Source organism: Lepidochelys kempii, chromosome 10, assembly GCF_965140265.1.
Source record: "Lepidochelys kempii isolate rLepKem1 chromosome 10, rLepKem1.hap2, whole genome shotgun sequence".
Taxonomy (NCBI): domain Eukaryota; kingdom Metazoa; phylum Chordata; order Testudines; family Cheloniidae; genus Lepidochelys; species Lepidochelys kempii.
Window position 1 is genome coordinate 70,576,226 of NC_133265.1, and position 121,896 is coordinate 70,698,121.

At 47.3% G+C, this 121,896-nt stretch overlaps 2 protein-coding genes across 12 annotated transcripts; one reads left to right on the top strand and one right to left on the bottom strand.

The window, feature by feature from the left end:
- Positions 1-13,732: 13,732 nt before the first annotated feature.
- On the bottom strand, positions 13,733-102,687 carry LOC140895043 (interferon-stimulated gene 20 kDa protein-like). Of its 11 annotated transcripts, XM_073304172.1 has the most exons (8): positions 102,533-102,687; positions 100,040-100,193; positions 99,187-99,335; positions 49,725-49,933; positions 45,588-45,662; positions 22,348-22,585; positions 20,315-20,515; positions 13,733-14,827 (listed from the first exon to the last, which is right to left on the bottom strand). In XM_073304172.1, exons 6-8 carry the CDS (start codon positions 22,576-22,578, stop codon positions 14,735-14,737), a joined length of 525 nt encoding a protein of 174 aa, XP_073160273.1. In that variant the 5' UTR covers positions 22,579-22,585; positions 45,588-45,662; positions 49,725-49,933; positions 99,187-99,335; positions 100,040-100,193; positions 102,533-102,687; the 3' UTR covers positions 13,733-14,734. The 11 variants fall into 11 exon arrangements, 8 of the variants coding, with proteins under 8 accessions (XP_073160273.1, XP_073160274.1, XP_073160271.1 ...); XM_073304173.1 differs by lacking the exons at positions 45,588-45,662; positions 49,725-49,933; XM_073304170.1 differs by lacking the exons at positions 45,588-45,662; positions 49,725-49,933; positions 99,187-99,335; positions 100,040-100,193; positions 102,533-102,687 and adding an exon at positions 34,080-34,151.
- On the top strand, positions 102,684-117,357 carry DET1 (DET1 partner of COP1 E3 ubiquitin ligase). The gene is made up of 5 exons (XM_073304166.1): positions 102,684-102,862; positions 103,230-104,326; positions 110,254-110,444; positions 112,239-112,430; positions 116,835-117,357. The coding sequence occupies exons 2-5, from the start codon at positions 103,244-103,246 to the stop codon at positions 117,022-117,024; spliced, it is 1,656 nt and encodes a 551-aa protein (XP_073160267.1). The 5' UTR covers positions 102,684-102,862; positions 103,230-103,243; the 3' UTR covers positions 117,025-117,357.
- The last annotated feature ends 4,539 nt before the right edge of the window (positions 117,358-121,896 follow it).

Genomic DNA, 121,896 nt, shown 5'->3' on the forward strand with positions numbered 1-121,896 from the left:
GTAAGAAGTGACGCATTTTCCTCTAAAACTGTTCAATCACTTCACATTCCAGGTATTTCATGTCGTAATAAAAGTCCCTGTGTCCTGGATGCCAGTAAGGCCTGGGGGGCGGGGGAAGGTGAATTAAATGAGCCTTTTACAAGCATAGAGAAGCACTTACTCCTCTTCAAGCCATTTAAGGCAAATGTTGCTAGTCTTCTACCCATCCTGGTGTCCTGCTCAGCCCTGTATGCATTGTCCTTTGCAAACACCGTGGAGTCCCAGAAGCGGGGCTGGTGCACATCGTTGGCAGAAAAGTTGAAACAGAGAAGGAAAATGGCTATTTGTTTTAGAAATTGAGCAGAGGTGATTAGCGTGTTTGTGTGAAATGAATAAGGGCTTGTGTCTCTCCTCCCCTCCCACATTCTGCCAGCACTATCAGAGTCAGGTGGGAGTGGACAGCACTCAGGAGCTGCATGCACCTGGTTTCTGGGATGCAAATGCTGACAAAGGGCTTTTTTTTTTTAGGTTTGATCTCAAAGGAGAAAAAAATCAAAGAGCTTGGAAGCTCCTGGACCATGTTCACTCTGCTGCCTAATAAAATCAGCTGTAAGGCAGCTGCAGCGCTTCTAGGGTGACCAGATGACAAGCACAAAATATCGGGACATGTGGGGGGGCAGCCACAGGCTCACCCCCTACCAGGGCCGGCTCTAGGTTTTTTGCCACCCCAAGCGAAAAAAAACCCAAAAAATACTAGAGTGCCGCCGAAGCAAAATATAGGGACAAATGACGTCCCGACTGTACGTCTGTCGGGACATGGGACAAATAACTAAATATCAGGACAGTCCAGATTTTATCGGGACGTCTGGTCACCCTAAGCATTTCTCACATAGGAAGAGTGAGGGGTGTGTGTGATTTGCACACAAATAGCTCCGCAAATCAGAATCCAAGAGGCCTCGTTTGCATGAAGATATAGCAGAACTGTGGCAAGGTCCAGATCTGCAAGGAATGGTCAGGACTCGGAGTGTAAATTAACAGAGGATTTATACACAGGGATGTGCTTCTATGAAGAAATGGTTGGAGTTTTGCCACTGAATTCAATGGGAGTATGTTCAAGCTCAGTATGTGTTATCCTCCCAAACGAGCAAACTTATGGCTAATCAACTCCTTCTTTCTAATTTGGAACAACCAACGAGGCATTCCCTGATTTGTCTTTTGAAAGGATTGGGTAAATGTTGAAACAAGAGTCTGGGATCGATGCAAGTTTTCCTGCTCCCCAGCTCTGTCAATGATGGTCACTCACTCCAGGTCTGCAGAACCAGAGCCTCCCCTGCTATTCCAGTCCTGGGTTCCCATACATCCTAATGAGTATTACTCCTGTTATTCTAGTCCTTGATCTTTCTGCTTGTGATCTACACTGGATTTGAACTCAGGCCTCTGAGATCTCAAGGTGTAGCATTAACCTGCCACATCACCTAAACCAGGGTGGCCAACCTGAGCCTGAGAAGGAGCCAGAATTTACCAATGTACATTGCCAAAGAGCCACAGTAATACGTCAACAGCCCCCCATTAGCTGCCCCCCCCTGCCGCTCCCAGCGCCTCCCACCCACCGGCAGCCCTGCCGATCAGCACCTCCTCCTCCTTCCCCGCACCTCCCGATCAGCTGTTTCACGGCATGCAGGAGGCTGCGGAGCAGGGGGAAAGGGGGAGGACTGAGGGCACAGCAGGCTCAGGGGAGGGCACGGGAAGGGGTGGAGTGGGGGCAGGGCTCGTGGCAGAGCCAGGGGTTGAGCCGTGAGCACCCCCCGGCACATTGGAAAGTTGGCACCTGTAGTTCCAGCCCCGGAGTCGGTGCCTAGACAAGGAGCCGCAGATTAACTTGTGAAGAGCCACAGGTGGCTCTGGAACAACAGGTTGGCCACCCCTGACCTAAACCCTATCAAGCTTTTCAGGGGAAAAATAGCAATCAAAAGTGTGTGTATGAGAGTTAAAACATTTCCAGTACGGCAGTCTTTGTTTCCTTTGATTTCTTTCAAGTAATAGATGTTATGCTGCTGACAGTACTTTGATCACCTAATGCACAGAGCCCACAGTGAAGCTGCTGATCTTGTTGGACCTATCTCCTACATATAATCTGCTCCCAGTCAGCCTCAGGTATCAGTCACACCTGTTGGGCAAGAGAATGCCCCATCTCACGGGAACTTCAGGGCAGGTGCACCTGCATGGTATAGTCTGAGCACATCTGCCAAACAGCCACAGCCACTTAGGAGCTCTTCCTTTCATTATAAATATTTATGAAGCTTTGGCACCCGTGAAAGTGGAGAAAGAATAGCACCAGCTAGGTCTAAGTTAGTACAGGCCTCTCACACCGTCTGCCAGAAAGTCTCTACCCTGACCTGCAACACCCCCTGCACTGCCAGCCTTAAACCCAACACAGCTCTACTACGGCACCACAGTCCTGATGTGCATGCCCCTCCCCCCCGCATCTTTTTGAGCAGATGGGTCCCATATCTAGCACGGAGTGCTTATAATCCTCTCTCCCCCTTGGCACTGCCAGGACAGCACCACTTTAGCTCATCTCCTGCTCCTGCTGCAGCACCAGCACCTGCCTCTCCTAATGCCAATCACAGAGGGAGTGCTCAGCTCAAGAAGGTCTCTCTGCCTTTGACCTCCAGCCAACCTACCATCCTGCCTAAAATTTCATTTTTGATAAATAAAATGCGCCTACAGCTAGCTGTCCCTCCCCCCAGCTCACATGATTGGCAGCAGAGAAAAGAGAAAGCCAAAAGGAGCCCTGCTTCAGGAAGAGGATCCAGCAAACATTACTGCTGCAGCAGGGAAGGGGTTAAAGAGACAGCACCAAGAAAATGAAAAGACCTGAAGTGTGACCTTGCAGGACTACTACTGAAAAGCCATTCACAGCAGGAAGGTAAAAGGACCAGAGAGCCTGTGGTAAGGCTTAGGTATTGTGGGCTCTAGGGCAGTAGGGTCTGACTCTGGCTTTCCTAGGCCAATCCCAGTTATAATTAGATGAGTTTAGTGCATACAGACACACCACTCTCTGCAGGGAAAGAAAAAGCCCTTCCAGCTGCTTTTAATGTGGTACCATGCTGAGGTCAAATCCTCTGTAGATAAAGAGTTTGGCTGCTGATTCACTGACAATGGCCTCTAAATTTAGCTCAGACAAGAGAGGAACCCCCAAAACCTCAAACAAGGCTGCTAATCTGAGAAGAGTGGATACATCTCCCTTTAGGGGCAGGGGTAGTGCAGCTATTGATTTATATAGGAACCAATAGGGTGGTTCTAGAGAATCACCCACCCAGAACAAAGCTGAGCCCATCTGTTCCTGGGGCAGAGGTATAAAGGCCAGTTCAGTAAAACTAGGCTTTTCCTTTTGCTATGGGGGCTGGAGTATAGGGGGGTGGCTGTTGTCAATACAGATGAGGCTGCTGTAGGGAAATGAGTGAGTGATACTTATGAAGCCTAGAACAAATGATGCTTAGGTACTATGGAGATGAGTATATTAGAAACATTGAGAGAAACCTAAGCCACCATAATGGCTTAAAGGAAGGCCGGCCCTTAAAGGTATGTCTATGGAGGGGTAAAAAACTCAAGTCTGCTGAGTTTGGCTCTGGGGCTTCAGAATTACTGTGGAGATATATGGGCTCCACCCTTAGCTAGCTTCACTTCACTAGCCCCACAGCCTGAGTCCTGTGAGCCTATGTCAGCTGACCCTGGCTAGCTGTAGCTGTGCTGTGGGTCTTTTATCTTTGTGTAGATGTACCTTAACTGTCTTGGGTTCGTAACCAGGGTTCAGTAATGCTTCCCTTTTGAGGCTATTCAAGTGCTTTATACACATTAATTGAGCCTCCTGTGGTCATCCCTATCTCCAGCACTCCTGTCCCATTGAAAAAATCAGGGCATCAAACATATTTTTAAATGCACAATAATAGGATGGATGCTTACTGCCACTATTAATCCCTTTGCTCTATCCCTTCTCCCTCTCTTTATGTATGATGTCTCTCAAAGCTTAGTAGCCCAGGGGAGGAAGAGACCATGTCTTTGTATCTGTGTGTAAAATGCCTAGTACGCTGATGCTGTACAAATAAGTAATAGCAGGGCTCACACTAACCCTTGCTTGGGGGTAGGTAACTATTATCTCCACTTACAGACAAGTGAAGTGAATTGTTTACAGTTAGAGTGAATTGGTGAGAGCTGTGACTAGAACTGCCATAGCTTAACTTTGCTGTGTTTGTTGATCACGCTCCCTTTCTGTGATCTCTGGTTTATAAATGTTAATGGTGGAGTTAGAACTCTCTTGTATCTACCAAAACACGTGCAATGGATGGGCCCCAGGCATGGTCCTACACAAACACAATGCAGTGCTCCGTCTACTAGCTCTGCAAGAGCCACTGTTAAACACTATTCCCTGAAAGTGCAATGTTGACACTTCTTAACACAGCTAGCACGTGAACAAGAAAAGGACCATGCTACCTTCCAGCTCTGCTATAAACAGACTGGAGGAAACAAAGGCTACAATGAGAGGGAAATGCATTTAATTCTCAAGGGCCACGGAATTAATGGAGGAAACGGACATGAAAAATATATCTAAAGTGTACAGATAAAAGTACAGCGCTGGTATCGTCTCAGGAGTTTGGAGGAGACTGAGGGCTGAGAAAGAGTTCTGTCTTCTTTCCTCTTGACAACATATTCATTAATCCCACCTTCCAACCCTCCCAACATGCAGGAGCAGAGTCTGAGGGCACAATCAGCTGTGCATGCTGTCAAAGTGAGAAGGTGAGAATAACCAGGACGTAGATGATCCCACAGAGGCAACCTGGTCACTTCCACTCAGTGGGCACCTCTTGTTTCCTGGACCTAAACTGTATTCACACTTATTCTTCCTTGGGATGCCCCACATGATACAAGTATAATTTCATCCATCTGCTATGTGGCTTTTTCAATGTCTCCTAGAATTGCGTTTCCTTTTTAAATTCCACTTCCCAATTGTGCAGATCATTTTTAAATAAAGACACCCACTGGTCCCTTTGGAAAGACAGTTTTTCCTGCCTCTGTTTGCTATTAAAAATTTGCTCTTCCAGTCACTTACCAGCTATAAAAACAATATGTGCTTTCTTCTTGGCATTTTTGTTTCTGTAAGAGGTTGATTTTCATATGCTAATATTTTAGGCATATATGCATTAGGGCAGAAACCCGTAATGACCTCAGAACACACCTGGGATCATTCCCCCTTTCATGAGCCAATCCCAGAAACTGATTTGGATCCAGTATAGTTACTAGATGAGAAAGTCCCTGGCTCAGAAGATTTACAGTCTAAGTGGGCTCAAAGCGCTAGATCCTCAGCCTTTATGAATCAGTGGCCCAAACAGAGCAAACACGTTGTTTTTCTTCTTACATTAGTAAAAGGTTTATTAATGTGTTGAGCCATTGCTCACTGTATTTATTTCAGTGTTCTTTTCCTAGTGGTGTGGCAGCTAGAAGGGGAAATGCCCATCTAATCCATCCCTTTGTCAGTGCAGCGGTAAATTGTTCCAATGGTTAATTATCCTCACTGTTAAAAATGTAGGTCTAATTTCTAGTCTGAATTTGGATCTAGCCATTGGATCATGTTATACCTTTGTCTTCTAGATTGAAGAGCCTATTATCACATATTTATTCCCCTGTAGGTACTTATAAACTGTGATCCAGTTCCTCCCCTTAGCCTTCTCTTTGTTTACTTGTTAATAAGTAGATTGAGCTCTGTGATGGGGCGCCTGCCCTGCACTAACCCTGAGAGGGTTAAAACCAGCATAGGGAGGCTGAGCAGCAGGCAGCCAAAGGAGTGGCTGTAGGGGAAACAGCCAATTAGGGCGGTGCCTGCAGACAATTAGGGTGGCAGCTGGACCAGCCAATTGGGGCCCAGATGGCCCATATGAAAGGAAGCTGCAGACCAGAGCAAAGGAGTCTGCTATAGGGAGTCCTAAGGAGAAGACTGGCTTCCTAGGGGACTATAGCAAGCCCAGCACCTGGGAAAGGGCAGGTGCTAGCAAGGATTGAGCTAATTCCCAAAATGCCCACCAGAAGGTGTTAGTGTGGTGAGTGACCCCATGACAAGCTCCTTGACTCTATCATTATAAGGCATAGTCTCTACTCCTTTAATCATTCTTGTAGCTCTTCTTTGAACCTTCTCCAATTTATCAGCACTCTTCTTGAATTGTAGACTCCAGAACTGGACCCAGTATTCTGGTGGCAGTCGCACCAGTGCCAAATACAAATAACTTCTCTGCTCTTATTTGAGGTTCCCTGTCTATGCATTCAAGGATCACATTAGCCCTGTTAGCCACAATGTCACACTGGGAGCTCATGTTCAGTTATCATTCACTATGATCCCCAAATCTTTTGGAGTCACTGCTTCCCAGGATAGTCCCCTATCAATGGAAAGAGTGTTCTCATCATCATATGATATGACTATATCATATTTCTCTCCCCCGCCCCCAGATATAGAACAGAAATATGTATTGCATACTTGTTTTTTCTGCATTGTTATTGATAATTCTACCATATCCCTCTAGTAATGGACCAATACCTTTGTTAGGGTTCTTTTTGTTCCTAATATACATAAGGACAATAAGGAGGATTGATTTTTTTTTTTTTAAACTCTGCTGGCCATAGATTTCTCCTTGTGTCCCTCTCCTTGGCTTATCACTTTTCTACAGTTCCTAGCTTCTGATTTATATTCATTACTACCAACTTCCCTATAAGGTCCCTGACTCCTTGATTCCATTCCTAGCCATGTATTTGGTTGTAAATTTCTTCTTCATGGGAAACTCTGATCCCTCACCCCAGCCTTTTGTCCTCAGCTATGTCTGCCCTACCAGATGTTTACATGGTGTCCATCACCATAGTATCTAATGATTAAATTATCACCTTTCTATTTCGCCTAACATCTCTGCTTTCTGATAGCTGCCTCTTTATTTGTCTTTCCCTCCATTAGCTGCCTTTTTCCTTACGGAAAAACCTTTGGATTTCAGAGCATTACAAACCGCTCCTATGACATAACTATTAATCTCCCTATTTTAAAGATGGGGAAACCGAGGCCCAGAGGTGAAGGTATCTTGTAAGGTGACACAACAAGCCAATGGTGGAGTGGGGAATAGAATCCAAGATTCCAGAGTCCCTGTTCTGACCACAAGACCCTCCTTCTTCTCATCTGCTTCATTTTTGGTGCTGTCCAACAGATCTCCCAATGCAGAAGAGCTGTCCCTGGCGAAACTGATATCACATTCAGGCAGAGTGGTGCCAACCTACCAGACACAGGCATCATTCAGGGTAGAGAGGGGGCTTAAAGGGAGTTGGCCAGAGGGAGTTGGCAACTCATAACGAAAAGCAGGAGAGAAAAGGCTCTTTTCCAAAAAAGAAACAAAATAAAAATTAATAACTAAAGCTAAAAAAGCAGACTCAGAGTGAAGCGGCTTGACTTTTCCGAGAAGGCTCCCCAGATGCACAATGGGAACATCTGTGCCGCGGCTCACTCCTTGGAAGGGCCTCAGGCCACAGAGCGATGCTGGCGTCAGCTGGTTACAGTGATGGCCTTGATGAGGTCCTCTCCCTGCTTCCCACAGGGCCGGGGCCGCTCAGAAAAATCTGCTTGAGTGCAGCTACGCCTGCTGCTGGGCTTGAATCGCAGCCCAGGGCTGGATCTCAGCAGCCATAAATTCCTCTTTTCACTTTGTCTTGTTCTCTCCGGGCTCCATATATTTCAAACAGACAAGTGTCCTACATGGGGAGGTAGGAGGCTGGGGGGGGGGGAGATGGTTGGGCCCAGAAACAACCGTCCTTCTGTGAGGCCCATGAAAAGCATTTTCATAAGGCCTATGCTCAAAACGTTCTGTTATCAGGCACCCAGAAGCAGCAGGTCGATGCATGCCCTGCTCCCGGGAACGAAATGAAACTCTAAACACACACATACCCGCAGTGGCCATTTGCACAGACAGGCATGGCCCATGCTCAGCACGGCTGTCGCATATAAACAAACAGTCTTTTCTGTATTGTTGCCAGCAGCGCCTATGTTCTTCCCACCCAAGGTGAAGACACACATGCCATAAGGATGGAAATTCACAGATCAGGATTAAATCTTCTCACATGTACTTGCAAAAGGTGAATACAGAAGTGGTGCTCTGAATTTGTATAAATAACAAAACCCTGCCTTTGTGTAGCATCTTTCATCTGACCCCTCTGCCTGGTAGGTATTCCGATGAGCTGGCTAGCATGCATGTGTCCTTTGCTAGATAGAGTTGGAACTGTTCAATCATGTGTCGCAGTCCCTGCACTGCTATCAGCTAACGAAGATTCCCTTCTAGTTCAGGTCCTAGCAGCCTTTGATATGGAAGCAGGAGGCTCTGAGTTCTAGTCCTGCTGTCACTTTCATGGTCCAGGTAACCCCTGTGTGCAGCACTGTGAAAGCCAGGACCTCCGAGAGAACTGCTGACTTGTTACACCCTAATTACCTCATTTCGGAGGTGGTGAAATGGAAGCACATGGAGGTGAAGTGACTTGCCCAAATCAATGGGAGTGGAACCCCATTTGGGAAGGAAGGGGTTTGTGGGGGGCAGTGGGAGCTTTTGGCTGCTGGGGGTGGGCAGGGTTGGTTGGGGAGCAGTGGAAGCCTAAAGCAGCCTGAGGGGATTGTGGCAGGGGGGATGGGTGGATAGTAGCAACCTGAGGAGGATTCCACCATTCTAACTCTCTCTCCATTAGCCTGCCCACTTCTGTCCCCTTCCAGCCCTGGCCCCTCTCAGCAGTTGCTGCCACCACTGACCACCTCCTCCTCCCTGGGCCCCAGGGCTCTGTGCTTGCCCAGCATCAACAGAGGGAGCTTTAAGAGGGGAGACAGAGACCACCTATGTGCAGTAGTTCCCGGGAGGCGGCTGGGGAGAGGGTTGGACAAGCAACCGCAGTGGCCTACCTGACTGTGTGAGCTCTCAGCTGGGATGCAGGCCAAAGTGACACTAGCCAGCCCTGTTTTATAAAGGTGAATCTGACTGCATTGTCTGGGGTGAGGGGTCTTCCCCTCCAGTTCCTGACCAGGAGTTTGGAATAACTAAAGGAGAGATTAGCCCCCGAAGAATCCATCCCAGTTTACACACTGAGACCAGCCTATGCTGAATCAGGACTTTGGGAATTCAGTGAGTGCTGGGCAGATGCCTGTGTAGTTCAGGCCTGGTTCATACAGTTCAGACACATACTCCCTAGGAGGGAGTCTTTGTGCCTTGATTTAAGGCGCATTTAATTCCCAGTAACTGGGGACGTACCAGTTGTGTTTGCTAATCTATCTTCTCAGGAACAATCCTCCAGTCTTTCATGTTGTGGGGGAATCCAGCCCTTCCACTCAATGTGTGTTGAATGGCTGGAGGATGGAATAATTTGGGATAAGCGGGAAGCTTTCTTTGAGCTTACAAATCCCTTCAAATTTTAAATATTTCCATGAGGGAGTATATATTTTCCAAGGAGTATATGGTGCTTTGTGGAACATTTTTCATATTTACAAAACCCATCCAAATACACAACACTGGTCAGTTTTCCGGACATTCAAAATATGAGGCCATCTTTAAAATGGCTTCACCTGTTTGAATAAAATTCCCCATAGGTTTTATACCCTGATATATATTTAAAATAAATATTAGGAAGCAGCCAGCTTTGGAATAATTTAAACAATGTTCCATGTATATTACTAAACGCATGGCCAATATCCTTTTATAAAATGCATCCCCAGCATACAGAAGACACCCTGATACTATATGCAGTACATACTGGAAAAGGGTTGATTGCATTTTGTATTAAGGTAAAAGAAATTAAGTTGGATGCTTCCAAATAGCCAATCGACACAAAAATATATAATTGGGTATTTGAGGTACAATAGCATATGACCTGGCTGCAAGATTATCTATTAACCTGCACTTGTGGGATAAAAATGAGGTTCTCTGAGCCATTTTAATGTAGAAAGTTATTTGTAGGCCTCCTTGCACTATGGAACAGTTCTGCCTTATACTCTTGAGATGAATATGCTTTCAAGTGGGAGCGTCCGGGGGACGGAATGTACCCACTCAGAGACACAGGATTGGTGTGTATCTTTCCAAAGCTGGAGAATAATTTTAATAGGTGTCTGAAATTTTATTTTGTGGTTTGGCTAATCGTTTCTCTACTAGTGGTTGATTTAAAGGTTAACAAAGAGCCCCAGTGGCAATTGTCGCTTTTTGTTTTTTCACATGTAATCTACTACCTTGTCCTCAAAATGACAAAATACATGGGCAGGGGGGAAGGGTATAGACAAGAGTCCCAGAGTCACTAAATTGAGCAGCAGGAGCCTAGGCTGGCTGGTCCTTTCAGTGTGAGGAAAATCTGTCTTGTCCATGACCCTACATAAACGTTATATTCCCATTTGGGGGCTGTGACTGACACCTGACCTTTTTTGCATCTCTTTATTAGGGACAGTGGTTTGACATACCAAAGGTCATGGGGTTAGTAACATTTTATTTCCTTCAGGCTGTGAGGACTTCAGAAAGTGCCCAGTATGGTCTGGCTGCTACCAGAAACAAACGATTAATAAGTCAACCTCTGTGATTTCCAGCTTGACTTTGCCCACTGTACAAGTCAAAACAAGAACTCGAGCAGCCAGCATGATCTAAATTAAACTCATGCCACGTTCTTTCTAATGCATACATCACTCATCAAGAGGAATTGAGATTTTAGGATGGGGTGTAAGTCAGGACAACGTATGGCTTTTGTGGCTGACACTTCCACATCTATATTGGGTCTACAGGGCCCAAACTAGCTAAACCTTGTTTCTGTCCGCAGTTATGACTCAGAAATTGCTTTTGAGGGACAGATATATTCAGCATCGTGGGTACCGTTTTTAGAGTGACTTTTCTGACCGTAACCACATATTAATGTCATCCTAAAAAGGTAACAAATGTTGCTCTATGTGGTGCTTGCTTTGATCTTTTCCACCTTTCTGTTATTTTAAGACACACAAGGATCAAGTGGCACACTACCATGCCCTGATTATGTCACAACAGAGCGACCTTGTATGACTCTCTCAGAGGAATTTGCCACTCAGTTTATTGTGGCTTTCCCTTTAAAAATGTGGAGAAGTTGGCTCTAGTAAAAATGAAAAATTCTCAGTACTGGTTAGCTGGAGAGTGAGTGGAAACAGTAACCATCCAAACTTCTCCATGAAGGGATTGCAAACATACTCTACCTCTGACCTGCAACACTCCTTGCTATTCTAGCCCTGGATCCCAACACTACTCAGCTGATGTCCCACAACCTTGACTTACATCATCCCTTGCTATTCCTATCCACGGCCCCTCCCTCACAGAGACTGGCAATCTTGCCCTATTGTTCATTAGATTTTTGAAGTGAACAATTATCTTCTCGGGCCAAAGCTAAAATTGCCACTTAGCTAGGGGTTTTTAACCTCCTGAGCCAGTCCTCCCAAATGTCAGCAATGTGGTGACTGGGTTTTAAAAGTGATGGCGGTGGATGGTGTTTGCTTTTTAAGGTTGAGAGTCCCACTCCTTGTGTTCAGGAAATCTTGTCTGCACCTCCACCCGTGGGGCAATCCTGCTTCATCTGCTCTGAGCAACTCAATGTCTGTCTACATGAGCCAAATGGAGGCAAAGGTGCAAAATTCAAATGCTGATGGGCAACATCAGGTAATGGTGCTGAGAGCACCTGCTGCCCTGCCTGACTACTGAATGCAAGAAGATTGGACCCCACATATAGAGAGCGGGGGAAATGCAGGAAGAGTCATAGATTTTACAAGATGGAAACCTCTACTGGGCCCTATTTGCTCTATTAAGTCCTTGCCAGTCCAGTCTTTCACCAGTCAATGCAAGATTGTTCTCTCTCATCCATTTATCCAACCTAGCTTCACAAGTCCCAAGTGATGCATCCCCAAGCTTTTCCCTTGGGAAACTGTCTGAGGGAGGGGTCAGGAGCTACTGAGCCAGGAAGCAAGCAGGGAAGTGAAGACTCTGGGATTCCAAAACCAAAGTCACGTGCAGAGGAAAGAGCCATGGATGCTCTGCAGCACGAGGAATGGGTCTGGGATAATGTCAGAAATCCATGCAGGAGCTGTAGAGGGGAGAGAGAGAGGAAGGCAGCTGGGAGGTCAGCATGGAAAGACACTGGAGAAGAACCAGTGCAGCAGGAAGGGGGAGAATCAGCCCCCATGTGAAGCCCATCAACACTAGGAACTGGCAAAGGAGATCCCAGCTCAGAAAGATGGGGAAACACTTCCAACTTACACCTTCACAGTGCGATTCCCTTCCGGGCTTTCCTTGCTGCCTTAGGCTCCTTCGGTTCCCCAGTAAACTCTGATTTACTTTAACCTTGAATAAATGCAAAGAACTGGAAGAGACCAGGTTTGTGGTTTTAATTGGGTAGCAATCAAGTTTTGCGCTCTGTGTTGGGACACCCCTTTTGCTCTGGCTTCTAGGAAAGCCCATGTAAAAACTAAACTATGTCCCTCAGGAATAAGCCAGAACATGCTGCTAGTTTGCAAAGGAGGGGTGGACAAGTGTGTACCTCAAAGCCAACACCCACCCCCCATTGACCTTGTGTTTGTGCTTTGTGCCTCCCTTTGCAAATTATCCCCTGGGAATGAACAGTCCCTTGCTAGATGAATATTTGTCCCCCTCCTGGTTGTATCTCAAGCTAAGCTAGGCACAATATTGCTGTTTCAGCATCTTCCAACTACGATCACAGCACTGTTATTTCAGTTTTAGTGTTATCATTGTTTTTAATCAAAGTGCTTGTGGCCAACACGTATGGAGTAGTTTGATTAGCCCAGTTGTAGATACAAAAAGCATGGTTTTTAGCTGCGCTGGGGTGTGGCTTGGTGTATGGGTCATAGATCCAAATTGCACTGGGCCCAACTGAATGGTGCCAGCCTTGGACTAGGCTAAGAATGACCAAGTTTTATTTTGTTTGTGACCCATGTCACGTGCAAATCTGGGTCTTCAGAAAAGTGAAAGGCTGGTACTTTGCTTAGGTTCTCTCTCTGCTCAGATACATTTGTACCATCCTAAAACATTCCCCGGCAAACTCAGTCTCTCCTCTAAATGGCTGCCTGCCAGAGGTGTGTAAAATATACCCATCTGTTAGCTGGTAGGTATGATATAGACAAAAATAAGCAGCCTAAGGGCACCACCTAGTGAACAACTGTACAAACATGACCCTAAATCCCTAAGCTGGTAGAAATAAAACAGAAGACTGTGTAACTAAGGGCTGGGTATTCAGCAATGCCGGTGGTGGAATAGTCACCTATTGCTCCTGCCCTTATCTATCAATCTATCCTTATTAGTTATTTGTATTGCAGTGTTGTTTAGAGGACCCACCAGAAATCAAAGGTGCCTGGTGGAAGGCACTGTACAAACGGATGCTAAGAGACAGTCCCTGTCCCCATGAGCTTACAATCTAAATATATAAAAGACAGACAAAAGGTGGGAGAAAGAAAGTAGTAATTTATGGGTCAGATCCTCCCCTGGTGCAAACTGTCATAGTTCTATTGACTACAATGGAATTACGATCATTTACACCTTTGGAGGATCTGCCCCTATCCATATGGACGATATACCAGATAGATACCATCAGTCTGGGTTCTTATCCTGGGCTTATCGGCATTGTGTCTGCATGCCCCTGCCCCACTAAGGTCAAGAGGGCACCAGTCAAAGGAGCAGAGAGATTAATATTTTGATTTTCACAGCATCTTTTATTTTTATTCAAGACATTGTGTTGCAATGCAAGGACCATGAGCTTCATTTATAACAATAATCAGACTTCTATAGCACTTCATGTCCAGAGACCTGAAAGCACTTCACGAAGCTGGGCAAGCAGCATCATCGCTCCCTACCTCCCCGTTTACAGACGGAGAAGCTGACACAGGAATTATTCGGGCCAACATGGGACAGTGTTTCAGTGGCAGAGCTGGGGACTAGAACTCAGTCACCTGACTCCCAGCCTCAATCCACAGCTGCCCGGTTCTCACGAGACAGGTTTATACTTCTTTCAAAACACTCACAAGACCCTTTAGCACTACATATTAGTCCCTATACCAGCCATTAAGGATCTCTAGCTTTTATTCCATATGGAGCCTAAGTTATGCAGCTAGACATACCAGAAGCTCTGGGCACCCACGGGATGGTTGGCTCAAGACTAATGCGATGGGTTCATTATCCATACTGAGCTTGTATTTCTACACATATATCCAAGATGAGTGACCACAGCACATCACCAGGGGGTGATCAAAACCCCTCTGATTCTTGAGCATTATTATGGTGGTTTTATATTGCAGAAAAAGGGTCATATCCCTGCAAAAGGGCAGCCCTCCCAATGTCAACCCTAGGGGGCAGGCAGGGCTCAAGTGAGCAGCGGCAGCCTCGAGCGGCAGGCAGGGCTCAGATGAGTGGCAGGCAGACAGAGCTCAAATGAGCAGCAACCCCAGCCTTGAATAGGGACAGGAGCTCAGGTGAGCAGCTAGGGCCAGCCCCATGGGGAGATGGGGGAGGGTGCTTGGGCCAGCCCCGTGTGGTGTCCTGTTTTCCCTTTGGGAAATATGGTCACCCTACCCACATGGGACATTCACTCAGCCCATAACAAGATCATCACTGGACATGTTACTAGGAGCCCGTCCCGTAACCTTTAGCGCAGCTGCACATGTGACCTGATGAGACACAGAAAAGCAAGAAGTCCCTTAAATGGAGCCATCCCCTTTTGATCTGGCAAACTTGAAGAGCTCCATGGCCGCCCTGGCGTCTTCCACAGAGGAGTGGCCCTCTCTGTCAGTCTGTAAAACAAAAGAAGGGCCCCAAGAGTGACGTAGTGCAAGCAAAACCAGCCTGGAAAGATCAAGGTCTCCAGATGGACATTCCAGGCTTTACTGAGACAACCCTGCTGACAATAAGGCACCCCTCAGCTGTGTATTATGTCTCTGGCTGAGGGATCATTGTGGCATCCAGGCACATACACAACCCAAGGGCAGTATTATACTGCATTGGGAGGGGTCCTATCCTCTCTTCCCTTTGCACCAGGTACCTGCCCCCGAATGGGAATTACACACATGTATCAAGGGGAGAGTAGAACTCATGGTGTCCAGCCGTTCCCCAAAGAGTGGAAAAATCCTGATACTCAGGACTGGGAGGGTGCTCGTTCTGATCATGAGGTGGGATAAAGGAGAGGAGCCTTAGATGCTGCAACATTCCCTGCAGGAACCCTGCACCCTCCTGAAACAGCAACAGACCAGAGTGATTTTACTAAAGGAAAATACAGGGAGGGTGGAGGGAATAGTCAGACAGTCTCTCAGTAGGAGTCTGTGTGCCCTTTAGTATGCAGCATGTGGCCTTCTCGCCCGCTGGTCCTAGGCCCTCCCATCTGCTCGCCTTGGAGCCATCAGCTCCACACTTCTATTTTCCATGCTGGTTTCCAGGGAGGTTAATGCTGACTGCACTGTATCATTTCTATAATGATACAATTCCAGGCAGAACCATTTCCAGGCAGAGATGCCTGAAGAGAAGGTGCCAGGCTGGGATTGCAAAATGGGACTGGCTCTCAGCAAGCTCAAGCCAGAGCTCAGCGCTCCAGAGTCTCCGCCACAATCTGTAGCGAGCATAGAAATGAGCTCTGTGATTAGCGCGTCAGCCCCATAACAACTTCTCTGCAGTCCCTAGAATGCATCACTCATTCGACAGCCAGGCCGAGTGACACTGTGATTATTTTATTACTGTGTTTATAAAGGTGCCAGTTGGTGCAGAGCTGGCTCTTGTTTCTGCCAAGAGCAGAAATCCCGATGAGGCAGGGCAGGATTCCCTCCAGCTCTCCCCACACTAGCTTGATGCCACCCACTGCACAGTAGATACTTGCCCAAAGGTTGTGACTCCTCGGCCTAATTCCAGGGCCCAGCCTGACAATTCTCCCAGACGTTCACAAACTCCATAGAGCTCCTCCCCAATATTTAATGGTCTTCAGAGCAGTGGCGCCAAAACATGAATGAGGGGTTCTTTCCACAAGGTTTCTCCACCCTCAGTGAGATGTGGGGCAAAACATTCTTCTCTTTCCCAGCACCATCAGTCCCTGCACTATACTCTCCAGCCCTGCACCTCTTCCCCTCCCTGCTACATCTAGGTGGCTTCCATACCCAACATCCATTTTCACAGTGACAGCAGGGGCAGGTGCGTTTTCCTGCAGTCTCTGGCAGTGGGGCGGCTGTTGGGGAGTCAGGGGACTGAGTCTCCCCACTCTGTACAGCAGCAGCTTGGCCCCTCCCCTGCTCCTGAGTTGCATCCATGGTGCAGGGACTACATGGGTCCCTCAGGACACAGGAGGGTAGTTCCCCTTGCAGCAAGCACTCAGGGGGCTGAACACTAATGAGCAGAGCTGGCCAAGGCATTCTGGGGCTGGTCAGAAACAATTTGTGGTTGGCTACCTCCAAACAGAAACAGTTTCTGCCTGTGACAGTCACAGGCCAGTGCCCAGAGCCGGGTTGAGGATCGGGGGGGTGTTTTGCAGGCAAAGGATTGTTAGATCCTCCTTCTCCAGTTTAATGCTGCAGCATGGAACCTGCTTGTCTATTCATTTCATTTGTAGTCATTGGTTTGCATCAGTTTAATATCAGTTGCATTTTCAAACCTTTGCACAAGGAAAAGGACTAGAAATTGTCTGTTTTAAGTTAAAACTGAGATTCTCCCGGACAGGGCCCAAAGGCAGCTCTGTTTGCGTGGGTCCCCTGCTTTAGCTCATCAGTGCTATTACTTCCTCTGAAGAGAGTTCCAGATGATCACTTCCAGGGCCTGGGGACAGGAATGCCAAGCAATAATTTGCTTATACAAAAGGTGGCCACGACCTGCAGTGCAACCCCCAGACTGTTGCTGGGTGTTCTCATATTTGGTCCAATTCCCACTTAACCCAGCTTGATTCCAAAACCATCAAGGGCTGTGTCTTGGACATGCCCTGAGCTCCTACAGGTCTGTGAACTCTCTTTTGCTCTGGGCATTTTTCTGCCATCCTGGTGGCATCTGGGCCTGGGTCTCATCCATCGGGCTGCACGTGTTCTGATCAAGAGGAGAGTGCGCTTTTGGCTCAGAGAGGTGCGTTTCTCCCACAGTGCTGCACAAGCTTCAGTGTTGTAGCAAGACAGCTCCCAACCAGCTTTCGCTTCTTTTCTACACGGCCTGGAGAATTCTTCCTGTGCTGCTAACATTCAGCTCTGGGCGCACAGAGGCTGATAGGAGGAACTGGAGTGACCTTGCCGGATGCATTAGTGGTTCTGCCTCCGTTATCCCGCACCTGTGAAGTCCCAAGTCCTCCCAGCTCCCATCGACTTCAGTTCCTGACGTCCATGGGAGCTGAGGGCACTCACTGCATCCCAGGTTTGGGCACTTTCTGAGAGGATCTTGCCATTTTCTCTTATCTACAGACATTCACATTGTTTAAGTGGCTTGTTTTCATTAGGGAAAGGCTGTTGCTAGGCCACATCAATCCCTCTCATTGGTGAAAATGGTTCCTTGCAACCAATCAGTGGGTCTTTGCTAGAGTTCACACACACCAGCAGCTGAAGTGCTAAGTGACCGGCAGATGTGCCTATTCATTTTTAGCTCACACCTATTGCTTCTGCTGGCCAAGCAGGTTATTAAGGCTCCTGTGATTTTAATTTTTAACTGACTGTAGGTTTTCTGCCTTCAAATTTGCAATCCCAACAGAAACAAGGCGGCCGTTCATGTGGCGAAGGCACAGGGCCAGGACGCCTGGGTTCTACCTCTTACTCTGCCACAGACTCCCTGTGTGGCCTTGGCCAACCCACTTAATCTGTGCTTCTGTTCCCATCTAGAAAGTGGGATTACAAGCCTTTCTTCCTCTGTCTTGTCTATTTAGACAGTAAACTCTTCAGGGAAGGAACTGTCCTTCATTATGTGACAGGTAGTGAATGTACCTAGAACAATGGAACCTCTAGGGCAGGGGTGGGCAACCTACGGCCCACGGGCTGGATCCAGCCCGCCAGCCATTTTAAGCTGGCCCTCGAGCTCCCACTGGGGAGCAGGGTCTGGGGCTTGCCCCGCTCTGGCTGGGGAGAAGGGTCGGGGGTCGCTCCATGCGGTTCCCAAAAGCAGTGGCATGGCCCCGCACTGGCTCCTATGTGTAGGGTTCTGCTCTGCATGCTGCCCCCGCCCCAAGCGCTGCCCCCGCAGCTCCCATTGGCCAGGAACTGTGGCCAAAGGGAACCGTAGGGGCAGTGCCTGCGGACGGGGCAGCACGCAGAGCCGCCTGGCTGCGGCTCCACATAGGAGCTGGAGTGGGGACATGGCCACTGCTTCTGGGAGCCGCTTGAGGTAAGCGCCACCTGGAGCCTGCACCCTTGAGCCTCTCCCCATGCCCCGCCCCAGCCCTGATCCCCCTCCCATCCTCCAAACCCCTTGATCCCAGCCCAGAGCGCCCTCCTGCACCCCAAACCCCTCATTCCCAGCCCCACCCTACTCCCCCACCCCCAGCTGGACCCCGCATCCTACTCCCCACAGCCCACCCCGGAGCCCCTTCCCGCACCCTGAATGCCTCATTTCTGGCACCACCCTGGAGCCTGCACCCGCAACCAGAGCCCTCACCCCAACCCCAATTTTGTGAGCATTCATGGCCCGACATACAATTTCTATTCCCAGATGTGGCCCTCTGGCCAAAAAGTTTGCCCACCCCTGCTCTAAGGGCTACTGTAATAGAAATAGACAGCTCCCATTTCTAGTCTCAGGAATCTGGGGTTGCTGCACTGCAAGGTTTTCTTTGTCCAGCCTTTTAAAGCTAGAACTGTGATAAAAGAAAATCGTATTGAGCATTGTAAAATACTCCAGATCCTCTCCTCACCATCCCCTACTGGAGGCCCCATACAAATAAAACTTTAACAGCTCCACAAGAGCTAGAGTTTACTTGGGTGCATCAGAAAATCCATAGCCCAGCACTTCCCTCAGAGGACCAGGAGAGCCAGGGAATCGGAGGCAACAGGTCACTAGTGACAAATCTCGGGAGATGAGTTTCCCAGCTCAGAGTCAGCACTTGTCTCCCTTTGCTGCTGCTGCTGCTGTTTCAAGCCCCCACCCCCAAGAATGATCTAGAGTCGACACCTCGCAAAACAAGCAAGCAGAGACCTTGCCCCTGCCCCAGAGAGGGTACAATTAGACATACACAGTGAGCGAAGGATGCAAACAGACAGAGGAGGTAAAAGGGAAAGGAAGCACAAGTGGAACAATAAAATCATGCAGTTACTCAGCAAGGCTGTGATCCTGTAGCGAGCTCTGCACAGACAGACCCCTGCACCAACATGCAGCCTCACTGACTCTAATAATGGGCAAGTCCATAGACATACGAGTGTACAGCTGTAATAGTGGGGCACCGGGGAGGAGCGGAGCTCATTGCAGGACTGGGGACGGAGGCACATGCATATCTTGATGGTTCCATTAACTTCCCCCACATCCAAGCACCTGTGGGAGAGGAAAAGCTGCCAGGAATGTACATAAGGTTAGGGGGATGATCCATTATAGGATTCAAATTGCAAGGTGCCCCTCTACGAAAAATGTTTTTTAACAGAATTAAAGGGAAAAAAGCTTAATAAGAAAGATGTGAAAGCAGAGCTCAGCTGGAATCGTCACATGTTGCTCCAGGAATGGCTGTTGCTAGACAGAAGTAAATGTCTGCGTGTCACCTCACCTTCCCTCATTGGTTAAAATTCACTTCAGTGACAGGCTCGTCAGTTACCTGCTATTGCAGCTGATTGAAAAGCTAATTTGACCAAAAAAAAATAATTTTTTTATAAGAGCCTTGAGTTCGCATTGCTAGGATTCCTGGGCTTCTATTAGTCATTATTCGGGAGTATTTGGATGAAAGCCACTTATTTGCAAATCTTAAAAGTGACATGAAATTTAGCATAATGGATATTCGTCCACACATTCACTACCTGTCATTCTCTTGCTTAAAAAAGTGTTCAGTCATCCAATCAGGGAGCAGAAACACCACCATGTGACTCAGGCGATAGAACAATGCAGATAATAGCTATCTGACGCAAACAGCGATTCATTGACACTTAGGTGAATATTCACGAACATTCTGAGAAACTCCACACTTGCTCTTGAATGAGTCGCTAAGCAGCAAAGGGACTACATTTGTAAAGCTGTTCATAGCAAATACTCCAGCCTGCCATTCTCTTCCACTAGCCAGACTGGGTCATCAGGAAACCACACCCCTTTCACCAGCTACAGCCCTTTCGACCCGCTAGCCCCGGCGTGATTTTCCTCCTTACCTGGATGCTTTTCTTGAGCAGCTTTTCACAAAGGACCTTGAGGGAGACGCGCCTGGAGTTTCCCAGCCCGCTTTCCCTTCTCAACAGCCGGTCATTGCACGTGTCATAGACCCGGTAGTGCCACATGTTTTCTTTCAGTGCTTCAAAGTCATGGCGTAAATCGTGGCCAACCACCAGCTTGCGTCTCAGGATCTGTAAAATCTGTAAAAGGCGGCAGCGAAGCAATGCTCACACCACGAAAAAGCCCCAAAGGCCAAGAGAAGCAACTGACGGTTGGGCCTTACCTGTGTCATCACAGTCAAACTTTCCCAAAGGCCGGGGGACTGTTCAGAACCGGGGCTTTGGGCTTTTTAGAGACGAGGATAGGTGCAGCATGCACCCATCTCTGAAAGACTTATGCTTGCCGAAGGCTTCTGACATTTTCTCTTTGCCTCACACAGAAACACATGCATTTAAGTGATATTTTCAGAAGCACTCACCACCCACAATTGGGCCCAGATTACCAAAAAGGGTTCAGCACTCAACAGCACTGAATGAGTGAAAACCTCGGCCCAATTATGGGTGCTGTGCCCTTTTGAAAACCTGCCCCTTCTCGTATATCTGATACTCAAGACAAATCACAATTGTAAATCTGAACATCACCTACGCTGAGGCATTTTAATGTGCAGCACTTTAGAAATGTTCTTTCAATTCCATTTCTTTAGCGTGTGGTATTTTATCGTTATTTCTGCATTACTTATTTTGCTTAATGTTTCCCCTTTCTTGTCGGTATCTTATTTAAATGCAGTATCAGTCAGAGGGCCTGTAAGTGCTCATATCCATAAGACTTAGTCTGTAGCTTCCTGTATTTCAACTTTGGCCACCACACTACACGGTGAAAACAATTTCCATGACCAGTGTGGGTCTAGAGTAGTGGTTTTCAACGTGGGGTCCACAGACTATGTCTAAGATTTCCAAAGGGGTTTGCAACTCCATTCAAATTTTTTTTACAGATCTGCAATGAAAAAAGGTTGAAAATCATTGGTCTAGAGTCCTACTTCAAGGTCAACCAGCATTAGGAACTTTTTGTTGTATGTTTGTACAGAGCCTAGCACACTGGGGTCTTCATCTAGTACTAGGGCTCCTAGGTGCTACTAGAATACCAATTTATAATCGTCATAGGATAAGGATCACCAATTGGATCACAGGTTTGCTCTGTGAGGGAGGATCTCTAATTTTGATAAAAATACCTTGTATGCATTTAACATTGAAAACCAAAATCTTTCCAAGCAAAGTATCAATGCCTTAGTGACGGAAAGTCATTACCATCTGATGGCAGTTTGGTAACCCACATGCAATGAGTCTAGTGGTGTATGTGATTTGCGGAGTCTGTTCCAGGCTGAGCCAAGCCTGGAATGTAGGGAGAGGATTGGCAATTGAGGAAGGCTGCTTGCCTAGCCTGGGGTTCTACAGAGCGTCATCAGTCCCTCATCTGCAAAGACAGCACATTCACCTACCTTTGTTTACTGTGAGCATTTTCTTTCACGTGCTCCCTGTTCTTTTGTGCCATTTATCTATTTTTTAATCTCTTTTGGATCAGGATCCCATTTTAACTGAACTAATGGAAACACAAGCCACCTTGCTGGCAGCTTCAGCAGTGACTCTAAACAGCTAAATAACCCACAAGTCACTGCAACCAGGATTATTCTCATTAGCTTTTCTACAGCAGCGACAAGAAAGTGTGTGGCAGCCAGCATCAACTCCTGTTGACGTAGTTACTGTACAAACTAGATAAACATGTCCCCAAACTGGTCGGTCAGCCTCACACCTCACCAGCTGGGCCCGACCTTTTATAGATTTCAGCTAGAAAACTATATCGGGGTGGTAGGGGGTGGGGAGTGTTCAGTGACACATTGACACATGCGCTGGACGATGAATCTAGAGCCATGCCATGGTGCCAGTTCCAGGACAGAACTCAGAGAGGAATGCCACTCTCTGCCCAACAAAAGGCCAAGTGTTTCATTTGGACAAGGCTGGATTGTGATTCCTCTTACCTGTTCCCGGGCAACCCTGAATGGTGTGGCCCCTTCCATGTCCACTGGGCGAACTCCGCTCACAGGGGTCCTGAAAGCTGTTACAACACCTTCTGGTCGGATAAATTGGTCATAGACCACGTTGCCGTAGTAATCTACGATGCTGCAACGGGCCAATCCATTTTCAGTTCCGAATGGTCCCATGCCCACCATTTCGCAGTCCAGGGCCACGGTGTCAGAAGGCTCCACCATCTTCAGCCTGGTTTAAAGATTACACAAAACAGCATGTGCAATAAATCTAAGCAGACTGGGTGTGGATGTGTGTGTGTTACAGTGAGCGTGGGACAGCAAGCATGAATGTGCTTCAATCCCTTAGAAAACACACAAGGCATTGCAGGAGCATTTTGTAAAAACACAGTGATTGTTCCACATCCCTCTAGAATCATGTGCAGCAAAAATCACCATTTCACTCTGCCAGAAAGACCTCCCTCTCTCCCCCACGTCGGAAACACCAGCACTTTTCAGACAAGACGCTCCTCACTGTATAACCCTTTTTCAGTAGCAAGGTAACTGTCTGAGGGAGACTCTTTTTCTATGGGGTCACCCCAATGAACACTGTCCCCACCACCCACACAGTTGCAGCACATTCCCTGACCCCCATGCAGGAGATCCTCTACCGATCATTTATATCAGTGGTCCCCAAACCTGAGGGGTGCAGAGGAATGTTTGGGGAGGGCACATGCCAGGACCCAGGCCAGCACCCACAAGGGGCAGGGAGGGAGCGCCACCCAGCCCCACTCTGCCCACAGCCCCCCTCTGCCCAAAGCCCACCCCACCTCCGACCCCAGCTCTGCCTTCATTCCCTCTCCGTGCCCAGAGCAGCTCTGCCTCTAGTCCCAGCTCCTCCCCCATTCCCAGTTCAGCCCCCTCTCTCACCACCAGAGGTTGGCCCAATAACAGACATTGCCTCACCCACCTTGTCTCTAACATCCTGGGACCGACACGGCTACGCCGCCCAGGCCAATACACTAGTCCTGGTTTGTAACCCTGCATCGGCCCATCCCAGCCTGTGGAGGACGCCTGACCTTTGCAGGGGAGAGGAGACTCCTTTGCTAGAGGGCCCTTGGCAGGGGAGGGTAGAGGTCGAGTAAGGGTAAGAACGGCATGCCAAAGGCAGCTCGCTGCCATCAGGAGCGAGGACCTTTGGCACGGTGGGAATGCTGCGGGGTTTCAGCAAGAGGCTGCATAGTGCCATTGCCCAACTGGCAGGCCTCACTCCCCGCACCGGGTTGCTCACATTGCCCACTCCTCCACTATAACACACTGCGACGCATCCCTCCACCGGTTTCTTTTATGGACAGACTTTTAACCACCTCCTTCCCTCCTAAATTAGTTGTACTATAGTAGCACCGAGGAGCCCTAGTCATGAGGGCCCCATTACGCTGGGCTCTGTACACAGAACAAAAAGACAGTCCCTAATACTGGCTGACCTTGAAATCCTGTCCACCTGAAAAATGGCCCAGCTGTCCTGGGGACAAGCAAAGCATCCCATGGCCTCTCAGAGGAGCTGGGGGTCTGGGGCACAGCTTAGCTCTGACCAATGCATGTTTAGCATTTTTAGGGTAAGCAAAGTTTCTCCTTAAGGAGTTAAATATATGCAATCCCGACAGGAACAAATGCAAAAAGTCCCCACCTGTGAGAGTCAGTGCAGCCAGTCTCCCAGGAAACAAAAGTTTCAATCAGCTAAAGTAGACACTTGTTTCTAGTTGAGTCCTTCCCACTCCACTACTCTGCTGCACTGCAGACACTGGTTGCTTGGGGATTTTTACAAGAGCAAAGATCATACAGGTTAGAAATGGGAACAGCCTGTTAGCTGATCTTATCTAGACCCAAGCAGGGGCCAGGGCAGAATTGTTTGCCACAGGCGGTTCCCCAGGGTGGTGTTCAGTTCAGACGACAACCTTGAGAGCCAAGCATTCAAGGGACCAGCAGATTGTTTATTGAATCTTGTACAAACAGAGGGAGACACATTGCCTGCCCCAAGGAGTTTATAACCTAGCGTAGGGCCAGCCTTGGATATGCTGCTTTAAGCATTGTTGCCAGCTCTCTCAATTTATTGGTACTTAAAGCTCCAGCTCCCGGAAGCGAGTATATGAAGATCTCAGCTTTCACTAGAAAAAGTTACTAGCCTTCATGGTTGTGGAGAAGGGTCTCATTTTTGAGCCTAAGCACTCCCTGAAGTCTCAAAAACCACACGGCAAACAGAAATAACCCAAATTAAAAAAAATTGTAACCATTTTTAAGCCAATCCCACGATCTGTGGGGCCTGACCCCTGGTTTTTGAATTTTGGGGGGTTGGCAGTACTACCAATGAGTTAATATACTCTAGCTCGGGCCAACACAAAGGCTAGTTATCTCAAGGTGAAGCAGGTCATGCTGGCACCTTTTGTCTGTGTGCTGTGCCTCTTTATTGAAAGAGGGAAGCACAGCTGCAAGCCTCACTGTAGAGCTCCGTAGGGTGCTGGAGATGACTCTTAAATATCCCCCAGTTGAAATTCTGCTATCTGTTGCCAGGTGAATTAGAGACCCTGTAGTTTCCCAGAGAATCTCTCTCTTCCAGCTCTGGTCTAATTATGCCCAGGTGGAGCCAAGAGCAAGTTGCTAGGGAGACCATGTGCTCTCCAAGTTGTTACCTGGCTACCTGCCTGCGCTCTCTCCTGCAGCAGCTACTCTCTGCCTGCAATCTCTCTCACGCACACAGTGACCCTGGGATCTGCATAAACAAACACTTTGGGTGAGATCCTGGCCCTAGTGAAGTTCATGGCAAGACTCCCATTTCATGGGTAGTCACTTTCTTCAGAAGATTGGACTCTTTTCTGTTTTACTCACAAGGTAATGCAATTTCCAATCAGCCTACTCTGCACTCCGCATCTGTTGTACCCCCCACCCCAACCTCATTCATTGTGTGTTTGCACTTTCCCTCCTTACAGCAAACAGGTTGCAATTAACATTGGGGAGGTGACATCATAACAGGTTTCAAGATAAATCCTCTCCACTGTCCCTTTTTGAAAAGAACGCAAATATAAGTGATGAGCAAATCACTGAGTTTCAAACTAGCTGCATATCTCCTGCATGCACCTGGGAGATAACGTGGCACCTTTTAGTGCATTACCAAGACAGCCTGTTGGTTGAGGCTCTTAACACCCTTGGAGTCCTGTGATTAATGGTCATTGGTTTAACTGACACACTAAACTTCCACGTCAAACCAAAGCCAGACACCTACTCAGTATATTAACTTTGGCAACAGTGGTTACCTTAGCATGCCAAAAACATTGAAACTGAAGTTTGAGTTAACAGATTTTAAAGAAAAACTGCAATGGAGCATTAACTATTTTCTAACCCCATGATACAATGTAAAATATGGTTAAATCACTAGGATGTCTTATAGACATCCTACTGTTTTTTAAAAATCAAAATAATGGAGGAAGCAGCACCAGCTCAAGGCTGGTGATCTGAACTGAGAAAGGAACACAAGAACCAGAGCCAGAGCTAAAAAGGACTGCAGATCTTCACAGCTCTTTTTAGACAAATTCTGTAACATTTTCAAGGGTTTTCTGACTCTTCAGGCTCCCTCTGAATCTTCTGTAGCCAGAGAAGTAAAGGTGGAGGTCAGTGCAGGGTACATGGTTCTGCAGCTCAGATCTTTCTGTCTTGAGAGATCTGTGTTGTAGGGATTTTTAAGGCATCTAAAACCATGTACCAGGCAAACTACTCTTAAAAAAAAAGTCTGAACGTAGCTCTCTTTTTCCTGATGCTGAGTTGTCTGCAAACAGTTTGGTAAAATTATTCATTCTAGTCTGTCACGTTACAGAAGATTTCAGTTTGTGAATAACCTGCTGTAGGCTACTTCTTTCAACTATCTCTGATTATTCACAATTAGTGATGGGTAACTGGTCACCTCAATCATATGGCTGTGTTTGCACATCCTGATTGGACCAAACACTTCTGGCTTGAACAGTGAATTCTTGTATTGACACACAAATCCCTTTGTTGATGTGCAAACACAGGCATTTGCACAAAGAGGAGCCATTTCCCTCCCGATTATGTGAACAAAAATCTATTTGCACAAGTATTTGTGGCAAAGAGAACAAAACCCCTATACCCTGTCACTCCACACCACTGTTCAGATAGTCACAAATCCTGTTTTGCAACATTACTCCCCTCTTCTCATTACTGTGTTTTTCATAGTAGAATTATTTTGATAGCATCCTCCAGGACTCATAAAGGTTCCCAATTCATATAAATGGAGATCCTGAAATATTTGCAGGTATTTATAGCTGCAGTACTGAGCCGGCCTGGTTCACCTTCCATATTCTGATTTAAGTTCATTTTTCTGCACTCATCTAATTCCGTCATCAAAATAACTGCAGTTTTCCTTTAAGCAAAGCATTTTTCTGGTAGATGGGAAGGGCAGGCAAAGATGCAGCTTCAGAACACCAACCATAGTGTATTTTAAATAAAATTATCCTACCAAATATGCATGACTCACATAATGATTAGCTTTTGGAAAATAAGGCTGAGCAAGCCTCCTGCCCCTTGCAAAACTCACTTCATTCTTATGACATTTGATCAAGGCAGTTTGTTTTGTTTTATGAGCATCAGTGGGTGTAATTCTGGCAAGATGCTCCTTCTCTTTCGAGCGCAGGCATGATTTGTGAGAACCAGCTTCATTCTGCAAGGTGAAGAAGGCTAGGGTGTGGGAAGCACTTCCTCCCAGAATAGGTATGGAGTCTCTATAAACACCTTTTATTGGTTTGTTCTGTCCTTGAGGTAGAACAGCTGAAAATACTTAGCACTTCTTAGGCCCTTCTCATCTTCAGAACACGCAGTAGCCCTGAAACAGGAGGCCACCAAACATTGCAAAGGCTGGGATATTTCTACTATACACTCGCACTCCTGAAGCTCGGGGGGAAGGGGTGTCACACCAATCTAGGGAGTGGAAAGCCATAGTAAACAGAGGAAAGGGCGACTGTAAAACCAGGTACTGGCAGGTGTAGAATTTGAACCTAAATTGATTCATGTGTTCTGACCTGACTTGATTTCAAGGCACCCGTGTTCCTTTAACATGCAGAAGCACCAGGCTTTAGATGTCACCATCTTTAACTAACAGGAGTCACCACTGCTGCTTCTCAATAATGGAGAAGTACTAGATATAGGGCAACCTTCCCTAGTGCAGCCCAATCAGAAAATCCCTCAACAGCTGATACTACTGCTCAGTATCTCTCTCTCCCCATTATAATGTCTGAATCAGAGGAACATACAAGGAACAATTGTGTTGCATCTTTTATGGCTGTGGCCAAGAAACTTGTGGGCAATGGGATCCTCTCCCAAGAAAGTTTCAGAAAATAAATTTATTTGGTGCATTCTTACCTTCTAAAGGTGGGGAATCCATTGTAAAGTTGTCTTGAGGATAGGATCAGGTCCTAGGTGTTTGGGACAGGGCATACACTAAGGAGCATTCAGAACAGCTGAGGTCAGAGGCAGGGAATTCCCTCCCCAGAGGCCCACCTTTGAACAGCATTTTAAATGAAGGTTGTTATTGATTTGATCCCTACATAGAAAGTGACTTGTCTTAGGAGACCTGTTTGCAGTCAGTTTTTACAGTCTGTGCACATCAGGCAGTGCCTGGATTGGTGACTGTCAAATGCTAGCATCACACTACACACTTTACACTCTTTCTAGAGAGATATAGAGTTGAGACTCTGGGTTTTGTTTGTTCACCACAACCCTGGTACCTGGGACTGGAAGCTCCTCACTCAAGAGGCTATGAAGTTGGGTTCTGAATTTTCTCCAGTTTTATTGTTTCAGTCGGGCCACATTAAACCACCAAGGGGTGAACTGAATGAGGGAAACCTCACACTTTCTCTCAGCCTGTGAGACTGCACATTCAGGAAGACTGTAGTGCAGCACTTTCATTGGGCGCATCCTCAAAGCCAAGGCTAGAATCTTTTTTCCTACTGGTCTGCGTAGACTGTGGGGACAAGTATTAAACTGACAGGAAGACCCCACGACAGGACCATCTGCCTTCTCCTTGGCCTGTTACTACAAAAAGTATGTACAGGCATGCTTCTCTTCAAACACAGCATCGCTAAGCAGAAAGGAGTGTGATCCAAGGCAAGGTGGCTGGTTCCCACCCTCTATATTCAAACTGCCCCAGAAGGAGACAAAACCAGTGACAGAAGAATAAAGGAAGCCATCAGCCACAGAGCACTATACCACAGCTGAATGGTTAGAAGTACGTAAGACCTATGGTCATCCTGGTACCCCTTCCTCCTCCCACAAAACAATTAAACATTTTGGGGGAGGAGAACAAAAGTCAACTTCTCTTAGCATTGAACAGCCTCAACACCATGGCTGTCACTGGCCCACACAGGCTATGGGATGAACTGGCCTTAGGATATTGCATATAGACAGAGCTTTCTGACTAACAATGGCTGAATAAAACCCAGTTAACTGCACAACTCTGGCTTATTTCTATGGGTGGGTTTCATCTGTAACAATGATAGGGCACCAGGCAGAGCAGTTCCACAATCAGTGCACTTGGAGATAGTTGAAGTTACTCAGCCTTACGCATAACACAATCACCTGAGGCAGGTTAGAATGGAGGTAAATGCACTGTCTGGGATTTCCTGGTGGTTAATTCAGAATCCCCACCACGAAGACTCTAGTTCTTGCTCTGCCAGAGAAACATTTAGCCTTTTAAGCCATACAGCTGATTGCTATCACAGAAATCAGATTTGAAGCATTTCCCACTCCTCTGATCCTTTCACTTAACCCATGAAGAGTCAGTGATGCAGGCTCAAAGCTCAGCGGTATGCATACAAAGGTCATATAAAACTTAGAAACATAGGCACATGAAGGAAGGTTGGGGCAGAGGAGAGTGCATGTCATGTTTCTATACGGCAGCATGGCATTAACCTTCGTTAGAACCTGCTGAGTGGATATCCCACTGCATCATTTCAAAGTGCAGTTGCCCATTAACTCAGAACCAAAATTGATTAGGAGGCAGAGTCAGCCCTGCCCGCCATGGGCCCAGCTCTGCGTGATGTATATACTCTGCAAGGAGTGGAACATTTCCCCCCGGGAAGGGGAGTGTGTAGCTTTCCCCATCTCTGGAAGGACATAAGGAGAGATCCCAAATACAGACCCCAGGGGCAACACACAGAGACTGTGGTGGAGCCCCAGGATCGCTCTGAATTTAAAGTCCCAGAGTTCCAAACAGAGTGGAAGGATGGTCTGAGCAGACAGGCGGGGCAAGAGGACATTGCCATCATACATCCATCCTGTTAAAGGGTGGTGGGACATAAAGGGCAGCCTAGAGAAATAATCTTTATATCTGCCCAGGTGGTTTACATCTGATAGAATCAGCACAGGAGCATGGGTGGGGAGTACTGAAAGGAGCCAGGCATGTCATAGATTTTAATCCAGGAGCCACAAGCTGTGCAAAGAGGGGCCAAGTCTGCTTTCTGTCAAGTGAAACCCACTGCGAAGCTGCCTGAAAAGCAGGACATTGCATTTGATCCAGACTTGGATCTCAGGGCTCCATTATTTGTTGCTTTACAGCCACACAAAGCCCAGTGTAAGTTACAGTGGCCCTGTGCTCTACTGGAGAGTCAGGAGGGCTATGCCACTGCTGTCCCAGGAGTCTGGGGAGCACAAAAATGGTTTAGAGCCACCTTGGTCTCCCTCCAGTATTGCACTTGGGACTGAAATGGAACAACTGAGAATTAGGGCTTAAGGGTCTCATGGGGTCCCAGAGCCTAGGCTCCAGCCTGAGCCCATATATCTACCCTGCCATTTTCTAGGCCCCCTCCCCGGCCTGAGTAGGTTGACATGGGCTAGCCATATGGGTTTTATTGCAGTGTAGAAACACACCTTGTATCATCTCTGGTCACAGAACTGGGAATGTCAGCTGCATTTTGACCCTGACATTGAGAAACAAGCATAATCACATTTCCTTTGCCATCGGTCAAAGGGCCTTTTGGCAGGGCTCTAACAAGATTAGCTTGCCTGGAAGGTTGCAGGCAGCTGTTTATCTGTGGTGGGAATTAGGAAGCAAGGTCCCAGAACTTCTCTTTAGTCAACAGCACTCCATGCCATTGAGGGTCTGCACCTGCTGCCCTCCTACCCCTGCCTCTTTCTGCATCTACTACACAACCAAGACTCCCCACATCATGCTTTGCAGTGTAACTGATGGCCACCAGGGGACCAATGCAGGCTCCATAGCAGCCAAAGAAGGGCAGAGATGTGCCTCACATTTCATCTTAGTTCTCCCTAGTGTTCAAACATGGGAGGGGCATTGGCAGGTGAGAAGTGGGGGGGAGTGGGGGTTGGGTTAATTTCCCTCTCTTACTAACACTTCAAGTTAATGAAGCTGAAAGTATTTAAAATCTTATTTTCTCATCCTACATTTGCTTTTTGTCCAGCTTGGGCCACGCAGTTGGACTGATCAGTGTCGTTTTCAGGCTCTCATACACCACCACCAAGCTGCAATGTTGGGGGAGCAAAGATTAAGTTGGAGCCTACAGCTATTCTCGGTTTAAAATCCAAAGGTGTGACAATGTCGCTACTGGGAGGAAAAACCATCAAGGAGAAGATGGAGACTGAGCATTTCATTTGCAGACTATATTCAGGTCCTTGGGCCAGTACTGGTCCTCCATGTAGTGGTCTGTGCAGCTGTCCGTAGGAGTGTGAGGGGGACTGCAGGGGTGGCAGCTGGCAAGCTCCTGCTCCCACTGGACCTCCACCAGTCTGTAAAGCTCCATGGAAGTCCGAGCATCCTCCACCGACGAGTGTCCCTTCTGGCCAACCTGAGGGCAAAGAGAAAAGGCCATGCTAGAGGAGAGGGCTCGTGAAGGCCCCAGAGCCAAGCTCCCAGCAAAACTTGCTGTTGCTCCGGTGGATAAGTGGTGTTTGGATCAGATTCTGTTGGGCTTTGAACACACCAAGGCCTCCATCTTGCAATCAGATCTGCACATCAGTCTGTTTGAAGTACTTTCTTCCCTGCCCCCCCCACCACAGTATCTGTGGCCCAGAGGTATTGAAGTCAATGGGAGCAAGATGCCTAAATACCTTTGAGCATTTGGGCCTGAACACCTCAAAAATCTTTGATGGATTTACTCTCCCACCTTGGTGGTGCAGGGCAGTGCTATCATCCCCTTTTTACAGATGGGGAACAGAGGGTCACAGAGACTAAATGACTTGCCCAAGGTCACATAGGAAGTCTCTGTTGAAGCAGGGAATTGAACCCAGGTCTCTCACATTCCAACTTGTACCCTAACCAATAGGCCATCCTGCCTCTCACATGCAGACTCTTATGCCCACATGGTTTCCCATTGGGTCTGCCCACACAGATCCAATTGCAGCCTTAGCCATCTCAGCAGTGAAGGGGTTAAGAACTCCCCACATCCTGCTTTCCATTCCCAGAAGGCCCCTTACCTGAATCCTTTTGTGAAGCAGCTGCCTTGCCAGGCTCTTGAGAGAGGCACTGGCTTTCACAGGGAGTCCTGCCTTCCGGTTCAGCAAAGGGATTCGACTGGTGTCTCGAGTCCGGCTTCTGGGGTGAAAATATTTCAGGGCTCGGAAGTCATTGTGGATGGCATGTCCCACCACAATCTTGTCTTTCAAGATCTTCAAGATCTGGAAGTGTCAGAGGTGGTTAGTTGGGCATCACAGTGGGAGTAAAAGAGGGACTTAGAAGTCCTTCCTTGCACTGATTTTGATTTCTCCCTCTCTATCTAACCCCACAACTAGTCTCTGATGTCACAGACCCCAACTGCCCAGTAATAGCTATTCAATCACAAATCAATGAAGAAGCAGGGCTACATCTCCCAGAGAAGACCAGTTCCAAAGCATCCTCTGGTTTCAGAGCAGGCTGGAAATTTGGGGAAAGGGGGGAGAAAAGTGGGGGGGGGGAAGATGCACAGAGATACAGAATCTCTCACCTCAAGGCTGACACACAGCAAGCCAGCTTCAGAGCAAGGATTAGAAACTAGGAGTTCCTGGCTCCTAGTCCTACGTTCATGTCTCTAGACCATGCTGCTTTTCTAATATCTCCTGGGAAAGCCTGGAAGGAGAGGGGGGCAGGTGACAGACTCTGGTTGTTTGCATGCCACCTGCCAGTGGGTCTTAGAACAGTGACAGCCTTGGACTTGGCAGAGCAGTGCACTGACAGCTGCCCAAAGATGGGATAAAATCTAGCCCTTGTTCAGACTGTACAGATATGCACACCACGCCTCTTGTTTACCTCTCTCTGTGCAGCACTGAATGGGGTAGCGTTCTGCATGTGTTGCTTGGTGATCCCACTCCAGCGAGTCCTGTAGTCCACGATGGGAAGCTCTGGCCGGATGTATTTGTCATAGATTACATCTCCGTTGTAGTTCACCACCGTGCATCGCGCCAGCTCACTCAGCTTCCCGCCGGGGCCTGTGCCCACCATCTCACAATCAATGGCCACACATTTCCCAGGTCTCTGCAGCGAGCGGGACAAGGAATTGGAGCTGCCAGGCAAAGGTAACCTGCTCTCTGAGTCTTGAGAAAGTGAAAGGGAGCATTGCCCACCTGCACCCTCCGAAGGGAGTGGCAGAGACTGCATCAGAGCCCGCTTGAGCTTTGTGAGCTTTACATGGACTTCCCCCCCAGACTGATTTTTCACAAGAGATACAGCCTCGCTGGCTGGCTGGCCACATCTGCTGGCTTCCCTGTTTAGCAGGCCCTCTTTGGGCACCGTGAACGCCACTGGCTCAGTCCTGTGTCCCAGTGTGGGTCTCAACAGTCCCCTCTGCTCCAGCAGAGCCCTGTGTGCCATAAACCGCTGGTGCTTCCGACTCTTCTTTTTATTCTGGCTCTGCAGCAAGCCACGATCTTCCACATCTGCTCTGCGAGCCAGGTGGCCTTTGGTGCGAGGGCAGCACAGATCCCTTCTGGAGTTGGAGTACCCGAGAAACCGGCCATCAGCACCCTTGTGCCCCACCTCACAGACCTTCACTGTGCTCATAACACCTGGCGTTAGACCCTGGCCAGAAGGCATCCTGCCAAAGATACCCACAACACAGGGTTAGTCAGTGCCTGGTAAGTAGAGATGCTCCTCACCTGGATTTGAAAGGGATTATCCCATTCCCACAGCTGAGCTGAGATAGCACATGATGTGCCCACTTTGGGTTTATCGCATGCAGTCTTGTTGTAGCCATGTCAGTCCCAGGATATTAGAGAGACAAGGTGGGTAAGGTCATATCTTTTACTGGACCAATCTCTGTGGGTGACAGAGACACGCTTACAAACTACGCAGAGCTCTGCTTCAGGTCACAGGGTTTACCATAGCTGGTCACCCAGTCAGGCCTTGTTAGGGCAGGGCGGGGCCCACGGTCCAGAGCGCAGGAAGAGCCTGCGGCAGTCATAACGCGGGCCTGGGGGGCCCCAGCATCACCCCAGGCATAGTGGAGTAATACGGCCACGAGAGGGTAAGGGGGTGGGGGGTTATGAGCTAGCACGACCATAGCTGGCGCTTATCCCAATCCCACGGCTTGGCTCCGCGGTGCCAGCTCTGGCCTGGGACGGAAGGACTCAAACTGGAATAGCAGGAGAGAGATCATGTGCTTACGAGCCCTCTGCCCCCTACCTGGGTCCCCCTCCTTCTGCCCAGCCCTCCCGACTGGGTCGCTCCCTGTCCCCGGCCGGCCCCCCGCATCTCTTACCCAGCGAGCCGGCTGCCCACACGTGGCTTTCCCGGAAGCAGCTGCTGCAATGGCTCCCACATGCCCGGGCAAGTCCTGCCGCCACGCTCCGCCCCCCCGCCGCCTATTGGCTCAGCGGGCACGGGGCAGGATGCGATTTGCATGAAGGGGCGGGGCCGGCCTATTTGCTCCTGCCTGAGTTGTTTCCTCGCGCGCTGGGCCGGTTCCCTGAGCGCCCTTCCCCGGGGCGTCTGGGCGTCTGTCTCGGGCAAGGGCTCCAGTTGGATCGGAGCGTTGGGAACCAGGTAGGCGCGGCAGCCCCTTGGGCCTGGGGTCCCTGCCCACCTGCGGGCAAGGCCCTGGCCGCGAGAGGGCTGGGTGGCCGGGTTATATTGCCCCACACACTCTGCTGCACCTCTGCAGGGAATATTCCCCGGGGCTCTGCTGCAGATTCCCCTGCACGCAGCAGTCTGGTCCCGTTGCCCTTTGGGGAGCACTGATGGTAGGGCTCTCATTTATCCTTGTGGCATAGTGAAGCTGTGGGGAGAGCAGAAAGCAGCAGATATCTTATGCCAGCAGAGGCATGATGCTCAGGGTTAATTGTATTACAGTAAAAAGAAAAGGAGGACTTGTGGCACCTTAGAGACTAACACATTTATTGGAGCATAAGCTTTCGTGAGCTACAGGCATCCGATGAAGTGAGCTGTAGCTCATGAAAGCTTATGCTCCAATAAATGTGTTAGTCTCTAAGGTGCCACAAGTACTCCTTTTCTTTTTGCGGATACAGACTAACACGGCTGCTACTCTGAAACCTGTATTACAGTACTATTCCCGAGAGTTGCAGCAACACCCACAACCATGGCTGCTATATTCTAGGTAGGGCTGCACCACCTCTGAGGTACAAAAAACTGGGCCCCCCCCGGGGTTAATCATGAGCCCATAAAACTGGACAGCTGGCAGCATATACCAAGCCCCCTCACAGAATTCCCAGGACAGCCACCTCATGGTAATCCTCGTGCTGCATACACATAGAATAAAATGGGGGACCCTGACCCAATGAGCTTGCACTTTTGTCTACATGAGGTATAAGATTAATGTGGATTTAAACTGATGTCGTTCTACTGGTGTGACACACACACATGTGAACTCTTAGTCCAATAGTCCAGCGCATTTTCCAATCTGGTTTATGTCACTTGGGCAGAAGTTTAAGTTGAACTAAAAAAGCCACTCGTACTGGAAGAAGAGTACAACATATGAGGATATAATCATAAGAATAACAGAGAGGTTATACTGGTATAACTATATCATTTTAACTACATCAGTATAACTGGTCAAACTTCCTTGTGTAGACAAGCCCATTCTGCTCTATTTTGTATTTATACCGTGCCCATCACCATGGGATTTGGGTTCCTGGTGGCATCTCCTTCAGAAAGAGACCTAGAGATCACCTAAAATGAATGCAGAGTTTAGTCTCCCCTGTGTGAACTGGGCCAAACCTTGTTCTAGCAGCTGCCCCAAGGTAGTCACGATCCAAGAGTATGTGGGGCCTTAGCGCTGCTCAGGACTGTCAGATTAGTCCAAAATAGACCTGGGCGAAGTTGAGCCGGGCTCGTAGTCTGATGCCCAGGTTGTTTGGAGCGCAGAGCTTTCTGAGCAGGCCAGCATTCTCCTGCAACACAAAATCTGCTTGCTCCAAAGGAACGGGTCCCAGTGTACCGTGTGGACAGTGAACGTCACTCTCTGATATTTGACCATAAGGGCTGGTATCTCTTCTAACACATAGGCCCGTGGGAGTTACAGGCAGGTCCAAGCCAGTAGCTTGCATCATTTATTTTGTAATACAATTCAAGACAATGGTCTTTTACTGGTATGACAAGCTATAACGAGTGTCACCAAGTGTTACAGGGACAGAAACATCTATGGGTCACTGAGACTGTGAGTGCTTTCTTGTCTCCTTGTCACCATGTGGGTGGATTTCACGGATACCCCAGGGTCATTAGAGCAGCAGTGGTTCCATTTCACATCCAGCTTTTCTGATTTCCTTTTATGTACTTATGCAGTGATCTCTCATGCCCAGGAGAGGGCCCTTCATAGAACTCCTCTCCTTCATCTGTTCCTTTTTCTGCTGGCTCGTTTTTGTCCCCAGGAAAGGTCGGCTCAAGAGTCACAAGCAAGTTCTTGTCTTTGCAGGGATTCTGCTTTTTACTCCCACTTTATGGTGGCTGAAATGGATTTACCCCAGTGGTAACAAAGAACTGAACTTTCACCACAGGGAAGGACTTTAGGCATCAAAGGACTATAATGAAACCGCCCACCAAGCACAGAGAATGGGTCACACTAATCATATTAGCCTTTGGCTGCTAGCCACTAGGGTGGGGGTGCCAGATGCTCATCAGTTTGCACCTCAGGAGGCCACCCAGATCTCACTGTTGCATTAGACACGGTACACAGGTAATTTAGAACTCCTTCAACTAGGCACAGATGTTTTCTCCTGTACTCACCTGACTGTCTTATGCCACTAAATGTAGATTAATGAGCGCACATGAGGGGATTTGACAGGCTGTTGAACTGAGCCCACAATATTGCTGAACTGGTTTGTCAGGATTGAAATAGTAGGGAAACTGTGGGCTAGGGTTGAGGGGCAGTGGTGGAGGAGAGGGAGCGTGTATGTGTGGTGGAGATGGGAGTAGCAAGGGGTGCTGCAGGTCAGGACTGGGCTGCATCAGAAGAGCTATGTTCCATCTTCCCCTGTGGACAGGCAGTGGTTCAGGTAAGAAATAATAAAATACCCCACAGCCCCAAAGGCCTTTAGCTAACACACCTTTGGACATACGCAGACCTTTGCTAACTGATGGCCTGAAAGCAGAGCCAGCTTAGTGAGTTAACAGACTCCCCAGTGCTGAAGGCAGGCTCGCTTCATGTGCATCTGAGGCCAGCCCTGGGATACTTCTGTTCTGAAGATAGCAGGTCTGACAGCTGAAAAGGAACCCTGGGTGGGAGCTGTCACAGCCACAAGCCCTCTTTGCATGCTTTGCAGCACCCCAAAATCTTAGCCATGCCCAAAAGGGCAGGAGTGACCCTTTAACAGGAAGTGTGTGGATTTAGAAAAGGACTCGGTGCTTCACTCAGACCCCAAATACCAGGGTCTGGCCAGCTCTCAACATGCTGTCAGGCCACCAGGAGGACTTTCATTAACAGCTCTGCCTGTTTCTGATTAATTGGAAATTCGCTCGCATTGTGTGTTATTCCCCCTCCTCACTCCCTGTCTTCCATTCACAAGGCAAAGGGCCCTGGCCATGTATGGTGAGTTTGCATTAGTGTCGACGCAATTCTCGTGTAGCCGGTATGAGGGAGACGAAGAGAGACAGCACAGGTGCTTGCAAAGGTCAGATAGGAAATCCTGAGTGGGAATTGCTGGTAACCCTTCAACTGAAGAACCCTGAACGGCTCCTCCACACACTTTCAGCTAACCACCCTGAACCCGCTGAGGCTGCGTCTTCCTCTGCTGCAGTATCTGTTTCTTCTAGCCGCACTGCAGTATCTGTCCATCTACAGTATCTGTCAAACAGCAGCATCTCCCACTCGATCGCTGCCTTATGAATCAAGACAAAAGGGAGAGAGCCCAGCATCATGCGACAGCCTGTTGCATTGCTTATGTTGTTCCTGCACCGTTGGGGCTCTCAGACGCTGCTTCGGAGTGCTCTAAAGGCCACAACTCCTGCCTTAGCTACATCAGACAGTTACTGTATTCCTTTATTTGCCACTCAGGGCTCCCTACCTCCCCACCCGCTCACCCCTTATTAACAATGGCAGCTTCTGCTCTCAGCCTCTCCCTGCATTACAATCCATGTCAGAGAGAGACCGTAATTTGCACTCTCCTCCGGTGCAAATAAGATTTCTAATAGGGACAGATGCCTGCTGGGGGCTCTCAGAAAGGAACAGCTATTGAAATGGAATTGTTTGCTGTGGGATGCCAGGTCTTGGTGTGAGGCAGACAGGCCCAGGGGAGGGGGGTGGGCAGGGCTGTGTACACACACTGGTGAATTTGGGGCTATTTTTGGTGGGGGCTGGGGTTGCCAGTTATTTAACTATAGAATCCAGAGGAGCTGGCAGGGCTGGTAGAACAAGGACTCCAAATAGCCACCTCTTCCCACAAGTGTAAAGAACAAGGGTGATGGCCAGGACAGTCCCAGGAAAGGGACCTGCATTCAGTGCAGCTGGCTGGAAATTGCTCCGTTCTTTCCATGAAACATTCTGAACGAAACGAGAAAAAAGGGTGTTGTGTGCCAAAATACTTTGTGGAGTTTTTCTGACTAAATGAAAAAAATCAACCGGGTCCCCTCCCTCTCCACCCACACGCCTGTTTCTTTCCTTTTTTCCCAGCTGGAAAGGTGGGGGGAAGGGTACCAAAAATAATTGGGGGTTTTCATTGAAAAACCAAAAAAATTTGACCACAAAAAAGCTTTCAGTGAAAATGTCCATTGCAGGCAAACAAACACCACAACCATTTTTTGGTTGGGAAAAAGGTTTAGATAAAAGATGCCAATCAGTTCCGCCACGGACCCCAGAGTGTTTGTGTGTTTCCTTGATCCCGCCTGGCATCCTCCCACTTCTTTATCCCCTTCTCTACTCCTTCCATCCCCTGCTTGGTCTCTCCTTCCCAGCTAACGCTCCTTTTCTGTCTCCTCTCCATTCTTCTCTGGAAAGCAACATCTCTTTTCCTTTCCTTCCTCCATGCCCTCTTGTCTGCCCCCAGCCCCCCCGGGCTAGCTTCGGTTTCCTTGCACCCCTCGGTTTTCACTGCTCTCTGTTAACTCTTCCCCCACTCCTCCCATATTCTCCCTCTCACCTTGGTCTTTCCCTCCATTCCTCCCAAAGAAACAAAGGGGCAGACCCATCCTATTACAGTAAAGGGCAGCATTTTGCCTGTGACTCAGACTGTGAGCTCCTTGGGGCAAGGATCATGCACTGTTGGGAAAGTGTAGGGTACATTAGGGGTGCTACCAGTAATAAACAGAGTAGTAATACCCCCCCCCCACCACACACACACACACACTGTGATCAGCATTGAGCTGTGGCTCGGGAAGTATCTGTGACATGTTTAGCCTAACAAAACAAAAGCTGCAGGGAGATACAGCTTGTTCTCTATAAATATACCAGAGGGATAAACACCAGGGAGTGAGCAGAATTAAGGCCAATGTTGGCACAAGAACAAATGGCTATAAACTGGCGATAATAAATTTAGACTTGAAATTAGGTGAACCATTAGAGGAGTGCAGTTCTGGAACAGCCTTCCCGGGGCAGTAGTGGGAGCAAAAACCCTAACCTGTTCATAGGTGCTAGAGGCTTCATGTGGTTTCCATTATATCCAGGGTTTACAGTTTGATTCAGTGACTCTCAGCACCCCTGCTATAAAAAGTAATCCAGCAGCCCTGTACCTGTTTTAAGACTGATCTTGATAAGTTTATGGAAGGGGTGGTACAGTGAGATTGCCGACAATGGCATATGGCCCATCCATGACTGCTATTAGCAAATCTCTCCAACTGCTGGAGACGGGACACTAGATGAGGAGGGCTCTGAGTTACTACAGAAAATTCTTTCCCAGGTATCTGCCTGGTGACTCTTGCCCACATGCTCAGGGTCTAACTGATCACCAGATTTGGGGTCAGGAAGGAATTTTTACCCCGTCAGATTGGTAGAGACCTTGGGTGATTTTTCACCTTCCTGTGCGGCATGGAGTACAGGTGTGTTGCTGATTTGAACTAGAGTAAATGGTGGAACCCTGTAACTTGATCAAGATTTGAGGACTTCAGTAACACAGCCAGAGATTATGGGCCTATTACAGGAGTGGGTGGGTGAGGTTCTGTGGCCTGCAATGTGCAGGAAGTCAGACTAGATGCTCACGATGGTCCCTTCTGGTCTTAGAGTCTATGAGTCTGTACATACACAGAAGTGCTGCAATTCAGTGAGCTGGGTCAGAAGCCACCTGGCCCCAGATCTTTCAGCAAGGCCAATTTGCTATTGCTTAGCATGTTGGCAGACGAACCTGTCTGCCTCTCTTGTTCTGGGAGCAGCGTGGTGGAGGGAGTGGGGCGCCTTTCTTTTCCCTATTTCTTAGTCATAAAGACTTTGTCTCACCTAGAGGATGGTAGATTCTCTATTGCTTAAAGCCTTTAAAGACTGGATGTCTTTCAAAAAGCTCAACCAGAAGTGATGGGCTTGATGCAGGGGTCACTGGTGAGGATTTATGGCCTAACTGGTGCAGGAGATCAGACTAGATGATCTAAAGGTCCATTGTGGCTTTAAAATATACTAATACAATCCTCTCTGAGGGGACGTGGATCACTGTAGCCAATTCCAAGGTGGTGGTGCTTATTCAGGAGGCGGTGGCGTGCCTATGTCCTGCTCCACAGCTTGGCTGCCCAGGCAATGCCTGGCCCCGTGGCCCTGACACGTGCTTTTGAAAATGGAAAAAAAGACAAAAAATGGACGTTTAAGATGAAAACAATGTACAAGGGTGTGGAACCAGGCACCTGGAAAGCCAAGAGATGCTGAGTCCTCCAATAGTTAGTGAGCAGAGGGCACCAACTTACCAGCATACTGGCTGTGCTGACCGGTGACAGAGCACTGACGAACTCGGGTTGCTTTTCTGCCTCCCTCTGCATGTCATTGCAGCTGTGGATATTCATGCCATTACTGCAATGTTTGTGATTTCAACTACCCTGCCTAGCTATAGCAAATGTACATGATCCATTTATGTCACCGTACAGTACGTTCTTGTTAAACCCTGGATTTGTGCTGGAAATGGCCCAACTTGATTATCATACACATTGTAAGGAGAGTGATCACTTTAGATAAGCTATTACCAGCAGGAGAGTGGGGTGGGAGGAGGTATTTTTTCATGCTTTGTGTGTATATAAAAAGATCTTCTATACTTTCCACAGTATGCATCCGATGAAGTGAGCTGTAGCTCACGAAAGCTTATGCTCAAATAAATTGGTTAGTCTCTAAGGTGCCACAAGTACTCCTTTTCTTTTTGCGAATACAGACTAACACGGCTGTCACTCTGAAACCGTACAGTACCTTGTATCTCTGACACACATGGAAGTCCTGAAGCGTGTGTGTGTGTGTGTGAGAGAGAGAGAGAGAGAGCTGCCCTTAAAATTACTGCCAAGGAGTATTTTGTTGCTGTGGTTCCAAAAACTACAGTAACTGCAAAACCGCAGGTTCTGCCTTTGATAAAAGTAGGAGCTAAGTGAATAGCATGTGTGGATCATTAGAGGCTCTGTGTGGGGTTGGAGAAGTGGATATGGTTACGTTCATTTGCTTCTCGTTGGAGACACTTGAAGTGCATCACAGGGGATTCTGAAGCCACTTGAACATTGTGAGTCTGAGCGTTGATAGTAGAACTCAAGTGAACTTTTTTGTGGTTTGAGTTCTGGAGAAGAACAGCTTCTTTAAGGCTTGCTGCAGGGCGAAAGTGTGAATGGCATTTCCTTCAGCCCCCTGCACTTAACCAATCAAATCACATGGGGAAATAGAGCAGGAGGTGAATGAAAAGCAGAGCATCAGTGAAAGGCAGGAATGGAGTGAGAGCAGGATGGGGAGCAGCAGACAGGAGAGAGGATGAGTGAGCAAGTGCACAAAGATCCACACGCAAGCCTGGGGAGATGCAGAGTGTGCAGATATACAGAGCTGGAGATGTGCACAATCCTGGGAAGCTGCCTGATCTCTCACACACAATGCTGGGAAGCTCTCTCTCACACGTACACACACAAACCCTCAAGGACGCACATACACAGACCCCACTGTGAGACACTGTCTGAAGGTCTGCTCAGAATCACTGATGCCCAGAGCTCCAGGTTCTCTCCCTCTGGCCTGTGCTGATGACCAGGTACTAACTAGCCTTGATCGGACTCCTGGAAGGAGTGCAGGTTCCCTGGGGTGACAGTGGTGGGTTGCTGGATGCTGCTTGCTCTGGCAGATGTAAATATGGGTTTCAGACCCACCCTCTCATTGCTTTCCCTTGAGATGCTCACAAAAGCAACAACTGAGGTGATCAGAAACAGAGAGGAGGCATCTGGCTGCCTCAGGGTATCCATGAATCACACCCCTAATGCACTCCATTCACCTTGCCGTACCCCAAAAAGAGCACAACAGTGGGGAGCTGGAGGGGCGCAGGCAGTGTTCAACAGTTCAGCAAGTGCGGGGCACAGTGTTGACGAGGAGGCCATGCACCATAAGGCAGACTGTGACTTGTTGTCATGAGATGAGCTATAGAACAACAAAATCACTAGTCTTCCATAAGGGACGGGGCCAGTGAGCACAGCAGCCAATCCACACCTCACCCACTCAATGTCCACCCCCCCAGGGGCTGGGCGAGTGAGCCCAGCCAGGCCCAGAGCACCCATTCCACATCTCGCCGAGCCATGTCAGTCCCTGAGGGGCTACGGGAGTGCCCCCTTTACATACTGCGACAGAGCTGGCAATTTCCTACAATGTCCTGGACAAACCTTATTGAATTAAATGTATGTAGCATTGTGAGCCAGGGATTGTATGTTGTTCCATGTGAGAGGATAACCATGGCTCCTCCAGGTACTAAAACCAGGGGGGCGTGATTAGGCAAATTCACTCAGGGTGTAACACTTCCCAAGAGGAACCCTCCCTCCCCCACCCCGGCTTGAGAGACTTGCATATAGTTGGTCAGACTGGCTTCTCTAGAGACTAGCAGACAAAGGAAGGACTTTTAGATAAATAAGCTGAGTTTAAACTGATTTAGGGCCTCCTTTCTGACCCAGCAAATGGACAGGACCTGTGATCCAGGGGTGGTGGTAAACCTTAGGAAGGGGCTGAAAGGATTTTGGCCTATTGAAGCCCTGTAAGACTGGGTGCCTGTTCTGAGTGAGAGCTGTTAGGAACTTGTGACCACAGAAGAACCCCTGTGTGGGACTTGCAGAACTGTTCACCAGCCAGAGCCTGGCTGGAGTTGGGGTGATCTCTGGTAAGCTTATTAGCACTTGTGGTGGGTTCTTTCATTGTTTTAATCTGTTTTCTCTGCACTGCTTTCACCTTAAGAATAAACGTGCTTGCTTAGAAAGAGCTGTGCAGCAGCTTAACCATGGCAATCACACTTGGTGCCATCTTTGAGGTGTTGTGGGGATATCACAGTATAGTTGGGGAACAATGCAACCTGGAAATACCCCCGTGAGGAGGGAGAGAGCAGCATGCCTCCACCCAAGAGAGGTGATGGCTGAGGAGCCTGGAGTGGGTGCCCTTGCTGGACCATGAGAAGGAAATACAGGTGCAATTGCCCTGACCTCTGACAGGTCATGTACAGTGAGTCTGTCCCTCATGCCCACCTCCAATGAATGAAGTGCATATCTGATATGCCTATTGCACATGCTGGAAGCCTGGCAATCAGCAGGCAGGCTCTCATGCCCAGGTTGTCAAGAAGGCCAGAGAGATCACTGGAGTTAGGACTCCTTTGATCCATTTCTGTCTCCAGGCAGGAGCAAGCTGGTCAGAGCAGGGAACGTGGAGTCACACTCCTGGGTTCTCTGGCCAGCTGCACCGTCGATTGACCGCATGATCTTGGGTAAGTCACTCCCCCCTCTGTGCCTGAGTTTTCCCATCTGTCCTCTGGGACTGGTACCCTTTCTCTGCCCAGCCAGGAATGCAGTGAAGCTCTCTGAAGATGGGAGCGGATGTGAGTGTCTAATGTTGTTATTGAATGTGACATTCCAATGGTCTTAAATTGATAACAGCCCAGACATATACCGGGAAAGTTATTGCCCGTGGCAGTGCTCAGAGCAGTTAGTGTCCATGGAGATCCCAGCTGTGACCTTTGTCGTAGCAGTAAAATTATCCATAGATCACGGTACTTACGAGTGCATGTCACCTGATCATCTCTAGTGCTGGCTGGGCATGGTCAGACATCCCACTCATTTCAGCTTTAGTTCTCTGTAGAGAGTGGACCTGGAAAGCTGACCCAGGCCCAAGGAGAACCAGCTCTGTTGTGAGACAATTCACCTCCTCTGACTGGCCATCATGGCCCTGCACGCACTCACGTACCACGGGAAACTCAAAAGCCTTTTTCCTAGCCCATCCCCCCTCCTGGCAGAGAGGGAGCGGAAATCAGCAAAGCATACAAGCTGGAATTCCACTCCCCTCGCTCCTTCATAATTCAGTGTCCTGCCCACCCACGGTGTGGAAGCTGGGAGCAGAAATCCAGACCCTTCTTATTTCTTTGTTTAAAGAAGGTGGCTTGCATTGTCTGGGCCTGATTCTCCTCTCTCTTACCCCAGCGTGATGCCAGGGGCACTCCATTGACGTCAGTAGTGGGAGTACCCCGGGGTGGGGGGGAATAAGAACCAATATCTTTTGGGAGATGATGCACACCTCCCTTTGCAGTCTCATTGCTGCAGCCATTCATTCCTCCTTCTTTGCCCTAAGCTTGTCGGCTGAGCAAGTCTAAGTCTCGCTGCTTTCCCCTCTTCACCACCTGAGGGCTTGTTCTGTCTTTTCAGAAATTAAAAGGTTTAAACTGGCTTCAAACTGTAATTTAATTTTTATGTTCCTCTCCTTTTATGAATTTCTCCTAGTTATTAAACCTCTTCCCTAAATCTGCAGCCGTCTATTACAAACATTTCCCCCCAGTCCCTGCCGCTAAGCTAATTAATTCCCCCCTAATGACAGTCCCACAATAACTTCCTAGGAGGGCCCTGGAAGGTCATTTGGTTTTGTAGCCATTTCTAATCTTGTTTATTATATTCTGTGAGCCCATGGGATACTGCTGTAGGTAATTCTTAATTTTTTATTCTTTTGGAATCGCTGGCCTTGCTTTATCCTGCCAAGTAATTGTTAGCGGGGAGTGATCGGACCATAATACGATGCCCATGTCCATTGAAACAAAAGTGAACTTGCACACAGAGAAACAAAAACCATAATCAGTGCAGGTATACACATGCCAAGAGCTTGAGTAGGAGTTGTTAGCACAGGCTTATGGAGACAGCCTTCTCTGTGCGTCACAGCGGATTAGTTCTGTTACAGTTTTTTTTTTATTACCTGAACTGCAGTTGCTATTTTGCTTAGCTTCACTAGCTTTTTCCATAGTCAATTATGCATTTAAAATCCCCTCTTGTTTTTTTCCTTTCCTACTGCAGAAGTCCTCAGAACCTAAAACATGCCGGGGAGCTGGCTGCACAGGGACCCCAATATGGGGTATACAGATAATCTGGGATAAGTGAGAGTCTCTAATTGTTTTTTGGTGGAGTTACTCATGGTTTGCACCGTTGTAAATCAGAGCAGAATTTGGTCCTTGAGTTTCCATTCAAGCCCCCTTTGTGGTCACTTTCCATGACCATGACCATGAATGCAGCTGAGTTTTCCTGGCGCAGGCGTTCGTGGAAGGCATGCACAGACCTCTACAGAAACTGATTTCTTAATTTACTAGTCGCGGAATTGCAAAGGAAGTGCTTTCAGGCTCACCCTATCAGAGGAGAGAAACAAGCCCGGGATCATGTGACTTACCTGGCCAATCACAGCTAGCCCTCACTGCCTGAATAGTGCATACTGGACACTCACAGGGGACTGTTGCAGACCAGTCTGTATGGGGAAATAAATTTGAAAAAGTGGATTTATTTAGGATAATGACTACATTTGGGAACCATCATCAGGGCACGGATATTATGTGAGCAGAAGAACAGATCACATTTATTCCATAAATAATATTTTGGGAAATACAGGCCCAGCTCTAGTTTTTCCATGGCAGAGCTATTTACGGGGCTGAGATCATGTGAGAACTATTGCTCTGTGTCTCTTTCTCTCTCCACCACCTCCTTTTGTTTCAGCTCAAAAGCAGCCAGCAGGTTGGTAGCATTTTGTGACCTTTATATAATGCTGCCATGTCTTCCTCAGTGGCCTGGAAAGTGCAGTTAATGTACCTGAGAGGATTCTTTCCGCAGGAGACAGCAGTCTCGTCCTTCAACACTCTGTCTGCAGAAATACCAGGTGCACCAAGACAGTTGAGAAAAATTGCACGGAGTTACCAGCAGCTGCCATTGGAAATGAGATTGGTAGAAAGTACATCAGGAAGAAATTACATGTACACTGCAGCTAGCAGAAATGGGCTATTGTTCCTTGGTTCCCGCACACAGCTGGGAGGTACAGAGCGATATACATATCCTGGCTTCTCCAGCCAGCAAAGCTGTGCAAACTCTTGGAAATGTTCAAGGCTAGACAGCCAGCTTACCTGCACTGTAATAGCACCTTAATTTCTGGTGTAGACGTACCCTAATTTAATGATCCCCTGAATCCGTCCATGATCGGTAACTGCTGGTAACTTGGTGCAAACTCTTGTTAAGATCATGTTGATGTTAACGAGTGCATTGACATCCCCTGCCTTGTATGCCGCGCTTCAGGTTTATGCACACACACATAGTGGTGCCTGACTAAGAAATTAGGCACAATCCCTTGGTAAATCAGTAGTTCACATAGGGTGAAAATCCTGGCTCTATTGAAGTCAATGACAAACCCATAGACTCTGAGACTCCCTCTTTCTATGGCTCTAGTGAGTGCCTCTCTCCTCTGTAAGAGGTCGTCTCTTCACTCAAAGGAACTTGTTGGGAAAGTGGAATAGCCACAGACATTATTTCAAATAGAAAGGCTCAGAATCCTTTGGGTTGGCAGAGACAGGTAGCAGGGTCTCCAAGCCAGGACTAAGTTAATTCTCACCTGATTCAGTCCACCATAGGTGGGCATCTAACCTTGAGCATTTCCAGTGCTGGTGATTTCACTGCATCTCTCATCAGCTTCTTCCCAGAACCAAACTGGTCTTAGAGTTGGAGGACCAGATCCTGCAGCCTCTTTGCATTGCCAGCCTGAAAAAGGTTGGCTCTCCTCAGAGGGAGGGAATTGCCAGAATTGTAGATTGTAGAACTAACCCCAGGATCAGGCAGCCATAACCGACTTCCTCAACTGCACCCAGTCATAGAGGTTTTCCTAAAATGTAACCCAAAATTTCCCTACTGCAGTTTAAGCCCATCACTGTTGTTCTGTTCTGATGGACTAACAAGACTAATGGATTCTTTTCCTCTAACACATCCCTTTCTGAATTTATAAGACCTTATCAGTCAGCGTTTGCGAGACCAAACACATCCATTTCTCTTAATCTTTGCTCAGAGGTCTTGTTTTGCAAACCCTATATATTAAAAGAGCATGCAATTTGCACAAGTTCATGCAAAGTTATAACCCTTCCTTTTAATTGCAAAGAAACCCTTGCACAAGCAGTTGTGAAAACAGCCTTTTGCAGTTTTACAAGCCTGTTATTTATTGCTTAGATTGCGAGGGGACACTTAGGTCATATGCCCCCAAACAATCTGCATTCCAGCTGTCCACTTGCTCACAGGCATGGAAACAGAAAAGTCAGAATTGCTTTACATTTGAATACAGTGGATTCAGCTTATTTGACTAACCACAATTTTTATTCTGCATTTCCTGTATTATGTCGTTATTAACAAGAGCTCAGAGCTAATTTTAAGCTGCAATTGCCCCCTGAGCACATCTTACCTGGTTTTATGTTTCAGAAAGGATACAGGAAAGCAGTCACACAGCTGTCGCTTTGCATCCACCAGCCAGACTAGAGCTGGGTGAACTATGCAAAAACCATTTGTTCAGATTACGGCCCTGATCCTGCAATTCGACCAATGCATGTGGCCCCCAATGCCTACAGACTTCATTGTCGTCTGTGTGAGTGCAGCAGCCTACCTGCACTTATCTGACTGCACATTAACTTTGAGGACATTTGTGTCCCCCTTTTTTCAGCACGCATTCAGAGAAGTGAGCTTCCTTTGTTCCCAAGCATGTTTGTGGAAAGTGAAAGTTCATGATTCCTCATGTCCGTGTGAAAGTTGGTGCAGGATAGATATGTTCACCTCACCCTCTTGAAATCTGTCATTTCCCTTCCTCTGGTCCGGGAAAGTTTCAGTGATCCAATCAGAAATAAAAGACTAAGCCATGTGAATTAAGTGATCAGTCAGCACAAAGAAGCAAAGGTGAATCATTTACATAGAACCCAGAGGCTGAGATATATTTCCGTAAAGCATTTGAACAATCTTGAATAATGAACAAAACTGTAAAACTGAGTAGATCGTGGATAGAATAAAGAGCTAAATTTGTAGAATGAATAATTCACTACAAATAATTGGCCTGGCTCAGAGTGAGAAAGAAGCAAGTGTGATCTTAGAAGGCTAGATGAGTTTGGATGGCTTGGTTGTTGATCGCTAGCCATTTCCTGTACTGCAATATTTTAATTGTTACACCATAATCCTTGCTATTTAGACAGAAGCTATTCACATTGTGTACATGACTCATCACACCTGGATTCTGCAGAATATTGGTCTGTAATGCTCTTGGGCTTGAAGGCAAAGGAAAGTTTGTCAGTGGTTATTAGACCAATATTCCAGACATGCTCTGTCACTGGGCCAAATTCAGGCCTAGTGGAAGCAGGTGCAACTCAGCTGAAGTCAATGGAGATGCACTGGCTTATACCAGGTCACAGTTTAGTCCATTGTCCTTGTCTGTTGCTGCTGTCCCTGCATTTCTCTCTTTCTGTCTCTAGCCTCCTCCTGTCCTCTTTAATCAAAGTAGGCTGTGGAATAAAGACATCTTGACATTTGGATTGAGAATGGAAATGAATACATGCGATGTCCCAGCACAGGGAGGAGGCAGCGACGGTCGAGCGCGGCTGCTGTAGCAGACAATTAGCATGATCATGTTTATGAATGTGGATCAGTAATTCCAGGTAAAGTCCCTGAGAGTGCTAATGCCAGATAACAATGCCTCCTCCCTGCCCAGGGAGCCAGGCAATGGGCAGAGGGCTCCAACAACAGCAGCACGTTCCTGCTGTGACTCCAAAATGCTTCATTTCTCAATCCCAGCCTGGACGAGTCTCATTTTGTCTCCTAAAGAAGTTATTAGCGAGAACCTGGAGCACTGCCTATGGAGTCCAAGCAGAGCTGCTGTAGATCGTCCCATTACATATCGTCTCTCACTGGCCTTCGCTGTGTTAGGCAGTCACAGACTTGTGTACATGCAGGACCTAGCTTTGCCATTTCCAGAGCCCACCATCCCAGGGGTCATTCTGGAGGGGTCTGCAGTGCCAGGAGTGAAGGGGGAAGTGCACTTCATGGGGACAGACAGGCATTCTTAAAGTGAAATGCCAATAACAATGTTTTGTCCTTTTGGACCAACATTCATGGAAGGATCTCAGCTATTTTACAAACATTAACTAATCAAGCTTTATGCAGTCGCCCGTAGGGGGGTGCCTTCACTGGGAAAAGAGGTGATTTTTAACCAAATGCTAGCTAACAGGTGGTAACATCCCAGTGTGTAGTTTTAACACATATAGCAGGTTGACCAGAACCATGGTGTACCTCTGCTTGTTTCCCAGCCTGCAAAAGCAATGCCTGGCAATTGGGACTAGCCAGCAGGGAGGGAAGGTGGTTAGGACGAGGGTGAGCCAGCTCAGCAAAGATGCCCTGGTCCCTGCTTCCTGTTAGCTTAGTGTCTGAGAATGAAGAGGGGCCCAGTTCACATCTTGGAGGGGAAGGCGGCACAGAGGAGGTGGAAGTCCTGGGGTTTGGGGAAGGCCCTGTGCTCCAGACCTACCCAAATTTCTTGGACCTACTGGACTAGGGCTTCTGTAGGGACCCTGAATGTCCCTGGGGTCTGTAGGGCACCACGGCATCTTCCAGTCAACTGTGGCTCAGCAGAGTTACAGAACCCAGGAGCGGGGCTTTCTTCCAGCAGCCCCCGCAGTCACCCATCACATCGGCAGGCAGGTATAGTTAAGAAGGCCATTCTGTGTCCCACAGGGGCTACAAATGAAAACAGAGGGAGAGAGAGGATGTGGAGGGGTTTCAGTGATTGGAAGGGGGCAGTACGGAGCAGGGGGGCAGCAGCAGAGGAACAGAGGGGAAAGTTGAGATGAAGCTAAGTAACGAGCCTGGAGGCAAGTGTGAGCAGCAGGAGGACTCCATCAGAGTGAGTTTTCTTCAGAAAGACCAGTCCAGACAAATAAAAGCCCCAAGAAGTGATACAAGGATTCCTAGTTTGGAGGTAACAGACTGTTCAGCATGAAGTGGCAACTACAATGGGTGGTAAGTTTTGCCCTCCTGCTACCCCCAGTGTCTCTGCCACTCGCTGACTACATGACTCTTCAGACGCCACATCTCCTGTCCTCTCCAGCCCAGGCCTACACGATTAGCTCTCTCCCTAATTAAATGCTCCAGTCTCATTCCCTGAGCCTCCATCTTTCCCTATGCTCGCTTTCCTTCAACGCAGCCACCACATGCTCTCCCCGTGCCCCTGCCGTACCTGCTGGGTGCACTGAGCACACACTGATTGCCCTGAGATGTAGAGCTAAACAGCCGGGACACGCAGCTGTGGGAGGGAGGCAAGATTATTGAGCAAGAAGTGATCCAAAGAACAGGGCTGGGCAATTAAAAGAGAAGCATTCCCTTTTCAAACTCCCGCTGTGATAAATGGACTGGTTGCCGCTCAGGGAGCTGCCTTGGAAGCTGGGTCATCAGTCAGTTGCTTATGGGTGAACAGGAGGGTTTCCCCATTGTTGTTATTACCATCAATGTCAGCGCTGGATTGACAGCAATGTCAATCACAGATGGACAAAGACGGGACGTCTTTCTAGAAGATCTGCTCTAGCTCAACCATACGTTATGGGCTTGATGCAGCTATTACTGGGGGAGGCTCCATTGCCTGTGTTATGCAGGAGGACAGACTAGATGAACTAAGAGTCCCTTCTGGTCTTAAAAACCTATGAATCTATAATGAGTGCTGGAGACTGAATTCTCCTGTTACTCCATAGGAGAGGTACAGCACAGGAGGTGATATTGAGAACTCTCCTTCTCCCCACATTGCCCTTGGGCCATCTGCCTCCATCCCTGACCTGGAGGGGCCACTTCTGCAGATGGCAGGAGAGTTCAGTCTCCATGGCCCCTCTGCTAAGATGGGCAGCAAAGGTGTCAGTGGTATGTGGTGAGGTGGACACATGCCCGCGAGGACCTGGACTCAGGCTGACAGCTTGTCTCATGGTGTCAGTCAACCACAAGCTCAAGAGCAGGAAGGCAAGAAGTCCAGCCGAGAGGTCACTGCTGTATACAGACAGCTAATGGCAGGTGTGGGAAGAAGCCGTAAATATTAACTGAACAGAGACATCAACCATGGAAGCCAACAGTTTATGTCTAGGTAAGCATCTCTAGCTGATGATGACCTCAGCAAGGAGTAGGGGTATGCTGATGGGTCAGTAGTTGCCAGGGCCTAGCACTCTTCCCACCTCTTTTTCCCATCTCCGTCCAACTGCCTCACATCCTTGATAATCCCGCTGCGGCTGCAGCCTGAAGCTTTTTATTGAGTTGCCATGTGCAGAGGAAGAGCCAAGTGCAAGGGAGATTGTGTTCCTCCTGATGGAGGCAGAGGAAACTCTATTGGGCAGCACATAGAGCAGCCATAAAGATGGCTAATGCTGGTCAGCTGCGGACTCTCTGCACAGGGCTATGCCCTGCAGAGAGAGATCCTACTGCATCCTTTCACTCACCCACAGCAATAACTACCTCTCTCTCTCTGTGGCACCATCCCTCCTTGCCCTTAGATATACAGACACCGAGTGCAGCCTTCCTGGTGTGCTGAACACGGTGGAGGAAGCCACAAAGCCAGGAGCAAGCACAGGCCATCTCATCTGATCAGGTCTGAGGGAGAAGATGACACCTTGCAGAGTATCACGGCATTGCAATGCTGGGGGAGAGGTTGCCAAGAGACATTTGATTTCAGACGGAGCAGAGTGCTGGTACTGGGTACATGGGGGAGAGGAAGACAATACCACGAGCACCACAGAGGAGGAGGAAGAATTCTGCATTTGCCCTCGAGGGACAGGGTGGCTGGATTAACATAGTTTTAGGAATTAGGGGTGGAAGTGCCCTATTGCTGCTGGGGCATCCCATGTGGGGTGGAAAGCAGGTGACCCTCCCAACTGCCCCACTTTGCTGGCTCAGCCCTTGGAGAACAGTGTGCAATTATGGGCCTTGCGGAAGCTTCATTATCACACTGTCTCAGCCTCGTTTGACAAGACGCTTTATTGCCAAAGTTATTAAAAGTGAAACGTGCAGCTCTGCGCTGTAATTTCCTGTCTGCAGCGATAAGCCAGGCTGCGCCGGCTGTGTAAAAACAGTTATTTTTATGTATGGCTCTGTCTGGGGTGGGTAGGGGGATGGGGCTCAGCTCCCATTAATTGCATTTGTTAATGAGATTTATTCTGGGACTTCTGAATGAGGCCATGTACGCTGTCCCCCCTCCCCCACTGTTGTTGCTTTGCACCAGAGGTGGCCAATGGATAACTGTGTTGCTGAGCCGTAGACGAGAGGAAGCAAGTAGGCGTGTGTGTGTGTGTGTGTGTGCGCGCGCGCGCGCACATGCAGCAGCCACAGCCAAGCTCTGCTTTGGTTAAATTAAAAACAAAAAACAAACTAACCCCCTATTCCAAACCCATGTTGACTTCACAGGATTGCTAGGGAGTCTAAGGGAATTCTGGGAGCCAGCCTGAAGCATCACACTATCCAAAACTTGCAGCAATTTCCCGTGTCTATTTTGCAAAGTGTAAATTGTTTGTTTCCTAGTCTCTCCTGCTCACCCCTGCCCCTGAAATCTGATCCCCATTCAAACAGTGCCCCCGCTTCCAGCTCACAAAACTCACTGGGTCCAGAAAATCCGTGGATGCAAGCTAATTATTTCTTGCTGACTGGGTGGATCCCTCCATTATCCCATCATATGCAATTTCCCACAATGATTATTCTAGGGCTGCCTTCCCCAGACACACCCCTGCTATCCCCCACAGTGGCAGCTCAAGAGAGAACTCTGGTAGCTTGAGGTCCCATGAAAGACCAATTGAGTCCCTTACTCCACACAAGGGGAAGGGCACTAAAGTCCCCTCTTCGACCTCACCCTATGCAGCCTTTGCCTGCCAGCCATGTCACTCCCCAGGTCCCAAGAGGCCAGCAGCTCACTATCTTCCTGTACTACATCCCTTGTGGAAGGGAGAGCAGCAATGGAGCTCAGCAGGGCATGACTGAGCCCGGTCTCCTCTGGAATGCTGAAAGGGGCAATGCAGGAGAGAGGGTTCAGCATGCAGAGGGAGGGAAGTACATTGGGATAATTGTCCTATTGGAGCAAAGGCCCCGGTTCAGCTGCGCATTCATTCAAGGAATGATTCATGCATCCTAGCGGGGATGAAAATGCCCGGCTCTGCTTGCGATGGGTTTTTTTCCCCATCCCCCTGTGGAGGTTTGTGCCAAATTGTTCTAGACACATGCTTCACAACAGGCACCAAAGGAAGTCATTTGACCACAGACCCCATGTATCCCCACCCCTTTAGCTCTCAGATGGACAGACTATAGAACCAGATCACTCTAATGGCTAGGGAGGGTGTCAGGTGGAGTTAGCAATAGGTGGGGAGGTTGCTGGGGTCTGGTCTCATGTTGGAAAGGGAGGCAAGCTCAGGCCAAAAGTCTAGGCAGGGATGGAGAGAGAGAACAAGGGAACAGACAGCTGGGTAAGGGAATCCGGTGGGGCTCTTTGTCTTGCAAGGATGAGAGAGCAGAGGGGCAGTAACCAGCAGCTGCAGACAGAGGGCGCGTTTGGGGCGCTCTGAGAGATTGTGGGACACATGCTTGTCAGAGTGGAAGAAGCTCAGCAATCGGGAAATGTGCACTCTCGGTTAAATCCTTTTACCGCGTGGCACTCACCGGACCTTCCATTCCAACCCATCACAACAGAATGCATAGTCCTGCCCCACTCTCTTCCAGGCCCCTGTACGTGGCTCAAGCAGAACATCCGGAGCCACAACAGAACGGAGCAGTGATTGCTGTGGGACAAATACCTTCCGAGGCCCTTCCAGCCTCCTCCTCTCCTCCACCCTCTTCCTGCTGCCTTGATGGGGTTTCTCTGCAGAGCTGAACAGCAGCTGAGTAACATGTCCTCGGAGGTAGCAACTTCTTTTATTCAGGGGACAGAGCAGAGAATCCTTTTCCTTTGTCGGATGCCAGCTGCTTGCAGGCCTGATGGATGCTCTGCTAGCTGTTTGCAAATCTCATTTGCTGGAGCTCAGCTGGAGTGGAGGGTTACATATATTTTGTGTTATTGTTGAATTAAATGAAATATGTCCTGAGCCTCTTAGCGAGAGGCTCAGTGAAGCAACAGCAGAAAGAGCCTGTCTGCTTAATCTGCCTTTGAAACCCTCAAAGTTTAGGTCAGTCTGGGTGCAATTCTGATTGTGGATAGGGCCTGCAATCCCCTCTCCCAAATGGGTCTCCAGCACTATGATACCAAAACCATGACTCAAACCAGCTTTCCAGCATGGCTATTGCTGGCAGGGCTGGATCATGAGTTTTCTGCCCATAGTGGACAGACAGATTGGCACTGTACACAGATAAATACTAAATAACAATATAAAGAGTCAGGCTGTTGGCTTCCTCCAAGTAACTAGTCACATGGTTTCCGAACACTGTAGTCATATTGGGTATAGACCCAAAACCTGCCATACTTTAATGGTGTGAAATCATTTTTCCAATATGGGTAAAAGCAGTATGGACAGGGGCTGTGTGTGATGCTCATTCCAGTGTTATGTCCCAGGTACTGAGACCAGGTAATGAAGTACATAGCGCTGAGCTGTATTGGACTGTCTGCACTGTTCAAGCATCACATGGCAAAACTCCCAGGCTGGATTCTCCTCTCCCTTATGCTGGTATAACCACAATGCCTTCAATGGAATTACTCCACAGCCACACTTAAGGGAGAGAGGAATCAAAGCCCCACATGCCTGTCCCAGCCTGAAATGCTGTCACAGGAAAACTTGGGGGCTGGTCTTCTGCTGGTAAGGGCCATTAAATATTGTCCTTCCTCTCTCAGCTGAAGAACTTCATGTTCACATCAACCCTCACCAGATTTTCACCAGAATCAAAATCTCCACCTAACCTCCCAGACTCCCTGACCCAAGGAGATCTGACTCCTTTTCTGGAAGTACTGCCTCCAGCAGGTGGCCACAATAAAATAACTATAAAAAGGTCACTGAGGGTGAAAGTCTATCAGCATTTCTTCCGCTGGTAGCAGCACCCAGGCAAGAGCACCAGCACTATGGATGCACCAACTTTACAAGGTACAACTTCAGAGTGTCCAGCAGGCACACCCCTCCCTGAACATTGCAGGTGGGATTTAAAAATATAAAACTTGCTCTACAAATACCTTGTAAGAAAAATAACCCCATCCTGCAGCCAAGGCCAGCTATATGTTTCAGTCGCTAGAGTGGTTTGGTCCATGGTTTCACTCCACCATACGTGAGTTGCTAAAGGCCCTTCCAGACATGAGGAATCATTCTCATATCCCACTGGCCGTCAGCATGTATTCTACACAAGTGCTGTATATATACAGCGAATGGGAGAGACACAGCATTTAGCCCCATCTTATTTATTGCTCTGATTAGCAATTTTGGCTTTGAAAATCCAGACCCACAAATACGGTGGGTGGGAAATCACAACAATGAGGATGAAAATGCTCCAACGAAATCCTGCTCTGAGCTCAGCCTCCAACAGAGCCCAGGTATTCTCCCTGCCTCAGCTCGGGGTCAGAGTCTGCGTCAGCTTCATGCCCCTTCCCAGACTCCCATTGCTTGTTGGCTGGCAGTAATCACTTGCTAGGTAAGCTCCCTTTAATGCCAGCCAGGGCCCCTTGTTAATTTGTATTGCAGCGTGTGTCGCAGACTGATGTGTAATTAGAACTCCTGAATCCTGTCTCGTGCTGTAATTGCCCTGACAGGGGCCACAGCGTATCCGCTTGTTAATTAGTAAACCACAATATCCCGGGGGCTCACGGAGAGCTGCCTTAATTGTATTTTAGTTGGAACAGAGGGATAATTACCCTTCACTAGCACTGCCACTTTTTAATTCCTTTTAAAAAAAAGAAAAGAAATCAGCTCTTTCTCTTCCTTTTCCCCACTTCCCACCAGCAATGCAACAAGCCAACTTTCCTGAATTAAAAAAAAACTACCAAAAATAAACAAAAAACCAGGCTCAGAAGCCACAGAGTACATAGCTCGGGGGTGTAGTGGGGAACTTGGAGGAGTCTAATGAAACCACAACTTTACAGGTAGAGACCCAGGGTTTGCCAAAGGAGGCAGCACAGGTCCCTCTGTGAACTAACGGGTGTCTTGATTTCTCTTTATATGAGCGAGCGAGAGAGAGATTAAGGAGTTTGCTCTACAGCCTTAGTTAACAGCCAGTTGGCTTTTAGTTCATGCGGTAGAGGCTCATGCACTGAGCTCCAGAGGTCCCAGATTGATCCTGCCCGCCAACGACTGGGGTCTGTCGGCGTTACAAGTGCTCCAGTTTGCCGTTGAAATGCAGCTGAAGTAAGAGGTACAAGTTGTATCTACAAAAGAGAAGATACCCTTTTGAAAATAAATGTCCCCCTGTATCTAGCTGTGTATATGACTATGGCTGTTTGTATACTGCTCCTTTAAATTTCTAATATGTACATTCCTTGTGTGCAGTGCCCTGCAGCCATTTTGTTCCAAAACTCAATACAGACTGTTATAACAAAGTCTCACACACACACTGTGCTCTCACACTCTCTCATGAAGACTTCTTTCTTGTTTTGTTGTTCTCTTGATCTGAAAGAAAGGTCATTCTAGCTGAAAGTATCTGTCTGAGATACAACAGGTTCTTTTACAGCCTTTGATGACACAAGTTCAATTTCCAAAAATCCCAAAGACATTTGATAAATACACTATTATTATTTATTATTTGTATCACCATAGCCCCAGCCATTGAGCTAGGCACTGTATAAATACAGCATGAAAAGACAGTCCCTGCCCCAAAGAGCTGACTACAATAGCAAGAAACTGTTGGGGTTGCTCCAAGATCTCTTCCACTCAGTTCTCCAAGAACTTAGTTTGACTCCAATCTTGTCACTCAGATTTTTTTACTTGGCATACAGCAAAACTATGTGGAGTTGATCAGACTCAAGCATGGGAGGCGGGGATATATAACACATCCAAAGTTATTCAGCAAAAAACCTTTCCTTATATACATTTTTACCAACATTAATAACACATGCATCCTACCTATATATTGCATGACATGCTTCGGGATTGGCTTGGTTACTTTGCAGGAACCAATTCCTGTGCAGCATACTCTGACTATGCATGTCATACTCTTTACCTCATCTTACATTCCAGGATTATTTTGTCTATTGTAAATGGCACCAGGGTGTTCCCACTTATATCAGCTAGTACAGACACTCTGTCTCTAGCCTACCGCTCCATACCTTCCCAGTCATGCCCAACAAGAAATGAGGCAAGTCACCTATGGCAAATTACTTATGCCCAGGCTTACAGAAATGTAGGAAGCAGGACTCCTGGTTTCTGTCTCAGTTCTGCCACTGGCTTGCTATGCACCTTTGAGGCGAGTCACTTCATTTCAGGTTTCCCTTTCTGCAAATCTACCTGTTGTGGGGAGGGGGCAATAGTGGTTTTTTGAGACTTCTTAATCTTAACAAAGTGCTTTGAGATCCTTGGATGCAAAAGGCCATGGAAATGCAAAGCAGGATTATGGCAGGTGTAAGTGTGATGGCTGCCATCTTGGCATCCACCAGGGACTGAACTAAGGAGTTGCAAAGCTAAAATCATGAGCCTGAGCTCAAGGACCATTTCCTCTGTAGAAGACTCTCATCCTCAGAGGATCAGGACAATATGCACAGAACAGTGGGTTACAAATGCAGCAGCCAACACCATGTGAGTCAAGGCTATTGCTCCATCAAGAACTAGGAAGGATGAACCCACTACCTTGAAGTGACTGTCATGCGGAACAAAGCTGCCACACCTATGGCACAATGCATCATCCAAAATCACAGTCTGAGAATGTCATGGCCATGACATTTGTTATGTCCTATACCTACCCTAGTTTGCAGAAGGGTGGAAACATCCTATTGAAACAGGAGCCTGTATTAACCCTGGATTTCCCTTTAGACTCAGTGCAGTGCAGTTCACCTTGGCAACTCCTCCCCTGTGGCATTACTTGTAAAGAAGGGTCTGGATGATGTACAACACAGCAATGGTAGGACTACTGCAGCCAGAGAAGAAGTCCAGCTTTGCAGCTGTCACTCTGAAGTAGAAGTTGGTTGGAAAATTTTGTTGAAAACGTTTCAATTAAAAACAAAATGTTTCAATGGTTGTTAGTTTCTTTATAGCATTTTCCAACCAGCTCTTCTCCAGAATATCCACCAAACTTGGCTGGGATGGGAAAAGGAGGCTGTTGAGGTTGGGGGTTCAAGACCAACTGATTAGCCCAAAGACATCATTCCCTCTCCAGAGAGAGGAACTCAGCACTCCAGAACACAACCGACAGGGGAAGGGCCTTGTGTTACACTATTGCAGTGTTGCCAATTGGTCCAGGACCTGGAAAGAAGGTTTTAGCTGGAAACACTGTACAGTTCACTCTTTCACATTCAATAGTAGCTCATTCTGCATCACTCCAATAAGACCATACAACTATCTTCCCATCCATCAACACTGCTTACTCCTGAAGTTCAGAAGCCACTATATACAACATCTGATAAACATAAGAATGGCCATACTAGGTCAGACAAATGTTCCATCTCGCCCAGTATCCTGTCTTCCAACAGTGACTGGTGCCAAATGCTTCAGAGGAAATGAACACAACAGGGCAATTTTGAGAAATCCATCCCGTCATCCAGTCCCAGCTTCTGGCAGTCAACAGTTCAGGGACACCCAGAGCATGGGGTTGTGTCCCTGACCATCTTGGCTAATAACCATTGATGGATCTATTCCCCAGGAACTTAGGCAATTCTTTTTGAACCCAGTTATACTTTTGGCCCTCTCAACATCCCCTAGCAATGAGTTCTAAAGGTAGTCTGTGCATTGTGTAAACAAGTACTTCCTTTTGTTTGTTTTAAACCTGCCATCTATTAATTTCATTGAGTGACCCCTGGTTCTAGTGTTATGTGAAGGGGTAAATAACACTTTCTTATTCACTTTCTCCACAATTCATGATTTTATAGACAAATATCATATCCCCCCTTAATCTTCTCTTTTCCAAGATAAACAGTTCCAGTCTTTTTAATCTGTCCTCATATGGAAGCTGCTCCATAGCCCTAATCATTTTTGTTTCCCTTCTCTGTACTTTTTCCAGTTCTAATATATCTTTTTTGAGACGGGATGACCAGAACTGCATGCAGTATTCAAGGTGTGGGAGTACTCTGGATTTATAGATTGACATTATGATACTTTCTGTTTTATTATCTAGCCCTTTCCTAATGGTTCCTAACATTCGGTTAGCTTTTTTGACTGCTAATTTACAGCTAATTTAGACACCATCCTTTTTATGTATAGTTGGGATTATGTTTTCCAATGTGTATTATTTTGCATTTATTGGATTTCATCTGCCATTTTGTTGCCCAGTCACCCAGTTTTGTGAGATCTCTTTGTAACTCTTCACAGTCAGCTTTGTACTTAACTATCTTGAGTAATTTTGCATCTTCTGCAAACTTTGCCACTGTAAATATTTGTGAATATGTTGCACAGCACTGGTCCCACTACAGATCCTTGGGAGACCCTGCTATTTAGCTCTCTCCACTGTGAAAATGGACCATTTATTCCCATCCTTTGCTTCCTATCTTTTAAACACTTACTGAGCCATGAGACAATCCTCTCTCTTATCCTATGACTGCTTATTTTGCTGAAGAGTCTTTGGTGAGGACGTTGTCAAAGGCTTTCTGAAAGTCAAAGTACACTATATCCACTGGATCACCCTTGTCTACTTGTTTGTTGACCCTCTCAAAGAATTCTAATAGATTGGTGAGGCATGATTTCCTTTTACAAAATACGTGTTGACTCTCCACCAACATATCGTGTTCATCTATGTGTCAAAAAATTCTGTTCTTTACTATAGTTTCAATCAATTTGCCTCGTACTGAAGTTAGGCTTATCAACCTGCAATTGCAAAAATCACTTCTGGAGCCATTTTTTTAAAAAAATGGTTTTACATTAGCTATCCTCCAGTCATCTGATAGAGAAGCTGATTTAAACAATAGGTTACATGCTACAGTTAGTAATTCTATTTCATATTTGAGTTCCTTCAGAACTCTAGGGTGACTTATTGCTGTTTAAATTATCAATTTGTTCCAAAACCTCCTCTACTGACACTTCTCTCTTGGACAGTTCCTCAAATTTGCCACCTAAAAAGAATCAGTCAGGTGTGGGAATCTTCTCACATCCTTGGCAGTGAAGATCCATGCAGAAAATGTATTTAGCTTCTCCACAACTGCCTTGTCTTGACTGACTGCTGCTTCAGCACCTTGATCATCCAGTGGCCCTACTGATTGTTTGGCAGGCTTTCTGCTTCTGATGCATTTTAAAAAAAATTGCTGTTAGTTTTTGTCTTTTGCTAGTTGCTCTTCAAATTCTTTTGTGGCCTGCCTAATTCTACTTTTACACTTGACTCAGCAGAGTTGTGTTCCTTTCCAGTTTGCTCATTCAGATTTGACTTGCAATTTTTAAAGGCTCTTGGGGGAACAATGTGTCTCATGAGGATAGTTTTTGAAATTATTTAAATAATGAGCCTTGCTCTCAACTGGGCTGAGCTATGGGATGTCACAGGGAGGCCACTCCTGGGAACAGTCTGAATGAAAAGCTTCCAAGTGTTGGCAAGAGCAAAGAAGTTAAACAAAAAGCTTTAAGAAATAGTTCCAACACCTCTGATGGAAATTCAAAAACCTCAGAGGCTCCTCCCACCAGGTATTGCATGAATGGGCTGAAACAACAAACTGACATTGCGGGTCCTGGAGCACATGAGAACTGGCTTTAATGGCAGAGTAGCCATGGAATCAGAGGATGTGACTACTGTATGTTTCAAAGGTTGGAGCAATCATAGCATCTCAACAGCCATGATAGCACCAGCTGCAGGTAGTCACTGAAGCCCTCTGTGTGAAATTGAGGGCACCTGGGGAGTGAGGAAAAGGTGGCTGGACACAACCAGGATGCTAACAATGAATGTCACAGTGCCACTCACTGTAATTAGAATCCAGGATGGAGTTTATAGCTGAATAACCACAACGACTTTGCACAAATTAGACATTATACTGCAGGTTAATTAGATTTGTTACTGCTGACTTGATTAGCCCAGCTCTGTGATCTGCTGTGAGAAGTGGACGGGGGCCCCTTGAAGCTAACAGGCTCTTTCACTTGTAGATTTGGATAGTTAAACATCTGACTGGGAAAATGCTGCAGTGCGTCTGCACGTGAGGGAAAATGGCCACGTGTATACCCTCGGAAGTGCCCACTCTCCATTGCTCGGAGGGAGGTGGGCAATCCAAGCTTCCCTCTTACAGCCCAGAGTGTCAGCCTGGATTCACACTGTGGATATTTCATGTGATGGTCTCTTAACGATGTTTTTTAAAGGGAAATGTAACATTTAATTGACCTGCATGGAGCTGGGTGAACACAGAAGGAAAAACAAAATCTGAAAATGTCCGTTCAGATTTTTAAACCAATTTACTTTGACTGTGTCAGGGCCTGTTTTGTGTTTGCTAGACAATTATGTGGCTAATGAGAACATTCTCAGTTACATTAGACAGGATTAGAAAAGTAGAGATACAGACCCTCATGCTTCGATGCATAAGCCAGGCACTATCTAATGGGGTTAGGAAGCCATGTTATTCCATATTTGTCCACTGTGGGGTTTCTTGCATCTTCCTCTGAAGCAGATGGGCTGGCAACTGTTAGACCAGCTGCTAGGCTAGATGGACCCTTGGTATGGCAATTCCTGTGCTCATGATAAATGAATGAGGTTATCAGCAAGAAGAGGCAATTTTAAGCATATATTGGAGAATGGTTGTGGGAAGTGAGTTTTGAATTTGTGATCACAAATGTTCTCACAGGAAACCTGGCTCCATGAATCTCATTAATCCAATCAAGGAACAGAAACAAACCATATGACCAAGCATGTCCTGTTGGAACCACGCAACACAGCTCAGATTCTGAACACTCACTATGAACAGCTGGCACAGAATCTACAGACTTAGAACTACACATTTCAGTTGTTCAGCAGATCATCTGAAATAATGAATACATCTGAGAAAACTAGGTTGCTCACAGACCATTTGCAAACAAAAGGAGAGGTGGTGAAATCTGAATCAGCTTCTCAATGAGAATTATAAACTAAGCTCTTGTCTCATTCTACACTAGTTTATATGAAAGAGATTAAACTCAGGATGGTCCATTCCTATGCAATAGCTGTGAAAAGGGAAGTTCCTAACCTGACAAGTGTAATCAAATAAAGAGGATGTACAATTAGTAAGAACCCTAATCTACATCTGCTTCTGTATTTCATAGCTTACTTTCTTTGTACCCTACCTCACAGCCCCACACCCTAACCTACCACAACGGCCAATATAACCCTATCCCTTCCCATCCTTTCCAACCCAACCTCACTAGCTGGTTAGTAGCTGGAAGGTTAGCCTTCATTAACGTTGTACTTGTGTGTAATCTAAGCTCTCTAGTCAAAGGGTATGTCTACACTGCAGCTTGAGGTGTAATTTCCAAATCGGGTAGCCATACCTGCTCTAGCTTTGATGGAGCTAGTGCACTAAAAATAGCAGTGTAGCTGTGGCAGTGCAGGCAGCGGGATGGGCGAGCCATCCAATAACTTAGATGGGATTGTACTTGAGCAGCTAACCCCTCCCACTGCTTGTGCTGGCCTGCCTATACTACTAGCACATGTACATCTACCCAAGCTGGAAATTTCGCCTCCAGCTGCAATGAAGATGTACCCAAAGACAGAGGGGTTCAGTGCAATATGAACAAACAGGTGCGGGCCACAGCCAAAATAGATGCATTGTGCTACAGGGAGAGCTTGTTTTCCAGGTCATCCAGGCAGAGACAGACACCAGCAGTTAAAATTGCCTTATGATATCTTCTCCCAGCCGTCTTTCCATCTCTCCATCCGGTCTCCAGTCAGCTGTTCAGCCATGCATCAGCTCTCAAATCAGTCAGCCATCCAGCCTCTTCCTTTAGCAATGGGAGTCTGTTTCCAGTGCTCTCTGCAGGTGTCATAAGTCATGTTCAATGAATTCGTACAACCTGCTTGCAAGATCCCTCTCTCTCTCTCTGTCTTGAGAGCAGCTAGCATTCTCAGTTAGTAACTGGAGAGATTTCACATGCCCTCCTCAAACCCACTTCTTCCTGCATTCTCCCCAGCAATGATTCCCCTGCCAAACATCTGCATTCTAAGCTAAGAACAACATAAGAGAGTTGGATCCAGCAACCAGTATAAAAACAGGCAACTTCATAACAGCGCTGGGCACATAATGGATTTTCTGGTTTGCTGGCAGTTCAGACAATTGTGATGGGGGGCAGAACTATTTTGGGTCAAACTGAAAACAAAATTGTTTTGAAATTTTCAGTGAATCCAAAAGTAAAAAAAACAAAAAAATTAAAACATACACATTTGGGGTTGAAAGAAACATTTTGTTTTGAGTTTGGCCATTCTAAAACATTTTTGATTTTTTAAAAATAAGAAGGCATTTCAAACCAAACACCTTGAATGTTAAATTTCTGAAAAAAGTCAAACAGGTTCAGTTTTGACATTTTTGAAAAGAGGGGTTTTTTTGAGGGGTGGAAAGGGTTCAGCCAAAACAATTTAGCAAAATTGACATGAAATTTACAAAACATTTGGTGTCACCGAATTTGCATTTTTTGCCCCCCAAAAAACAACCCCCAAAAATGTGCCCAGCTCTACTGCAGAGGCTGGCTTTTCTGATTCTCCTCCTTTTCCTGTTGTCATCTCTCCCTGCACCATGTCATCTCAAACCTAGGCTGTCAGCTCCCCAGGGGAGATGCTATGTCTTTGTTCTTTCCCTACAGCATCATGCACGCTTATAGGAAGTGGAGGGCAGGAACAGTCCTGTATCCTGACTTCAGGAGAAACACACAGGGCTTCTGCTAATTGTATTGTAAATTGTGACTACATCATGCAAGGGAGAGTGAGCAGAAAGTGGCAGGCATGACAAAACCATTTTCAAAAGGGTCCTCTGACTTTAAGGATCTCACTTTTTGAGTGCTCAATTTGAGACAATTTGGGCCTAATTTTCAGAGTTGCTCAGCACCCACTGCACCTCTTGATATCAGTAGCTCTGAGAGTCAGGCCCCAGCACCTCAAATTGGGCACCCAAAGTCAGTGGCCACATGGGAAATTTGGTTGTAAGTGACTATACGCTATACACGGGAAGTCTACACACAAAGCAAGAGTGGGTTTTTGACCTGCCTAAAGAAAAGCAACTCTAGGGCCTTTTCTGTGCAAGGCTTTTCTCCCTAAAACTTCCTTCCCTTCTTACCCCAGTATAACTTCACTAGTAGTAGCAGTGGTGGGAGTCTTATAAATATAGACAAGATGCCACCAACCACTGCCATTTTAACCACTATGTCATCTGGAGCTGCTCTGAGCAGGCTTAGGTGACTCAGTGATTAAAACATTCATGGATGGATGGCCAAGCACTCCCTCTACAGTTACTGGCAGTGGAGCTGTATTGCTGGTAGCAACCGGAAAGCGTGGAGTAAAAGTGGCTGTTCAGTGGGTTACACATTCTCTTCCCTCTGCAACAGATCCACACAGGACAAGTCTATTCCAGCCCCCAACTACAAAGCCCAGCTCTTTAACACACTTTAGCTTTAGAGACTCATGCTTTTCGCCCTGGAGAGGACAATTCCCAGTATCAGCTACGATACAGTCATAGCACAGACACGGCTCCAGTTCACACTTATCAGCTCCAAAACTCTCTATATAGGTTCACGGCCCCCCCACTAACTAGCACATCTGCATCTAGCAGAACTGCTCCCCGGGCAGGGTTTCTGAAGCTGGATTCTCTTCTGGCCAAGCCAGCCTGGTTCAAAGCACAGTCTGAAGTGGGCAAGTTTGAAACAAAAAAGAGAAAGGGAAGCAGAAAAAGGAGGCTGCAGCTGCTAGGGCAGAGTGTGCCCCTCCATCACGCCTGCCCTCGGTTTATGAAAGGGAGGAAAATCAAACCTTTGCCCACCATAGCTGAGGACAGGAGGCATTTCAGGCTTGCCCCCATTAAGAGACAGAGGGTTTTCAGATGGGGTTTCAGGCTGAGGGTTAAGGCTAATGATACTTTTGATGAGACGTGGCCTTGTCCTTTTCCCTGAGCCACACTGCTTTATGTATGTTTTAAGGTGGGGTGAATTGAAGGAATTTGTACCCCATTGGTCTCAGCTGCTAACACTAATGTGAGTGCAATCTAAATCAGTTCCAGTGCATCAGCTTTGGAAGCTACTTGTGTGTTCTCAGACATTGCTATGCTCCTGAGTGACAAACGCAGGCTTCTTGAGAACCAAGTTAGCCTCAGTGACAAAAACAGAGGGCTGATGTTAAAAAATGAAATGTGCTGCAGGCTGGAGTGGGTTACTCCTGGCAGCAAAAAGTCCTAAGTCATATTTCTCACTTCCCTCTCCTGAAATTCACTAGGGAGCAGGTGTGGAATTACAGCTCAGCATTATTGGGGTGAGGTGGGGTGGGGAGATGCTACGTGCTATATGACAAAAATACAATTACCAAAGAGAGGCTGTAGTCTTGTGAATTAAAATCACAAATGGGTGTGGCTTCCTCCAACAGGGGAGGCCTATCACATGGACAAAGTCTTAGAGCCCTGGACTGAGAGACAGGAGGTTTCTGCATTCTAGTCTAACTCCGCGTGTGAGATCCTCAGGCAAGTAGTTTCACCTTGGTCACCAGATCAGTGGAGAAACTGAGTAATAACCAGAAACTCCACATAAGATGCAGCAACACCTGAGCTGAAGATTTCCCATGGAGAGAAATAACACAGGTGGAGCATGGTACAAGAACAGGGATCAGCAGTACCTGAAGATTTAACTGACAGCTATATGGAACGGGGAGGATGTGCCTCTCTTGGGATTAGAACCCGCAACCCTTGGATTTTAAAATAGCATCAACATTAGCTATCAACAACTGGTTACTACTAGGCATATACACAGCTTCTAGTATTGTTTCTCACAGCCTTTAATGTATAAGGGAGCCATTAATGGAACTGAAATAACATACATGAGCTGGGGAAAACACCATACCTCATGTTACTTTGGTCCCATAAGTGGATCCCTGTGGCAAAAATAAACCAGTAGAAAACAGAAGTAAAGAACAATTCAAGAAGTTTGTGTTTGCTCAGGATCTTGCTACTAACAGCAAGGAGGGCGACAGCAGGTTACCACCCCATCTCAGGCAGAGCTGATGTTCTGCGAGAAGTCAGAGGTCGATTTCCTGACATCCCTTCTAGAAACACAACCCCAAGCATGGCTCTGCCCAGCTCCAGCCACTCCGGGAGTGGTATTTGTATTCGGTTGTCATTGTGACTTCACCCCTCTGATCCTGACCCCAGCTCCTGTGTGGAAGAGCTGCTCACCACCAATAGGCCCTTCTCCCTAAGTCCCTGCAACAATTGGTGATCTGCCTGAAGTCCGGAGGGGGGACTGAGCACAGAGGAAACCATATGTACTAAATAGAGAGCTCCCCTCATCAGCCTGTGGCTCTGTGCTCTAGCCTTGGGCTTCAAGGTACAGAGTGAGGAGCACTGACTATTAGAATTATCAAAGGTTATCCTGGGTGGGGTTTGTGTGGCCTAATTTGAGTGGATTCCAAATACAGCCCTAGTTTCTGTGAGAAGATGACACTTGTGCAGAGGGGTCTCTCTTGAGAGCAAGCAGCCTAAGCCCATCTCCAGATGACTAATTCAGGCAGTAACTGAAGGGGAAATGAACAGCAGAATGCTCTGGAACACCGAGAAGTCAGGCTCTCCATCTTGGCTTCCTTCAGGGAAATGTCTTAATTAAGAGTCTGTCTTGCAAGGAGAGATCATTTTAATCTTAGAGATTAAACATTTCTTCTTGAAATAGCAGCAAGGGAGAAGTTTTCCCCATGCCATCTTCTCCTCTCTGGATCAATTTAGCCAGTTGCAGAAATGAAGGACAGAGAGAGACTGGACAAGATTCCACCCCTCTTACCTCCACACGAGTTCTGCTAGCACACCTGAGTCCTGGGCCCTAAAGAACTCTGTGGTCCTGACCTGCAGCCCCCCATCATTCCAGTCCTGGGCTCCCAGGCAGCTCTGCTGATGGTCCTCAATCTTGACCCACAATGCACCCTACTGTTCCGGTCCTCCTCTTGCTCCCTGCACTTCAGTCCTGACATGTGGTACCCCCTGCAAGGACTCGGTGCATTAGTCACAGCAAATAATTTATTCAGCACATATTGCCCCTTTCTCTGTTTGTTCAGGCTTTGATTTGGATGACTGTGTTCGCTGCATGTATTTGCATAATGGTTTGAGATAACTCAGGTCAGCCTGTTGTTTGCTCTTAACTGTATCTTCCATGATTGGTGCCTGGGGTATTTGCAGTGTGTCACTTCCCTGCTCTCTGAGTGGGGGCCGGCCCACCCACAATCTTCACAAAGGCTTCTGGTGCAAATACAGTCGAACTAGTGTTCACTTCCCTTTCTGCACACAGCTTTGTTGACTAGCATTTGCTCATAAGAACTTTCCTGGAGAATGAACATATGGGGTTGGGAATCCCAAAGCCAACTCAGTCTTTTCTGTGACTGATTGTTTGACTGTCACTTGCTATAGCCTTCACCCAGCCGTGTCCCCTGCAGTTGCAGGCCTAGCCTTTCCCAAGCTGACACTCACCACTGTAGATGAAAGGCCAATGCCCTTCCATCTGCTATATGCCACAGCCTCCATTAGCACTGTTCCTGTGGGGGCTAGAGTTGGCAGTGTGGGCTCCCTTTTTAAGGGGCTGAATGCCGAGCTTCCATACTGCTTCCAGCCAATCTCAGCCCTAGGAATTAGGAGTTTAAAATCATCTCTCTTCCCTGCCCCCATGACTAGATTTGCTGCGCCAGCCCCTTGCACTGTCTTGCACTGGGCTGGTTTTCTGTTACTGGAGGTCAGTTGTTGCTGCAGGGTCAGGGTTGGCCTCTGCCTCCCACAGCTTCACTAGGCCCATGCTGTGCTGCAGCCCACAGTGACAGTCTATCCCATAACAGCCTCACTGCACTAAGTGCCACAACTGTTTCTCTTGCAAGTTCTCACATCAGGAAGAAGAGGCTGGCATGGAGCAGTGTGCGCTGGAGGGGAGGGGTACAGCGAAGGACCATTGTACCTGTTGCTTTTGCTTTGAAAGCATCTAGAGCATTGAAAAACCCAGCCCCTTCCCCACGGCCTTGACACGCACAGCTGTTCCCTTAGAAATAGCTGTTGCCATGGTTTTTCCAAAGAAAACACTTCCCCCCCCCACCCCACCGCCTTAACCTTGTGACAGCAGCGATGACGTGGCTTCTTTGGAAAGGCCACTTCATGTAACTATGGTAACAATTAGCTCTCTATTTTACCTCAGGGGTTGTGTTAACTAGACAGACACAGATTTGTTCTCCCAGGGGCCAGGTGCTTCCCTTCCTGACCATGTGTCCAGAGCACTGCTGCTGCCCTGCAGGGAGGAGGTCACCTCTAGCACCCTCGAGGGCCTTGCCTGGGGGAGGGGAGGGGACTCCTCTCCAGTCCAATAAGAAAATTTACTTACAGGACAGAGGTTGGAGGAGGGGGAGCAAAGCCAACCCACAAGGCTTCCCCCAAAACAATAACTGTCCCGTCCCCCCCATCTCCGTCATGCCTCCCTTCACATTAAGTTGCAAGGAGAAGCAAGTCCAAAAGGGGATTGGGAAAATGGTAGGCAATGGGTCCACCCACACCCAAACGGCTCCTGAGCCAATTCCCTAGCCCTGGCAGTTGTCCCAAGGATGGTCAGATTTCTTGGGTCCTCTGGGCTGCAGGAATTAAGCCCTGCTGTCCTGACATGGTTTTGCTGGGAGTTATGGCACAGTCTAGTCCAGCAAATGGCTGTTCTCCTCTCACTCTACTGAAGCCTCAAAAATGGGACAATAGGCCAGAGGACGGACCTGAGGGTAAAACCCAGTAATGCAAGGAATGTTGCTTGTACCCATTAATAGTCCAGCAGTGAAGGAGAAAAGCAGCTGGCTTAAAATGTGGCTCTAGTCTGAAAAGAGACTGTAAAAATGGCACCTTCTTACTCAACAAATCTGCTGCTTGGGTGTAACGGAGTCATAGCTGCTCACTGCAGTGACTAAAATAAGCACTGAATGGCTTTTTATTCCTCTCAGCCTTGCAAAGCCCACTCATTTCTGGGAGAGGGAGCTGGATTTGGTCCGACCTCGAGCATCATTAATACAACTGTTCACTTAGTTCCAGTTCTGCTCTCAGTTACACTCTCTGCAATCCACCAGACTCTTTATTACTGGGGAGGATGATGCGAGATCCAGAAGGAGCCCAGCTTGTCTATCAGCACCCAGGCTGGGCGTGTGCACCAGCAGTTAGAAAAATCTTTCTTTTACTTTTCATGAGAGCCAATGTGATATGGGATCAATGAGAAACCAGACATGAGAGAAGCCCACAATGCCATTCTTACAGAGTTGCTTTAATATTCAGTGGGGATCTTTCTTTTTTATTGCATGAGCAAGTCAGCCATGTTCTTTCGAGACTCCATTCGCAACTGTCAAGGACCATCTCCAGATTTCTCTCCTCTGAGCATTAATGTTGTAAAGGATCATCAATAAACTCTAGAATGCAACATATCACTGCATAACTAGGAGCAGGCCGCAATGCAGGCCACTTTGAAATGGATCAGATCCCTAGGGGAGGGTAGCACTAATTCCTGCCAAGAGAATGTGGGGAGCACCCTGCCTGGTTAAACCTCAGAAAGTCCTGCTTTGTGGAGGTGGGGGTCATGTCACAATGTCCAGGACACCCGATCATTGTATCATTTTGGGTGGGGGATGGGGAGGAGAAAGAAGCCTAATCCTATGTATGAAGTTTCTCATCCTTTCAGTTTGGTGAATCTACTTCTCAGATGTCAGTTTACACCAATGTGAGAGTCCCAGTAGCAGATCTGGCTCTGGAACAGCAGAATCATTGAGATGACGGGACAGCATCAGTTTACTTAAAGGACCAAACTAGCGATCAGTTGTAGGGCTGAGGGAAAACCTCCTTCCCAGAAGAATGGGGCATGTAGATTTTTGGAGGGGAACACGGGAGATATTCAGGTGTGGATGTGCAATGTGTATAGAGTTAATGCAAGGTGTGCACTAAACTCTGTCACAGTTCAGGCTTCAGGAGGCAGATTCTGGCCTCTGATCCCTGCCCACAGTTTCCTTGACTTCAGTGGGACTCCCATGGACTGGCCCATGAAGACTTAATATGGGAGGGCAGGCCACCCACTCCCCAATCAAAGGTTCAGTCCCTGCTCTAATTTCCTCTCCTCCCTCCTATGGAAGAGTGGATCTTCCCAATAGCAGCTGTCAAGGCACTGCAGCAAGCAAGCCTCACAGCGGGTGGGTGGAGAAGAGTGACAGAGTCTGAGAGGGCAGGCGGGGGCGTGTGCAGTGGTGTGTGTGCACAAGCGACAGAACATGCTACAACTGACAACATGAGTCAGCTACAGAGCCAAGGAGCAGAAAGGCCCAAGGAAGGCAAAGGCTGGAGCTAGACTTGTGTTCTCAAGTCTGAGGGAAGTAGCCTTCACACACCCTTGTGAAGGGGAGGAGAACCCAGGACACCAAAGGCATTCTGAGCAGCTGGAGGGTCCAGCTCTGACAGCCTCTCAAATATTCCACATTGAGGGGGTGGGGAACAAGTCCAATCTCATTCACAGGCCCCATTGGCTCGTGGGATGGATAAGGAGCATGCAGATTATTTCCCCATCACGCACAATCCCACTGAAGTTCTGAATGGAGTTAGAATGGGTAATTGTTTATATTTATGGGTGGCCTAGAAGCTGCACACAGCCCAAGCTGGGCTACTTTCATTGTTTAGCTAAGGCCTGGTCTACCCTAGAAAGTTAGGTCAGCAAAACTACATTGGTCAGGGGTGTGAAAAGCCCACACCCCTGTGCAGCATAGTTACACTGACCTAAATCCCCACGCAGATAGCACTAGGTCGACAGAAGAATTCAACTGTTGACCTACCTACCACCTCTCAGGGAGTTGGATTACCTAGCCTGATGGGAAAACCCCTCCTGTCCATATAGGTAGTGTCTACATGGAAGCACACAGTGGTGCAGCTCTGTAACTGTAGCATTTTAAGCGTAGACAAGCCCTAAGGCAAGGAATGCAGCCTTGGTGGAAGGAGGGGAGGGAAGCAGGAGGGAGGGAAGAAATGGGGTGTATGCTCAACACAGCTAGATCTTAACAGCACCCTCAGCAGGCAACAGGAAAAAAGCCCCAAGTCCTTATTGTGAGTGCAGGGACTGAGTCTGAGCTCCCATCCACCCTGGGGGAAGCAGGGTTTATGCAGAGCACTGCCCACTCTCAGAGACATAGCCCCAGTCACTTAGGAGGGGTTCATCATGTGGCCTAGGAGGAAGGTGATGCTGCATTAGAGTAGGTGACTGTCTGGTTTGAATCCTGCACTCTGTTTCATTCTTTGCAGAACTGCCTGGACCCTTTCTTGCAGCTCCTCTCAGAGGGGCACTTGGGCAGTCTAGCCAGAGAAGGACGGTGATTGTGTGGTTTAGGCAACAGACAGAGACTTGGGAGAGCTGGATTTAAGTTCTGGCTCAGCCACAAAGTCCCTATGTGACCTTGGGAAATTCACAGTCTCTCTGCATCCCAGGTCCCCCTCTGGACAATGGAGATCACAACAGTTCCCTGCCTCCCAGAGGTGTTTGAAAAGTACATCTATTGATGTGTGTGTGAGGTGCTCAGATGCTGCAGTGCTGGGGGCTATAGAAATACCTAGACAGAGAGAACCGCTCTAGCCTTCCCAGTTCTTCACCCTGCTCCCCTACTGGCTAGCCAAAACACAGCTACTGTAAGGATCAGCCACACTCGGAATGAAAAAAGTGAGAGTAAGACAGCCAGAGAGCAGAGGGTGAGCACCCCCCAGCAATAATCAGAAATCCAGCCTGGTGTGAAGAGGTAATTATGCCTGGAGCCAGTGAGGGGAAGGGGGAGAGGGAGCCAAGTTCTCCATAGCAACAGGTGTTTGCCACGTAATGGAGCCCTTTCCGTTTGGCCTCAGCAGCAGTCACCCTTATTCACATGGTCATAAATAATTCAATTTTATCATTCACACACATGAATGCTGCAGGCTTGGGCTCCGTGCACCTCCAGCCTCCATCTGTCTGGAGGGGGAAAGGCAAAGCACACACTGATAACAGAGGCAAACATTTGTTTAACATGTATGAGTGTGGCCAGATGGTACATTTGGAACGGGGGAGATGGAAAGGAGCAGCAGAGAAGGGGAAAGGAGAGGAATGAAGTGAACTAGAGGACATCCCCTCTTTAGCTCCAATTTCCATATGGACCCTTAAAAAAATTCCGTGCCATTTCATGTTTTAGCCCGTATTTGCGGTCTTTGTAGTTGGTATTTGGAGACATCTTTAGATTGCCAGGTTAGCAGTTCAGCTGTGCTTCTTCCTGGGTAGTGAGCACAGTCAGAGGAAGCTCTAGCACCTATGGTCATCTCCATCAGTTAATGCAAGAGGTCCTTGCTAATCAGAGGGAGGCTGCTACAGCTCCTAAAATATGTGGGACAATCCTGATTCCAGTAAACTAAGCTTACCCCCAGGACAAGGAAAGAACCCAAATAGATCGGGGGCTAAGACATCACACATGTATGATCATGGAATCGGGCTATTGCACAAAGATGCCAGCAACATGGATAGGCGTGGACTGGGTTTGGGGCACTCTTTGTCTGAAATTGAGTGGTACCACTCCCCTCTCCTTCCTGTCCCGTGAATGGGGGTGGTAAGCTGATGGTCAGGATTTCTAGTGTGTACACAATGCCAGAGTGGATTTGGGGAGCATTAGTTTGCAGAAGGACCAAACTGGTCATCTGTTGTAGGCTTGGGAAAAGCCTCCTAACCAGATGACTAGGGACATGTAGATTTTTAGGGTCAAACCAGGAAATCTTCAGTTCAGATCTGAGCTAAATATCCCTGCGCCAATATTAGTGAGGGGGAGTAAGCAGAAAGCTTTCCTCTCCAGCTGCTTCCTAGAGCCAGAGGATTCCTGGTGTTTACCGCTGTATCCCATGCTGCCTGAGAAGGGAGAACAGCCCCCCTGAAACTGTTGGCTTTGTCAGAAAATAATGAAACTGACAAACAGAAAGACACATTGCAGAACGCCCATTGTTAGTGTAATTAGTGGGCTCTGTGCTGCTCTCTCTTGTGGGTGAAGGGGGGCTGATGAGAGAAAACAATAGAATTAACAGAGTTAATAGGGTGGATTTTAAAGAGACTGCATATTATTCCAGAAGAGACTGTGCATGCTGCACACACACAAGCTGATCTGCCTACTGAAGACACAAAGATGGGTCATTAGCTCCCGGTGGCATCAGTTTCAAAAATCCCCTTGCAAATGCCATGAAATCCAGACCATATCATGCAGGGGCACAAAAGTTGAGATCTCTTGTCCCTCTCCATTAGATCCACATTCAGACAGAATGAGGGTTTTCATTCTTACACATGAATCATACAGACCATGTAGGGGCAGATATCATATACTGTATGCAAGAATTATATCCAGTGTTATGATCAAATAGTGAAGCAATCAGAAGTCTAGAGTTACTCACATAACCTTAACTCTGTCCCCTTGTGCATTAGCTTTTCAATACATTACTATAATTCCATGACTGCATACTATTGTTTCCACAAGATCCCTACCTCATTCACTAGGTGCAAAATTAAGTCCTGATTACTCTTTAGGACAGCACCTAAGTATATATTTATCTTTGAGGTTAAGTATTATCCTGAACTGAGGCCCCATGAATGATAATGATAATGAATATTAAATTATTTTAGATCACGTCGGTTCTATTGTTATGAGGAAGGATGCAAAATGTGCAATTGCTATCTGTCAACCAACTTTTACAATTTTTCCTCTCTAGAAATGAAAATACTTATTTTAAATAAAATAAATGTGTGGGGACAGAGCTACAGGATGCACAAGCAGCCATAGCTCTGACATTTCTGAACTGCATATACTAACTGCAGCTGTAATGCTCTTAATGTAGGGTTTTGTATGGAATTTCCTAGGATTTTTTTTAAAGTGATAAAAATATAAATATTTAGGTATCTAATATTTAAGAAATACAAACAAAACCCCTTTGGATTATCAAGACATGGACAATCACTACTTCAGCTATCTTCCTTGTATGTTGTATCCCTCCCTCTTTGTCTCTTCAGAATGTAAGCTCAAAGCCAATAACTGTGCCTTTCCATGTCAGTACAGACCTGGCACATTATGGGCATGACTGTAATAATTGTATGCCCACAACTGTAGATAACTAGTACTAACCACAGGCAGTTAATTACATTTCCCAAACCACTTCTACTACACTGTTAGTGACAAAGAAAGAGTTAGGTCAGGTTCTAGCAATCCTCCAGCCAAGTGGTTATTACATTCATGGATCTCCACAATCCAATCTAGCACCCGCTATAATTGTCAATGAGAATCTGATGGGGCATTATCTTGCCATGGTATCAGAGCTGTATTCTCTGCTGTTTTGTGCAGCAGAGATTGCAAACACAGTTAAGACCTTCCACAGGTCACCTTGCTAATCTTCCATAGGGTGAGTTACCCAAAAAGGAGCCATCTCAAGAACAACAACAGCTTCCTCAACAAGCTGGACCAACAAACCCTCTGGCAACTGTGGATACACTCATGTTTTATTAGTTCAGTCTTAGATCATATAACGGCGTTAGAATGCACTAACAACATGTACATGAATAAGATGAATCAACATGTTAGCTAGTAAATTATGGCTAGTCTCACTCTCATCATTCCTTGAAGAGGAAAGTCAGCAAGAACTGCCTGCTCTGAACTAGCCCAGGAAGGAAGATCTCATAGGTGATTAGTCCAGTCCTCATCAGGACTCCACAGAGGGCTTACCATTTGACAAGCAACTGATTCAAGCTGGATGACAGTAGCACCAGCACATTATCTAGTATTCCTGATTCTTGGCATACAGGCATTTTGTTACAATTGTAGCTAACAGCAACATACAATCACTCTCCTAGAATTTTTACCTCCTCCAAAGGATTTAACCCTCAAATTTCCCCAGGGAGGGTGTTCTTGGTCTTTCAGTGGGTTCCTAAACACTCACACCCTACTGTCTACTGCCCAACACTCCTGCACACCTTTCTGCTGCACCAGCAGGTAATGCTCAGGTGGCCTCTTGGATTTCCTTTTTGCTCATCGGTCACTACTATCTCAGTTCTCTCTGAGTAGCATAATGGTTAGGCTATTGCACAGGTGATAAGTGTCTTCCAAAGTGTCAGTTGGGAAGGATGGCTCAGTTAATTTCACCATTGGATTCAAAGGCTTCATCCATCACTGTATAGGCTTCCAATAGCAAGCTCCCTTGATATCATTGGGGAAGAGCAAGCAGGCTTTCTGGGGCTTCCTTATTATTGCTTTCAGTGGGGATTATTTTTAGCTCCTTTGTGAGCAATGTGGATGCTCAAATATCTAATCTTTATATAGAAGAGTGTGCAGTTGTTGGTGCTTCTTAGATTGACCTCATTGCCCTTCTCAGCTCTAAATTCAAGCTGGAGTAATGCAGCCACAGAGGCCATTTGAACCTTGTAATCAGTAAGGTGCTGCTGCATCACTGGCTGGAGTCACCCCATCACGTCTCCCCTTACCCTAACCCCCAAACAAACAAACAAAAAATCCACCCAGGGATAAGCCCCCTGGCGTTGATTGTTGGGAGATTTTAACCCAATGTGTGCCAAAACACTTCAGCTCCCCGTGCTGCTGCTGCAAGTGGGAGAAGCAGATGTGCAAACCCAGGAAAGCAGCAGCCTCAGATTCCCACCCAGTGGGAGATTTCCATTTTATGACTTTATTTGCTTTTCTGCTACGTCAAAAAAAAGGAGGGACCAGCCCAAACCCTCAGCACCCTGGACAATTTCAGACATCATTACTTGTCACCTAGGTGACAACACCCCAACATCAGTGTAAGTAAATTCCACCAACAGATTTGTCTGCAGATGAATACTGAAGTGGGGCAGGAGACGAAGTAGAGATGTTTACTTTCTCTGACAAGGGACACACTCCAGGGAGCTGAGATATTTGCTCTGTTGCTTTAGGGGAAAAAATCTGTATATTGGGGATGGGATGTTTGACAGAGTATCTAGTAGCTCATCTATGAATAGCATCCACCCTTTGTGATCTGGGTAGGAAAGGAATTCCGTCCACAAGCAGACTGAGCTAGTCCCAGGGGGCTGACCCAGTGCCCTCCACCAATCCAGACAGACACTGAGGGCCAGATCCTCAGCTCGTGTATACCAGTGCAGCTTCTTTGAGTTGGAGGGACCTACACTCATTTACACCCGTGGAAGATCTGGTTCACTGATGTTCAAACCTGAGCACAAGGTAGCCTGGGGGAAGTGAATTGAAGAGTTTTTAAAACAGTCACATTTATACAGTCAGGAAGGCAGTTCCATATGGCGGGGAAACACACAATCCACAGCTCCTTCCTCGTCTTCTCTTAGCCTCTCCCAAGCCTCAGATCCCATCCCCCCTCATCCAGTCCAAGAGTGACATTTCAATCCTTGGCAAGAATTAACGCAAGGCACTTACCTGCACTGGAGCCTGGCTTCTTCCTTCCCCCCAGAGATGGAAGAATCATGGATGGTAGGGCAGGAGGACTGCAAACCCGGAGAAAGCTGCATCTGCCACCTCACCCCCTTGGCTTTGTGCAGCCTTCTGCCCTTCCTGAGGTGATCATCATGTTTCCTGCCACATGTACCCTGGGCGTCTCATGAGTAGAGGATACCTGGACAGGGCACACCCCCCTCACCCCCCCCCACACACACCATTTCTGCTCCGCACTTAGCACTGGCGCCTGGTAGCTTTGCTTCCAGCAGGCAGCAGCAGCGTCTTCCCCATTTGCACTGAAGCTGCCAGAGACTTTCCAAGCCATCTGGCAACATGCCGGGGCCATGCCCCAAGCCCAGCTCGCTGCCAAGTACAGGTGAGAAAACACCAAGCTCTCTGGCTTTGGCCAGGCATACGGCTGCATTTTGGGCCCCTCTGAATTTGGGAACCCTAGTTTGACTCAATTTAAAAACAGTCCCTGCTACACACCCGTTTATACCCACCACTGGAGCGTCTGCTGCCTCTTGACACCCACATGAGCTTCGACCTGCCCCTAGCTCGTGTTGGGGCTGGAGAGGCAGCAGAATGAAGGGTATTTTCAAAGATCTAAATATGAACGCAAGAGAGAGCTAGGCAGACGTGGCTGGAGCCCCCCTCCAGAGTCCTGCAGACTGCAAGGACAAGGACACTGTCTGTGAAGGCGTCAACCAGAGAGATCAGCAGGGAGCTGTCCGCGGTTGTGGTGCTGCTAGGACGCTGAATAGGTATGGTCTGGGGAAATGCTGTCCACTTTGCTGGTGCTGAAATCGTACTGCAGCCTCCCTCTGGGGCCACGTTTCAGGTGTTACCGGACCCCTCACACATCTGCCCGCCGGAGTTATGGAAACCGGGGGCATTTACTTCTCAGGGTTCTGATGACATCGCCCACCTGACAAATCTCTGGTTACCATTCACCACGCAGCACAAAGGCAGCCAAATCCAGCCTTTCAATTATTAAACCCCAGGATATTACAGGACACATGACCCAGCACATGAAAAGTTCATCAGCTAGGACATCCCATCCTCCCCCCATCAAGAGAGGCTGGGAGAGATTGGAGAAAAACGGTGGCTAGACTGGGTCACTGAAGACAGAAGAATTGGGAAGAGCCAGAACCTCAGCCAGGGAAGTGCTTCTAACCTCCTACCCACCATCCAAACTGCAGCCAACCCTCCATCCTGAACTGTCTCTCGCCTGTTCCCCCACCGTCCCCAATCTACCTCTTTGCTGGGAAATAGCTCCCTTGTGATGGGGGACCCTTGGGAAAAAGACATGCTTTTTGCTGGGCGATGCTCAACAGAGGAGGATTGGACGCATTGATGATGGAGAAGAGCAAACATCAAGCCATTGGGCATGAGTTCCGCTGGCTGCTACCATTTAATAAACAGCAGCGGAGTAATTGAGGGTGGCAGTGACACACAATGAAGCCCCTTTGTTAAATCACAGCCCGCAGTTGTTCTCCAATTCGATTTGCACTAAAGAGAAGTCAAAGCAAAGCGTTTTCTCCTCTTGTAAGGGGGAGGGGGAAGCTAAGGGAGAGAGAGAGATCCTCGGAGATATTAGATTAAAGCCCAATAATACAATCAAGAGTTTGCTGAATTAAATTATTAGCATTCAACAAGTCCCGCAAAAGGGTAATTGCCATTTTCCAGGAGAGGATGCTAGGATGTCATTAATTGCACCGATCCCCGGGACGGGAAGGGAAGCCGGGACTGGAAAGCGAAATGAAAGGCGGGCGGAACCGCTTGTCGCAGGGAAAGGGGAGCTATTTAGGTTCTTGGTTAACAAGGGGGAAGCTAGCAGCTGCAGAGTCCCGGGGCAGTTTCACGGGGTGGGGTCTTTACAAGACCAGACTGGTTGTATGCGTGGACGCTCAGCCCGATGGAGGGAGTGGGGGACATGGAAGTGCGAGAGAGGGAGGAACACAGTAGCTAGAAGGGAAGGAGAGGCAGGCGTGGAGGGAGAAGGAGAGCAGGTGAAGAAGCGGATGCAGCTAGCAGCGTCCCCCGCTGCCAAGATTTGCTCTGGGACAGGGAAGTCCTGGCTCGGGGAAGGGCTGCTAGGAACCCGCCAGAGCTGCCTCGCCCCGATTGCTCCCGAGGCGGGTTTGCAGGGTCCGTGGCAGCCGGCGGGGTCGGGCACTGCTCTCGGGAGGACTAGCGCCAGAGTCTCTCTCCGTTCCCCTCCTACTTCCCCGAGCGCCTTCGCTCAGGCTGCAGCCACCCGCACACGCGTGTTGGCCGCTCCCCTAAAGCCGGGGGCCGAGGCCCAGCGGGATGGGACCGGGGCAGGCTGAGAAAAGAACCGCGACCGTGGAGCTGGGAGGGCAGCCGCCCCCTTCGCCGGTTGCAAATCTAGACACACGCACTCACGCCAGCGCCACAAGACCCTGCGAGCCTCCCGGGGCTGGGGGCACAGGGGCTCCCGGGCAAACTTTCCCCAGCCCTGGGAGGAGGGGGCGGGGGGGGCAGTCTGAAATGAAGCCTTACCTCTGGCCATCTCCCTGGGGCGGACGGACAGCCGGTCTGGAGGCTTCTTTCCGCGCCTCGGTCTCCACCGGAAGGAGGGAGGCTTTCACCCAACGCTGCTTCTTGTTGTAGTTGTGCTCGCTGGGGGGGGGGGGGGGGGGGCTGGGGCTGGCCAGGCTGCGCCGTGTCCTGCCACCTGGACCACCTGCCTCCTCCGTCCTGACAGCAGCAGGCTTGGACGGAGGGTGGGGCCGGGGCTGCTGGGCCCCATCTTTTTATCAGGTGCAGAGACAATAGCCGGGGCTCCTGTTACAGGACTGTCTCTTTAAACCCTTGATCAACCCACAGGTGGCCTGTCACCACCGTGGACATCCATGACGTCACCTGAAAGGAGGTAGGGAGAAAAATCCGACTTCAAAACAAGAGTCCCTGAGCGACCATGGCAACAGACTGCAAATGTCAGTGCACACATCATCCATCCTGGTGCTACTAAACTGCCTTCCTAGTGCCTCCCACATGGGGGTGGGGGGTGGAATCAGTGTAAATCTACAGCAGTTAGCACCGGTGCCAGCCTTGCTAAGGAAGAAGCATTGCAGGGCTGCCCAAAGGTGCTACCGGATTTGCAAAATCCTCTGTGCCTCAGCAAATCTCTTTCATCATAGCACCTTCATTTATTCTCACTCTCTCCACTGAGAACTAGCAGCAGCTCCTAGGATGGAAAAAGCTTAGCTGCTCCCTTGCTTAGAGCAAATCCCAAACAAGTGATGTTTTGCATCTGACTGTCAATAGGAAGAAGCTCTCTGAAGGAGAGAAGAGGCTGGGTTCCATTCAGAGTTAAGGAATACACCAATTAGCCTTAGTTCCGAAAACAGGGATTAAAATGCAGCTGCTTATCCTTTTTATAACCTCTTTACACACACCTGGTCCTATTTTTTTTCCTTGTTGCAGGAGAATAACTTGCCTCAGCTATAGACATATTCAAATCTGCTTGCTGCCCTCCTTCCCTGCTCTACCCTTTCAAAGTCAGCAAATGGGCACAGTATGTGGAAAGGTTTATTGTTTACTTGAAGAGGTTAGAACAGATTGGGTATGTAGAGGGGTGTGATAGGAGGAGGGGGTGAAGGCGCTATCTCTGAAACACTTGCAGATTCCCCCTGGCAACTCAGTGCAGAGATGCAACCCCACAGGGCTCAGCATACTAGATGTTCAGACACTACCTGGGTCTGGTAAAAATACGTAACTAGATATTGATTGTGACGATTTAAGTGCCCATCTCAAGCTCTGGGCCCTTTAAAACAATTCCATGCAAAAGTTAAAACATTGTCACCCTCTCGGCATCGTTAATAGGTGGCCTGGAAATCATCTTAACAAACTAACCCCTTTAACAACAATGTCCATCAACCCACTTCCCCAAATGAAAGCGAAGGTGGGATGTTTGGATGATTAACCATCTGTGCTCTGGCAGAACAGGCAGGGGAACCAATTCCAAAGTCAAGGACACCTCCCAGAAAATGCCTTACCGAGAGCCCTGTTGTATACACAGAATATATTATTCTCTCATATACAGAAAGTGTTCCAGTTGTGGGAGCATGGTATGAGAGAGTGCGATGGCCTCTCAGTTAGGCAGCTCCCATTCCATACCATGTTTTATAGGTCAATAGCTCTGCTATTAAGTAGCCAGTGTAGTTACCTGAGAATGGGTGTAAATTACTCTCAAAGTGATGCACTGATTAACAAGTGGGTAGCTACGTGCTGCATTAGCCTCAGTTTCCAAATGGTCTCAATGCGCAGCCATATGTTGAGCTCACTAATGTTATCTTGATGGATGGAACATATGCTGATGGCAAGTCCCATTGCCTTGCTCCTTTGGCTCTGTGAAGTGTTATGCCCTGCAACATGGATTGCTGCAAGAGTCAGGATCATTTAGAAAGATCTCATGCAACCTTTTAAATTGTCTACAGCTCTCAGTAAGGGCTTGTACAGCATCTAGCACAATAGGGCCCTGATCCCTTTGTGGGGTCCTTAGCCACAAGCGAAGTACAGGTAACAATACAATTTTGCCATTTTCAGCTGTGAAAAGAGCTTTGGGCACCAGTTAAAATGGGATTTTGTGATGTTTCACTATGAGGAAAAGGAAAGCGTATTGCCAAGTTAAATAGTGCTATAAAGCTACATAGTGTTTTACAAATCACAAATCAAAACAAGGTCCTGGCCCCAAAAGGACGTAATCTGACTCAGACACATAAAGGAATACATAAAAAAAAAGTGAAAAATTTAAAGCAAATGGACAACGGGCCAATATCTGCTTCAATTACACCATTACCATCCTGCTGAAGTCAATGAGGTTGCAGAAGTGTCAATGTGAGCAAAATGTGGCCCCTAACTTTTTGTGAATTTGGGGACAACATAAGTCATCCTAGTGTTTGCCTGCACTGAGAACATTTTCACTCAGAGCTGAAGTGAAGTTCATATTTCTGAATAATACTTTATTAAAGATCATACATGGCACCTTCCACCCAAAGACCTCAAAATACTTTCCAAACATCAATTAAATCTCCCCACAGACTTGGGAGGTAAGTAACTACTGAATTAAGGTTGTTTTGGGATTTTTTGGCATGGTAAAAAATCTTAGACATTAGAGATAGTTGAGACCTTTGAAACCAGCTAGTGTCTGCCCACCCCAAAACCTAGGGCTGGATTGTTCCTTACATTCCTTGTCCAGTTACTCAAGCAATGGAGCTTCCACTCCCTCTCCAGGCTGAAGTTCAAGGTACTTGAATGTAAGGCAGGATGCTTTGCGTTAGAAACACTGTGCTGATAGATCCTTTCTAAAGAAAAAAAAATGCAGGACTTAGATTTCTCATTGCAGAACTGACTGGTTACATCCTACATAGGAATCTTTAAAGGATAGCTTTTAGAGTGTTTAACCTAACTGAATTAATACTGCCTTTTATATTTAAGTGGCATAAAATACCATTCTGAAGGAAGCTTTCATAAGGCAAGTTGTAGATTGTATGGACAACAAATGGTTTGACAGCTGAGAATGGCAGAATGCATTGAAGCTGCTGGATAACCTAATGGTCTAGCAGCCTAAGCATGCATGAGGCTGTTGTATGCACACTGAGTTAACATTTAATTAACAAGCCAAGTGTGTTCTGAGAATTCAGTCCTTGAGAGGGAATAGGTCTGACGATTGGTAAGAAATAGTTTTTAAGGCTGAAGTGATCTTAACTGCTCAACAGTATCTGTACTAACCATTTTCTGAGCAAATCCCCAGAAAGCCGTATTTTCTCTGAAACAACATGTAAGTCATGTTTAATGTTCAGCAACACTCTGTAGACCTTGTGGCTTTTGCTATTTCTGAAGCCTAGTGCTAGCCTTGGAGGGGGAAGTTAGTTTAAGGTTCAGAAATGGAAGCATTTTCTTCTCTACAAGTGTGGCCCTTACAAAGAGAGAGGCTGACATTTTTCTGTAGCAGCATGGCACTCAAGGGTATGCCTAGTGGCTTGAAATCCACAATGCAGTAGGTAATCCATTGCCCCTTGCTCATAGCATCTCCATAATCTGCCACATTAGGCCACTCATTGCACACAAGAAGGCACAGAGATCTAGATCCAGCAGGCTGTTAGTAAAAGGCATCAGGAAGAGTACAAAAAAAGTATTAGTCATCAGAAGAAAAGTTGTTCCGATACCAAATAAATGAAAAGTTATACATGGGGCACAGTGCCTGCTCTCTGCACACGAGGGAGCTGGTGAAGCAGACCTGAAACAGAAGCTTTCCAATGCAAAGCAGGAGTGGGATCAGTGTTACTAGTCTGGAATTGGAAAGCACTTGTTCTTCCTGTTCCATTCAGGCCTCACAAACAGCATGGCTGAGAAGTCAGGCAGAGCCTTTCTTCTGCTGGATTGGACTCTTGAGGATAGGGGTCATATCTACCTGCTTGCACAGTGGAGCCCAAATCCTGCATCTGGCCTTTAGGTGGAGCCACAATACAAATAATAGTAAAGGGACACCACACTGGGAGGACAAACCTGTGTCCCAGAGGAGAGGAATGGGACCAGGTTAAATGGAGAGAGAACTTTACAAAGAAGGAAACAAGGTGAAAGGTGTCACACAACAACAGATTGGTCTGTCTCAAACTAAGAGGGTTGAGGCTCTCTTTGGGTTTTGGAGATTTCTGAAAAGGACTGAAGTAAAGATTCTTAGATGAGAAATCCTAGTCCTAACAAAGGCCCTATCTGTCCCCCACATCATGACGTCCTTCACCAGAATCTTAATTCATTCCAATCCCTGATCAGATCCCAAACTCAGACCTTGAGGATGCCAACAATACCTGACCTTTAATCAAAACTGGAAACCAATATGTATAGCACCCCAGATCTCTCTTCTTTTCAAATACGTGCCTCTGTTTTCACATATAAATAACAATACCTTCAGAAGGGAGTTAACCATTCAGCCTCATTTGAGACTGAACAGGATGATTTCTGTGGCGGGACCAACTGACGTTTCATAGCGTGATGATTTGCTACTAATAAAACAATATCTGTGAATATTGCATCACAAATACACACTGGCTATGGTTCAAATCCATCCCTTCCTGAATTTTGACTTTATTCTTAACATACACACTAAAGCCCCAAGATAGGATTGCACTTACAAAGATAGGCTTTGGTCTGCACTAACAGCTTCTAGGTTTCCCTCCCTTTCTAGATCTCCTGACCCTCCTCCAAGCAGAGAGACTTTCAGCTGTTTATACTCCTTTCTTGGTGTTAATGAGCCTCATCTGATCTAACTGCCAGCATGAGTTGGCAGCATAGCTCTGCACCACCCCACAAAGCCCTGAAGTCTAACACCTGGTCAGAACCTGTTAATAGCAGCTATTTTACTGTCACTATGGCATCTGAAATGGCAACATGAGAGAATATGTATTAGTCCCATGCAGTGGTGCAAGTAGAAATCATTTCTTCCTGGTACTGCACTCATGGGACAGACATAAGGGGTGGGCATGTAACCACCCCACATGACCTTCCGTGTGACTCCACCCCACCCCCATCCCAGGGCCCCCACACTCTCCCAATCTCCTCTGACACCCCCCTTTGTATATACAAACATCAACATGCTTAACTAATCACTTCCCCCCCAAATATGTAGTATTCAGTCTGTTTATATGGAATGGTTTCAGAGTAACAGCCATGTTAGTCTGTATTCGCAAAAAGAAAAGGAGGACTTGTGGCACCTTAGAGACTAACCAATTTATTTGAGCATGAGCTTTCGTGAGCTACAGCTCACTTCATGCTCAAATAAATTGGTTAGTCTCTAAGGTGCCACAAGTACTCCTTTTCTTTTTATATGGAATGTGGGAGTTGGGTGAGGAGCCATTTCAGCATATGTATGACTTATTAAAAGACAAATTTTAAGTAGAACTGTATCCCAAACTGCTTTATAGTATTGTACCCAAACATTGCATTTCAATGGGGGATTCAATTTCCTTTATAGGAACAGACTCCTGAAACTCTTACTAGTCCATAAAAGTGGTCAATAGTCATGCAAACAGTCCCATTATCTTCAATGAGATTGATCAAATGATTAAGGATTTACAGGATTAGGTTCCAAGTTTGTAAATTGTTCTGGATGAAACTGACAATGCCTGAGCTGTCAGATCAGAAGGAGCTTCATTCCAATAAAGGTGGGCAAATGTGTGATAAATCTTAGTTCCATTGCTAAGATGAAGAACATATTTTCAGCAAAATTCTTGGCAGATTCCTAAGGCAGTTGGTTTAAGGCCGTCAGTGTCCAGCATCGTAATCTTCACTTATAGTTCTCTCACCCCAAAAGCTGGAAAATGAGGCATTTTTTTTAGTTTGTTTTGCTGCTCCAGTTCCAGTCAACAAAATGCATGTTAGACTAGTTTGGCTGCAAAGAATAATTCTGTGTTTACACAGAACTGGGCTCACATCAGAATCCAAACATTCTCTGGTCAGTGCAAGCAGAGGCATTCCTCTAATGACCTGGACTTGATGTGATGCAGCATGAATGCCATGGATAATTCAGACCAATGGGGAGAAACAGAATAAAAACCATTGTTTTATTAAAACACCTTCTGTCCCCCTCACCCCTCCCCTCTTGAGGACTCCTGACCAACGTAAAACAACACAATACATATGCTAACAAACTTAAACAAAGCCTTTTTTAAAGTTTGTTAGCATATGTAGTGTGCTGGTAAAGCCATAAAGAATGAATGCCCTCCCTAGCCACTTTCTGCTCCTTTAAGGAACAGAGCGCAGACCCGCCCCCCAGCCGTGTGCTCCTGTGGGGGTGCTGGCCCCTGTCTTTCCAGTATCCTGTACCGGCTAGAAATTTCTTGCAGGTATTGCATACTGGAGGGTACTGCCCTACTTGCACTGCTGGTCCCATGACTTGCAGGCAGGTCTGTATTGTAGATCTCTGCACCAACTCAAAGACCCACAATGAAAAAATGCATATTGGGGCTATGAATTTAAAGAGATTTCGCTGCAAACTGGAAAAGGAGCTGCTTCTTTTGCTCTGTGCACTTCACCAGCCACTGCTGAGAACTAGGTTGTGCCGTTCCATTATCATCCCATTGCTACCAGCCTTTCTTTCCCAGTGAGTGCTACTGAGCAGCCACAGCAGAGACTCCAAAAAGAGTAGCCAGAGCAAAAGATTGGAGTCTATGAACAGCTGATTTTTGTGCCGGACGATATAGGGTTCATTGAACTGGACCTCAGGGAATGCATCAGCATCCCCAAAAAGAATTTGGGGTGGACCTGGAATGAACTTCTCTTACAGTTGCTGGTCACAAGTGGCAATGGGACATTGTTTGAACAGTTCTTAGATCTCCTGGGGCCTCTGGTGGAATAGTCACAGAAAGTGCTCGTCAGCTTGGATGGATGTTTGTGTCTGGTGTAGCCTTCAGCAGAAGGGTGGATGGTTATTTCCTTAGTAACATTAAGAAAAAGGAAACCGAGAGACACCAAGATAAATGGCCTTGCAAACTGTTCATTAATTCCATGATTACAATCAGGAACTGTTATCTCTCCATTAGACTCAAAGGAAATAAGGTGGGCAATGAGGAGGCCTTGGTGTTGAACTGACCCTGGCAGCCAACCTGGTTATTTCCTCTGTCAGAGACAACAAAACAAGAACCCAGATCCTAACAGCAGCATGTCCTGAAGGATATAAACAGCTCTGCAAACGCCACCTGACAAACATGCCAGGAAATGGACTGTGGCATCTCACTCCCCACCTGACACTTTTATGGCACTCAATTTAAATTTATGACTGACTTGACGAAATGGCTTGTCAGCCAGCACAGACAGACTGTGCAGCCCCAGCCCCTATGGTCAGCTAGCACAGAAAGACAGTAAATCCCCATTTCCCAGTAGATGCAGAATCCCGCATCTAATGCAGAGCTGCCCAAGCCCAGCTACATCTTTCCAGGTACTGCCTGCCCGTCCCCTAGAAAAGTTTGTGTAGAGCAGGCATGGGGAATTTCCTACTGAAGAGATGACAAAGTACTTAGTGTAACGACCCAAGAAATGGCTACGTTGCCACTGATGCTATTCAAATTTGTGTTTTTAGGGAGCCTAGGTGTTTCAAACCTTAACAGAGATGCCATCCCCTCCAGGACACCAAAATGTCCTAGAAAGGAAGTTATTTCAAACTGCCTTCGTACAGCTGTGACAATATATCCCTTCTTCTTGCACTCTGCTATGTATTTAGGTATTGTATATTCTTCTGGGCACATTCTATACAAAACCTCAGTTAACAAACACCAAAAGCATCCTCCTTCAGAGGCTGAAATAAAGTCTGGCAGCATGCCCTGAAGGTCAAGAAAACTGATCTAAGCTCTCTCTCTCCTCCACCCACACTTCTCTATGTGCCCCAACCTCTCCCTGCCCCCTCCTATTGGCTGCCTTTCTCAGGCATATCTGCATGTTTGCTTGTCTCATGTAATACTACAGTTCAGAGGCTCATTCCTGTCCATATTTTCCATTAAATCCTTTTGTCTGAAGGTTTTTATATTCCAAGTCCAATGGAGACAGAGCTTTGCTGCCTGGTTTGGCTCAGGCTCGCTGTGAATGCTAAAGATTCCCAAAGGCACATTTCATTTAGAATCAATAAGATTTATTGTGTATCATGTAAATCCCAGCTGATTAGTCAAAATACATAAGAGGATCGCCCCTCCTGGCACACACCAAGCTCATCACAGCCATGTTGACATTGTAATAATGATGTTATTAGCTTAGGAACCTCTAATAAACACTCTTAAATGGGTCTTTTGTCCATTTAGCTGCCTTTCTCCCTTTCTATGTCTGGCTGTTGTTTTCCTGCCAGCCACTGTGCATTTGGATGCTATTCAGTATTTAGTTTTATCCTATTAAGGTGGATCTCAATTAATTACACAGGAGGAAGAGAGACAAAGAGGGAATTTGGGATCCACTCGTTTAAGTCCTGGCATCATGCTTTTGCAACATAGATGTAGCTATAAGACTGAGGATAACCAAGATGCCCGTCTAGCTCAGGGGGTTAATACACTAGCCTTTCACCTCTGACTTGAATTCAGTTTCTGATTAAATCACAAATGGAATGTGTTTGATGGGCTCAGTTTGATCCCCATGCGAACTGAGTACATGACAACACCATGAAACCAGCAACTCATTCTGACATGACTTCACTCTGGAGTGGCTGATGGACCGGAACAGTTAGACACACCAGAGGTTGGGATTCAGATGCAGCCGCAGAATTGGGTAGGAAAGCCCAGTACTGAAAGAGCAAAGGTGCTGCAGATCAAGTTGAGGAGCACTGTCAGAGCTGCAGAAGGAGTGGGAAGTTGCTCAGAGCCTGCTGGCACTTCACTTGCTTCTGGCCAACGTTCTGAACCTATCAGATTCATAGACCCCACCATTCACCCAAAAAGAAAAAGGAAAGAAAAGCGAGTGTTGCACCCCTTCTCACTGCCAGGGGAGCAGGGAATATTGCAGCTGTGTCGTTCCACTTCCATTCAGTCCCTGTAAATATCCGCATAGCTGGCGAGTCCACGTTCACTGCCTTTGGCAACAGCATGTCCAGGCATGAGGATGCCGAGAACACATTGACATGAGTCCCAGCACATGCCCCAGAACACCCATCATCCCCTCAGTTCTCTCCTGAATCTCCCCCGCGTCACAACTTTGGAGCAGAGCGGAGATGTGACGCCTGTCACATCCCAGTGCCCTTTCACCTCTCTGCCCATCAGACAGGTAGTGGCTGTTGGGTTTATTTAAAGCACCATGCCTCATTAAACCAGAGCCAAAGTGAAAGAAGCCTGTCCTCTCACTCTGAAGTTCAAAGGTGGTAGTAACAGATGTCTCTGTCAGCTTTACAGCACCTGAGGCAGGCCTGGCGCTGTTTGTTTAACTGCACCATCAGTAACTGATTATTGGCACCAGCAGGGAACATCTGTTCAATTTACAGAAATGGCCGTGCAGCCCCTCTCTCACCTGACATCCTCCCTGGGTTTTATTGAATCTTTGGTCCTCACAATTGCCTCTAATTTCATTGCCAGCCTTGTGAATAAAAGCACTTCCCCTGCAGCTACTTCAAGACACTTTTATGTCCCCTTCCCTCTGTCTCCATATTTTCCCTTTATCGTACACGTGAGCAGCACTTAAAAACTGCATTGAAGGAATCAGAAAAGCCTGGCTGGCGTTTATCACCAGTATGGCGAGGCTCAGGTGCCTTGGGCAACCTTCATTCGAATAGGAAATCTCCGATCCTGCCCAGCCTCCAGACCAATTGTGCCTGGGCTACACACGCCTAAGGCGCAAAGAACATGTAATAAAATCAAGGTTAAAATAAATACATGGAAACCAAGGTAAGATGTGCAGCGCGAGATGCAGATTATTGATGGCTGCTTGAAGCAAGGTCTGTTGTGCATAAGGCAGGGCACAGGGCTTACACTCCTTGGGGTCATTTTACTGTTCTCAGCATTGGAATCAAGATCTGTGAAACTCAGGGTCCCCATCTCAGCAGTGTTTTCATGCAGCTTTCTTTGGTGTTTATCACGGGTGGCCAAACTTACTGACCCTCTGATATGGCAATTGTCAGAAGTTCAAGAGCTGGGGTGTGCCTGCTGGGGCTTGGGGCTTCAGCCCCGCAGAAGGTGCCTGTCAGGGCTTCAGCCTTGTGGGGAGGGAGGTCTCAGAGCTTCAGCCCCGTGGGAAGCCCCTGCCTGGGCTCGGGGCTTCAGCCGCACTCCTGCTGAAGTCCTGAGCCCTGGCACATGCGCCCTATGGGGCTGAAGCCCTGAGCCACAGCAGGTGCACCCCACAGGGCTGAAACCCTGAGACTCCCCTTCCCGCTGGGCAGAAGCCAGAAGCAATGCATGAGGGAGGCATATGGGGGTCACATGCTCCCCTAGATTTTTGCCGTGGTTTTCTGGCCCCACTTGGTCACATGGTGCACCAGGCCCCCCCTCTTGCACTGCAGCTGCTGGAGTCAGAAAGATGGGAGCTGCGCCTTGGGTAGAGACAGCGGCAAACAGCTGCGAGTTGCAGGAAAAGCCGCTGCTTTTGCTACTGTCTCTCCCTGCAGAGCTAAAGCTGTTTGCCGCTGTCTCTCCATGCGTAGCTAACACTTGGGAGCTGCAGGGAGGGGCAGCCTAAGGTAAGAGGGTGGTGTATGCATGGAGGGGGTGTGACTCAAGCTGTTGAAGGGTGGGGGGACGAACCTTTCAATTGTGCCCCCTTCCCCCCCCAGCAGGCACCAGTCGTCTCTGCTCCTAGCTCCAGCACCCGCCGCAGGGCAGAAGCCCCAAGCTCCCTCTCAGTAGGCCGAGAATGGGGGGTGGGGTTGGGAGCTCCGGGAGCCACACTTCAACTGTAAAAGAGCCACATGCAGCTCATGAGCCATGGTTTGGCCACCCCTGGTGTATACGTTGAATGTTCTTCCAGTCTCGATTTGGCCTAGGTGCAGTAACTGGCATGTATTTCCCAAGATCCTGGCCCACAGTGTCCTGTTCTCCTCAGTCCACCCAGCTCGGCTATCATTCCTCAATCCTGACCCACCTTGCCTCACACTGATTCATTCCAGGTCTCCCCACACAACTCTGCCAATGAGCCTCTGTCCTGAACTGCAGTAGTTCCCAGAGCCGGAGCCCGGTTTTCCAGAGGTGGAAGGCCTACTGCACTGACCCCTCTAGTATCATCTGGTTCTTAAACCATTTTTAGTAGCCTCCAAACTCAGGTGTGGGCTTTTGGATTCTTTTCTTGGGGAGGGTCAAATACTTAGGCTAGATGAAGCTCACCCCCTTGCAATGATAATAAATAATAATAATAATAACAACTATGATTATAGGTGGAGCCAGCAGCACCCTATAGTTCCAGGTTTCCAGACACTTTCCATTATAACACCCTGTTTTCAGTTGCTTATAACTTTGCCAGATGTTAACTATTTGCACTGAAATTTCCCATGCAGGGTGTCTGTCTCTGGCTGAATTTTTTTTGGAAAATTTCAGCGTAAATGGTTCAGAAAATTCCGAGAACGAGAATCTGAAAAAATACATTGTTTTGCCCATGACAAAAAAAATTCTTCCAACCGTTTCTCTAGCACTTCCATTCATTGGAACAAGGACTTGCAGTTTGGCAGGGTGTGGGCAGGGGGCAGCAGGTCCTGATGTCAGGGGTTTGCCTTTTCTGTTCCCATGAAAAAACACTCCAATTTGGCCATGTTATAAGCCTTTGAAAAATCTCTGTTTTCACATGCTCAGCAGGGACTTGTTAGAGTTTGGCAGGTAAATTCTCCAAAGATTCCATCCACATGGGACAAGCTCCAATACCTCACAGGTCTGACATGCTGACTGGACTGTGCATAGGCACCCACTCCGTGGGTGATTTGGGGCTGCAGCACCCATGGAAAAAAAATAGTGGGTGCTCAGTACCCACCAGTCACCCACCAAACAGACTGTTCGGTGGGCCCCGTTGATCAGCTCCTCCCCCCCTCCCAGCATCTCCCGCCCACCACCGATCAGCTGTTTGGCGGTGGGCGGGAGGCATTGGGAGACAGGGGGAAGAGCAGGGGTGGGAAGAGGTGGCGTGAGGGTGGGGCACACTTGGGGGATGGGGAGGAGCGGGGCAGGAAGAAGCAGTACAGGGGCACTGGGGGAAGGGGTGGAGTGCGGTTGAGGCTTCAGGGTGGAGCAGGGGTGGAGCACCCCCAAAGAAAGCCAAAAGTCGGTGCCTGTGGGACTGTACATGCACCATCCCCACACAATGACTGGGCATGCTCCATCCCAGGGCTTCATAGCTGAACAGGACTTCCCTGCAAGTACTGCTCTGGGCTGTTGCCAATCGCTGTGGCCCTGGACATTGAAAGCAGGGAGACTGTCTCTCCGGTGCTCTCAATGCTCCCTCTGCTGGTGCGCAAGCAGCTTGGAGGAAACTGAGGCAGGGCAATGCTTACAGGTGTTTAGATTTTTGTCTAGCTCTGTGTATTCCTTGAGCTATCTAAAGTAAAGAGTAATTGTGTTAGAAACCTTAGCAAACAAGCGGTTATGTGCTTCCACTATCTCATGTCCCTAGGGGGAGATACGGTAAACCAGAGTGCCATGAGGTTGGTGCTTTGGGAAAAGGTGTCCTTAAGGAACTGGGGAGCCTATGATGGATCAGGACAGGTCCTGGGGACCTAGGGCAGCTAGATTGTGAGGTCTCAGTTCTAAGCAAAGGTAACAGGCAAAGAGCCTGTGTCCAGGAAGTGTTCCAGAGAGCCCAAGGTAAAAGACAGTGCTGGAGCCCACTCAGACTCAGGAAACTTAAAGCACAGGGGTCCAGTGTGTGAGGATGAAACACAACAGCAGCGTGAGGGTCTCATGATTAAAGCAGCTGAATGCTGCCCTGGAGAATTGGATTCTACCCCTGCCTCAGCCACGGAATTCCTACATGATGCTGGGCAAGTCAGTTAACCCAAGTTTTTTGCAGACACTCACTAATTAAGTGTTCCTCATTTACTGGGTGCCTGACTTGAGACCCTGGGATCTGGTTTGCAGAAGTGCTGAGCGCTCACAGCTACGACTGAAGTCAATGAGACCTGTGCTTTGAACAAATAAAGTGCTACATAATGCTAAGTACTGTGAAAAACCAGACCCTAGGGATCTCAAATTGGGCTCTCAAAATTAGTGGATACTTTTGACCTTAACCTCTCTGTACTTCAGTTTCCTATCTGTAAAACAGGTATACCCCTGGATCTTACAAAGGGGTTGTGAAGATAAATCAATTCATGTTTGTGAAGCGCTCAGACGCTACAGCAATGAGTGCCAAAGAAAAGCCAATGAGGAAATTAATGCTTCTGTATTCAGAGCAGGGTTTGAATAGTGTGCAGTAAGGAAGGCCTGGGGTCACACACTGAATGTGGAGAATAAAAGAAACATTGAAGAGCTACCTATTCACTGAATGTGGCTGGGATGCTGTGAGAAAATAGTATGTGATGGTGTAATTAAAGACTGTATCATAGTGCATATGCACAAGGGGAGGCAAATTAAGGCTGCACAGACAAATTAGAGTCTGGCATTGCCTAGCTTTTGAGTGCTTGACTCTGCAATCTTAACATTCTTTTAACATAGTTTTTTAAATGTAATCTAAAATTTCTATTGTGTCAAATCCTTTGTCGGCATCAGGGTCCCTCTGTCATAGGTGCCAACTCTATGGGTGCTCCGCAGCTGGAGCACCCATGAGGAAAAAATGGTTGGTCCTGAGCAATCCCCCTGTCAGCTCCCCCTCACCCCCTAGTATCTTCTGCCTGCCTGCCAGCAGGCACCATAAATCAGCACCTCCCTGTCCCTCCCCATGCCTCCCGCTTGGCACAATCAGCTGTTTTGCATCATGCAGGAGGCTCAGGGGGGCGGAGGGAAGGAGGAGGAGCAAGGATGCAGCACGCTTGGGGGATGGAGTGGAACAGGGCAGGAAGAGGCGGGGCACGGGTGGAGCGGGGGCAGGAAGAGGCAGGGTAGGGGTGGGGGCTTGGGGGAAGGGGTGGAGTAGGGGTGAGGCCTGGGGTAGAGCCTGGAGTCCAGCACCCCCTGGCACATTGGAAAGTTGGTGCCTGCATCCGCTGTCCTGGGCAATGTACAGATACGTGGATGATATGGTCCCTAGCCCAAGGATCAACCTTGTTTTGTATTTATAGAGTAAATTCTAATATAGGATATTGCCCAGAGGAACCAGATGTAAGATCGGTGGTGAATACCCTCCCCACGCTGCATTTTGAAAACAAAATATATAATAATAGCATTTCTAGATCATCCATTGGATGGGAAATAATAATCCCCTCTCACCTAGGTACCTGGGAGATGGGGTCTGTGCCAGCCAGTACAGATCGTTTGGGACCCTCATGCACCCTGGTCCCAGTTTTACTAATAAGGGAGGAGGCATCAGCCTACCTATTGGGACAGGAGGGCTCCATGAGACACTAGAGCCAAGGACAGCTATTGACAAAGCTCAGGGAGTTGGGAGAGAGTATGAGCCCTCTAAGCCTGATTCACTCACACAGCTGTGCCGCCATCCTCACAAAAGGGCGTACAGAGAGACTGCCAGAGGGAACTTCTCTCCATTTCCTCAAGATGCTCAGGCAACGATCTTGAGAAGAGCTGGGAATTGAGCCTGGCGTTGTTATTAGTTTGCACCACTTTGGTTCCTTTGTGTAGCCTGCCCAGGACTGCTGGGCTGGGCACTGCACTCAGGTCTCGTTAGATGGGATGGTCTCTGCAGCAAATAAATGAGGCCTCCGAGCAGGAAGTTATTTTGTTTACTGCAGTGAAGCCTTTTGTGGTGGGTGGATCTGTATATGGGGCCCGGTTACAGGCTCTTTACAGACCATAGATAGGTTAGCTCCAATATCCCCTCTCAACCCTACAGCAAGCAGGGGCCCACTCAGACTGCTGGCCATGCGATAAAGAATGCTAGCATTTTCAACATCATCCTCTTTCAGCCTCCTCCCCGAGTCCCATCTCTCTTTTATATCTACTGCACTTATATCCCTGCTTTATGAAGTAGCTCAAAGTGCCTGCACCAGGAATGCTTAATAAACCACTCAGCCTCAGAGTGAAAGAGGACAGACCAGCAGCCAGCAAATGGAACTCGAGGGACCCCTGACATTGTTCCTTTCAAAGAAAAAAGGAAAGGGGGAAAAAAAAGGCAAGTGCCCCTCTAGTGCATCTTCCCCGCTCCTGCTTCCTTGCCGCCGCTGCGTGTCACTAATGCAAAGGGCGTGAGAGGAAGAGCTGCTAAAAGCCTTGCAGACTCAAGCCTCAGTTTGCTGCACAAACCTGAGGAGAAACAAAAAGCTTTCAAGGCCTTTAAAAGCAACCGAGTGCTGCCCCTCCTGAGCAACCCATTGCCCACTGGTCATTCCTCAGGTAAAGAAGACACCTACCGACCAGGCTAATCGGCCAGTTATAGTCCCCATGTCATGCACAGATAGGAAGAAATGAGTTGAGAAGGGGAAAAATAAGGAATCAATTTGATTTAAAGCCTATATTAATATAGAGCTTGTGAAAGTGAAGGATTAAAAAGCTACTGGCTAAAGGTAGGTGTGGTACAGAGAGGGGATGGGCAGCCTTCCCACATCAGGTCTGCCGATGCTCCTCACTCTTGACCAGCAGCATCCCCTGCTGTTGCAGTCCTGAGCTTCTCCAGCCTCCACAGAGCAACACCACAGCAACTCAATCCTGACCTCCTAGTCCAGAACAGGTTCCCCACACAACACTACCAATACATCCAACTAGTGACCTACAACATTCCCTGCTGTTCTGGATCTGGGCTCCCCATACACAGCTCTGCCACTGCCCCTTAATCCTGCCCCACAATATCCCCCGAGTGTAGCCCAGGAACACCCTCGTGCACACACAGCTCAGCCAATGCACCTAAATGCTGGTCTGTAACGACCCATCCTATTCCTGACCCAGGACTCTCTTGGGAAGACACCATTATGAAAAATTGTGTGTGAGCTTATGAGCCCTGGGTGAGTTGGATGTGGTTTGAAAGAAACATGAGGAGGGCAAGATGGAGTGGTACTGAGTTAAATGAAAAGATGGTTTGTATAGGAACTGTTTTAGACAAGGGCCTGTGCCACTAGAGAGGTCAGTGTTCAAGGATACAGACTGGCAGAGGAGGAGTTTGGGCAGAATACATGTTGTAGCTTGTTTGTTTGGATGGAAGGTTTTGCAGAAAGTCAGTACTCTGAGAAATTACTTCCGTGAATCAGCTATGACTGAATCTCACAGCATGTGCAACCCTGAGATCTGGGGGAAGACTGACCAGACCTCCAAAGAGTAAGGCAGTGAGTAAAGCTTTTTGGAGGGACTGTGGGACCAGCCCTGAAATCCTCAGGCAAAGCTCCTCCTGTCTTCAGGGTGAGTGTGTTACACGCATGAAAGTATGCAGTGTAGTTGTAGCCATGTTGGTCCCAGGATATTAGAGAGACAAGGTGGGTGAGGTCATATCTTTTATTGGATCAGCTTCTGTTGGTGACAGAGACAAGCTTTTGAGTCACACAGAACTCCTCTTTCTGTATGGCTTAAAAGCTTGCCTCTTTCACCAACAAAAGTTGGTCCAATAAAAGACATTGCCTCACATGTACCAAAGGACAGAATTCAGCCCTTAGAATCCAGTGTGTCCTTAGAATTGTGTGCATGCAAGGGCAAAAGGGGATGGAGAGAAAGCAGCGATTCCTATTTAACAAACACAAGGCAATGGAAGCCAGACGGCTGCAGTTTCTCACCATGCTGCAGATCGCTTTCCAGCACCCTGCAACATCAGCAGCATCTCTTGGAATTAGAACAATCTCTCTGAAAAGATGAGGTGTTTACTGTGCACGGAAGACCAGCCTTTGCTGTATATTAAAGTGTGTTTCACAAATTTTCATGTGCCTTAGTCTGGGTCGAAAAATACCACCCACCATCAAATACCAGCAGATTTTAACTCAACACTAGCCGTGAAGCCTAGGCTTGACCCGCACTGACTGGAGATCTTGAGGCCCTCAGTGTAGCAGAGGCAGCCAGGGGACAGCTATTTACTTGTGCAAGAAGGGAGGCCACACACAGCTGTCCAGACTGTGGAGCAAGGTATACAGCGTGAAGTAATAAAGTTTGCATATGACAATGCAAACCACAGAAACACAGAGAAGGAGAGCAGACAAACTCATTCCCTGGCTTGGAAATTGCTAAGCATACAGAGGTAGAGGGAGATTCTTGGCTTTTCCCCTATAAATAATCTTTGCTGGTACAGCACAGGTGAGAGGTAGAAGGGGTGGAAGAGGCATAGGGGTCAACCGAGAAACATTACTGAAATATGGGAACAGCTGACGTTCAATCAGAAACCATCTGAGAGAGAAATTATTCCGCGCAATCAGAATGGATAGAAATGCATTGTAACCTGGGTACAGTACAACCAGGGATTTAAATACACTAGTGCTGAATTTGACTTAACATAACTCCACGCTCATTGTTTCTTGAACCTGTTCTACCAACAAACATGATCTGCTCGGATGCTGAGCTCCCACTGAAGTCACTGACTCAGAGGAGCAGGGCCGACAGAAGCAACTCTGAAACTGCAGATAAACTGGAATGGCCTCATTTGGGTGTAACAGTCCCAAGCCACACTGGTCAGATTGTATTGTTCCAGCATGGCTCTGCCAGTGCCTCCGAATGGACAGTCACATTCAATCCTGTATGTTTAAATTACAGACCCAGCTGCTGAAAGTTGGCTGAGGGGGCAGCGTTCGCTCTAGTTAGTTCCCATCTCGCCTGGCAGATATAAGCGCTGAGCATCCCTCTCACTCAAGTTGATTGGTGCTGCTGGTGCCGAGCACTTTTGAATATGAGGCCCCCAATGACTACAAGAAAGGGCAGATGATTCTTTGTTGAAAGAATCCAACTCCAAATTCCTGCTTTGTTTGTTTCCCTCTCTCTGCCTCTCAGGCTATTTTGGGAGGAAGGTGTTTGCATAAGAGGCACTTTACAATAATTGTTTCATTCCTGCAGCTCCACGCAGCACCGAGATATGTTTTGCCGCTCACAATGTCTTTAATGCAGAGACGTACTGAGACAGAGGTTACAGCTCAGCTCAGGGCCAACCTTGCAATTTGTGGGCGAGCGAACAAAAGAGGCTGCTGGGAGTGGGACATAAATGGGCCTGAGAGTTGTCTCTCCCTTTGGCCCCACTGTGGGGGTCAGTAGAGATCAGAGTGGGCCATAACCTTTTCTGTTTGTTTGTCCCCCCGCCACACACCATACTCTGAGAGGTGAATGGTATCACTTCTTTGCTATTTTACTGCCCTGGGGAATCATTTATTTGGAAGCTGAATCCCATAAAAAATATACCATGAAATAGAATGATCACAAAATCATGTCCTCCTGCAAACAAACTGCTCTGAAAACGTGGAGGCCATGCACACCTCATGGACTATACACTACACTAATGGAGGCCATGGGTCAGTTTTCAGCTCAATGCTTTCCCTATTTCTCTCTCATTTTCGGGTGACTCTCCCTAGTGGCCATCTGGTCACTAAGGCCAAAGTTACAACAGTTACAAGCCTGCAGTCTGCAGAATGGTGAGGACACCACATTTCCTGTGCTGATGTAAATGTAACTGCAATTAGTCCTTGGAGGAGCTCTAGAATGAGATGTCCCTATTTAACAAACTCAGGGCTCTGTATGTGTGAGGCATGCAGATCTCTGGTGGATGGGAGAGGATGGGGAAACAGGAAGGGGAAATTCTGCCCTCCAAGCCATTTTGCTGAATCTGACCTCAGGAAAGACCCCATCTCAATCTGCAGCCTCCTCTAATTGCTCCTTCCCTCCCACAAAATAATGTTCATTAAGAACAAGGGGATGGGACTGACAGAAGTGAAAGATAGCAGGAAGTATATCCTGTCCCTACACCACTCAATGCCCATTGGTATCCAATCAATGACTGTTGTCATTGGCCATTAACTAGAATGGAAGACTGAGATACACAAAGCATAACTCTTCCCATCAAGAAGCAAGGGTGACACCAAGTGACAGAAGAAACATCCTCTCTATTCCAGTACTCCCACTATGAGGGTGCATGCATGAGTGAGTCCCTCTGATTACCAGAAATGATAAGATATCTCATCAAAAAGTGTTCAGGAAAACTAGTGCCCGGTCCTTGGGGAAGGAAAGAGATGGCAGGGATACTATTATGCATTAGTGCAGTCTAATCTCAGTGATAAGAGGGCAAGAGGGAATCTCAGTTCAGATCCTTGGGAACATGATCACATGAAAAAACAAAAAAATTGGCTTCCTTGTTGGGATCCCACCATAGAGGCCAAGGACTCATTGGGCCCTGGAGCTGAACTCATCTGTCACACCTTTGAAATGGCCCATTGGTGGAGAGGCTGGTGCATGGGGACATGGTTGCCTGCTGTTGCCTGCCCTGATGATCTATAGAGGTTTCAATCTTTAGCACTGCTGAACCTGTATTTTTCACTGGCACAATATTCATAGTTTTATACGAATGGTCGAAATGCCAAACCCTTGGATTGCATTGTGTTCTGATAACAATAGGTCAGCTGCATCCATTGGGGACTGGCGTGGGGCACAACTCAGGCTGCATCACTTCTGTCATATTTAATGATCAATAGAGCCTACAACCACAGGGGCTGTTGTTGAATTAAATGCACAATACATAACAGGAACGTTGCAGAACCTCTCACTGAGAGGAGAGAGATATTCCAACCACCGAAGGAAGGGGTCAAAACAGGAAAAAGGTTTTCAAACCTGTGACGATTTTCACTGCCTCACTGAAGGACCAGGTGGCAACGTGACAGCACGCACTTGACTCTCTTCTCTGGAGGTGACCAGGCTTCCCAGTTTCCTTGGATCACAAATGTGATGAATTTGCTGGTCACAAGGGGCCAGGTCATATCCTTTAGAAAGGAACATTTTGAGTTAGCAAAACTGTTGCTCTCATTGACTCCTAATCTATTCCCAAATGGCAATTAGGAATGTGATAATCTTACTGGGAGTGGGCAAAGCCAGGCGATCCTCAGGAAGGAGGGTGGGGTGGACTCTCCTCTGAGAACTGATGTGAAGGGAGCATTAGAGTTTTCGAGCAGCATGGTTCTCTCTGACTAGAAGGGCAGTGAAATGGGGCACAGTGTGCCCTCCCCACATTGAGTATCAGCTTTTTCTGCATTCAGGCTGTACAAAACTCTTCTGGGGCGATGGTGCTTTACCAGGAGGGGAGGTAATGCTGGAAAGTGAAGGGTCAGGAAGGCTCCATGGCAGATGGCCAATGAGAGCTGGACTGAAGAAAGCAGGCAGTGGGGCAGTACAGGAGGGGGATTGTGCATCAGTCCCAGTCCTGAGGGGGGAACACCCACAACACATTTTGGAAAGACATGTTTGTGACAAGGTGTAATGGAATGCACTCGTGTATTCACCTTATGAGGTATCATTTGAAAACTAATATCTCACTGGTCAATAATATCATGGTGGAATGTATGTAGCAACATTCTGTGTAAAGTTATGAAATTCCCCCCTGTATAATGTTAAAGGCCCATGTTTAAAGTCACGTAACCATTAAGTAAAGCTGATCAAGCAAGTCTTAAACAAAGGGATGTGTGTTTACCTCAATTTGCATATAAGCTGTAAACAGAGCCCTCAGACAGAGGGGAGAGAAGGAACAGTATGAAATCTCCCCCCCACACACTTGATGTCTCCTTGCTCTCCACATGTGCCAGCAATGCCCCTCTGCCATGTACACTGGTCAAACTGGACAGTCTCTACATAAAAGAATAAATGGACACAAATCAGATGTCAAGAATTATAACATTCATAAACCAGTCGGAGAACACTTCAATCTCTCTGGTCACTTGATTACAGACCTAAACAAAAAGACTAAAAACAGACTCAAACGAGAGACTGCTTAATTGGAATTAATTTGCAAACTGGATACAATTAACTTAGGCTTGAATAGAGACTGGGAGTGGATGTGTCATTACACAAAGTAAAACTATTTCCCCATGTTTATTCCCCCCCCCCCCACTGTTCCTCAGACGTTCCTGTTAACTGCTGGAAATGGTCCACCTTGATTATCACTACGAAAGGTTTTCTCCCCCCGCCCCGCTCTCCTGCTAGTAATAGCTCATCTTAAGTGATCACTCTCCTTACAGTGTGTATGATAACACCCATTTTTTCATGTTCTGTGTGTATATAAATCTCCTCACTGTATTTTCCATTGAATGCATCCGATGAAGTGAGCTGTAGCTCACAAAAGCTTAGGCTCAAATAAATTGGTTAGTCTCTAAGGCGTCACTAGTCCTCCTTTTCTTCTGACTGCAAAGAACGTTATCTAAGGATATGTCTTCATTTGCAATGTTAAAGCGCTGCCATGGTGGCGCTTTAACGTGCCTGTGTTGTCGTGGCACCAGCTGTGTAGTTGCGGCACTCCACCTCCACAAGGGGAATAGCTACCACCGCTGGGAGCTGCTGGTGCACTGTCTACACTGCCACTTTACAGCGCTGAAACTTGCAGCATTAGAATCATAGAATCATAGAATATCAGGGTTGGAAGGGACCCCAGAAGGTCATCTAGTCCAACCCCCTGCTCAAAGCAGGACCAATTCCCAGTTAAATCATCCCAGCCAGGGCTTTGTCAAGCCTGACCTTAAAAACCTCTAAGGAAGGAGATTCTACCACCTCCCTAGGTAACGCATTCCAGTGTTTCACCACCCTCTTAGTGAAAAAGTTTTTCCTAATATCCAATCTAAACCTCCCCCACTGCAACTTGAGACCATTACTCCTCGTTCTGTCATCTGCTACCACTGAGAACAGTCTAGAGCCATCCTCTTTGGAACCCCCTTTCAGGTAGTTGAAAGCAGCTATCAAATCCCCCCTCATTCTTCTCTTCTGCAGGCTAAACAATCCCAGCTCCCTCAGCCTCTCCTCATAACTCATGTGTTCCAGTCCCCTAATCATTTTGTTTTTTCACACCCCTGAGCAAGAAAGTTGCAGCGCTGTAAAGTGGCAGTGTAGGCAAGGCCCAAGGGTCACTCTCAAGGAAATGCATTTCAAAGGGTGATTGAAGTATACACATAAGAGGCAAAACCACTCCAAGTTATCTCTCCCTATCGATCTCTCTTGAACTTAAGAAGACAAAAGAATCCAGCTGTTTGACTTTGGGAAGGATCCTGACCTGAAGACTGGTCAGTAATGTTGTTGGAAGCATATGGTAAGAATTTTACCTTGAACCAAGCCTAGTTTGTAAAAGTTTAGTACAGTATCTTTTTTTCTTATAACCATTTTTGACTTTAATGCTTTAATACTTGTGCTCACTTAAAACCTCTTTCTTTGTAGCTAAATAAACTTTTTTGTTCTTTAATCAAAATTAATCTAGTGTTGTGAACTGTGTGGGTAACTCCAACTAAGGTGGCAAATTGTATATTGTTCCTTTACAGGGACAACAGACCTTTATGATCTGATCTGTCCAGCAGAGGGCAGTACATTTTGGGGGGGGGAATCCAGGACTGGGAGTGTGTTGGGGTTACCCTGCATGTGGTAATCAAGGCTGCTGGTAGTCAGAGCGTGGCTGGTATTTGCTGACAGGCTGCTGGGGTCAGAATTGTTGGCCCAGGACACACAGACACTCAGGGTGTGACCTGCAGGCTGTTTGGCAGGAGCCCAGCTTAGAAGCCACAACAGCAAAGCACTGTGTGACACCCACAGCTGAAGGGCAGGGGTGACACAGCCCCTCGCTGCTCTGGACTGCACCCCAAAATGTCATACAAGGGAAGTGGGGTCGTGCCCCAGCAGCACTGCAGAAACCCAGGCCCCAGTAGGCCGTGGGAGCGTGCACCTGGGAGAGAGTTCCAAGTTCCCATGGCGTTTACCCCACACCCGCCATGCCCCTCAGAGCCAGGCTCCCCCCAGAGTCTGCCAGCCATGGCTGTAAAGCGAGGGCTCAGGCTAGGAGCAGGGGAGGGGCTAGGGTGGGCACTGCACGCTGGGCAGGGAGGTGCCTGGCACGCCTGAGGGGGCACAGCTCCCTCCTGGGCTATGCCTGGCCGGTGCCCTGGGTGGGGGGAGGTGGGGGGTGCCCTGCTCTGCTGGGGATGGGGCCCACCTGCCATAATGCCCGGCTGCCGTGGTTGCCATGGTCCCTGGCGGGGCCGGCCCGGCCCCTGAAGGCAGCTCCGAAGGGCCCTGGGCTCCCGCAGCCCCGCGGTGACTCCTCCGGCCGCCAGGGGCCACTGTCTGCCGGTTGCGGCGGACACTCGGCGCCTACCTGACGCCGTGGCCTCCGGAAGCCCTTCCGGGCTGGCGCGGTACCCTCTTGCTCTCGTCACCAAGGCTGCGGAGGAGTCGTTAGCAGCGCCGCCTGGGCGGAAAGATGGCGGCGGCCATAGAGTGACCGGACGGCGGAGGCGCCAGGGACCCGCTGCGGCCCGGAGAGGTGAGGAGACGCGCGACGCCCGCCAGCGCCCCCGGCTTCCGCCGCCGCACGCCCATCCTGGGGGCCCGCGGCCCCGCAGCGCCCCGGCGTCTGGAAACCGCTACCTCCGTTTGCCGGGGCGCCCAGGGCCCCCTAACCTTGTGAGCCTCCCACCCCCGGGCCCTGACGCTGGGGCCGCCTCCGGGGGAGCCTCCCGCGCCCCCTCTCCTCAGCAGGCATCTCCAGAGCACCTCGCCTCTGGGTTACCCTTGCGGCGCCCTGCACCCCTAGGAGACCCCCTGACAGTACCCCCCCGCGACACGGTCCGGTGTAGGATCGTGCTGCTCCCTGTCCAGTACAGTGGCCTCTGTGTTTCCTTCCCTCCCAGGGAACGATGAAGTGATGGATCATGACACTCCAACCATCAGGCCCCGCAGAATCCAGAACCAGAACGTCATCCACCGTCTGGAGCGCCGAAGGATCAGCTCTGGTAAGGCCGGCACCCACTGGCACCAGGTCCGGGTCTTCCACCAGAATGTCTTCCCCAACTTTACTGTGGTCAACGTTGAGAAGCCACCCTGCTTCCTGCGCAAGTTCTCCCCCGATGGGCGCTACTTCATTGCTTTCTCCTCGGACCAGACCTCCCTGGAGATCTACGAGTATCAGGGCTGCCAGGCAGCAGAGGATCTCCTACAGGGTTATGAGGGCGAGATCTTGGCCAATGGCAATGACCAAAGATCTGTTAACATCCGTGGGCGGCTCTTTGAACGTTTCTTCGTCTTGCTTCATATCACTAATGTGGCCTCCAATGGCGAGCACTTGAACCGCGAGTGCAGTTTGTTCACAGATGACTGTCGCTATGTAATCGTTGGCTCTGCTGCCTACCTGCCTGAGGAACCTCATCCCCCATTTTTTGAGGTTTATCGCAACAGTGAGTCGGTGACCCCTAATCCCAGGTCCCCTTTGGAGGACTATTCTCTGCATATCATAGATCTTCACACAGGTAGACTGTGTGACACAAGGACATTCAAATGTGACAAAGTCATCTTGTCTCACAACCAGGGCCTATACCTGTATAAGAATATCTTGGCTATTCTCTCTGTGCAGCAGCAGACTATTCATGTCTTTCAGGTGACGCCTGAGGGCACATTCATTGATGTACGGACTATAGGTCGCTTCTGCTATGAGGATGATCTCCTGACCCTGTCCGCTGTCTATCCAGAAGTGCAGCGAGACACTCAGACAGGGATGGCAAACCCGTACAAAGAACCCTTCATAAATTCTCTGAAACACAGACTGTTGGTGTACCTGTGGAGGAGGGCAGAGCAGGATGGGAGTGCAATGGCAAAAAGGAGGTTCTTCCAGTACTTTGATCAGCTGAGGCAGCTGCGCATGTGGAAAATGCAGCTGTTGGATGAAAGCCATCTGTTTATTAAATACACCAGTGAAGATGTGGTCACATTGCGGGTGACAGACCCTTCACAGGTAGGGCCTGTCCTCTTTGGGCAGCTTATTGCTTTGTTGAGGTTATTCTCATGCAGATAAATACTGTAAACTACATTTCTGGTCTAAGTGCTGATTTGGGTCTTTGAGTGTTGGGTAGAAATGTTCTGTTAGGACCTACACAGTATATAATTTTGGATCCTGTTGTGAGGGGCCTTGGTGGTATCTTTGATGGGATTCAGTAAGATTCCCCCTCTCTCAATGTCTAAACTTCATAGAAATTAGAAAGAGAGAAGACCAACGTGGTTATCCAATTCCGTCTTCCCGCAAATGCAGGATCGTTTCCTGTACTACACTTATTGGTGCTTTGTCCAGTCTGTTGTTTTTTAGTAGTCAGGATCAGGGACCTATTATGTCTGGCATTGTACAAATGCAGGCTGAAAAATAGTCTCTGTCCTGATGAGCATACAATCTGATTATAAATGTCCCGAGTGACAGTATTTCTACTTCCCTTGGGTGACTATTTCACAGTTCAATGGAAATTTTTCTTAATTTCTTCCAATTATTCCTAATTATATTCAAGTGCTACCCTACGTATTGTGACCTTTTTTCCGTCTTTGGTAAATATACCCTTCAGTTACCTGTTGAGAGTCATCCAGTCATTTCCCCGTCAGATGTCTTACACAAACTATACAAAAAGAAAAGGAGTACTTGTGGCACCTTAGAGACTAACCAATTTATACAAACTATACAATTAGTCCTTTAATTTAGCTTATTATTTCAACCCCTCCATTTTGTTGTTGATCATTTTGTTCCTTTTCCCCACTCTCACCAGTTTCTTTCTGTTGAAGGGTGCCCAGAACTAAATAGTGCTTCAGAGGCAATCATGCCAGAGTAATATAAAGAAAGAACTGTTAATTTCCCTACTCTGTGGTCTGCAGACTCTGCATGTGCCACCCCAAACTGACCTTTTTTTCTTGCCATATTGTACTGCATAGTTGGATCTCTAAGCCATTACTGCTTTCCAGATGCTTCTTTCCTATTAGGTATGTGTGTTTGAGTATTTTTCAGATGTGATGACATTTTTCCAAGCTGAATCTCACTTTCTCTGCTTAAATTCTAATCTCTCAAAGCCTCTTACTATCTTTCTATCCTGGATGGTATTTGCAATTCCCAATTATTCCTGGGAGAATTCTGCACCAAAAAATTAAGAATTCTGCACACAATATTTTAAAATTCTGGAAATGTTATTTGTCAGAATCATGCCAGTTTCAATTATTTTGGTAGTTTATTTCAAAATACCTGTCAGCAAGTATGTCTGTAACAATACAGACAACAAAAAAGATTCAGGAAATGGTTTTTGACAAATAGATTCCCTACTAGGCATAAAGAAAAGGAGTACTTGTGGCATCTTAGAGACTAACCAATTTATTTGAGCATAAGCTTTCGTGATATTAATACAGAACTTTAAGTAATAATTCATTTAAAGTACAATTCAGAAATGTATTTCCTGCACCCCTCCAAAGCAGTGCAAAGGCTTTGGGAAGTTGGGGGTATTGGAGGAGCTGAGGGAGAGGGAAGGAGTCTGGGAGAGAATCTGGAGTGTTGTTGGGTATGGGTGGGGGAAGTATAGAACAAGGTGTTTTTCTGGAGGGGGGGGGCAATTGTTAGGGAGTTTGGGAGCCTCCCCCAGGCAGACCCTGGCTGTCTACTAGCCTTTCCCATTCAATCAGGTACATCTGCCCCTGTCCTTGTGTGTCCCTGCACTCCCACTCCTCGTTCAGCCAGGCATATCTGCAAATGTGCCTGTGTGGTCCTGCACCCCCACTCCCCTCTTTCCCCATGTGTCCCTGCATCCTAACTCAGCTATGCATAGCTGCCCTGTCTCCATGTGTCCCTGCACCCCCCTCTTCCCATTCAGCCAGGTATAGCTGCCCATATCCCCCTGTGGTCCTGCATCACCATTCCCATTCAGCCCCTGGGTCAATGTTGTCCCCCACTAGCTCCTGTACCCAATCTGTCTCCCCTCACTAGCTATTATGAACTCCAGTCTGCGTGACCCCTCACAGCAGCCCCATATGCCCCACTCTCTGTCTCCCCCCCACCCCATTCCATGCCTCCTTACCTGACTCTGCAGGCAGGGTTCTGTGAGGAAGACAGCATTAGCCCCCTCCCTCTCTATGGTTGGCTGCTCCTGCTCATGAGCCAGTTGTCCTCTCTTCTGACAGCACATCAGCCCCTGGTGGGCAAAAGATGTAATTGTAGCGTGACTCCTCACATGACTTCCCTTTGCCTTCCTGTCAGAATCAATTATTTTGCGGGGGGAAAAAAATCTGCGGAGGACATTAATTCTGCACTTGTGTAGAGGTGCAGAATTCCCCCAATTTAGTATCATCTGCTATCTCTAATTAAAATGTTGTTTACTCCCGTTTCCAGGTCGGTAATGAAGTTAAATCAGACCAGCTCTAATGCCTATCTCTGTGGTAGACATCCTTTACCGCTCTGTCCCCACCATAACACATGTTTGTCATTGCCTTTTTTCCTAGAGATCTTCAGTTTTCAATCCATGTGAGATGGTCTGAGACTACTTTAAGTTTTTTAATCTATTTAATTCCTTTCATCTGCTTTTTTTATAATTCTATTAAAAATGTCTGGCAAGAACTCTTTCTAAACTTGCAGTGCTGCTCATTGCTCGCTGTTCTGTTTCCTCCCTGCCCCCCCTTCAATATTTGTCCCATTGTTTTTCAAGGGCTAGAAGTTGGAATGAATGGATGTTAACTGTCCACTTTGAAGATTTCTTTGTGTGTTACTTCTTCCATTGTGCACATACATTAGTCTGCTGTAGATTGTGTGCACTGTTTATTATTGTAAAGTAGTTGAGGATTGAGAGTCTTTTGTAAAAGCAGCATTGAAATATTTGTCTAACAAATACACATAAACAACATGGATATTGCAAAGATATTAAACCTTTGTCCAAGTGGGTTGCAATTTGGGAGGTTTTGGGGCCCACTTTACTGCTCCTGGAGTCTTGAGCTCTGTCAGTGGCCAAAAATATCATAAGCCTTCCTGATTCGGTGAATGCAACCAGTGCTCTTGGATCTGGACTTTGACAGGCATCTGTGACTGGTCACTGCAATGCTCTCTAGAATGCTTCCATTTGAAGACCACTTAGACTTCACAGCTAATGCAGATTGTGGCTGGCTTGAAGCTGCAGAGGCAGGCAGAAGACTACACTAATTCCTCAGGAGGTGAACTTAGCTTCCCCTTTGTTTCTGGGTCCACTTCCAGATATTGACTTTGATCTGTGAAGCTCTGTGTAGGTTCTGGCAGTCTGATCAGCTGAGGCATTCAAGATAACTGGTTAACAGGTTCTAGATTTAAGCACCTGTTGCAAGCTGTTCTGTGTGTAGGGCTCTCAGTTGTGGAAAGTCTTTCCCCTTACTTCTGATTTGAGGGAGCTAGAGCTTATTGACAGTTAGGCCCATCTCATCTCCTAGGGGTTCCATGAGGAGGGGTTGGGTGGATTGGTATTTAGGGTACTGTTTTTTTTGGTGCATTGAGAGGGAAAAATTAAGGTTTTAATTTTTATTAAAACTCACTAAAAGGTTGTTTTTCAAATGTTGTACATGAAGCTTGAGTTTTGATAAACACATTTATGCATCTTAATAAACAAGAAGTGGTACAAAGTAAAGCAAAAATGGTCACGTTTTAGATGTGCCAACCTGGCCACAAGGTCCCTTCTTCATGCTCTGCCACTTCCACTGCTCTTGGATGGTTTCTATGACAGTTGTAGCAGGGTTCTATATTTAGTGAAAATTCTGTTCTTTCCTCTGCACTTGAGCCTAACCTTTCCTTTGTTTGTTTGATTATGCAGTGAGGCCTAAAATTATGATCCAGTTGAATATCTATGGCTGGTTTATTCCCACACACACACACACACTTAGGATCTGAGCTTTAAATTGGCAGTGACATGGACCAGATGATTTAGTAGGTTTTTCCTATCTCAATCATCTGATTAACACCAGCACGAGTAGTGGGAACCTATACTGAAAGTATGGAAGATGAATTCTCAGTTATTCAGATGGGTCGAGATATGCGTTCTATGGAAATACTATGTTTTGCTCAATAGCTATGTGGTTACCTAACTTATGCCAAGTATAGCATAACATCCTACCCAGGAACTACAAGTGGCTTTAAAACATAATTTGAGAAAAGTTTCTCTGGTTTAGCACATTCTATAGACACATAATTACAGTAAATATAGAGATCCCTGTAAAAGAAATATCTTAAGTGTAATTTTGCAATCTTTAAAGTGGTAAATATTTGTACAGGAATGAATCGAGGGTAGTCAAGCCCTTCTCCTTCCCTCTGCACTCCAATCCTATAGCCCAGAAGGACTTTTTTTTTTCCGGAGGTGGTGATTTAGCTAATAGTTCAGGTGATTGGGAGTAATGTGTGGGTATTTGGCAACCACCCGTTTCCCCCATTTTCTGAATAGTCTAAGTACAATGTGTCAGTAACAGCTCCCTTGAGAGAGAAAACTGGATAGCATGGACCAACTTCTCCAAAACCAACACAATTCTTTAACAAGCCATGGGCTTGGTATAGTGATAGTCTAAACTCTGTCCCATTTTGAGAGACCCATCTGAGTTCTTTCCTCATTCTTCTTCTCCCCAGCCCACAAATTATCCTAGAGGGTGAAGTCTTGAGGTGTGTCTGCAGCTGGGCTTTTTTGTAAAATGAGGCCAGTCTTGCATTGTGAGTATAGCAAGGTGGAGTCTATAGGTTGGGAATATGTTCAGAGCTTCCCCAAGCATCTAATATATATGGAAATCCTAAGGTCTGAGTTCATCTGGATTTACAAAGGTGCTACTCTGTTGTTAGAGGTCAAGCATGTGACTGGTATCTGGGTTTGGGACGGGATGGCAAAACTGTGGCTCACAAGCCACATGCAGCTCTTTTACCATTAAAGTGCAGCTCGCACAGCCCACTATGCCCCCTCATTCTTCACCTACCAGACTGGGGGAGGAGAGGAAGCTCAGGACCTCTGCCTTTTTAGTGGGACGGTGCGGTAGGGGCTTCTGTCCAGCGGGGAGGTGGGTCTTGGGGCATCAGCCCTGCAGAGCACACCTGGCAGGGCTCGGGGTTTCAGCAGGAGCTGGGCCGAAGCCCCAACCCTGGCTCCCAGCAGATGTGCTCCGACATTTGAACTTCTGAAGATTGTTGTATGTGGCTCTGAAGGCCAGTAAATTTGGACACCCATGGTTTGAGAGTTAGTGTCTTTAGCGATTGAGTAACCTTATCTAGGGAAAGATTTATTGCAGAAGTACCTGACTCATGTTTTGGATTTACAATGGCACCTGGAAATTCTTGGATAAGAGTGTCAGTATTAAAAAGGAATAGTTATTGTCCTTCAGACTTTCATTTCTATAATGGGTAAAACTTTTGCAGGCAATGTTGGAACACAATGCACTAAAAAATCTCATCTCTGCATGCTGGAAATATTAAGAGGGGGAAAACAGTAAATGCCCCCCAAAAAGCTCTCAGCTCTTCACATACAAGAAAAATAATTTGTTGCCAGCCAGCACCTGGTTTAAAATCACTTCCCCAGCAGGAAAGAAAATTAAATCTGCCACTTTAAAAAGCATTTTATATTTGGTGGAGAGTGAGGAAGAGAAAACAGAAATATTGACGTCCAGTTTGAAATGAAAAATTGAAAGTGCATTTAGTTCCCTTCATAAATACACTGTCGTGAATAGGCTGGATAATCTGGTACCCTCTGAGGTATTTGAATAGCATAATGAATTTGTATAGTGAATGTGAGATTCTCCTACATTGCAGAGTAATCATGGGTAGTCTTTTGTGTGTGTGTTGTGTGTATGCGGGGGGAGGGATTCCCAACTAATATGGACACTGTATTGTCTGTCTGCACTCGGTTGGAAAACCACTAACTCTGCTACTCTCTGCAGCCTTCATTCTTTGTTGTGTACAACATGGTGACCACAGAAGTTATTGCTGTGTTCGAGAACACTTCGGATGAGCTACTGGAACTCTTTGAGAACTTCTGTGATCTCTTCAGGAATGCCACCCTGCACAGCGAGGCTGTCCAATTTCCCTGCTCAGCTTCCAGTAACAACTTTGCCAGACAGATCCAGCGCCGGTGAGCCATTCGGAGCATGCCTTATACCATATGGGTACATGCTCAACACTGCCAGCCAAAGGCCAGTATCAAATAGCGGTGGCAACCTTGAGAAACATAGCTCATTAGTGACTGACCTGGTGTATGAGTCCATTCTGAACATGGCACATCTCACCACAGCCTTATGGTTCTGAAATGTGCTGAAAACTCAAGGCTGAGGCAGGGTACGTCTGGTTCTGTATTCCACATTCACTGTCTTGTTTGGTCTGCCATGTAAATGGTAGACCAAGGCTAGAAAATATACAGTGGACAAGCTAAGCACTCAACCCTAGGGAGAAAGATTTCTGAGGGAAGCATGCTGCCAGCACACCTTGTGCTGTGACTTCCTTTGGGGCTGTTTAAGTGATGCTCTCTGAGTAGTTAGGGCCCAAAACTAGGATTTGTTAAACCAAAAATGTCACCACATTTGGGATTTATTTTGCCAGACAGGTTTCCCCAAATGTAATATGAATAAAACTGTGTGTTTATGGCATTTTCTACAATTTCAGCAAAAAGTATGCTGTTCCTTTTTTTCAGTGGGACCTTCCTTTCCAGTGTGAGAGTAAAACTGACCAGTCTAGTGTCACAGTGAAGGTGGAGGGAGAGATAAAAGTAAATCAGGCTTCTAAAATTCTTGTAAATAGACTAAAGTCATGTGAGTAATGCAGGTGGTGATGTTTCTAAAATGTGGTCCTAGGAATATGTGGTGATGTACCCAAGTGTGCCAGAGCCTTTTGTACTTCCCACAACTTATTAAACTTCAGCAGAACTATATAGTGACCATTGCTGCCATTGCTTATAGGGGAGACTTCTGTTGATTCAAGTTGTTGAATCCCTGCAAGTGAAGGGACTTAGTCGTCTTGTATATTTCCATAACTCCCACTGGAGATTCCGTACTGCTTGTGAGAGACAGAACTTAATGCCAACATATGAAGTGCGGCTCTTGTTTTGTAGCTGAAACCAGAGGCAAAAACCTCTTCAGTCTTCTGCTTGGTGGTAAGAGCATATAACGGAGGTGGTTATAGGGTTGGTATGGTGCTTGTTAGATAAGTAAACACAATAGGCCCTTGCCCTGAGAGTTTACAGTCCAATATAAACTGTTCCTGATAAGTTGCTCTTATACCACTGGTCTCATAAAAAAAGTTGGATCTCACCAGCAGAAATCTCAGATTCTGCTTACTAACTTGTAAAGAAGAAAAACTCCAATCCAGATCAATCTTCTCACAGGAAAGAACTTTTCAGACTGTGCTGAGCTAAACAGCTGCAGGCTTCTTTCTTCAAGGTGGTTCTTCTTCTACAGTTTCTTCCCTTTATGCAATCAAAACATAATGGCTGGGGAGAGATGGATTCCCAAGTCCTCCTTTAACCTCAGGAATTCAACTGTTATAGCACACCCTTCAGGCTTCACTTACAATGTTTACAATCTTTGCAATAAAACCTGGATTGATTGATAAGCTGCTAATCCATCTTTCCCCGTTTCTGATCTGTACATTTCCAGTACTGCTGGGCAGCTGTAGCCAGACCTTGTGGAATGACAAGTTCCTATCCACTTGTCAGTCCGTAGTTCCAAAACAGAATAGAATACTGGTAAAAGGTTACCAGAATTGAGACTGATGGTGTACTGGATGAAATACAACTTCTGAATTTAGTAGTACTAGTTTTTAAACTGCTGCAGTTTTGATTTTTATCTCTGTCCTTTTCAAACACTAATGTATCTACATTGTGCCATTTACCTGTGTGCTTTGCAAATAAAATCTGTCCCTTTGTGTGCTCCAGGTTTAAGGACACTATTGTGAATGCAAAGTATGGAGGGCACACAGAGGCTGTGCGGAGGCTGCTGGGTCAGCTCCCAATCAGCGCTCAGTCCTACAGTGGCAGTCCTTACCTTGACCTCTCCCTCTTCAGTTATGATGACAAGTGGGTGTCAGTCATGGAACGGCCAAAGACATGTGGAGATCACCCCATCAGGTATGAAGAAGAGTCAGAAAATTGCATATGGCTAGGACTGAATGTGTGTTTCTCAGAAATGTACATGTGTCTCAGACTGAAGTGTATATATAGGGCTGTTTGCCTTTTCCCCTCCTCTGTCCCATTCCAGCAAAGTCCTTGTGTAAATTATTCCAGAGAGACCAGTAAATTAGGAAGCTCTGTCTTTTCTCTCCTATGGACTGTGCCTATTTTACATACACACATTTACATTCGGCTCTTTCAAAATTGGAGTTGAGGCGCATTGGCCATGTTGAAAGGCAGAAATGGGTAGCGAAACTTGAACAGCCTTTTATATGAACATTAAATTCCTCCTCTTCCCAGACTCCAGCCTTCTGCTATATGACAGCCAACATGCTATGGTTGCAATGTATGAGTTTGCTTTGCCACGTCAAGAAAATGCTCATTTTGGGAGGTGGGGCTGGCAAGCACTTATACAGGTCTGATTTGTTTAAATATCTTTATATGTTATCCATAACATTCACAGCAGGGTTTGACTGTCTTCATACTCCATTGTCTGTAATGCACACTGAGAAACTTAGAAACCAATGTCATCTTTCACTATGAACTTTATTCCTCTTCATTTAACAAACACTGGAGTCCGTGGTCCCCTTTTCCCTATCGTCCCTTGTGTTTCTCATTAATTGGAAACCTATAATGCACAAGAAACTTGCTTGCACAGCAGAAGCTTTGGTCAGACCTAAGGGCGATTCTTCTTATTTCTGTCTGTGCCTTATTAACAGGACTGTGCCTAACCTTGAAAGTAGGGAGGTTTGCAATGCTCCTTGCAGACTAACAGGTGGAGCTTGCACATTTCTATCTTGGGCATGCACAAATTGTTTCTGTCTATTGGCCACAGCAATGGATTTCAAGAATAGCTGTTTGGATTCTGGCACTTCCCCCACCAGATTCAAAACGTCTTAAGGAAGATCATACTTTGGGCCTAAATGTGCTGAGTGTCCCAAGGCAGAAAACTGCACAGCTCTTAGTGCTTGAAGAGCAAAATAAATCCTACATTTTGTGAACAAAGAGAGAGATTGAAGAGTTGATCCTGTGCTCTGTGACTGCCCTGAGGTTGGTGTCTTGTTCTGCCCAGAGAGATGGGAAACAGGTCGCAACCACCAACTTTATTGCTGTCCACAGTATTCCCTCCTGCACCATGCACATGACACCTGCCTAAGATTTGGGAACTTTTGACCATTCATACACACAATCCCCAAATCATAGCTATTTAATTGATTTCTCGTGTATGGTTTGGTTTGATCTCAAACTCTGTGCAGTCTGCAGAGAAATATCTGCTTCTTTTCCTGTCACTGTACTTGATGTTCAGAGATCTCACTGGGTGGTGTTTGTCCGCATCTGCCAACATTTGTGCCACTTCTACAGACAAAAGGGAGTAGGACTGCAGACATTTGCTATGGTCACGTCTTCTGTAATAAACAAAGCAAACAACCACCTTCCCTCTCTCCCCTGAGTAGACGTGTAGCTTTGCGCTTTAGAAGATCAGGTTATAAAATGCCAGAGTCAATCAGGACTTGAATTGGGGTTTGGAGCTGTGGGGGGGCTCCTGCTTCCCAGCTGCCTGCTTATAGTATGTAGGGCAATTCAATAGCAGAAGTAACCCTTAACCCTTGAACAGCTGGAAAAGTGCTGCCGTGTTTCTCTCACACAAGACAGTGATTAATAAAATACAACAGCGGCCCATCATGCAGAAATCGGTTTTGAAATAAAGACGCATTAGCTTATTTTCCTTTACTGGTAATGTAGGATTTATAGTGACAGTTCCATGCACCTGGCTTTGGCACAGAGCCCATCAGCAGCCCAAGATACACTCAATCTATATTTTATTTTCTTCTACGCCATACATGGTTTGAGGTCCCATAGTTGTGTCCTGCACCGACTCGGCACCCACTCATGCTGCCTTTAGCTTACCTCCTCCTCACTCTTGTTTTTACTGTCTCTCTTCCCCTGGAAGGCTGCAGCAGCCCTCTCTCAGCTGCTGGAGTGGTTAACATCCTGCTTCCTGGCCTCTTTGCTGATGGAATGCCTTCAGGGCCTTTTCCCCAATATCTGTTTACAAGAGGCTTGGCAGCAAACTCACAGCAGGGAACTACAAAGCTTGTGGGGGAGATGCATGGGCTGCCAAATCCTTAACACAGCAACTTCTGTGTTAGGGGGTTAAATCTTGTAAATCTAAAGGGTTAATAAGGAGCCTACAGAAATGGTCTGCAGGTAAATTTACCATTTTTGTACAATTTGAAAAGCCTGGTCTTGTTGTTTTTATTGACGCAAGGTCTTATATTTCAGTGCCTAGTTTATCCACAGAGTGAGAGTCCATGGAAATGGCCTCTGATTGCAGAGCACTATACCAAACTGAGCACATCTTTGAGATTACCTGAGATTACAGGGAGCTCATCTTGAGTGTGTTTAAATTACATTGAATTGTGAAAAGAGGAGCAGCGCATAGGCCCTGTTTTAGTTAGAAACCAACCCCCCACATGCCTAGTTCTGTGTAGGAGGGAGCTTTTTAGAAAGTCAACTACTTCTAGATGATCATAATGGTCCCTTCTGACCTTAGTATCTATGAATCTAAGATTGTAACTCTTTTGCTTCGTTCTTGTGTGTAATCGGCATGCCAGCTGGTTGGCATTCTTATTCAGGTGAGGAGGGAGAATGGCGCACTAGAAAAATGCAAGGAATTTAGCAATTCCTTAAGTGCATTATCAAAACCTGGAGGGTGTCTGATATTGAAAGAATCTGTCTGGAGCCATTGCTGCCAGCCTAAGAGCTGTGAGTGCATCAGGCTAGCAGGTGGTGTTGGGAAGAATGTGCTCTGATACAAAAGCAATTTTGAGCTGAAACCAGAGGCAAATGCAAACAACCAAAAGCTACAAGGCAGGAAGGAAATGGAAACCGATAGGGACAGAATGACCAGCACGAGTCTGTGCTCAGAAAAAGGTCCTAGTAGTTGAGCCAACTTCAGGGCCAGTGCTGATGGATTTGCGTAATAACAGGAGGCCATTTGGTTTCCAAATTATCAGAAGAACCCACTGAAGTATTGGGTGGAAGGTGAAGTTGCTGAGATCATTGTGTTCTGCTAGAGATGTAGGGGGGTGCAGCTTGAAACAGCATAACTCTTGGACATGGAGAGGAGTTCCTCCACAACACAGGAAAGATCAAACAAACAAAGGAGGGCTAGGCAGAACTCCCTTTAGAGGCAGCCAACACTGCTCTGCTTATGGGCCAGAAAGTCAGTGGAGAGCAATGTCCACTTCTTACCTGAGCCACATTGCAGAGCACTTCAGGTTTGTGGAGCAAGGGTCCTATCTGAGTCTCAGAGCTGGATCTCTGCATGGTAGTACATTGGGTGATTTCTTTCCCTTTCCAGATCACCCAGACTTGCTGTGATCACTGCATTTGGCCATTAAGTGACTTCCTCCTAGGCTCTTACATTGACAGTTTTCACTGAAAATCTGCAAGTGACTGTGAAGTCTGGCTGTAAAGTAGTTTAAGGAACCCTAGAGCAAGTCAAGTCCAGTAGCTCTCATACATCTTCTGAATGGGGATACAGTGAGGGGACATGATGTGCGAGTAGCCAAGTCACGTAGCAGCAATGTGGTGTTGTGAAGTCTTTTTGGTAGAACAGGAGAGAACATTCTCACAGTTCTCACAGTTGGAGAGCGAAGGCTGTTTAAAATTTATGGGTCTGTTTTCTCATTTGCTCATGTGTAACTCCTATTATGACTATGGGAGATGTTTGGCTTAATGGCCAAATGCAGTGATCACAACAAGTCTGGGTGATCTGGAAAGGGAAAGAAATCATCCAATATACTACCATGCAGAGATCCACCTCTGAGACTCAGATAGGACCCTTGCTCCACAAACCTGAAGTGCTCTGCAATGTGGCTCAGGTAAGAAGTGGACATTGCTCATTTGCTCATGTGTAACTCCCATTATGACTATGGGAGATGTTACAGTGGGATGGTAGGGAGCCAGTATGTATTTTATTAGGGATAAACCCTTTTATTCTAACTGTGGATCCCGAAATCGGAGGCCGCAAGAGTGAAATACAGCTTTTTGCAAGAGGCTTCTCTCATTTATGGCAATAAAATGAGTTAAAAAGTTAGAGATTAAAAACTTCTACCCAGGAAGGGACTTTCCCTACATGACCTTCCATCATTTGTATTGCTTAGTCAATGCTACGTATTGGCCAGGGTAGGCTGAGTCTGTCGCACCATCTTGCCAGCATGCCTTTGGGTAAATACCAGGGATGGAATAATGAGCAGTCATCAGTGGCACCTGTCCCTTTTCATGCAGAGTTCAAGATGGCAAAACCAGTGAGCAGGAATAGACATAATAAGCATTCTCTGTTTCTCTTCCTTACAGATTTTATGCCAGGGATTCTGGCCTCCTGAAGTTTGAAATCCAAGCAGGACTCTTGGGCCGACCCATCAATCACACAGTACGACGCTTGGTTGCATTCACCTTTCACCCCTTTGAGCCCTTTGCTATCTCGGTGCAGCGGACTAATGCAGAGTATGTTGTTAATTTCCACATGAGGCACAGCTGCACATAGTACAATACTGGGCTGGGACAGCTGTTGCCATCATGGACACACCAAAACGGGACACTCATGCCTTCTAGGAAACCAAACCATTGCTCACCTAAGGAACCTGACGTGGAAGCCCTAACCAACCAGCATTGTTCCCCAGCATCTGCAGCTGGCACTCGCAAGCCATTGAAAGAGAATCCCATTATGCTTCTGAAGAAGCCATCTTGATCGGAGATTAGTCTTGTGACCATTTCTTTCTATAGATACCATCCAGTTCATATTGCCAAAGCCCCTTGTTGCATTAAATCCTGTCTTTTCCCATAACTATTGGTGAACAAAATGTAGCTGAGAAACCTTGCCTGTTTCCCCAAGAAGTGTTGTTTTTTCTCTCGCTTTGTCTGCTTTGTGATAGCAAAGGCAGAGTTCTCCAAGACTCCTTCTGTACCAGTGCCCTTCCATCTAGTCAAGACAAGTAGTCCATCTTACAGAGCGAGAATAGAAGCCATGGTGGTGGGTTTTTTTTTAAAAATTTGTACCTTCACTGTTATGAGGAAATGAAACTAGCTCTTGTGATTCACACAGTGCACTCAAGCCATATCAATATGCAGGGTATTAGGGGAGAAAGGTCTCTGTTAGTGGGGAGGTCTAGTAGTTAGAGCAGGTCACTGGAAGCAGGGGAGATGATTTCTGTTCCTGACTCTTATGCAAGTCACTTAATCTTTGTGCCTTAGTTTCCAACCGTAAAATGAGGATGTGACTGAGCCACCTTCTGTAAAGAACTTTGAGCCCCTCAGATGAAAGGTGGCAAAGGGAGGGAAACCAGAACAGCTGACTGTATGCCTAATGTGTGAGCTGGTGGGTAGCTAGCAGCAGGAATGCACGAGAGAGGCTTGGAACTTGAGAGCAGCTTTCTCTTTGGTGCCTCAGTTAGGGAAAAGCACTGCATGGACCAGGAATGTATCCCCAGGGATGTGTCGTCCTCTTCCCTCACCCTGTTTCTGCTGACAGGATGGGAAAGAGCCAGCCCCAGTCTTTGGTGCATGCCAGGTACGTAAATGTGGAGAATGTCTGACTTGTGGCATCCTTGTCTTTCCCATGACTACTATGTGATGCCTCAAACTGTAAGGTTATAGTCACCAGGGATAACGGAGTTAGACCTGAGAGAGCTGATTCCATAGTGTCTGCATCTGTTTGGCACTAGAATGTTGCTGTACTTGCCTTTCCCCTGCAGTTAGAAGACAGCTAGGCTGGATTTTGCACTGGGAGAAGGGGAGACTTGGATTCATGTGTATTGCTGGGAGCTTGTAGCCGAAGGTTTGACTTTGCTGACTTAATGCTGCCTGTCCTCTCCTGCTTTACACCCTATTCTCTGTGAGAACTGGGGGTTAGGTGGTAAGGGGTGCCAATGGGTGACTCCCTGGGATTGAAGCACATCTTGCTGGTGTGTTGCTGTATACTTGAAGCAAGATTGACTTCTACGTTGTCTGAGATGTCTGCAAAATGAGCTGCTGGACTTGAATCCAGAAGAAGTGCACCTAAATGCCTCTGGGTCTAAGCTAGTGCAGGCTTATAAAAATGCTGGCCCTGCCACATGGGCTTTCTCAAAACGTGTGCATACCAAAAATGTGCATGTTGCTAGGGAATGTTGTCATCTTAGGCAAACACGGGGCTGGTGAAAGGTGCTGGATTGACACTGGAGACTGCTGTTCTCTGATGCACATGATGGGCTGTGACAGGGCACTGTCCTTGAGGGCGCCCCCCTCGAAGGAAAGCCCTTCAGACTAAAAGCCCATTCATATCTGCTGAAGGTACCAAAAAGGGGGCTAGTTTTGGTTAACGTTGTGGCCACTTGTCTGCTCAGAAAGTCCCGAGGTCACAAGCTCATCTCACATATCACTGAATAGCCATCAGATAATCTTATTTTTGTCACTATTGACCTGGGCAAGGTTTGGATACCTCACCTAGATGTGACAGGCTCCACATCCCACACCAGATTCTTTGAGCCATCCTGTCCTTTGGATGTTTACAGCCCTCAGTGTAGTTCTTTTGCTCTATCTTCCTTTCTTCTCTCCTCCCAAACATAACCCCATCTCAACACTATAACGCAGTTTTTGTATAAGGATCTCAAAGCACTCTTACAAAAGTATTGCTGCCATTTTGCAGATGGTGAAATTGAGACTCAGATGAAATAATTCATATGACCTTGTGTAAACTGAGTATCGAATTGACTTCCAGTTGTAACCAGTAGTCCATCCGCATCTGTGCAGGATTGCTAAGGGCTTTCAAAGCCGGGCTATGGAAAATGTAGTCCTAGGGCAAGAATACATATTTCTTTGTCTTCTTTCCCAGGGTATTTGAGTTGATGGGAAGTTTCTCGGGGCTGCAACAAATGACTCCAGGTTGGGAGGCCGCTTGCTGGGGGAGGTGTCAGGACATGCATGCAGTAGTGCCTCATTCCTCTCCAGCCCAGAACACTATTTCATGGTTTTAGAATCTTTCACCTACAATCTGTTTCTCAAATTCTTTCTATTAAAGCTCTGAGCAGGGAGTCTTCGCATATTGTCTCCTGCTTGATAAAACGCACTGTATCTGATAGATAACTGAGTTATCTGCTTCCTCTCTCACCAAAACTTCACTCTTCATTACCCTTTTCCATTGTTAATGTATCTTTCTGTCTTTCCCAAAAGTTCTCAGCAGTTCCCATTAACTCCTTAATGCCACAAGCTAGCATTCCTTCACCCTGGAGCTCCAGATGGGGTAGAGCCGTGCTTCAAAATATCTCCGCTTTCTGTTGATACCGTTTCCTTTAAGTGATATAAGTAACAACCATATTCACAGCTCTGCCACTAAATTGTGTGATCTCAGGCGAGTCACTTCCCCTCCCTCTGCCTCAGTTTCCTTATCTGTAAAAGGAGATGATGTGGACTCACTTTTGTAAAGCACTTTCAGTTCTGTGGATGAAAAGTATCAGGTAAGTGCTAAATATTGCTTTAATGTGTTTCTGAAGGCACAGATTGATGGTTGTGAGGAGTATGAATGCCTTGGTGCAGCACTGTAGATTCTATGGCTGGGGCTGCTACATTTTGTATCTAGTGAAGGATTTAGGTTACCACAGGAGTGTGTTGAAAGAAAAGCCTGTCTCATTCTCATGCTTGAAATTTTGATTCTTTTATTTAAGAAACAAGAAGTGCGGGTGTAGGGGTGGGACATATATTTTCTATCTAATATTTTTACTAGGTTAGGATGAAAACTTGTTAGCAACACAAGATAAATACCAGAATAAAGAAGAACTTGTTTCATGAGTCTGACTTGTATCCTCTTTCCAAGATCTCCTACCAGATATCAGTGGTAACTTAAATCCTTTCATTAAGAAAAAACAGGGTGCATTTGTCTTGAGGAGTCATGACCTATATGTGTAGGAGGGTCTGCATAAGTCTAGGATATTAATTCATTGTGCTGAAGTTTCCCCTTAGAGCTGTTAAGATGTCCATACAAATGAGTCTGTAGGAGCAATGGTGTGAGCTAATGACAAAGGTGGGACGCACTTCTCTCTTCCACTTTGGTGTTCAAGTTGCCAGCCCAACTTGTGAACATAGACTTTTTCCTTCTGCCTGTTCCTAAGGCCTCATCCTATGGCTATTTTATCTCCTTTCCCCGAGACATTAACACAGGGGCGGTCAAACTTTTTGGTCTGAGGGCTGCGTTGGGTTTCGGAAATTATATGGACGGCCAATTAGAGGAGGCTGTGCCTCCCCAAACAGCCAGGCATGGCCTGGCCCCCGCCCCGTGCTTCTTGCCCCCTGACACCCCCCGCCCTGGGACTCCTGCCCCATCCAACCCCTCTGTTCCCTGATGAACCCCCCAGGACCCCTGCCTCATCCACCCCACCTGCTCCCTGTCCCCTGGCCGCCCCAGAACCCCCCGCCCCTGACTGCCCCCCGCCGCCCCATCCAACCCCTCCTCTCATTCCTGACTGCCCCCCCAGGACCCCTGCCCCATCCAACCATCCCTTCTCCCAGTCCCCTGACTGCCCCCTGCCGCCCTTGAACCCCACCCCCATTCCCCACCCTCTGACCTCCCTGACTACCCTTCCCCTCCGAACTCCCCTGCCCTCTATCCAACCCCCCCACACACTCCCTGCCCCCTTACTATGCTGTCTGGAGCACCAATGGCTGGCAGTGCTACAGCCACGTAGCTCTGCAGCTACGCTGCCCCACCAACCAGAGCATTGTGCCGGCGATGCAGTGAGCTGAGGCTGTGGGGAACAGCACGGGAGGGGCCAGGAGCTCAGGGGCCAGGCAGGACGGTCACGTGGGCCAGAGTTTGCCCACCTCTGCATTAACATGAAAGTTAAGCCAATGTGAGTGGCTTTGCAGGGCTGTCACCAACTCTTTTTACTGTGGGCCTGTCATAAATATAAAGGGAAGGGTAAACACCTTTAAATCCCTCCTGGCCAGAGGAAAAACCCTTTTACCTGTAAAGGGTTAAGAAGCTAGGATAAATTCGCTGGCACCTGACCAAAATGACCAATGAGGAGACAAGATGCTTTCAAAGCTGGAGGGGGGGAGAAACAAAGGTTCTCTCTGTCTGTATTGCCTTTGCCGGGACCAGAGCAGGAATGCAGGTCAAAACTCCTGTAAAGGGCTAATAAGCAATCTAGTTAGATATGCATTAGATTCTGTTTTGTTTAAATGGCTGATAAAATAAGTTGTGCTGAATGGAATGTATATTCCTGTTTTTGTGTCTTTTTGTAACTTAAGGTTTTGCCTAGAGGGATTCTCTCTGTTTTGAATCTGATTACCCTGTAAGGTATTTACCATCCTGATTTTACAGAGGTGATTCTTTTACTTTTTCTTCAATTAAAATTCTTCTTTTAAGAACCTGATTGCTTTTTCA

Excerpts from the sequence above, each read along its gene's own strand:
- LOC140895043 (XM_073304168.1), bottom strand. The coding sequence starts at position 34,141 with ATGTGGGAGCCATTGCAGCAGCTGCTTCCGGGAAAGCCACGTGTGGGC. Across the intron at positions 33,417-34,079 it reads GTGGGCAGCCGGCTCGCTGG|GATGCCTTCTGGCCAGGGTC; the intron begins GTAAGAGATGCG and ends TATCTTTGGCAG. Across the intron at positions 31,197-31,824 it reads TGCTTCACAAAAGGATTCAG|GTTGGCCAGAAGGGACACTC; the intron begins GTAAGGGGCCTT and ends CTTTGCCCTCAG.
- DET1 (XM_073304166.1), top strand. The coding sequence starts at position 103,244 with ATGGATCATGACACTCCAACCATCAGGCCCCGCAGAATCCAGAACCAG. Across the intron at positions 104,327-110,253 it reads GGGTGACAGACCCTTCACAG|CCTTCATTCTTTGTTGTGTA; the intron begins GTAGGGCCTGTC and ends TACTCTCTGCAG. Across the intron at positions 112,431-116,834 it reads TGTGGAGATCACCCCATCAG|ATTTTATGCCAGGGATTCTG; the intron begins GTATGAAGAAGA and ends TCTTCCTTACAG.